Genomic DNA, 111,928 nt, shown 5'->3' with positions numbered 1-111,928 from the left:
TTGCCAAATTAAAAGTTTGGTCATGTTCCATTTTATGTCCAGTTCCAAAAAACATAAAAAAAAAACATAAGCATGTGGGGTATTTTTTTAAAAAAATCAAGACACTTACATTAATATATTTTGTGGTAACTAAACTTTTTTAGGGACAATTATCACAGGAAAATATTACAAACAAAATTTGTTTCAAACATTTTCATTATTTTAATGCATTATTCATACTAAATGTTGCACTATACATCTAAAATTGGTATCAAATCTGTCCTTGGGAAAAAAAAAATTGTATGAGTGCAGGAAAAATTGAAAATAATAATTATGGTTAAAGAAACATGACGTTAAAGTGCAAAACAATAAATATATATGTATATGTATATATAATACCCTAAGTAAAGAAGGGGTTAAGAGCTACTTGTTTATCCATGTGGTTATATTGCTATAGAGCTTGGGGTATTAGAGAGGGACTGAATCAGCACAGGGACACTTGATAAGTATGGTCTTTGTAAATGCCCGGAGTTTGTGCTTAGGTCCGGGCAGCGCACTAACAAATGAATCTGACGGGATAACTTCTGCATTCCGCCCCGATAAATAAAGAAGAAATCTCCCCTCAGGTCTGTAACTAGATCCCGAAGAATGCGCACAATCCCCAAGTTCCCGCACTGATTCTTTCCTGGTACGCACATTATCATAGGGCGAGCAGCAACACAGCATTATTGAGATAGCCAATCATAACGCGCGTAACGCAGACCCAGCTTTCTCTTGGAAGACAAAACTATTTCCAGTGAGCTTTTTTTTTTTTTTGCTTCACATCTGCAGTTATTCCAAGACTGCCACGTGTATAACAATCAAAGGGGATCTTCTATCCAGTGCAGAGACACTTCCAGCAGCTATGCCTCTCTACCCCAAGACTCTCTTGTTTCTACAGGTTTTTAGCCTCCTTGCTGTTCATATACAGGGGCAACAAGAGGTAGAAGAGAACATTAAACTAGAGGTGATTCATACCCCCAGTGACTGTACCCAAAAGAGCAGGAGAGGGGATCTGGTAAACGCGCATTATGATGGCTACCTGGCCCATGACCTTTCCAAATTCTACTGCAGGTAGGTGATGGCTCCTCACAGGTAGTACTGCCTTTTACTGATTGTGACAGCGCTACGGAATCTGCTGGCGCTATATAAAGAACTGTAACGTTATACTGTACCATTAAGAGGTGGGTTGGCTTAGTTTGTGTTACTCTTTGTGATGAGATCTCTGGGTGTTCATAGACGTGTAACACAGCAGCCCACCAGCTACTGATTATTCTCAATTATTAGACAGGCTTTATACACTCACTCTATTGAAGCAAATTTGGAATAATCGTGCTTCCCTGTTAGTGGATATATTTTTACACACACATGTATGTGTATGTGTGTATATATATATATATATATATATATATATATACATATATATATATATACATATATATATATTTATGTGTACATGTCTTTGCCTCATCCAACGCGACCCTGGAGAATTTGGGAAGGCCAAGTGCCTCCTGTTGTGAGCGCCCATACATATTCTTAGAGCATTTTTAGTTAAGTTGCTATATAACTTCTAATTGAAGAATGGGATTTTAAGGCAAGACTTTGGTCTTTTGTCTTCCCCTTTTCTCAGGGTACAGGCATTTTGTAATTTTTTTTATCCTTGTAACCTGATGATCCACATGAGACTCATTTACATTGTGACTGGATCCTTTAGTGTACTCATATAAGTGGCACTTAGTAAGTGCTAAGTGGTTGGCAAAGTGGACCGAGGATACCAAACATTTCTAGTACGAGGTGGCATGATACTTTCTAAAGCGGGCAGCCATAAATGGCTTCTTACTACCATGACAACCTGTTAAAAAAATTAAAGTGACAGCTAATGTATTGTGCTGGCATACTGGCCCTTTAACTGCCACCCTCCTAAAAAATGTAAAAATAAATACAATAAAACACATGTATGGTCATTTATTTAAATACAGGGTACAGGGTCATTTAAATTAAAATAAAAAGAACTGATGCACTTATGTGGACTGCAGCTCCCATCACCCTTAGCCAAAATGATGGTGCAGGTAATGTGTTTTGTAGCCCTCAAGTGGCCAGGAGTGCAACAATCTTGAAATAATTATAAAAGTATGTATTTCTACCTGTATTTTCTTTCCAGAGCAACAATGAAGAGAACTAAAGAATGTATTAATTTTTACCAATACATCATCTAATTGGGTGCACTGTTTATCTTAAACAAGGTATCTTGAAAAAACTATATAAACTCCCCTAAGTATAAGCTGGTTATGTTTGCCACTCAAACTCCAATATGTCAAGTCTGAACATTCACCCTTCATATAGAGTGGTTAATAATGTCATTTATTTTACCTGCTGCTTTAAAAGGACCCAACCACAAAAAAAGCTCTGAATTCATTTATTATGTTCGTCTTACTCTGTCAATCCTAGTTACTTCAGACCCTTTGAAGCGTTTACTACACGGAGCAGTGCGTAACTTGTTAGCGCTATATAAGAAAAATATAATAATAATCGATGCCACTTTCACTTGTTCACATCACATCAATCCGTTTACTGTTCTTTTTTTTATGAGAAGATAGATCATGAACTAAGTTTTCTTTTCCAGTCGCTCAGATAAAGATGGGCATCCAAAGTGGTTTGTTCTTGGAGTTGGACAAGTGATCAAAGGACTTGATATAGCTTTGCTGGACATGTGCCGAGGAGAAAAAAGAAAAGCAGTCATACCACCTTCATTGGCCTATGGTGAAAAGGGCTATGGTAATGCAGGATTTCATCCAATGCACTCAACTGCCACAATGACACATTTTATCACCTGGGTTTACATACATATCTGGGAATTCAGTTGACTTGCATGATAATATGTAAATGAAAATTATTTAAAAGAGAGAATTTACCTACTATAAGTAAGCTGATGACCTAAGATAATAATTGCAAACATGGATGCTAGAAGAGTAAAGTTATTCAGTTATTATTTTTTTATTACACATGCTAGAAATTGCAATCGCACAAGCTGTAGCCAAAAAGTCGAGCCACACTGTGGATGTGAGGTCTACTTTTTGTCTTCCGTGCTTTTAGTGTGTTAGGGTTATAGTTTTAGCATCATGCACCCACTGATAATACACCTTAACTACCTAACATGTGTGTTCTTCCTTCCAGTGTTTTCTTCTACGTCTTACATTAGTAACTAATCACAACTTTGGGTTTCAAGAGGCAAATTCATACCAGTGTCGACTAAGCTTATGATAACATGTGAAAAGCCAACTTTTACTTAGATGAGAAGCTTGAAAATAGCTTTTTCTTCATTCACAGCAAGCACATTAACACCTTGGCAAACATAGATCTGCATGTTGCGAAAGATGGCTGCAGAAATTTCTAACAGAAAATGCATGTGAATGTAAGTGTTTGTCCTGTAATGTATCTGCTTGGCTATCTGTACGTTGCAATTTAATGTACTTTGCAAAATGCTCTGTGGATCCCTGTGTGCAAGACAACTAACTTTGGAATGAGAAAGCACAGTAAGAAAAAAACACAAAGTGCCTCTGGTTTGGAAATCAGTCTCTCTTTTTTCCTGTCCTGTGTCCCCTTTTTGTTGGCTCTAGGTATGTTTGGTATGCACATGGTGTTTATTTAGAAATATATATTTTTTGAGGAACCTGACTATTTTGTACAGCCTCCTTGCTGTCCTGCTTTGTGTCATGGTGCATAAACTAACAGGGCTTTGGGCTTTGCAAACTTTTGATCACACTTTTATGTATAAATAAGGGACCTAGTGAGCAGCCGAGGGTTGGTACCTTCTGGCCTTAGGGGCAGGTTAGCCAAATGGCCCCATCAGCCCCTTGCCCCCCAGTAATTAACATACACAATGTGTGAACAGCCACACTTTTACTGCGGACTCATGACCCTGTCGAGTTCCAGCCTCCAAAATACTTGGACTGGCCCTTTTTTTTAGAGAATTTTGGAGCAGCCCCTGCTAGTAAATATAGGAACATTTAATTATCAATGCCATGTTCATCCAATTGTATCAATATATATATATATATATATATATATTCAATACATTGTTTAGCCAAAAGACCAGCAGTTTTTTTTTTTTATTTTAATTTTATTGTGCTTATGGTACTTTATGTCAAAGCCATAACCATTGCTCATGACACATCATAAATATTCTATATACATCGATATATATCGAGAGAGAGCTAAATACATATATATAGTATAATATTATACAATTTGTCTTTGTGTGTTCTTTGTAAGTCATTATTCTTTTTTTTTTTCACAAGATAAAATCCCACCCAATGCAACATTGATTTTTGAAATTGAATTGTTGGGAATAAGCAAAGGTCCACGCAGTGTCGAAGCATTTAAACAAATAGATCTGGACAATGACAAGCAACTCTCCAAAGACGAGGTAATTGTATGTATTTGGCATTGGGTAAGATGGCAACCTTTAGCTACAACTACCACGAACTTGCATTATCTCTCACCAAGATTATGTTTGGATCCTCTGTATCATGAGAATAGAAAGTAGTTATTTTTTGTAGTGATTGTTATAGTGACAATATCACTAAATCACTTAAATTATATATAATCTCTGTGGTGGGAACAGAAAGGATGAGGCATATTTAAATGAAAGAAGCAGATATGTCAAAAACCCTCCAGCTCACCCTATATCTGTGCAGACTCTCAATATTAAATGCAACCTCAGCAAATGCTCAGTCCCAGAACTAACCTGAGGGCATAACTAAATGCTGTTCTTTAATTCTTTTTTGTGCAAAGGTATTTTAATCTGTTCACATATGATTTTGGGACCCTAGAGTTGTTTTCTTCATCTTACATGATTTTATGTTGTGTTTTTTTTTAATTATTTCTTCTGGACTATTTTTTCATATAGTAGTGAATGAATTTGTATAATATTTTTCACACAAACAAACATTGCATAAAAAAGTACTTTCGTATGTGTTGTTAAAGTTGGAAGAAAGGTGCAGAGCTGCCCTTCTCTTCGGTGGTCCGATAATTCTCCTGTCAAGTAGCCAATCAGCATCAGGAATGCACTTTCGATGCGTGGTCGCAGGGGTCTGAACCTCCATGTCTGCAGTGTTCGTCCAGCTAGTGTAAGATTATACCACGTCCACTGGGATGTGTTCATCTCCTGTACGGAACGTAGCTAGGAGGTAGTGAAAGGGACACACGTATACGGAGTGATTCTGTGGCACACAGTGGAAATTTAAAAGGGACCTCTTAGCTATTATATTGTGGATATAATGGCTGGAGTGTCGCTTTAAAGTAATTTAGAGACATGAATTTGGAGTTAGTTTTATTTTCTTTATAAATATAGTGTGTGTAATTTCTGAGATTATTTAACTTTTTACTATTTTTCTCTCCATATGCAGATAAGTCATTATTTATCAGAAGAATTTAAGAGGGATGGTAAACATCGAGACCCGTCCGTTCACGGTCTCATTCTAACAGATATATTTCAGAAGAACGATCATAATGACGATGGCTTCATATCTGCAAAGGAATATAATGTCTATCAACATGATGAATTATAGTAATTTTTTATTGTGTGAAAGTGCGATTGTTTTTTGTTAATTATCACATTTTTTTCACCATATCAAGAAATTAATTTTTTTCATCTAATGAGTAAGATGTAACAGTGATCCAAAAGTATGTTTGCATTTTTTTGGCAATTTTCCCTATACCTTGCTTTTAGGTTGGTTCACTAATTTTCACAGACATTATTACCATACATCAAACATGGCCATATTTGTTTTGTGTTTTTTCATTTACTTAACCAACATATTGATCCCTTACTAGTTCTCTCATATTACCACTCCAAATGGTACATTGAAATATTACTCTGTGTAATATCTTATTTCAAAACTGGAACCCAGGATTAATTACTGTAAAAATTTATTAAGATAAATAAAAAAAACTGAAATATGTTGTTTGGTGGAAATTGTATCCTGAAATTTTGGAACAACTATAATGGTTCATTGTTGGAGGCCAAATTGTAAGGTAATTGTGAACTCCTTTGGGTAATTTATTTTATCTGTGCAAATGTTACGCTTCCAGAGCACAGGGGTTAAATATTTATGCAAGCAACATATTTTAGAAAATATTTTATACTTTATAAAATCAAATATATATATCTTTCAAAGTAATATTTTACCAAAATAAAATCAATAAAATTCCAGCATTATAAAATGTATTTTTAAAATAAAATGTTGGATGTAATGGCAATCACCTAAACTACCTATATGTTGCACTTTATGAATTAGCTCTGTAGTATGTGTATGTGATATGTAGTATACATATCACTTTATTGTTTTGAAAGTCTTACTATGTCCATGATATAACCAGGCTCCACCAGATAATATTTAACATCACGCCCTTACCTTGCCTCACACATTGGCCGATGGATTTTTGTGCACATTCAAATCTTTTTTATCCCATTTTATTAATGTGTAGTTCAGACACAATAAGCACATTAAACACTTAATTAGATGTGTACTCTAAACAGTACTACCATAGTAAATTCTATGTATGACAGCCTAAAAAATATTAATAATAAAATGAAAACAACTGCAGAACAAGTAAAGTGTTTTTAGTGACAGCTCCATTAACCTGAATTAAAATGTTGGGTTTATAATGAAATAAATTGTTTATGTACTGCCGTGAAAACTTAAACCTTATTAAAAAAAGGGATTAAAAGTCTTGATATTGTTTTTTTTCTTACAAAGTAGCAGTTTTTTTTAAATTCTTCTGACTTAATAAACAAGATTAAACCGAGCTGCACAACTGTGCTTCATATATAGCCCCAAATTCAGTACCTTTCTTTAAAAGAACATTCAAGCCCAAATAAACCACTAAGCTGTTATATAGGGTTTATCGAACACAAAATATGATTAATTTGTTATATATAACTTCATTTTCCTTACTGGACCCTTCAAAGAAATGATGTACAATGATGATCCAGAAGGCTTCATTCTTCCCATTTTTAGTTGCCATTAAAATATGATAGTAAGTGAAGTGTGTGTTTTTTGTTTTGATGATGCGTTCCTTCAGCATTTTACATAGAATATCAGTTATCAATTGCAGTGTAAGGTGTTCTCAGCAAGAACTTCAAAGAACTTCAAAACAGATGTTAATAAAACAATGATTTATGAAAAAACACAAATGTAAACACAACCAAATACAACAGAATAGTCCACACAAACTGCTGAGGACAATAAATACTATCATTTCTAGATTGCCAATACACTATCCTTTTTTAAAACATTGACATCATTTTATAATAGATGATTAAGTAATATCATCTAACACACGTAAGAATTTAGCAGAAAAACATGCTATATTGTGGTGTGTATTATTTAATAGTGCATGTATACAGTCCATGTGGAACTACCGTATTTGCTCAAATATAAGACAAGGTTTTTTCAGTTGCTCTGAAAAGTACCCCTCGTCTTATATTCAAGGTCCTTTTATAATCCGAACTCAAATAGAGGTCGGACTATAAGACTTAGATCCAGATCCCCATTGCAGAGCTGCAGCGGACCAAGATCCTCCTCTCTGGCAGCCTGTGAATGTCTGTGCGATGGGTGCAGATAATCTCCGCTGCTGCCCAGAACTTCCACTGGGGCTTCTATGAAGGAGCGCTGGGGTGCCATAACCTTCCGGTGCTCAGTCATAGAATCCCCGGTGGAAGTGCCGGGTAGCAGCGGAGGAGGTTGTCTATGCACATTGTGCAGACGCTCAACCTCTGCCTCCACTAGACACCAGGGAGTCTGAAGCACGGGGGACAAGTCTGGGGATGCATTGGGGGGGCAGATTGGCATATAGGGGGGTATAAGGCATATCTGGGGGCGGAGTGGCAAGCCGGGGGGCAGATGTGCATAACGGGGGGGGCAGGTTGGTGAATAAAAAATAAAAACAAGAATGCATTTTTCTCATAGTTTTTATTAAATATGAAAAAATAGTTTACATGTGAATGAATATTTACTAGTAAAACGTTTTTCCTATAGGGTAGTCTTATATTCAGGCTTTTTTTTTTCTTTCAAAATTTATATTCAGATTTTGGGGTGTCGTCTTATAATCAAGGTCGTCTTATAAGCAAGCAAATACGGTATACAAGAGAAAGTCTAGTCACCATTCATTTTATATTTTAATGCATATTGGAGTCCATTTTTCATACACTTCAAATTTTACTGCATGCAAAATGGTAATGCTGTAAACAGGCACATACATAATCAGTTATTGAAGGAATAAAAATCACATGTAATTGATATGCCCAACTATACATTGACATGAGTTAATGGGATACTAAAGAAAAGTCAAAATGCTATTGATCCTCTAGTGATATTAATAAAGGAGGATATATAAGTATTATAAGTAACTATTAGTTAACTATGTCAAAAAATTCACTACAGCCTGTCAACACTGCTTTGACTTGAGAAGGCAAACCAACACACAATTTTGGTATTTACCAGTTCAATATGGCCTGCTATCCAATTCACAACTTGCACACAAAGTGATATTTTCAAGACATACCCATGTTTTGTTTTGTTTTGTTTTTTTGTAACATTGTACATTGTAGCACCTAGTATAAGTTTATTTTTGCCACTTAATGTCTTCTATGGTTACACCTGAGATATAACAAATAGGCACAGATACAATGTATGACATATATGTATATATATATATATATATATATATATATATATATATATATATATATATATATATATATATCATTTTATTCTTTTATGCCATAGGTCAAAGCATGGAACAGCATGCAGCCTTACATATTTCTGCCCATTGTAAGAACACTCAAAGCATCCATACACTGTTTCTCTTTTCGAGTTCCCCATTCCACAGAGAGCACATGGCCCCTTGGAGATGTTATTATTAAGCAGATTAACACGAGTGTGAGCACCTTCTCGCATATAAGTGGTGGAGATATCTGTCATACTGGCAGCCTTATCGTAGTAATCCGAAAAAATATCATCAATATATGAGTCGGAATTTCCAATGATATCCATTGTCCTTTTGCCTGAGTACAAAAAAAGCAAACTCATTATTATCTCCTTCCCCTTCAGCCTCCTAAGTTTTCATGCTGCTTTGTTCATGCTAGTTTGCTACAGCAAGGTTAAACTTGATGGTTAAACTTGATGAACTTTTTCTACCTAGTTTCTGGCACTTTCCCACTGTCCAGTGTAGTTAACAAGGATCATGGGCCAGCTCACAAGCCTTATCTCCACTAGCTGGACCAGTGGGTAGTTAAATCAACGGAAGTCTGTGCTGTAACCATTACAGGTCCCACACGGCCACCTCTTGATGCTCTGTAGCTGAACACCGTGAGATGGCTCTTCCTGTAAGGCAGTTGGGTTCCCATATCCCTGCTCACTTTTAGCATCAGCCCCACCTATCCCAGACTCTTTCCACAACCCTCAACCCTGGCTCAACACTCAACATGCACTAAAATACAATAGAAGTGATGTATGAACATCCCAAAAACATGGGGTTTAAACACAGGTCATATATATTTATATATATATATATATACTGTATAGAAATATTTATATCCGATCTAAACATCATCACTCTCTCCACATGCATTTCATGTGTGTTCCATCACCCTGCTAAATGCGGCAATCAGATTGCGGCAATCAGAATGCAGACTAACATGGTCACTGGCCCAACATTTCCCTGGACATAACGAGGTAAATCTGGGGCATGGGATACACATATATGACCAAAAGTATGTGGACACCATCTCACCTATATGAGCTTGTTGAACATCCCTTTCCAAAAGCATGAGCATTGGAAGGCCAAATGCGTTCCTCCACACTAAACCCGTTAAACCATGTCTATATGGACCTTGCTTTCTGAATAGGTGCACAATAGTTGGAAGCATTCAATTGTCAAAAACGTCTTTGCATGCTGTAGTATTGAAATTACCCTTCAATGGAACTAAGAAGCCTAAACCTTCAGAAACAGCCCCAGACCATTATCCCTTCCCCACCAAACCATACAGTTGCCACTATGCAATCTTGTAGGTAGCGTTATTCTTCCTTGCACCAAACCCAGGTTTGTCCGTCAGACTTCCAGATGAAGCATGATTTATCACTCCAGAGAACACATTGCCAGTGGTGCTGTGCTTTACACTGCTCTTCGACTTGTGTGTAGCTGCTCAGCCATGGAAACCTATTTCATGAAGCTCCTGATGCACAGTACATGCGTTGATGTTTCTAATCAGAGACAGCATTGGAGAGATGCTGCAGAGGACATTCAGCAGCCCAACTCTGTAAGTATGTGGTCTACCGCTTCATGGTTGAGCTATTGTTGCGCCTAGAAGCTTTAAAATAATGGACCAGGGCAGATCTAGCAGAGCAGACATTTTGTGAACTGACTTTTTGCTTTTATACACCTGCCGGGTAACAATATTCAGGAAGGGTGTACACAGACTTTTGGTCATAGAGTGTACCTCTTTATTCCATGGCTGTCCAGGTAGAACTTGGACAGGTGGTAACCCTAATTATATGAGATCATTTAAAGTACCTTGAGAACAAAAGTGTCAAAAACATATTTTTATGTGCTCCACATTATCAGTACATATAAACATTTTTAATAGCATTATACTGGTTTAAGGTTTTATCATTTTATATCATAATAATTCTACAAATTACTTAACATGATGAAGATTTAAAAAATAATCAGCGACTTTATACAATTTCCAACTCACCACTAAATATGATTCCTGAACGGTATAAGTTATTTCTTAGGGCATTTAATGAAAACGATCTGGTTAGTTCTCTTTCAAATCCTCCTTTGGAAGCTGTTGACACACACAGCTCTGTAAAGTGAATGAGAGGCATACATGTCAGTGTGGTCATCAACACAGTCTGAGATGCTCAGTGGTATGGCGGTCACTGTTTAACCCCTTAATGACAAAGCCCGTACATGTACGGGCTCAAAATGCATTGTTTTCAATGGGTTTAGGGACCGCCCATCGTCCTTAAGGGGTTAATTGACACAATTGCAAATATGTTAATTGCATTGGCCAAAAATATGATATCTTAAGATGTAATTTGAACTGGTTAATTAATCTTTAAGAAGTCTTTTTGAAAGTTACATTTAGAAACTTTCTGCATGTTGTGTGTTTGGAAACAGAATTATTAGAAATGATGTATTTACACCTACAGAATGCATACGAACATTTCCCCTCATCTGAGCCTGCAGAGAGAATTAATGTAGATGAATAATTATACAAAACCAGTTTTTTGGCCAAATAACAGGTACTGTATGAGTTTCCTATGCCTATTTGTATGTGCCTCCACCCTGTCACCAGGAAAGGAGTGTCTCTCAGCCTGAGTGACAAGTCCAGCCAAGTGGCCCAATAACAACTGCATCAAAAACTGCATCAAAAGGAGCACAGAAAACATGCAATATGGATATAAATCTTGCCTAAAGCCCTTGTTAACCTAGATATCCTGGTGGTTATGTGTGAAATTACATGAAAAGCTACAGGTAGCCCCAAATCTTTAAGTCTGAGTCGCCCAGGAGGTAACTTCTCCCTTTCAGTGCCATGATTGTACTGTCAATACATTTTCACTTTGTATGTTAGTCGATACCAACTAAAGGACTGGGCACTGATATTATCCACATTGGAATTTCATATTAGAACACAGATTTATTGTTTTTAATTAATTATTAAAAAAAACAACACAGAAACTTACCAAAGTGCCCATCCAGATGAATGTACAGATCAAAAACACTAAATGCAATTGTTGTATGTGCTGGAAAAACTATTGCTTTATCCCGTCCTTTATAGTTCTGGTCTTCAATAATATGAAACTGAAATTTTAAAATGTAAATGTATAAAATCAATAGCAAGTGACCTTTTTTTTATCACCGTATAAATAAAGTAACACACCAATCTACATGAAAACATTGACATGAATTACACATTTAGGGTCATTTTTAAAGTTATTGGTAAGAAAATATATGAAATAGAGTAAAATTTAATATGGAGAAATTTGACAGAAATAAAGGGAGAAAATTAATTTGTAAGTACAAAGATATATCACTTTTGGTCTTGGGTCTGCCCTCTTGGAAAAATTCTGCAGATGCCCATGATACAAAGGATTTGATTCTAAAGGAGATTTAAAGGACTCACTCTCATTGTCTGCCCCCGCATGCCAGCGTGAACAGATAAAGAACACTGACGTGTCGTCCGAATGCTCTCCATCACCACACACAGTACCTCTTTCTTGCTTTCTCTTGACTGGCGTACCAAACAGTGGTCTAGGTCAACAGTTCTGAAAATGAGGAATATTAGTGGGTTTTATACAGTTAATCACGAGAATACATCAAATTATAGAAGATGTACCAATCAACCAAAATGGCTCCAAAATATATTCCATTGCAACCATGTATAAATATAAATAAAGGGTTATAATCACAAAATATCATTGTCTAGGTAGCCAGTATTTCAGAGAGAACTGGAGAAAGAAGGCAGTTGGTAGGCTGAGGAATTATTAATTTCTTGAGGCTTTGAGTGGAGAGTACACTAAAAACAAAGAGGCATCTACCACATCCAGTGTAGGATAGATTTGTCAAGGCTAAAGAAGGATGGCAATGTCTGAGAAAAGGTCCAAGAAAAACAGTGTGATTAAATTGGCTGAAGACAGAGCAGAGGAAAAAAATGGAGATGCCATTCTGCTTGAGAAGATGGGTCATATGTTTCTGGGTTTTCCATAAATTACATGCGTGGGAAGCTATATTGTATAAACCTAAACAAGTAGAGGCTGAAAAAGCATAATTAAGGAGGGTAGTCATATAAATTACCACCCAAGAGTCCGGCTTAGTCATATCAACAGCTGGAGTTTTTCTGAGATGGGAGTTTAAAGTTTAAAGGAAGATGTAGGAGGCCGGAGATGTGAGTAGGATATATTTTTTAAAGATTTTAGCAACAAGAGGAAGAATTGATAATGCCAGACTGCTGGACTGTTACGAATTTACATGATATTTTAGAAAAGCGAATTATAATAGTTAAAAGGAAGAAAACAATGAGGGTTTTATGAGTAACTATGTTGGTAGTGTCAGATTATAGAGTAAATGTTGCCATACACCAAAGTAATTGCATTTTGTTTTATAAATACCACCAGCATGTACTGCAATTAAATTGCAATTTAGAATACTAAAAAAAGATGGGGCATTTAATATGTGTTAGTGAATGTATCTTAATCGGTGAATCTAAGAGTGAATAGCAACCCCATTCCCTTTGATTATCATCACCAAAAGGTCAGTGAACATTTGAGTTACTGTTCAAGACCCCTTGACCGCAGAAAAATGTATTTACATAGTAAAAAAATTAAAAGGATTTGCAAACGTATAAAAGTAATTATAAAAACTAGTATGCTAGAGGGTATAGAAGAAAAATAATAATAATAAAATGATAATAGGAGATTTTTTTACTCACCAACTCTGGTGCAATGTTTTCTAAGCAGTCTTATCACCATAGCCACCAATGGAATGGAGATAAAACCATATGTAACACCTTGCTCTACAATTGCTTTTTATTAATAACTTACCCTAACATGTCTCTTGATATAATCATTTTACCACACATTTTTAAAACTCTGAAAAATAGGCAGAATTGTTCCATTCAAATGTTATTATCCATTACTGGACTGGGGGTTTAAATGAGCTCTGGCACTTTAAGGCCCGCAGCCAATCAATTATGTAGAGTATGTCCAGAGCGATGTGTGGGGCTGCCTGTGTGCTGTAGGTAGCTGTGTGCTACTCGTACGCTTACGCTGCAGGCAGTGGAGTGTATCCAGGCAGTGTATGAAGGTCATGCTCATGCTTACCTGGAAACAAGTTCCTTAAGCAATGCTGGTACTTCAACCTCATGCTTGGTAACAATACCAAAGGAAGCTTTAACCGCAACAGAATCAGATCCATAAATGTTGATTCCAACATCGTTCATTATTTGATTTCCATGTTTTCTGTTCAAAGACACATCTGATTTATCTTCATAATTCAACAACTGGTAAGAACTGACACCTGACACAGTAAAAATAAAACACAAGACACCTTTTTAGTGTGACAAATTCCTAAAATTTTGAAAACCAAAAAACAAACAGAAATATCTAGCTTTTTGGGTTTTTTTTTTATATTTTAGATTTAAATCTTTTCTCCTTTCACTTTTTAGACACAATTCTCAAGATGGGTAGAATCATAGAACACTCAATACAAATCAATATCAGTTTGGTACAAACCTATTTTCTTTTAAAAATAGGATGGGTATGTTTGAGGACTGGGTCTTGAACCCCATAAACATCCTGAAACGTAATATCCAAATTTTTAAAGGGGATTATGTTTAAAAAATTATTTTATATATAACATTTATTTTTACAGGGACACTCCAGCCATCATATGGACTTCAATGTATAGGATAGCTGAGGGGTCCCTTTAAATTTACATGTGGTCTATGTTGCAAATGCATGTATAATGCCTCATACTGTATGTATTAGCCCTACTCTCTTTAGGGACATGCTAAGGCAGGTAACATGGGGGTCACGTATCACGCCTTATGCAATCCAGTGGTGGTAAAGAGTGGCAGCTTGCACACTGAATGTGAATGTGAGCTGCAGCGGAAAGAGAGCTCCACACAAGATAAGGAGGTGGGCTGGGAGAGCTTCAGTGATGGTGGCAGAGAGTGAGAGTGTGTGTGTGTATGTATAAGTGTGAGGTGTTGCAGTAGAGTATATATGTGTGTTTGAGAGTTTATGGTGTTAGCATGTGTGTACATGTTACTGTATATTGTAATATGTCAGTGTATGGTGTTAGCATGAGTATGTGTATGTTAGTGTACGGTGTTTACATGAGTGTGTGTAACAGCATTTGGTGTTATTGTGTGGGCATGTAAGTGTATAGTATTAACATGAATGTGGGTGTTAGTATTGGCGTTAGCGTATTATTAGCATATGGTGTCAGAAAGGAAAAATTAGATCAAAGGAAGACAGAAGAGGGACAAACAGGAGAGAAAAATATATAAAAAGGAGAAGAAGAGATGTTAGCAAGTGAGGTGCAAAAATCACATTGGGCAGATTCAATTGGGTCCCTCATTGACACTGCACACCAAGAAGTGATGTCTATTCCGGGCACGCAGTGATTGCTGTACGTCGTAGGACCCGATTGGATCGCGACTTCATGGGACACGTGAATAATATTGCTCTACCATGAATCCAGCCCTGGATATTGTTTAGGTTGAGAAAACACTTCCGTCCATCAAGCGCAACCCTTTTCCTATTCCTTGTTGTGTTAATATTGAAAAAAATGTTGGGCATAAGATAACAGGGGCCATTCCGGTATAATTCTTCCAGGGTCCAAAGCTACTTATTCTAGCGATGCCTTTAAGTGATTATAGTATTGCATTTTGTAAGGGTCATAACCAGGTGACTGCATACATTGTTAATGGCAATTAATTGTACAGCTAGCTACAGTATAATTATGAATTACGTATTCTGGTCTTATTCATTTGTGAGTAAACTGAGACTCAGGAAACAGCAGCCTAGTAATTAGTACAGCTTTATATTGCTCACAGAAAAGCTTTGAAGTTTCCTGCACTTTCCAGTATGCATTGATCTATTCCACATATTACGTGAAGATGCTTCTTCATCAGGTACAAACACTATATCAACAAACTAGAAAATAAAATGACTTACCTGCAGAAATTTCTTTGTCTCCATGTAAAATATCTTTGAGCGTAAAAGGTGTTGAGATATACTTAGCCTTTCTGGAGAAAAACCAACGCTTCTTTTTTATAACGAGGCTTAAAGGTTGGTATTTGTCAGCTTCATTGAGACTAGGAACAGGAATCAATCGTCCACCATCCCCTACTTGTTTCACAAAGTTCTTTGTAGCAGCAGCAAACATGGCAATCTATTAAATTTACCCAAGGTTATTGGCCCTACCACATTCTAATCTTGATCAGTTCCAGAAAATGTCTGGGTTCGCACGGCGCAGAAAGGCAACGCATATTCTGCCCTCTGAGGCTACAACATATGCTGTGTGTGTCTTTATTTTCTCCAGTTACCCAAGCCAATGAATAATTAAAGATGTAAAGTAATATGGGCCTTTTTTTGCTGGTCCTAGAAACAAACTGATTACAGACTGTGAATATTCACACCATTAAAAATGGATGTTGATAAGGATAATGGAGTATTTTTCAGGAAATCAGGATTATCATTATATCAATTATAGTCAAGGTTAACACAAAAACTCTATCTCTTCACTTATAGACCCTTGCCACTGCCACAAGTGCATTGTTTGTGGTTAAAGAAAAGGGGCGACACATGTATATATCTGATGGACTAGTGCACGAGAAGCCAAACCGATTCGAATTAAATGTTTGTTTAGTTTTCTGACCGTTCTGTTCAGATGAAATTTGAAGCCCTTTTTTTTATTCGGAAATGACATGCAGGCGGCGGGATTCCCAAAGTGGTAGGTCCCTGCCACCTTCTGGACTCACCTTACAACAGCAGCATTTCAAGGTTTAGGAATTCATTTTGCATTGCAGGACCACCAGCAGCACTGCACCGACCGACACGCGCATCCGGCAGCATGCTGTGGACCATTTGATTGTTTTGGCACTTCAGAGGTGATAACGTAGCAGCAGTAGTTGGGCACTAGGAAGACTCTGGCAGGTAGACACAACCAGTCCCACAGTATTGGAAACTAAATCCTCCCCCTCCCAATTATTATTATTTTTTTAAGAATTGTTCCCTCAGAGTAAGGAAGGAGATTGAGCAGCAGTCTTTTTTTCAGAGGGGATTCAGTCTTGTGGATGGATTTGTCTATCTGCCAGTATCTGCCCTGTGCCAGAGGCACATCCAGCCACAAGACCAAATCTCACAGAAGAATTGATCCCCAAATGCATTTGCTGATAGTGTAAATGTGCAACATTAAACTCAAGTGAGGAACAATATTTCAAGAACTAAAACTTCAATAAATTGATAATTAAAACAATTACATAAAAAAAGTTTAAAAAAACCCCCCAAATCATTCTGCTGCATTCCTGGTAAATCAATAAAATGAACTATAGTTATGCAGCTTTTCCAATCCACCCCATCCCAGTACATTTTCTGCACCACACTATTAACACTTGCAGTATGGTAGATGAGCATCAACATCAGCTTCAACACTGTTGAAGATGGCTCGATAAAGACCGTAAGGTCAAAACGTTGCCCGTGTTGCTGAATTAAATATACCTCACTGAACTACTGGAGTGCTGAGTGACTTTATTTGTGATATTTTGGGGTGCTGGTGGAGCCCAGTTCAAGCACCAGAAATATTGGAGTGCTGTTTATACATCTGAATTAATCATAAGGGATGGTGTAAGAACATCTTCGAAGTTTTGTGCCAACTGTATTAAGTCCCCACAAAAGGGAATCTGAGGGCACTCTAAAAATAAAATGTAAGATGTGGCACTCCTATCTGTACACTAGGTGGCACTATAGCAAGAGCAGCATGGAATGTACATTAGATCAGTTTTAATTCTATACTTTTATTTCCTAATAAATATGATTAGCAATAAAATAGTCATGTGTAGACCACATGCTGCTTACATGACCCTTCTGTACCACAAGCGTTACAAGGCTGTCTTAAATATTGATTGGAACCTATGCAAGCATTTGAATGCCCCCCCCCACCGGTGCTCGCCAGCATCCAATCACACCCACTACACCAACACAACAAAAAAAACAAAAGTACACAGCATACCACAATACTGTGTCACTCGCATAGCAAATGAATGGTGCAGGTCTGGCGAGTGACCTGAAAGTCGTGACTGGGTTAGTGTGCATATGTGTTAGTGTGTGTAACCGTGTGTGAGTATTTTCATGTGTGTATATTAGTGTGAGTGTCTGAATATATTGGCGTGTGTGAGTATGTTAGTTTGTGTATGTTCTTGTGAGTGTCTGTGTGTCTGGCTATGTTAGTGTGTATCGTTATTTTTGTGAGTGCCTGTGCATGTTAGTGTTTGGGTATGTTAATGTGTAGACCAACATTCAAAACGGCCGCCATGCGTTCAAAACAGCCATTGAGCGGCTGCGAGCAGGATTAAAAGTGGCCGTCGTGCAGCAGTCAGGCTGCCTCCGCCTAATGAAATTAAGGCGGACGGCGTGCACGCACCGCGCCGCCCAATGGCCGCGCCTCAGCACTTCGTCCCACGATTTAAAAGGGGTGGGATGAAGAGCTGAGGCACGGCCATTGGCCGGCCCGGTGCATACACGCCGGCCGCTTTAACTTCATGAACGCCGGTCTCCACGCGCTGCCCCCACCGGACACCAGGGAGTCAGAAGCACTGGTAGGTCGGGGAGGAGTGTTATATGGGGGGCATAAGGCTCTTCTGGAGGCAGAATGCCCCATGATATGCCTTTTCACCCCCTTTATGCCACTCTGCCTCCAGAAATGCCTTTTAACGTCCTATATGCCACTCTGCCTCCAGAAATGCCTTTTAACCCCCTATATGCCACTCTGTTCCATGATATGCCTTTTAACCCCTATATGCCAGAGTGGCATTTCTGGAGGCAGAGTGGCATATAGGGGGTTAAAAGGCATATCATGGGGCAGAGTGGCATATAGGAGGGTATAAGGCATTTCTGGGGGCAGATGTGCATAACTGGGGGAGGGCAGGTTGGCAAATAAAAGGAAATAAAAACAAAATAATATTTTTCTCAAACATAGCTTTTATTAAATATGAAAAAATAGTTTACATTAATATTTATTAGTAAACTTTTTCCCTATAAGGTCATCTTATATTCAGGCTTTTTCTTTTTTCCTAAATTAATATTCAGATTTTGGGGGGGTCGTCTTATAATCAAGCAAATACAGTATTTGGGTGTCTGCGTGGCAGAGCCTGTCCTGGTGTGTGTGCAGGGGAGGGCTGGCAGCCTAAGGCCTGGGGGCAAGTCAAGTGAAGTGGCTCCGCCCCCTCACACTCACCTTTCACCCCTCACGCTGCTTCCATCACTATGCGGCCATCAGACTGCTGGAAAACTGATCTAAACGGCCGCTGGGTGCTGATGCCACCGGCCGGAGCTACTTTAATCCTTTTTTTATTTATTTAATATGCCGGATCGGCTTGCCATATTAAAAATAAATAAATAAAGTATTAAAGTAGTGCCGGCCGGCAGCATCAGCACCCAGCGGCCGTTTAGATTCGATTTCCAGCAGTCTGATGGCCGCATAGTGATGGGAGCAGCGTGAGGGGTGAAAGGTGAGTGCGAGGGGGCGGAGCTTTCACCCCTCACGCTGCTCCCATCACTTGGCGGCCATCGCATACGGCCGCTGGCCGGCATTTAATATGGCAGCCAATCCGGCTTGCCATATTAATTTTTTTTTTTAAAGTATTAAAGTAGCGCCGGCCGGCGGCATCAGCACCCAGCGGCCGTTTAGATTAGATTTCGGGCGGCCTGGGGGGCAATTGCCCCCTGCCCCAGCCCGCCCCTGTGTGTGTGTGTATTTGGGTGTCGGTGTGGTAGAGCCTGTCCTGCTGTGTGTGTGTGTGTGTCTGGGTGTCGGTGTGGCAGAGCCTTTCCTGGTATTTGGATGTGTCAGTGTGGCAGAGCCTGTCCTGGTGTGTGTGTGTGTTTTTGTGTCGGTGTGGTAGAGCCTGTCCTGGTGTGTGTGTGTCTGGGTGTCGGTGTGGCAGAGCCTCTCCTGGTATGTGTGTGTTTTTGTGTCGGTGTGGTAGAGCCTGTCCTGGTGTGTGTGTCTGGGTGTCGGTGTGGCAGAGCCTTTCCTGGTATTTGTTTGGATGTGTCGGTGTGGCAGAGCCTGTCCTGGTGTGTGTGTGTGTGACTTGGGTATGTATAAGGGGTGCGTGTGGGTACAAGAGCTCGACTGCAAGATAAACTATATGGGGTTGGCCTCCAAATGTTTCCAGGGCTGATTTTATTCCCAGTCCAGCCCTGTTAATGTGTGTGTCTGGATGTGTATGTGTTTGTATGAGAGTCTGTGTGTCTGGTTATTTTTGTGAGAGCCTGTGCATGTTATTGTTTGGCTATATGTTAACACAAGTGTCTGGATGTGTGGGTTAGTGTGTGTATGGTAATGCTGACAGCCTGATTGTGCTAGTGTCTGGATGAAGGTGTTAGTGTGAGTGTCTGGATGAAGGTGTTAGTATGAGTGTGTGTGTCACAATGAGTTTCTGTGTGTATGTGTGTGTTAATATGAGTGTTTAGTGTGAATACCCCTCCTGATATCTGGCTCTGGACCCCCCTATGTTGGTATGGTCCTCAGTGCCTTGTATTGTGGAGACAGATATCGGCGCTGTATATTTCTCCGAGCTTATGGTGCCCCTTATGTAAATGAAAGCAATAGAAAGGCCATAGCCCGCAGCTCGCCTCTTTCTTCGCACCCCCCATAGACTGTACATTCCCCGAGTCCGTCCGCTCCGCTGACAGCTAACGGCGCAATCTCTTTAGGTCCGCCCCTTTCCCATGTCTCCTCCCCTTCGCGAAGGGCCGTAGCAGGAAGTATTTGGCTGCTGTGTGTGAGCTGCGGCTGTCGGGTCAGGGAGACAGAGCGCCTTTTTTGCGCGGCTCTAACCCCGGGGATCGGGTCTTCTTCCTCTGCCATGTCCCAGGAGGGCATTCCAGCCGCGCCGAAAAGGAACTCTGAGGAGAAACCCATCAGGTACCCTCACCCCACAGAGGATGAGTGCCCACTCACGCCTGCTGTCACTAGGATGCATGACACTTCACTTCTCAGGGTACAGGGGGTGGCATTATCTGGAATTGGCACCGACCATCATGATAACCGTCATTATTCGGCAGCACAGTGTTCTTGTTACCGGATATATCTGTATTAAATATAACCTACTGCCGATCTGTTCATCATGTGCAATATTTGGCAGGTAGTGCAGGTTTGTTATCATAAGACTTTCTGGGATGTTACTTGTTTTGAATTGTGTTGTTTTTATGTGACGTAGATCTGCAAGGTGACGTAAGCCTGAAGCATTGTACTCTTATGTAAAACCCGTGCGATGCATAACGAGCTATAGATACACGGTCAAGCTTTAAACTGCTTTGGTTTGCATGAAACTTTGATGGTTAGCAACAATATTCTAGTGCTCTGAAAAAGTGTTCTTATCACCATAGCAACCGAAGGACCGTGCCTGCTGATTGGACCATTTTATTGAGTGCTATGGTGATAGGACCGCATTTTCGGTTTCTTTTGCCTATTAAAGGCAATGGTAAATCGGTGGGTTACTGGTACAGGGAGGGAAAGAATTATGAACCATTTCGTTTTAAGTGGATTGTAATGATGTATTTTAGTAGAGCAGCAATAGAATTTCTTCAGGTAGGAGTATTTTAAGTAGAGGTTTAAAAAGAATACAAAGTAATGGTTTCTGAAGAGTTTTTTATTTTATTTTGAAATGCACATTTTATTTAATAGTATACTTTCTGCCGTGTTTGGAGGCTGTGGGCCTGCTTTGTGCGTTACAAGCTACATCCGTAATAGAATGACAAAGAGAGATTAATAAAAATGCCATTCCGTTAACTTATATATATATTGATTTTTGTTAAGTGAGAAAAATGCTTCCCTCTTACCATGGCGGAATACCCCCATTAACATTTTGGACTCTCTAGCATGGTACCGTATTGGCTCGATAATAGGCTTTTTTAAGGAAAATTTAGATTTTTTTGAAAAAAATACACATTAGTGGAATAGTAAAACAGTATTCCAACTAACACAGTGTATTTTAACATTTTTGGTATCTATTATGCAGTTAATCAACATATGTTACATACAAACAGAAAACCAATAGCCATTTTAATGCACCTTACTTATAGATATGCCACTCTGCCCCCTCCCCAGATATGCTGCCACTCTGCCCCCTCCAGAAATGGACCCTCCCCCCACTAGACTTACCAATGCAGACTCCCAGGTGTCTAGCGGGGCCGGGGGAGAACATCTGCGCGATACGCGTTTAAGTTACTAGTAAAAGGATGCATTTCCAGACATCCCACCCAAGTTGCTCCATTTAGTGCCCCCTCGGTTTACGAAACATGCAAAATGCTTAACACCTGTTCATGCTTACTAATCTCCTATTTTGCCTATCATACCTTCTTCACCATACCCTGCATCACACAAACACTTGTGCAATATGGTGGGTATAATCTTCCCAACAGGTTTGCAACCTACTACATCTAGATCCAATATACAACAAGAGACAGGATAGAGGAACTATCAGAGATGCCATAGATATTAAACAATCCAAAGACTCAGCAATTGGCTAATTTATTGTCTAATGTGCTGTCATGTTATCTTGGAGGCACTTTGAGCCCAGGGACCCTGTCAAACTTACCAGGCTATGGAATTTACTTGTGGGGCGTTTCCATCTTGGCTGCAGCCGGATGGGTTGATTTGTTGATGCTGTAGATACCCCTATTTAATATCTAGTTCAATATATAAGTACCGTATTTGCTCGATTATAAGACAAGGTTTTTTCCAGAGAAAATGCTCTGAAAAATACCCCTCGTCTTATAATCGGGGTCATCTTATAATCAGACCTCAACTAGGTCTGACTATGAGGTATCATGTCTTCCTCCAAGTATCCTTGGCTGCTGTTTCATTCCTTTTTCATTCGTTGATGCCACTCAACCCTTCATCCCTTTCTCCCACAACCCCTCCAGAGTGACATTGTTTGTTTGTTTGTTTCTTCTTCACACTCACCCAAAAGGACGCACCAAACAGGACAATAATACTTCTTACTCGTGGGATTGATTTCTTTATGTTTTGACAAATCTCATAATGACTTCTGTAAAATAGAAACCATTGTCCTCCAACTTAATACTTAAATGTAGGGCTTGTGTTCTTCTTCTTAGAAGACGATTTAATAGATGGGGTAAATCTGAGGATTAAATTTTCTTTAAGCCCACTTTGATTTTGACTTATAATGGGTTAATTTATTTTTATAGATGGTATAATGTTTTAATGAAGTGGTTGCTACTTTCCTTTTGCATTATTTGTTTGTTATGAGGGAACCTGTAGGTTACTCGGTATAATGGTATGTGGTGATGGTCTTTAAATTATAAATAACAACGATCACACTGGTTTTCTCTACTTTCCTTCCCTGCACAGCTCAAACAAACCAATTTCAGGTAATCCATGCAAGACTCCAATCCAGCTGCTGCACGAATATGGAATGAAGTGTGGCAAACCCCCAATTTATACCTTTGAAAAAGCAGAGGGTCAAGCACATCACCCCAGTTTCACCTTCAAGGTCTCTATCGGGGATATATCTTCCACAGGTATGTAAAATAACATGGGCTACTATAGATATAGAGATATATATACATATATATACATATATATATATATTACTGTACTATAGATGTCAGTATTTGTTATTAATACTGTAATTGATGAACGCATACAATCCAATAACCTTCTAATTGGATACTCTTGAACAACTCTGGTGGTATATATTTTGTTCACCCCTCAGTGATGCAGCTCCCAGAGATTCTCAATTAACATTACCCAATTAATAAGTTGACACTATAGATGACATTGTATAGTGCTGCCCTAAAACACACATTTATGCCATGCTCATTTTCTTTTAGGGGAAGGGCAAAGCAAGAAAATCGCAAAACATAAAGCTGCAGAGTCTGCATTGAATATACTGAGAGGAGACAAAAGCGTGCTGTAAGTGATGACCTAGTACAAGCACTGTTCTCTATGGCAAAAAAACCCACTGTGAAGTGATATAATTTTAAAGTGAAAAAAAAAATCCTCCTTCATTCTAAGGAAATCAACATTACCTTATCTACTTTTACTTGTGGTAACCCTCCATGCATTTCATATCTAGAAAAACATTCAAATGCTCTCTATTCCACAGTTGATTTGCCTCTGAAAGCTCCTTTCTTTATAAAGAGATCCCCCCAAAAGATCTCTTTATTGAACTTGAACATACTTGTAAAGGTCTATCATATCGCCATAGAAGACTTTTCTCCAGAGAAAACAATTTCAATATGGACAGTTTTTCTTCATAGCTGGAATTTTCCATTCCTTTAATCATTCTCTGAACCCTTTCTATTTCCAGTATGTCCTTTTTTCATACTGGTGCCCAAAATTGCACTGACCAAGAAGCATTTTTAAAGGTATAATACACCACACTTCAAGGTCAGTTTTAGCTGGTTCTTATTTCTGATACCCACGAGGCATCCAGTGTAGTGTCTCATTTCTCTGAGCACTCAAGTGTGCCCGGGTCTAAGAATGTGTTGACTTCATTTTGTAATTATGGAAATGGTTCCAAATTATGTTCCCTGAAGGCAGTTGGTATTTTAGACAGATCCTGTATGGGTAATAAGAGAAACCTGTGTAATTTTAACCACAAAAAAAGTGTAACAGTGTGCTATAGTCCTCAAACCTAAAAAAACAGCCCATCTGGTTACAGTGCGCAGTCATTCTAAATAATACACAGTTTTTTCCTAATGTGGATATTAAGCTGGAACTGACACTCCCTTGTCTGGTATGACAAACTGTAGTGTGTATAGGTTCTGTAGATATGTTTACCAGATTGTATCTAGTTTACAGCACACACTGCATACCAAACGGTTTGTGTTTACATTGTGATTTTGTTTCCGTCTGTACAATAAAGGTTGCCTACGACTGACCACATAATTCAGGATGCCTGTAAACAACCCAATCAACTTCAAGGCAATCCGATTGGTACATTACAGGTAGGTAGGTGTGTATGTATATATATATATATATATATATATATATATATATATATATGTATACCGTATTTGCTCAATTATAAGACAAGGTTTTTTCCAGAGCAAATGCTTATAATCGGGGTCGTCTCCTAATCAGACATCAAATAGGTCTGACTAAGATCCAGATCCCCTGCAGCGCTGCAGAGGACCTGGATCCTCCTGTCTTACCCTTCTCTCTGACTGCCGGAGGGTCTATGCGCGATGGACGCAGACAACCCCCGCTGCTAACCACACCTCCTTCTGGCTGCAGCGGAAGTTGCCTACGCGGGTCGCGTAGACATCTACCTGCTGCCCCGACTACATGCCAGTAGGCAGTTGGGGGGGGAGTTAAATAGGGGGCATAAGGCATTTCTGGAGGCAAAGTGGCACATAGGGGGTCAAAAGGCATATCATGGGGCACAGTGGCATATAGGGGGTATAAGGCATTTCTGGGTAGGCCTGGGGGCAGATGTGCATAACTGGGGGGCAGGTTGGAAAATAAAAGGAAATGAAAAAAAGTATTTTTCTCAATCGTAGCTTTTATTGAAAAGAAAAAAAAAAAGTTTAAATAGTTTAGATGAATTAACATTTACCGGTAAAACTTTTTTCCTATAGGGTCATCTTATATTCAGGCTTTTTCTTTTTTTGTCATAAATTAATATTCAGATTTTGGGGGGTCGTCTTATAATCGGGCAAATACGGTGTGTGTGTGTGTATATATATATATATATATATATATATATATATATATATATATATATATATATATGTGTGTATTTATATATATATATATCATAGTTTATTTTTCTGGTATATAGATATATAAACATTCTACTATACTGAGATGCTAAACCCCTCATTTCATTGATATTGACACCTTTGCCTGACTAGTGTCTAGGTTGTAGGCTACAGCACAGACAGTGTGCATATACTTCTGAATGACTTGGCTGCAGACTCACCGCCTCCCATTATTCATTCATTTATTGTTAATTATTTCTGCCGCATCTCCGATTTTCTACAAAAACATTTGCCGATTTCTATTTTGTCTCTTTTTTCCTAGTTAGCACCAAAAACAATTTCATTTGCCACCCAACTCAAGTCAACCTCTGTTAGACTTCCCTTTGTCCTGAAAATCACAGTATAAACCTGAACTTTACTCATTTACCTTGGATCCTTACCTAAAGCAGAACTTTATTTATTTCCCCTCATATTAGGAGCTTGCAGTACAGAAGGGATGGAGACTTCCTGAGTATTGTGTTGCGCAGGAATCGGAATCTACTGCCAAAAATGAGTTTACTATAAGCTGCAAAGTGGAAAACTTGGTAGAGACTGGTAGGTATTGCTGAACTAGGATTATATTTAATTTAGTGACATAGATTTGTATACATTTGTTCCTACAATGCTTGATTAATAAGTTACTCAGTCATTGCTAGATTTTTAACCGTTTAGTTTTACTCGCTTCCTCTTTTGCCTTTTGAACACTTTTTGTTTACCTCTAGTGTCTGCAAGTGGTGGAGATAATGCTTGTACTGTACCTACAGAAGAAACTCTTATACACAGACCCCTGTGCACGATGTTATCCACATGTGATAGTGGATAGGCTTGAACCATAACTTTAGATTAATGCAACTACGTGTATTGATCTCAAATCATCCCAGTATCCGGAACCTTTTAGCGGTTAATATTGAACGCCGTCCCATTTTATGGCTTTTTAGATTGAGTTAATTTTTCTATCTCTACAGGTTCTGGTATATCCAAAAAGGTGGCAAAGAGGATTGCTGCTGAGAAAATACTTTCCAAATTGAAAGCCATTCCTCCTGAGGATATTAGTTCCTTGGTAAGTATACGCTATAAGGCCCTATTATTGTTCATGTTTATACATATTTTGTGCATTAGTATTTTTGAGTCACTATATTATTTCAGTTATAGTCTGTTACTGAAGATAACCATGGATGTATTAGTGTGTGTGGGGGTTGCAAGAGTTAAATCTTGGCTATAGTGTCCCAGGGAGACTGTGTTGCTGTTTGCTGCTGCATTAATGTAATAATGTGAAGCTGTGTATCCCACCAAAACATGGTTAAAGGGGTTAAGAAGACAAACGCTTTATTGTTGATGCACATAGGCTTTTATGTGGCACGCATCAAATGGGAATTATAAAACCGAGATTTAAAGATTCATATTGGCATACAAACAACACAACAAATGAACAAATGGGGAGCTGCTGTTTCTCCCTATGAATAATTCCTATGAAAGTTCTTACACATTACTTTTCATAAGCTTTCATTGTTTAGGTGGCTTCCTGGGACACTGGAGTGTCCCTTTAACCCCTTCGTGAAAATGGCTGATCTAACATTCCTGCGGTGCTCAGTGTTTAGCTGTAATTTTCTTCTTTCCCGTTTACTGAACCCACACAAGTCATAAGTTGTTTCTTTTCAGGACAAGAAGGGCTTTCTTGATATGTCATTATTTTGATTGATTCTAATTTACTATATAAAAAAAAAGTATAAAATATGGAACAATTGAGAAAACATAACTTTTTCTGACTTTTACTTGAAAAATCTTTTACTCATCTATAAAGGCTAATGAAAAAACCTGCTAAATGGATTCTATTGTTTGTCCTGAGTTTAGAAATACCCAATGTTTTTTTTTTGCTTTTTTCTGCACGTTATGGGGCAATAAGTACAGGTAGTGTTTTGCTATTTCAAAACCATTTTCTCCAAATCTGGTAATTCTTCCCCCGTTTGCTATTTCGGGTATATTTGAAGCTGGCCAATGCAATTTACCCCATCAAACCATATGTTTTTGAAGACTAGACACCCCAGGGTATTTCAAATGCTAGTATTTTAACTTTTTCCATGCGCTAATTCTTCCACCAGTCTTTGTCAAACTTTGTGGTAGTCATTATTTTGCGTTTTTGTTTCACACACATTTTACTTCATGTATGAATTAACAGGTCCTGGCATATGTCACGGTCACACAACACCCCTATATGTGTTCAGTAAGATTTCATGGGTACAGTGATACCACCCATGCATGAGTATGCCTGGCTGTTTTGGTGCAAAAGGGCTGCAATTGGGGTATGTGCTTTTTTCAAAGTTGAACTTTGACATTTGGTGAGCCATTGCCCATGGCCTATTTGGTACATCTTTGAGCCCGGCCAATTCAGTGTGTCTTATAAAACCATATATTTTTGAAGACTAGACACCCCAGTATATTTCAAATGCTGGTATTTTAACTCTTCCCCTACCATCAGCCTTTGTCAAAGTTTGCAGTAGTATTTTTTGTGTGTATTTTTCCCACACATGTTGTGTTTAACTATGAATTTATAGGTCCTGGTATATGTCGCTGTATGAGTTCAGCAACATCTCCTGAGTACAGTGATACTCCACATGCATGGGTTTGTCTGGGGACTAAAAAGCCATATTTGGGACGTGTGCATTTTTCAAATTGGAAATTAGACGTGGTCATCCTTCTCCGTGTGTTAATTGGGACATTGTTGAATCCGGCCAATTCAATTTACCCAGTAAAATCATTCATGGACATTTAACATACCAGTGAGATAATAAAGCGCTAATTTTAGGACTTACTCATAAAAATATCTTTATATATATTTTTTTTTGGGGGGGGGGGCTTTTATTAAAATATTTTTGGGACTGGAAGGTTCCCCTGATGGTGACATCAGTGGGAAATAAGTTTTACATGTTACCATTTTTTTATTTTATTTTTTTACATGTATTTTAATAATTACATTGTAATTAGAAAGCTGGGCTCCATTGACTTGCATGATTGTATGCAGTACCTGTATACAACCTGCCAGTGCAGTCTCTCCAGACCCTCGTGAGAACTCATTTCAACTTATTTTTGTTTACAGGACGCGCCATCCTGGGGTGAGTGTTCGGTGTCGCGGAATGCCTCGCTATCAAGGCAATTCAGCCACATCATTGAAATGAAACTCTCTTAAAACCGACTGATGCTGACGTCGAGGCATTACAGCAACACCTTTGGGTGCAGAAAGCAAACGTAGATCACTTTCTGCACCCGTTAGAAGTCATGACGGTCCTGGCACGTCAGTTGTCGTTAACAGTTTGTTTTCATGTGACGTGTCTGGACCATCAATTGTCAACAAGGGGTTAACATTTACTGTTTGTGCCTCCCTGATGCCAATTCCTGGGACACCTGTACCTAACTGGCCATGTGCACTCCCATCACACTCATGACAGGGGTAAAAAAATAAATTAAAACAACTATGAAAGTTAACTAATGTGATATTGATTTTGAGTCATTGGGCAGCATGCCTTTCTGTTTGGTTTATAATATATAATCTCAATTTTAGGAAAAGGTAATTGGAAACAATCTTGAATGCACTTGGGAAAGCCTGAAAAAATCTTCTGGAGATAAAATAAACTTGTTGAAAAGAAGCCCGTTAAGCATTCCCAACACTGATTATGTGAAGGTGCTTGGTGAGATTGCAGATGAGCAGGGATTTCATATTTCCTATTTAGATATAGGTGAGTAGTTGTTCTTGGGGTATTTTATTAAATTCAATATTTTTTACAGGAATAGCTCTACTTCCAACCCAAGCCTGGTTTTAGGTTTTACGTTACTAACGTTGAAGACTGACCTAAATAAATATCTCCCAGTTTTTTATTGTAAAGCAATGACTGGTGGACAATTGTTGACATCAACAGTATTGAGTGGAAACCCTACAGTGGTTATAGACTTTAACCAACACGATATATCTTTAGGGTTTATTACAGTACATTTGTGATTCCATAGGGCTTGCTCCCCAGTTTTATTTTCAGTACGGCCCTTTTAAAATATACTGGTCTACGGCACCATGACTGGGATAGTATTGCAAGATACATGTTTGACTGTAACACAGTTATCTGCTCTATGAATATAGGGTCAAGCCTGTATCAGTTAGCAAGCTTAAGCTGCTGTACTGTGATTTCCAAAGTGAATACAAAAAAGAAACCAATAGCATTCATTTTATTTGCCAAGAAAAAGGCACTTGAGATTAATTGGATGAAAAAGTCATTGAGCAAGAGGAGGACTGAGACAAAAACAAGTTGTATTACAGGGTGGTATTGTATTGAAAAGCTGCAGGTGGGAGAAACCCAGAGCTTCTTTTTTCCTCTGCTGACCCTTCCCCTTCCCCTTCACATCCCTATGAAGGCATCTGTTTATTTCATTTAAGAATATTGTATTAATAGAAATATTTAAAATGGTTGTACCATGCCTGATAAGACTGTGTCTTTTTTATCATTGGCATATTCTTGAAAAATACTTAAAGGAACATAATTCCTGTGTTATTGATTTATGAGTATTGGTATGTATGGTACATATTTTCTTTTCCATGTCGCTTGTAATCTTTTCAGAGGAGCTGAGCGTCAATGGCCAGTACCAGTGTCTTGCAGAACTGTCCACGAATCCTGTCACAGTGTGCCATGGAACGGGAATTTCATGCGGCAATGCCCACAACGATGCTGCCCACAACGCACTGCAGTATTTAAAAATCATGGCAGGAAGAAAGTGAAGTGACAGGAATCTATGGAAAGCAGAACATGTTCCTACAAAAACTACTACACTGCCTACAAAAATAAAACTTGTTTTAAATTCAACTAGATTGTGATTGGTTGTATGTTTGCAGCACACTAAAGTATATTTGCTTGTTATATATTACACAACCTTTTCATTTTCTGTAAAATCAATTTATCCTAAATATTATAGGGAATATGTTTGTAAAGCTATCCTTGGCATGGAAAGAATAAGGTCTCTATTTTGTAATTTTGTTTACTTTTGTGTGTAGAAAGATGACATTTTAAGAAATATATATATTTTAAAAAAGTTGCTGAATATAACTACTGATTAAGGATAGAGCTGTTGTGGTGCTCATGTTTAGCTGTAATTTTCTTCTTTCTCATTTAGTGTACCCACACAAGTTTTATTATTTTTCAGCACAAGGGCTTTTTAGATACCATTATTTTGATCATACCCTCAAATTTACTATAAAAAAAAATATATATAAAATATGGTTACAAAAATACTTTCTGACTTTCATTTGAAAAATCTTTTATTTATCTACAAAAGCTAATGGAAAACAAACTGCTAAATAGATTTTAATATCTGTCCTGGGTTTAGAAAGACAATGTTTTTTTGTGTTTTTTAATTTTTGCAAGTTAATTAACGTATGAATTTACCGCTCCTGGTATATGTCACTCTCAAACAACACCTCAATATGTGTTCGGCAACATCTGAGTACAATGATACCACCCATGCATAGGTTTGTCAAGTTGTTTGGGTAAAGTGTCACTTTTGGAAGGTGTGAATTGTTTTTTTGGGGGGGGGAGTTGACATCTGTTCATCCTGCCCCATGTGTTATTTGGGACATTTTAGAAGCCCACCAATTCAATTTACCCCATCAGATCATATTTTTTTTTAAACTAGACACCCCAGGGTAATTTAAATGCTTGTATTTTAACCAGGTGGTGGTCTTGGTGGTAAAACTAACAAACTTTGTGGCTTTTTTTTATTTATTTTTTTTTCACACATTTCACTTTAGGCATGAATTTACAGCCCATGGTGCTCATTTTTGGTAATTTTGACCAGTGTGTGCCCATGACCTATTTGGTACATCTTATAACCTGGCCAATTCAATTTACCCCATGAAACCATACATTTTTGCAAACTAGAAACATATATATTATTATACAATGTGATTAGTATGCTGAGCTCCATTGACTTTCATGGTTGTATGCGCTACCTGAGTACTCAGGTGGGTCTGGAGAGACCCTCTTGGGAACGTGTTTATTTTTTTTAATGAGCGCCGCCATCTTACGAGAGACCTCATTCTGAGCAGTCAGTGTCACTGGATGCCTCGCTATTGCGGCGCTCTTTAAGCTTAGGAGGTGAACGTTCATCACCTTCTAACGTCTTTTTAAAGCAGGTGGCGGGCGTCCTATTTAATATGGCGTGCGATGATGCTCGGGGGGAGCGACCAGACTTTGCCCCTGCTGCAGTTTTCGGTGTTGCTGAATGCCTCAACATGCATTACTATCATATGATAGATGCAGCGTCCTTTTGAGCTTTGTCTGTTTTTTTGTTGAACTACTCTCCAACATATCTTTACACTTATCAATAATTACAGATTTTACTTGTTATGACGGTAATAATAGCGTCATCATAGCATATTCATGCTGAGAATTATATAAAACCAACTATCTAAGATATGAGCTGTGGATAGAATAAGACGTTGCAAAATTGCTCCTGATATTGGTCAGCTAATGCACAAAGTAATGTATTGTCGTGCAAGTAAATGATGAGTATGTCCCTACGGCACACTCTTATAGCACCGGGATGCTCAGTAAATATTGGGATCTTCCACATGAGTGGCAATAAAAAGGTACGTGAAAGGCTGATGGTCAGTACTGTTCAGATGTCAAAGGAATACTGCATCACCATGAAGTGAGGATTTGAGAGATTTTGCGTTTGAGAGATTTCTGTTTACGTTATAGTGTGATTAATACATGTAAAATAACGGATCACTGTTTTGGGTTCATTTGGGTCTTGCTTCTTGTGGACCAGTTAGCTTAGTTCATGAGTTCTTATGAACTTTTCATGTGACCTTTACAAGAGAACAGAATGTTTGGGTGCTTATGTCGGGCAGCAGTTCAAGGAATGTTGCGGTCCGTGCTAGTATCTCTATGACTGGTATAATCCTGCTACGCAGAATTTACTAAATATAGTTATTTATTATTTGATACCGCTGCAGCTGCTCACTTATAGCACTTGGTGAATGCTTGGGAGTCAGACATTGTTAATGTGCCAAGGCATGCATAATCCTCACTTAAAGGTGAACCAGTCATGATAATGTGAATAGAAAATTAACCAGGTGGTAAAAAAGTACCTACTTGTCAAACTTTGTATTTTACACGCTTGTTTGTTGTGATATCATAGTAGAATTAGAGGGCTAAACTAGCATCCTGACGTCACTGCATAATTATAAAATAAATATGCATCCAGTAAATGCTATTGATAGAGATGTTCTACAAGTCAAAATTCAGCTGCCTGGACTGTCATAATAAAAGAAAATATCTTGTCCCTAAATATACAGGGGAAATAATTAGCAGCCTCATTATGCATTAATATATAAAAATGTAATACCATAACAAGCAACATTTCTAATGGCCAAAGAGGGACAGTTTCATTTAAGGGTATGGTTAATGACATGGCTTCACTTAAACACTTTTTTATGTGATTTTGTCACCTATTGATAACCATTTAGAATAAGAATACTTTTCAAGCCCATTGTTTGCTAGGGCAAACACACATTTAAATGTAAGAACTAACTTAGTGTGTTATGTAGAGTGTTCACTGTGTTATCCCATTGCGCACAGCACTGTGGAATATGTTAGCAAATAGGTTGCAGGGGAAAGTATGCGAACCCTTTGGCATTACCTGTATTTCTGCATATATCGGTCATTTTCATGTTTTTATTGAACACACATGTAAACATTCGCAGTGCAGACTAGAACAAGTATGTAAACCCTTTGGTTAAATGACTGGTTGACCTTCCTTTGGCAGCAATAAACCCAACAAATGTTACCTGTAGTTGTGGGTGAGATGTGCACAATGGTCAGGCATACATTACATTATTCTGCAAAATGTATTGATATCATTTTTTCATCGATTATGGCAAGCTGCCTTTGACTTATTTTATTTAGGACCGGTTGTTGTTACATGGAGCTCAAATTCAGTTATTTCATGTAACCAGTTAACAGTTGCTGAAAAGTTGATTCAATGTGTTGGTTACTCACAGTCTATACTTTAACTGTTTAATCAAATTATTAGGGTTGCTTCTGATTCACTGTATTTTCCAGGGGGTGCTCTAGTAATAAGACACAAATACCTAGGAGATGAGATGACCAATGGGATAAATACATGATGTGTGTATTTTATGACAGCCGAGGGAGACATTCGTTTTCTATTCAAGCCACTGTTTTTGGGAAATCGGTAGAAGCCTGAGGTCAACAGAACCCCTGAGATTTTTACTTTTTCTTTTCATCATCTTTGCACCTCTCTGTTGAAAGTTGGTGTTTATATAACTTATATAAATTTAGTTTTAGAGGTATCTGAGGCAGGATTTTTTTCCATTACAGATATATCTGGTATTGCAATGGTTAACCATAGCTCTTTTCTCCTTTTGTTGTATGTAACCTCTTGCATCCTGGCCCAAATTGTTTCTTGGGGAGTTTGCATTTGCTAATAGTTAATAAGCAGCACCAAAGTTTATTGGACCCACAAATGCTTAACAGGTGTTTGAATCTGAACCATTACGAAAATGCTAATCGCAGCTTGTTTAAGTTTGCGTGACCCCCAACAAAAGTAATATCTTCTAATCAACTGGCAAATATCCCAGAAAATGTGTGAGAGGGAGGGATTGACTCAGTTACACCCTAAACAAATCATTCAGAAATTTCAGAGGTTTGCCAATTATTTTGCTTTGTTGAGGGCCGTCCTTTTTATAGGAGATTCATGCGAATGCATGAAATTGCCAAAATTCATGAATCCGAAAGCAAAGGTCTAGTACATGATCTGGCTCATAAACTAAGTCAGACTGGGCCACAGATCCCTTGAACTAGCTTGTATTTTACAGATACTTGTCCATGGAAGAGTCTATAATGACACTTCCAACACCCGCTGCAGGAGAAGAAAGCTCTTAGCCCATCGTTCGCACTCATAGCCAGGGTTTAGGCTACTTGCCCTGCCACAATAATGGCAGTTAAAGATACATACTAAGACTTAAATAATGCACATATAAGTTTATTAGAACAAGCACTAATAGCAGCAGATTTAATGGAAGAAAAGACATATATGCAAAAAAACAAACAAAAAATACTTATATAAGTATATAACATTTGCTTGTTAGATATTTGTTAGAAAATCCCCTTCAGTAAATTCTAATTTTGCATTGATTGATACGTCTTTATGGAAACATAAGTTTAAAAAAAAAGCATTTTCCTGTAAGGCTTCAGCAACATTCATTGACAGGCTAATCAGGTATGTTACACATGCAGTGTTTATTTACATTTTGAGAGATAAAAGTCTCAACATTCGTTCAAAATGTAGGTCTATTTTCCCATATGCATTTTTTTTTGTCATCAGGCTCAGCCTGAATATACCATACAGTATCGGTCATACAACTTAAAGCACATAAATAACCGCATTGATATACACGCTTGTTTGGTAACAAAGAGAGAACTCTCTAGCATTTAAGGACTTTATTCAAATGTAACATGGTTTGTTTTTGCACTTGGTTTACCTGTGGCACTGGACATTTAAATTATTAATGCTAAATATTAGGTGTTGCTTTAAGACTAAGCAACATAACTCGCTTATTAAAAAGATTATATATACAGTACATATAATATATATAATCTTAAACATTCATTTCAATATCTACAGTAGTCCAAAAGCACCATCCTGACAACATCAGAGGCCATATATTAGCCACCTACAACCAAAGATGTTGCTATTGGGTGGTTAAGACCACATGCCTATTCAGGAAACACTAGAGTCTGGGAGATAAGGAATATGGAAAATGACAAGAAATAAGAAATAATGCATAATGTCTGCTTGTGTGTGTAGGCAGTACGTGTATTTTGAGGATATCAAAGTGTTATGGAATAGTTAAACTATTATGAGCTCAAGCCCCAGCTTTGAGATGAGCTTAGCAACTCCTTTGCCTGTGACAAAAAATAGCAAAGTCAACCCTTTCATCACATAACTACTCTGCTTCAAATACGTATTTTTAAATACGTTATCTATGTTCTCAGTTCTTTGGCCGTAAAAACATAATTGTACATTTCATCATCACTAATACAGCCAAGTTGATAAAATGTTGTTAAGAAATAAATTCCCAAAAAGCAACATTTACCGGTGATTACTGTAAATACTGTGCATGGTTGACCATGTACATTGCGTGTGCCGAGAAACATTTTTTCAAAGAGAAATATACTGTTATTGTGTGTTGGCTTCTTCAGTTTCTAGGTGCCAACCTATATATTTCTTTAGAAGAGGAGGTGAGGATTTAAGAAGAGAACCACGGTACGCTAGGGATATTTACTTGTAAACTTGGCATTTATGATACAAACCACATCTTACATTCATCTGATGAAGGCATGTTAAGCAGAGTTACCTTCTGCACACAAGGACAAGCTAGAAATTGCTTCCCTGGACTTTGTACATTTGGATCATCTAGAAGCTGACTCACCCTGTAACTGATATATAACTATTTCCTGAGACATAACTCCATAACTGTGGTATTGGCTATCCGGGCTTCATACACTTTTAGGCCTCAACTATAAACTCTAAAGGGAGAACGCAGCCTCCACTACACTATAGAAATGAGGAGAGAGGACTCTAAGGTACCACTACGTATGACATACTTGTCACAACTAATGTGAACGCTCACAAAACCGACCAATTTCATTTTAGTAAATGCCATTCCGACAATATATACCTACAGATGTAATTAGTGTTAGGGAATAGACCATGGACTCTCACAATTATGCTTTTATGTGATTTTGATCACTACCCCTTAATTCTTGACCCAAATTATTTGGCCGTTACGGATACATCCCGTTTAAAAGTGTAAAGTAACACAGGTACAAGGATACTTAATTTAAAACTGGTGTCTATCAGAGCAGAACCTAATTTCATAGAACTATAATCCATAAAAGCTTTTTTTTTAAAGCAACAGATATAGGCTTAGGTCTATCAATAGTAGAACATGCTCCCTTTTTGCTTAATCCACCAATTTATTACACCTAATCGTATCCCTTTTAGCCAACCTAAAAGGGGCATAAGACTCAAATACTCTGTTAAAAGGCCTAAGGAGGACACCAGAGCAGTTTTTGGCAATTTTACTTGTGCTCCAAATGTAATGGCTAGAATAAAAAAACAAATGAACCCATGGATTACCTTTTTTGGATATTTTTTCCATAATTAAGTTTTTACTTATAACAAAAATAATTTTCAAATCACGCCAATAATTAGGTTTTTGTAATTAAAGCAAGTTATGTTCTACATGCTAAATTAATTAAAATAAGCACCACCTCTTTTCATTGTATTAATGGAAACAATGGCTTTTATAAAGTGTTTTTCTTATTGTTTTTTGAAAAAGTGTACTTTTCTTAAAATTGTGTCACTGCCAAGCCTGATGAGCAGAAATGAAATCTTGTCCTTTGCCAGTAAAAAGCAGTTGTGATCGTTGGTGAGCGTATTATATGACTTGGGAAACATTCAGCAGCAAATATCAAACTTATTCCGGAGTAGAGAACTATTTTTAACAACTGTACAAATGCAGCAAACAATCAGAATAGAGCTCTAAGATATAATATTATTTTAGCAAATGTATTTTTCTTAAAAATGAATATAAAAGCAAATGGCATGGTTTCTACATCCGAAAAAAATAGTTTCGTAGCCATATGAAACTGAATTGTGCATAGTTATCTCTTGGTAGAATAGTAGGGCTACCAAATGTGTATTGGAATATCACCAAAGGTTGGGTAAATCAAGTTTGCTAAATCCAGGGTCCTTCCGAAGTTCCCAGTAGGTTTCATTGAAAACCCATGTTTCCTTATGCTGGGCGTCGATAACCTTCCTGCAAAAAAAAAAAAAAGAAAAAAAATGAATATACTTATCTGTGCAAATTCTCCCTCTATTTTTACAACTTGTTATGATGCTGTTATAGTGAATCCACTTAGATACAAGTGTACCATATTTTAACCTAGCTCCTCAGTAGGTTTTAAAAGTTTGCTTTCCTTTTTTGCATCTTTGCTTGATATCTACCACCAATTCTATTTTTTTTTATTCAATTGATGTAATAATGTCACAGCTACAACTGACTTCAGCTACTTCCGACTTTGTAAATATTCCGGAATTTTGAAGCCATGGAAAAAAAAAGGAAAAAAACCCACTTTTTCCCCCGGAAGTGGAAGTGGAGTAGTTTTACAAATTTAAAATGATTTTGTTACACTGGAAACATGAAATGCCGTGTATATAAAAGTATCATGCATTGAAATAATAAACTAAATTTCCTTTTTGAAATGTTATATTTTGTTGCAAATTAAACAACAATGGAAGAAACCATCAACACAAATGTCACATTGCATCTTTCATAAAGGTCTTCATGTAATATAGTTTGAATGTCATTTCATAAACATATTATTTATTATTGTAAAAAAAAGATATTCCACACTCCATTTTGTTTCTATTTTTCGGAAAAAAAAGAAAAAATGGCTTTAGAAAAAAAAATGTTCTGTTTTTTCCCCAGACCTTCTCATCTCTATCAAGGATAACATAATTCATAAAGTATTAAGCAGCAGACATATACAGTAGCATCCCAAGAAAAGACCAGAGACTTAAAAATACGGCAGGGGAGACACTCACTTGAAATATTTTGGTGTATATTCTATGTTGCTTTCCTCCAATATCTTCCTACGATTTCTCTGTAGTTCCTCTATTCTTTGTTTTTCTAGAGCTGCTGCTTCAGCATTTCCTTCTTCTAGCCACCTACACAATTTATAACACTGGTTGAAACAGATATTTGTAATACAGTAGTTTGTAAATGTGTTATAAATTTAACTGCACCCCACAGAATATCAAAATGAATTAAACAATAAGTCAAAAAGATGGATTTATTTAAAAGACAAAATTAACTCAACAATACTGAGAGATAGATTAATTTGTAAATGTCTTTCCATTATATTCCAATTACATTACATCCCTCAAGACTCTTTTTCCCAACACAATATTTCTTCACGAAGGTAAATAAGAAATCCCCATCTAATTCCAAATGTATTTTAATAATAGCCCAGCAGCTCACAGTGCACTAGTAGACCGTGTGGCTGTGAAATACTTGCCTCTGATCTGGCCTAAATCTTGAATCGGTCTTTGGAAGAAAATCTTTCAGTAATGGATCCAACTCATTCAATTCAATTGCAAATCTCGTGAAGCCATAATAGAGTTCATAGTCTGCCGGCATGGAACCTGAAAGATTGCACATAGTCTCAAGCAACTCGAAGGGAAATGGTAACATTTACGGCTTCCAGCATTAAGGCATGATCAAAATGATCAATTTATTATCCGTTAATGTTAAAAGTAGTCTGGGAGTACCGTATTTACTAGATTATAAGATGTTTTTTTTCAGAACAAATGCTTTGAAAAATACCCCTCTTCTTATAATTGGGGTTGTCTTATAATAAGACCTCAAATGAGGTCTGACTATGCAGCGCTGCAGGGGACCTGGATCCTCCTGTCTTATGCACCCCATTTAACCCCCCCAACTTACCGGTGCTTCTGACTCCCTGGTGTGTAGTCACGGCAGCGGGTAGACGTCTACGCAATTCGCTAATGGCACCTCCTTCCAGCTGCAGCGGATGTCTACCCGCTGCCCCGACTACACACCAGGGAGTCAGAAGCGCCTGTAAAATGGGGTGCATAAGGCATTTCTGTAGGCAGAGTGCTCTATGATATGCCTTTTAACCCCCTTAATGCCACTATGCCTCCAGAAATGCCTTTTAACTCTCTATACGCCACTCTGCCTCCTGAAATTTCTCATAGTTTTTTAATCTTTTATTAAAAAAAAAAGTTTACATAGTTTACATGAATTAACATTTACTAGTAAAAAATTTTCCCTATAAGGTCGTCTTATATATTTTTTTCCCTAATATAATATTCAGATTTTGGGGTGTCGTCTTATAATCGAGCAAATACGGTATATTTTGCATGGACTCCAATGCATTTAGAAAATTAGATTGCTTTCTTTCTTCACAGCTGCCTCTATTGGAGGTAGGGGGCATACATCAGTATGCTTCTTGCACATGCTCAGTAGATCCATTCTAGTCAACACTGTTTTGCTAGCATAACTGCTATTGGCTGTTATTTCTTCCAATGATTTTACGGATATCTCAGCTCTGATTGGCTTTAATGGGAGTAGCTCTGACCATGTGCACTACTTGGTTTCAAGAGAGGTAAAACCCATTCAAGGCCATACAAAATCAAAAGCAGTAGAATCAGCGGCTATTTACATGTATGCGTCTGATGTTTTGCTAGTATACATGTGATTTGCTGCTAAACCAGTGACTTCAATGGGATTATTACTGAGCATGTGTTAATTGTTTACATACTAATGTTTCATTCTCCTCATCCTCACACTTGCTTGAATCAACCAACAACTATCTGCAATTTAACACCAGAGGGAGAAATAAAGGAGATTGATAATCATGCTGCTGCTGAGAACATATGTATTGCTAATTTAAATCTGTATGCTCAGCTGTGTAAATTCATTTAGAATCAACAGTAAGATATAAGACTTGGGAAAAATGGCAGACCCACTTTAAACACAGTTCCAGTCCACGAGTTACTGAATAGTTTTTATAACCATTTGGTGGGCTTTCCAAGCCTTAGATGGGGGTAGGGATCTTGTTAATTCTTTACCTGGTCTCCAGATGCATTTTGCTGCTGGTGCATCACCGCAATAGAGTCCTTCTTGCCACTTCCCAAAGAGACGGTGTACGACTTTTCCTTCTTGATCCATTACCACACCATGAACCTCATTTGGATTGGAACTCCAATAATTACCCTTATAAGGAAGAGAAAATAAGAACATTATACACCATCAGTAACACAATTTAATATAAAAAATAAAACCGTTGTTGATGTTAGCGTCTCCATCCTCTATCCAAAGTAGTATACAATGTGCTGATTGCAATCAGACCACTCCGAATCTAGAAGCGTGCTTTGGTAAGAATGATACAGATCTGTTGGTTTTCAAATTAGTTGTAATTGCTAAAAATACAATGCACTGTTATTAATTCTCACTTTGATGTTTGTTTTTGCCTGTAAATTCTCAAAACCTTGGGTGACTTGGCTTTTAAAATGACTTACCTTTATAAATGTCATCTTACACGTAGAAACACTGTTTTTTGTGTTCCGTATGGTGATTTCACCATAATGTTCTATCCACCTCCTTCCACTGAGGATGTTATGTATACAAGTTGTAACTTTGTTCCAGACATAACAATCTCCATACCTAAAACAAACAAACAAAAAAACATTTGACAAAGGTTTTTGTCACTACCCATGGGGGGAAGAGTAGTAAACATTGCGTTGTATGAACCCATTGTACAGCCCTACGGAATTTGATGGCGCTATATAAAACAATAAATAATAATAATAATAACACCAATGTTTATTTGCCTGCTCAACACGTGTCCCTGTATGCTAATTAATGAGATAAAACTTTAACTTTAAATGTTCTCTAACTATATTTAAGATAGCCAGAACCAATGAATAGAATATAGCATGAAAGTCATATATTATTTCAGTTCACTTTCCTTTGATTGTTTGTTTTTAAACTCACTTATTCACCAAATGACACATTAACAAATTATTATTTTGTACTTCACAGGACTACATTAAATGATTTTCTGGGGTCCAAGTGAACCGTGTATCTCGCACCCTCCACCTGCATGTACATGATTGCGAACATAAGAGACAAGGTATAGGGGCACCCCATCTGCTCAACACCCTGTTTAATTCTATATAAGTGTTAGCTCTGTATCCAAACAGACAATGAATACATCTTACCTTGGTAATGAAACATTCACAGTTCCAAAAGGAAGTATTTCCATTGACTTCCCCCAAAACTTATTTTTCCATCTGATATCTGAAATTAAATTTGTTATAATCAGCATAAAGTTGCAGTGATAATTTGAATTTGAATAGTCTTTAGTAGGAAGACATCTCATTAATATTTTCCTTCCATTTATCTATATCACATTTATAATAAAAATATCTACGTTCTTCTTCTACACAAGAGAACCAACAACCACAGATCCGCACTGGTCTTCCACGTCTGGACTTCCCCTGCGTTGTGGCTGCGTGTGGGTGGAATTAGTCATGTATGCTCAATGAGGTTTTTTTCTCTCGGCAAAGCCTCTCCTTGTCTTCCCATTGCTGAAAAACTACATGGGTTTTCCCAGAGAGCAGCCCAAGCTGCAGACCTTCTTGATCACCTGTCCTAGCAGGTTAATCACCTTAATGATGATATTCATGAAGGCCAAACTATAAATATGGGGTTGTTGACTCCATTTTACAAATGTTTTAAGAAACTGGTAGGATTATCCTGGCGATTGGGATTAGAATGATATAATGGTACAGGTTTCTCTTTCTCTATAATAACACAAGTTTTTAATGCAATTTAGAATGCTCCTAAGAAGTCAAAGGGTAGTCTAGTGGACTACCTCACTAATGAGGACAACAAGGGCTGAACGCATGGGATTGTTGGTTTCCTTTTGCTCAGGTTTTTAGACTGCCCTTGTGGTGGAATTAGTCTTGTATGTTGGTAGAAGTATTCATCTCCTGAGCAGAGACAGGGAAACTATTTGCTATTGCCTGTTATTGGCAGAGCTAGTCTCATATTCAATTGATACGGATAATGATAATTCCAATGTACGGTGCTACGGAATACGATGGCGTTATATAAAACAATACATAATATAGATAAAATATATCTAGTCTTCCAACTATGTCTTGGCACATTATATATAGCAGCATTACATATCTTTCTTCACACATCTTAAAACTTCAGGAATGTGCATCAGTGCGGAATAGAAATACCCAATTTGGTCTAATTTGGTCTGCTGTAAGAAAAATCACAGCATTTACAGTTCATTTTCCAGTTTCTGGTGAATGCAACAAACACACCTTAAACTGCACTCTTTTCTTGGGACTGGATGACATGTACAGTTTTTAGCGATGAGCATATACCGTATTTCCCCATGTATAAGAAAAAATTGAGGTCTAAAAACTAGGTGCGTCTTATACAGTGGTTGTAGTTACTACTTCCCAGTCCCTCCCTGCAGTCACACTGACAATCGGCCCCACCCCTTTCTGACTCACTGCTGATTGGCCCCACCCCTTTTCTTATAGCGTCCACATGGTTCAGAAACTCATCTAACAGTAAGTAAAAAAGTAATATGTGGGCTGCTGAAAGTTAGGGGAGGTGGGGGTAATTTAGGGGCAGTTATGGTCAATGGGGTATTTAGGGTTAATTTAGGGGCACTTATGGTTAATGGGGTCTTTAGGGTTAATTTAAGGGCAGTTATGGTTGATGGGGTCTTAATGGTTAATTTAGGGGCAGTTATGGTTAATGGGGACTTTAGGGTTAATTTAAGGGCCGTTATGGTTGATGGGTTCTTAATTTAGGGGCAGTTAATGGATGGGAGTGATGAGGATGATGATTATAAATTTTATGATAAATAAAACAAGTTCAATAACTATGTAATACATTTTTTTTCAAGTTTCGGGGCCCAAAATTATACATGGGAGCGTCTTATACATGGGGAAATACGTGAGGTTATATTGCCATAACCCAGAATACTGTGTTCCTAATAAAATATTTTCATTAAAGTGACAGACATTATTCTTTTTCAGATTTTATCATTTGGTAGTAATTAAAATCTAAGAAAAAAAAACAAACTTACCTTGCCAGAAGGCAAAATTTTTGGACTCACAGTGACAGGCAGAAACTGGGGGGTGATGGCTAACCTGAAAAGGAATCAAATGCACAGATAATGTACGTTAATAAGCACAAGTAGAATAGATGTAGAGCAATGGATGAGTTTCTATTCTTCACATAGATTACCCAGATCAGCATTAAAGCAGGTTGCTATCCTTACTGGGTGTCTCCCCAGGACTAGGCTCGATTTGCATGAACTTATAATCAGTTTTACCTGTTCAGATAAAAATCGGAATCCTTTGTCCTCTCTTATACATTCATATGTTTCTCCAAGAACAGGGTTAAAAGGCTTGCTTCCTGCCCGGTAGTATGTAGAGGCATAACCTGAGACTGCAAAAGCTGCAATAAGGGCCTGTGTGAAAAGGAAAATATTAAATATTTAATCATTAATAAATAATGTTGGTTATTAACATTAAGCCCATGATGTCTGTTACCAAGAAGAACAACAAGAACACAACGTATCCCTCTAGTTCAAATATTGATGCTACTGTTACAGTATTACATGCACAATAACTGCATAATAACTTTATACACCAGTGCAGGATTACGCTATGTAAACCAGTTTGGATATTTGTTGTGATTTGTATGATAGCCTCATCTAAAACCCTTAAGTGTACAAATCCTCTCTTCAATATAAAAAAAAAGTGAGACCTTGTCTCAATGTATCATGCTCAAGCCATACATAAACAAGAGATTACATTTGTCTAGTTTTGTCATGGAACCCAAATGCCACACAAAATGGCGAATAAACTCATTATAACCTCCATCCTTTTCCAATCTTATGCTCAAACAAAGACTATTTTTCATGAGATTTTAAGGATATTTCATTCCAAGTACAAGCAACACAACTAGTGGCTCAGTTATTTATCCTGTACTAAAACATACAATATTTATACAGCCTGGCCAGTTCTAGTTATCACATTATCTGATTACTGTACCATTCGTTCATGGGGATCGTCTGTCTCAGCCGCCTTGTCCAATAGTTCACTATACTCTAGTTCCTCACAAAGGTGCTGCAATGTATTCAGAGGTTCATTCAGTTCCACAGGCATGGAGACTTTGGACAGGTCTTTGCCAATGTTATTTCTCAAAATATTCCACAGATTTATATTGCTGGTATCAGGAGATGGAGCAGGTAGAGATGTCCTTCGACCTGTCCTAAATGCACCACCAGATAACTCCCCGTTGAAAACTAATGGAAGAGAAGACAGAGATATTGGAAATTAATATTTATGAATGCAATAATAACAACCATATTTGATCAAGAGAAAATTGAGTCAAAGCTGATATCTTTTATGTGTCATCAGAGAAAACGTAACATAAGCTACATGAGTTACATAAGATTTTGGGAAAAGCTTTCCATCTGATGATAAGATCCAACCTCTTCCCTATTGGCCTAATACAAAAGGTATAGACTTTGAATAAAAACCCGACATGCGTCGGCTACACACAAAATAAGCTCAATAATTACATAGTCGTGATGTCTTTATTTAAACATTAAAAAATGAAATACCTGATAGCCTACTATATCTGACATTTTTATAATTTTTGGTTGACGGTTTAGAACAAAGCACAAACGCAATCTCTGCAAGCTGTTCTTTTAGATAAATATTATGTATTTATATTTTGAAATCCACAGGTTGATCTGTGGAAATGAGGTATGGGTTTATAAAAGAATGTGAAAACAGTACTTTGCCGGGACATGCTATCTGCAACGCTGGTGTTGTCTTCTGAGAAGTTATCACTGACGTCACTGATGTACGACTCATCATCTGAAGCCTAGAAAAGGGGGTGATAAAAATCAAATATAAATCACAAGGACACTATCAAAACGACAACAACTGGATATTCCGCTTACAAACATGACAACCTATTCTACAGCATTTATTGGCACACTGGGTTTTTTTTGCCCCCCCCCCATAATGGAGAGCTGCTATTTAATATACTGCCTTTGAGAACATCCTTATAACCTGGCTTGTTGGCTTGCAACTTTAGGCAACACATGAAGGCATCAAATATCCCAGCACTTTCATTAATTACTATGCAGAACAAAGCTGACAAAAGTGAAAGAGAGGCCTGTGGGCCCTTATAAGGCCTACAATTTATGTAAATAACTGGAAAGGACAAGAAAGCACATACAAAGTGACTTAGTAGTGTCCCTTAAAACATCTTCCAGGGATGACTCACTCAGCCGTAGAAATCTAGAGAGGAAATAAATCTATGCTATGTTATAAATGTTCTTTTTAGTCAATTTTAAACTTCTGAACTTGGATAGACCTTGTTGAATAATACTAGCGCTTATTATAAGCAATTACCAGATTCTGAGTTTGAACACAAATGTAATAGAAATGGAGAACCTTTATAAAAAACACACATTTTGTATAAATGTATGTTGAACCCTTATATATTTTGGAAACAGAAGTCAATAAACAAATACTACATTGTCACAGACTGGCCAAATCTATTACTACACTGCCTCGCCAAATCTCCAACAGCTGCAGGTTATTTCTGACCCTCTATGGCCTCTACGACTGGGCCAAGACATAGCTCTGTGAGCAAATGCTTCGATAGCTTTCTTTCCATGCAAGGTGTGTATTTATACAGTAAGCAATTTAATTAAAACATTCACCTATTAAATTAACGATTACTTTGGATTTAGATATGTTTTGCATATACACATTAACGCTTTGCACATTAGGAGTGAGCAGTGCATATTAGAGCGGGTCTAAGAATTAACCCATTCGCAGAGGTTAAAATGGCCCACAGGGCATGTAGGCAGGGCTTGTTTTGTTAAATGGACAATTGATTTGGAGTATTTGGGTTGTCATATCTATTTCCCTTACTTGATTTCTGTACCCTCCCTTGTGTACCCACTGTTGGCATTGCTTTCGACTGGATGACTGGTTTGCTTGCAGTGGGTAGAATGCTCCAGCTGGGAAATTGCCAATGTTTACGCAGCGAGCATTCGTCTCATGATCAATTGTAGAACTGCACTGCGACTTCAGGATTGATCTGACATTAATCTTACTTTAATAGCTAGCAAGTTTAGGACTTTCAAATTTACTATACCTCCTCTGTAAACATGCGTATACATGTATGTGTAAGGGACTCTTTAAGAGCTATATTCTCCTAACTTATTGAACTGAATTACAAAGGAAGATTAACTGTGATTGATACCATTTTTATGGTCATATAGTGTATGTAATAAATACTTCAGATCAAAATCATTGCAGAATTGGCATTATGATTCTCTTAATGTGAGTTGGATGTCAAGTTATAGGAAAATGTAATTCTGTTGTGACCTTGGAGTAAGCACTCAAATATGGCCATTATCTGCATTTAAGATTTTGAAAGCATCATTTCTTGTGGTGTAAGAGTACACAGCGAGCACAGGGAAAGGAAATAAAATGGAAATGGTCATTACACCAGGGCAAATCCATATAAAAGAAAATTAATGGGATTTACAGTGACCAAAAGTATAGTAGGATTCAACAAATATATTTTTGGACTGAGCATTTTTTGCAAACTACTAAAAAGAATGCACAGAATAAAGCACAGAGAGAGTTAAAGATCAAGATTACGTCTCCTGGTACAAATCTTACAATTAAAATTTTACCCACCTCATTATCTGAAGAGCTCGCGGAAAGCAGTACCTCTTGTGCATCAAAAAATTCTGACACAGATTCTGACATAGAGAGTTTGCCCTCATTAGATGCCTGCTGAGATAGGGGCAAGCTCACGTGGATTTGCTCAGGGGCCTATAAAGGAAACACGTTTACATTGTGAAAAAGTTGCATCCCATATTCAAGACTTTAATAAGACATACTGAAGTTTACAAACGAGATAAGAAAGAGAATCTCCAGTGAACACATCAATGTTATTGTGTTCACTTGAAGTCCTCTATAGCAACATAGAAGAAATAAAATAAAAGAAATGAATATTCCTCTTCTTCCTTTGAAAAAAAGTAAGTATTAAATAACTGGTACTGGTATTGGTATTGAGAAAAGTGTAGTCTTCAGTTAAAGGTAACCTTAGAGGCCTATTCATCAGATGAAATAGAGAATAGCTCTTTGAAGACCCCAAACCCACCTCATTTGGACTTGGGATAATTTTTACACTGACAACTTGATCCGAAATGACAGACTCTGAGTGTATCCTGTTCAACCGACTTCTCAGCTCAGAATTGTGGTTCAGTGCCTAGAATATAATTATAAGACTATGAAAATTATCAGGTCATTAACAATATACAAGTGCGCTGAACTCGGCTGAAGATGTGAGAGCCTTTATTTTCCATTCTAGGGGAATGATTCGAGTTTTACTTAACCCTCTGGTAATGTAACACAAATGGCTTAATATAAGATGTGCGTCATGATGTCTCCTCTCCTTTGTATGACTTTTTGGCTAAGTGTATGTCACTGTACAATAAAAGTTTTATAGCTAGGTCAACTTGATCTGTTAAATTATGTGTGGCCTTCCATCTAGACTCCCAAGGCCATGATGCCTTGCCACATACAGAGTGTCTGCCATAAAAAAATCATTAAGCATCATTATATATGTTCATCAAGGATGCCTAGTTTTTTTCATTTGCATTTGTTGTTTTTGTAATTGGTTCATTGTTGTATAAACAAACACTAGTAAAACATAGGCTTCGGAATATGTCCTTCACATAATTAAAAAAATAAATTGCCTTCTATTCATTCATAAACTTTGTATGTAAACCATATATACTATATGGACATAAGTATTGGGACGCATGACCATTACACCAACAGGGCCAGTCAAGTTCTTCTATGCTATGCTTCCAACTTTGTGGGAACAGTTTGGAGAAGGTCCTTTTCTATTCCAGCATGAATGTGCCCCAGTGCACAAAGCAAGGTCCATAAAGACATGGTTGGATGAGTTTGGTGTGGAAGAACTTGACTGGCCCACACAGAGCTCTGACCTCAAGCCCATCTAACAAATTGGGGATAAACTGGAAAGGAGAATGCGAGCCAGGCCTTCACATCCAACATCAGTGCCTGATCTCACAAATGCTCTACTGGATGAATGGGAAAAATTCCCAGAAAAACACTCCAAAATCTTGTGGAAGCTGTTATAGCTGCAAAGGACCACCTTCATATTAATGTCTATGTATTTATGATGCAATGTCATCAAAGTCTATGTTGGTGCAATGGTCAGGTGTCCCAATACTTTTGTCCATAAAGTGTATAACTACCCTTCCTGTGTATGAAATTTATGCATAAATGGTTCTGTTTTCAGAAATTCAAAGATGAATTAAAAACTAAAACATGTCTTCTTTTCTTATGAACATATGGTTGTTGCGTTTTAAATGAGATGTATCTGCTTAGTCATGTTTTGCAACAAATGTTTCGCCCAAGATAAAAAGAAGTACCTGAGACAGTGAGTGTCTGAGGCAGGCAATCTGCGTACTGTGGCCACTGTAATCCTGATCAGAGACCATCTGCTTCATTTTCTCTTTTTCAATGGCAATCGTGTTATAGGCAGATTTCAAAAGAGAATGTACTGAAAATAACATGAAGGCGAGTAAATAAAACCATCAGGCTCCATCTATGTAAGTGATAATGAAAATTTAAAGAGGAACTATTACACTGCAGGCTACTCCAAAACCCGATTCGTACACCTATATGCAACATATTATTTGTTTCCTTTAACTATTAAACATAATTAATTTGTTATTATCCTGCTGTGCTGAATGCAAGAGCTGCCATCTTGCTCCCACATCACATTTTTGAGGCAGCTCTGCCCACTGCTGAATAAATTTACAGATGCGCTGTGAGGTTGTAAACAATCTTGAATGCAGGGACGTAGGAAGGGTGAGGCGAGTAAGGCACTCGCCTCGGGCGCAGCTGCGAGGGGGCGCACAGCCGCCCGATCAGCAGCTGCAGCCTCCAAGACTCCTTGGTGATTCACCACGAAGCCCCTAAAAAACAGTAGCAATTCTGAAGGGGAGGGGGCGAGCGGAAAGACCGCCTCCCCTGGGCCGGTCTTCAAGCGCCCCCATGGGCAGTGCGCACCCAGGCACCATCAGCGCTGGTCTGGGGAGGTGGTGTCCGATGAGCAGGGCTGGTTGGGGATATCACAATCCCCCTCTAACCCGCCCAACATTAGGAAGCGTAAGGCCTCGCCTTCCATTCTCCCTAATCACTACACGTCGGCAAATGATGCAGAGTGCCGGGATATCACATCACCCCGGCGCCCTGCATCAATAGCCGGTGCATAGTGATGAGGGAGCACTAAAGCAGAGGCCCAGAGTGACAGACCTCGCGTTCCCACCACAGGATGGAAGATAGAAGATGATGGAAGATGAGACAAGTAAGAGATGGGGAGAAAGGGGTGTAAGGGCTGTGTATATGTGTGTTTGTAAGCTAGTGTGTGTTAAGGTAGGGGAGTATGAGGGCAGTGTATGTGTATACACGTGTGTTTGGACAGGCTTGTGTAAGGGCAGTGTATCTGCATATATGAGTGTGTATGGGCAGCGTGTGTGTAAGGGCAGTGTAGGTATTTGTATGTTTGTAAGCTGTGTATATGTGTGTAAAGGGAGTCGTGTGTAAGGGCAATCTATGTGTATATGCGTATTAATGGGCAGGTGTGTGTAAGGGCAGTCGTGTGTAAGGGCAGCATATGTGTATATGTGTGGGTAGTGTATGTGTATATGTTAATGGCCAGTTGTGTGTAAGGGCAGTGTATTCGTATATGCGTGTTAATGGGCAGGCTTGTGTAAAGGCAGTGTATGTGTATATACGTGTTAATGGGCAGGTGTGTGTAAAGGCAGTGTGTGTGCATATGAGTGTGTGTGGACAGTGTGTTTGTAAGGGCAGTGTAGGTATTTGTATGTTTGTGTATATGTATGTGTGTGTAAGGGCAGTGTATGCGTATATGCGTGTTAATGGGCAGGTGTGTGTAAAGGCAGTGTGTAAGGGCAGTGTATGTATATATGTGTGTGTTTGTAAGCTGGTGTGTGTAAGGGGAGTGTAGGTATTTGTATGTTTGTGTGTAAGGGCAGTGTATGTGTATATGTGTATTTATGGGCAGTGGTGTGTAAGGGCAGTGTATGTGTATATGTGTGTTTATGGGCAGTGTATGTGTATATGTGTGTTTATGGGCAGTGGTGTGTAAGGGCAGTGTATGTGTATATGCGTGTTAATGGGCAGGTGTGTGTGAAGGCAATGTGTATGTGTGTTTATGGACAGGTGTGTGTAAAGGCAGTCTGTAAGGGCAGGGTAAATAAAACAACCGTAAAAAATTAGCCGGGGGAGCTATTTCCCATTCTTGCCTCGGGTGGAAAAGGAGCTAGCTACGGCTCTGCTTGAATGAGTCTCCTAACTTTCCTTTAAGAAGAGCTACTTTTAATTTATGAAAATATTTGAGCACCACTATGTACATTTATTGAAAAAATACAGTACGTTTAAATATTAAATCCGAGGTTTAATAGCACCAATCATATCTGAAGCAAAACGACATGATGTCTGCATGAAAATATAAATCTGAATAATTTCAAATGTGAACATAAAACCCCCAAAATAACATTACAAGCAATAGTGGGTTTTCAGTGTTTCATTCAGTTATTCTTTATGCTCACATAGTTCACATCCTCACATATCATTAATGTTAAGAAATCTAAATATATTTTTAAAAAAAACAAACATTTGAGCCCCACTTTTTGTAAATTAGATAAAATTCTAAAAGTCTCCATCGATCTACATTACAATGCTTGTTTTTTTTTGGTATAATGTACAGTACTGCTAAATATTATGATTATTACACTAGACATTCTAAAAAATATACCTTTCTGTGCCATTAAACAGAACTCCTCTTGCAGTTTGGTATAATCAGAGGCTATTTCAAGAGCATCTGCTACTTGAATTGGAGGATTTGGGAATTCAACATCTGCATAGAGATTTGGGTTAGAGGCATGAAGGCGAACAGGAGACATTGATGCACTTAGTGGTACCTGTCAACAAAGGGGAGAAACAAGGATTGCACATTTCTGTTATTAACTATATATATATATAGAACATAGGACATCTTTATGACTCCTCTCCCTCCTTGCACTGTACTGAAAAAAGCATGTTGTTATGTGAACTTTTACGCTAATAGCCTTATATTTAGAAGGAAACACCACTCTTGATCAGTTAACTACCAGACACAAAGCTAATATGTCACAATAACAGAGACATACTAACAGTTTTTAATTTACAAATAACATAATACTGTTACACCATGTAATACATTAACTACAGTGTATGCCTCCTGGCAATCTGCCTGTCTTTTTTTTAGGGCTTTTTACCTCAAACAAGGTTTCCAGAAATGATTCTTTTTTACTTGAGGATCATTGGTATTTTCAGATTGTGTGCATGTTCATGCATTCATGCATAAGGAGAGACAAATTAAAAAAAAAAAAAAAAAAAAAGCAACCCTCTTTTTGGTTACACATAGCTGTGCACCTATATTAGTAGTTACAAATATTACATATCTATTATGTCAAAATTAGCTGAATTATAGATAATTGCCTTAACGTTTCAAGATACTACTGTACTATCACCAATGACCAATGTGGACAGATATAACATATAAGATACAGTATAAGGGTGAAGGTTGCAGTCATAGGAAAAAAAATCATATTTTGTTACATAGGATAGTGTCTGAAGGGCAGCTACTTATTTCTATTTTGGTTAACATTGAACTTCTTTGATATATTCTGTGTTTATGAACATGATTGTTTTTGTATTCATCACTGCCCAAGAAATGGCATAATAGATGAATAAGTTAACTTTTCAAGTTAGATTGTTGACTTTGTGTTTGCACATTTTGACCATATGCTGTATTTTACAGCTTAAAACATCCATTAATTTAAAGGAACCTCTACCCCAGGGGTGTCCAACCTGCGGCCCTCCAGCTGCTGCACGACTACATCTCCTATACTCCTCAGCCAGACCCTTAGCTGAAAGAGCATTATGGGAGATATAGTCCTGAAGCAGCTGGAGGGCCGCAGGTTGGACACCCCTGCTCTACCCTATTTAATTTGTGCTAGGATTAAATCAACTTCCATACTTTGCATGTACATCAAAAGATGCAAAAACATAGTACAGATACATTAGCATGACTCTATACTATTTAACTAACTAAATCTCAGGACTGTTTTTTTTTAACACACTTTAGGAACGCCTTGAGGCATAATTACATGTTTTGATTTATTTTTTTACAAAAATAGCAGAATAGCATTAGCTTTACAGTGAAACATTTCAAGTAACTTTCTGTTTTGGACACCTACCAGGGTGATTGCAATGTTAAGCAATATTTAACCATTTAGAGGTGAAAGGAACAAAAAAGACAATTATTGACTAGAACCCTAACATGTCTGCATCATGAAGGGGTGTGATGACATCTAAATATTGTACCTGAAGTTGTATTTTTGCATCTTTGCTGACACTTTTTGTTCTCCATCTCCTTGCTGCGCGCTTGTCTTTCTTTGACATATCTACACAATTAGCCTAAATCGCACAGTTAAAAGCAACATAAAGCTGTTAGACATTGCACAAAAGACAAAAGCACAATACAGGCATGCAGACAAAGTATTAGTAAGCATTTAACATATGATCCCCAGGCAGCTGAAGCATTCCTGCTCAAAGTACAGCAAAAAAAAGAAAACAGATATATGTATAGATCTACATTACATTTATTTATATAGCGCCAGCAGATTCCATAGCGCTGTTATATTATCAGAATGTTTAAGCCTCTGTGATCCTGAGATCCTGAACCAGGTTACAACCATATCAGTTGCCAAATGTTTATTCTACATTGTACAGGGTTTGAAAACTTGCAATGCAAATCTGATAAAAATGCGATAGAATTTCATCGTTGCAGCACGAGACCGGGGATATACGGCCAGTGGTCACACACCATTGAAGCGGCATATTGGGTGAATATCGGTACCCTGCACCACAATTGCTTTCATAATCTCCAATGTGTATTAATGAATAAAAACCCCAATGCTTACTGAAACAGGTCAGAAAAGTATATAGTGTAAAGCCAATGTTGATGCAAGCCATTACGCATTAGTAAAGCCAGTATTAGTGCAAGGCGACCCTACAAGCTTCTACCTCCTAGATTTGTCAACTAATAGCTCCCTGAGCTGCCCTCAGTTGAAATATATGGGAAACTATGTATTTATGTCAGTACACGTTTGGCTGTACCTGGAATATTTTTAGTTACTTTTCCAAGTAGCCAAGAACACGTAATTTGCCAAGTACACATAAAGGCAGAATCCAGCCATCATACGCACTTTTATTGCATTTAATGTGTGAGTGCCCCCTTTAGATTTCTATATGTTCTTTCCTGCCACTGGTTCCGGTCAACCAGTGATGAGAAACAGACCACGATGGAGGAAGCTGCTGTGGAGCTGCAGATGCATCTGTGGAGCTGCAGCTTCTCCTAAAGGCAAGTGATTTATTTGCAGGTTTAAAGAATGTAAATTAAAGTCCTTACAAAGTACTTTAGTATGCATTCTTTGTTTAGGAGGCTGCCAGGGACACAGTTGTATCCCTTTAAATGTCATTAGACACAGGCAATGATATGTTTCCAAAGGCTTCTCAAATGTTTAGGGGTTTGTATGTGATTAAACCTTACAGTAATTTTTAGAATAAAATGAAAAATCGACTAATATTTCTTTGCCTTCCACACTACAGAGTGCAATCAATGATATCTAACTTTAAAGTGACTTGAATATATTTTTTTATGTTTTTACATAAATATCATGTTTGGAAAATATATAATGAATACTCTGCAACACATTTAGCACTTTATTACATTATACTATATATATATATATATATATATCACGGCATACTGTTAATATCATCCATAGACAAATTAATTAAGTTGTTTACATTTCTCAAAAAACATTAAACCCATGTAACATCTAAAACTTGTTACTTGTATTCTGGAATGGAAGCAGCATTCATAATGCTTATATCCCGATTACTATGCGTTTAGTAAATAAATGGATGGCTGAGATAACGTTTAATAATAAATAATAATAATAATAATAATAATAATAATAAGTAATGTTACGCAGTATGCCCTTGTGAGTCAGTAGGTGTCAGTAAAGGACCTGTATTCTTGTGCATCCGGCCATAATGCCCGTGTGCTAAACTTTAGCCTACCATTCGTCTCTGAGCCTTTGAGAATTCAGTTTGATGCTCCTGCTTCTACTAGAGTCGAGGGAATCCACCAAATCACACATTAGTACATTGCACTTTTTGTGAGATTCCTTTAAACCTTTGAGGACCGTGTGGACTGAAACACCACCGGTAAAATATAGTTGGCTTTTGGGCCTGTCGGGGTACAGCCATGGGTACAGCGTTTTAAAAATAGATATTTTTAAACAAATAGTCCTGTAATTTTCTTTTTTTTTTTTAACCCAATAGTTTATCGGATCACTATTACCTACATCAAAGAACCAGCTGTGGGTCTTCTGGTCCCTATTGAACTAAATAATTAATTGTGACATAAAACATTATCTCGTACTAATGAAGAGCTCTGATGTAACACATGTGAATCGCTTACACGCTCAAACTGTCCATACCTGCATATCAATGAAGTTGGGAGCAGACTGCGTCCTTTGAAGAATTTCTAGATTGTGAAGTAACTTGCTAAGCTCTATCAGGTTTGACTGGCACTGTGATAGATCTAGCCCAAAAAAACACATAATTAAAACAAAGATGATCTAAAATATACTCAAGAAAACCAGTAAGGTGAATAGTTCAATGTACATATATTTACATACATTAACAAAGTATGCATTTATATAAGCAGTTAGAGATAAGCACAGAGACAATGTCGGAAATGGGGTATATTTGGAAAAGGGGATTCCAGGTGCCAGCCTTCATCTAAGGGTAAATTTTTTAAATCAACATAGCTTGAATAATAACAAAAAAATTGCTTCTTACAATATATACACTCCAGCAGCCTTACACTTTATTTTTGCGTGTCTATCACCAACGGCCTTTGTGACTACCAAGTTATCCAGGAAGATTCTTAACACCACAATGAAAATATACATTTTTAAGATACACAGATAAACAGTTTAGTTTTCAGCCATTGTAGACTGAACTCCACGGTAACCGTGGTGACTAGGGAGTGACCCAACCTCGGGGAAAAGACCATCTCTGTTTCCATATTCTCCTATGCGTTGTTATTGCTAGAAACTTGCTGCACTTGAATAGATGGGTCCCACAGAATGGATGTTTTGACAATTTAACATAAAATATACTGAGAGGCTAAAACGACTGGTAGCTGTAGAGCCGTATTTTTCATTTTTGCAGAGATTTTATACACTTTAGTTTATGAGCTTCGTAGAAACAAAACAAGAAAACACAAATAACAATAAATAATATCCCCGCAGAGAAGTGCTACGTCATTTGCCTGTAAGACATTGCGTTATAACAAAGATCACTTGCCTTCTGCACACTTGTCCATTTCTTCAGAGTCTTGCAGCCACGCAGCCACCTTACTCTGGCCCGTGGTACACGTGGCAGGGAGGCTGCTGCACGGGACGGACGGCTGCCACAAAAAGTTGTTCTGTGGTCCCTATTAAAAAGGCATAGGGGGCATGTAACGAACGTGCAGTAGCATAACCTGTCAAACTCCACGTCTCTTGCTACATGGTACTTTCCTACTAAAACGGCACCACTACAGAAGATGCCAATACCAATAAATAATACTTTGTTTCAATTAATTGCAAAAATGCCTTAAAAATGGCACACGTGGCTAGGCACATGTGACAAATCAGATATATTTTTAACATTCAGGGGTTTTTTGTATCTCCAACAATTAGCTATATACATGGGAGTGGAATCTCTAACGTAGAATTCATCCAAGACATTGTCAAATTACAAATTCAGTTAATAAGTGCAGTGAAACTTTTCTACCCCTATGCACTAAAGAGGGAGAAATATCATAAAAAATATGTATATATATTCAGATCACAAGGAAAGTAAGAATGTTTAGAATCTTCATTACAAGACAAAAACATAACATAATAAAAATTCCACGGAGTATTCAAATGGACAAGTGTGTTACCCCCTAATCCGACAGCATCAAGTTTTTGTGCCACAGTAATTTTTATCATTGTACAGCAAATGGTAATTTTCTACGCTTGGACAAACCTTCAAACCTTTTCTTTTACTTCTTGTTTTTTTAAAAATGTATTTATTTTACACTTGTTTCTTCTTCGGTTGCTTACATTGAAAAGTATATGACAGCTTTAGCATTTTATTTCAGCTAAAGGGTGTGTATGCTCTAACCAAGCATTTTTGGGTATCCCAAGCGTTAAAAGGCTAAGAAAGGGTGCGGGCGAGTTGATTCTAGACGCTTGATCACGTTTGCACTGCTAGAGCAAATCTGTAGGCAGTTACAATACAGTTTATGTTTTTTTAAGGTTTCGAGGAGTTTTTTCAGATTGGCGTTTGTGTTAGCTTTTTGAAACATTTAGGATTAGTGAGTTAGTAGGAGTATTTAACTAATGGGTTACTATATTGTCATGTCTCTTCAGTCGATTAGACTTCTGGTGAGGAATTACAAGTCAAGTAATCGGTTTTAGAGTTCAACTTTTTGCAATGGACGACGCTTATTTAAATTATTTGGGATTATCTGGTTTGTTAGAAATTTTTGAAAAAGGGTTAGTAGAAATCCTTTTGAATTTGGGTCTCATTCTTTCAGGATTAGGGTGGCTACTCTAACATCCAGATGGAACCTAAGTGATGACATTATTCAAACGATTGGTAGATAGGAGTCAGGCCCTTTTAAGAGCTATGTTAAGACACATCTTATTGTGAACAGTTGGGTAGGCAATGTTAGTGTTTGTTTGTCATTTGGTTTTGCGGGATGTCTAGTTCGTATTGTTGAGCATTCAGAGTTTTTTAGGGCTGCAAGACGACCACAGTTGCATTAGTTGGGTTTGGATTTGTCTGAAGCTCAAGTTAAAAGGGTAGGGGTTCAGGGTCTCTGTTAGGAGGGTGTTTATTTTGAATGGTGCAAGCAGCTGCTGTAGAGGCAATGATTTGTGTGCTCAGCCAGTAAGAAATACATAATATAAAATGTGATTTATTACGGCTACAATTAGTTGGTCTGAAATCACGCCTCGAGGTTTTGGCGGGGAACTGGTTTTTAACGGGTGTGAATAAAGCAAGACGTAGAGTCAGTAGAACAGGGTCAAGATTTGTGGTGTATAAAAGGTGGTCTGGTAGCAAAACATGCTGAAATTAAGGGTGATCTGTCAGGCATGCTGGTGCTGCGTCCATTTCTTAATCAAACCCAGTGTATATGTATGCATATCACTTTAAATGGGGCAACAAACCTGCATTAGAGGGCAATACAAAGGTCATGTCCTGCAAGCTAGTATAAAATGAATTTTGGCTGGATTATAATCTTCTGGATTAACAATACATTTCTTATTTCAGGGCTCGATAAATCCCAGGCTCCAGGTCGCCATGGCGACTCAGAATTTTGTCCTGGCGCCTAGGTGTTGTTCAGCCTGTGATCGCGGGGGGCGCTGCCGCTGCTACACAGCACAGCCACTCAGAGCCCGCCCCCGAGCCTGAGATCACTCCCACGGAGTGATCCTGTAAGGCTGAAAACGCGGTTGCAGGAAAACCTGCAATCACGTTTTCAGCTGCCACAGTCACACAACACCCCCCAGCTGCCTGATCGCTCCATGAGAGCGACAGGGCAGCGTTAACCCCTTCAATGCTGCGATCGCAGCATTTAGGGGTTAATTCCCGTTTTGTAAGGGGCCCTGCTGCTGGTGGTTTGCCTGGAAGCCCAGGCAGACCAGCAACAGCAAAAACGAGCCCCCACAAGCCATTTGATGATTCCTGTAGGCATGGAAGCCTACAGCAGTCATCAGAGACTCCCCCCTGCAATGGCTGGTCTATAGACCAGCAATTGCGTCCCAGCTGCCAGAGGCAGCTTCAGGGGAGCTCCCTGAGAGCAACAGTGCAGCGTTAACCCCTTCAATGCCACAGTTGTGTATAACACATTCGTGGCATTGCAGGGGTTAACATTTGTCCCCACAAGCTTGTGGGGACTAAATATCAGTCAATGCTGTGCTCCAATGGAACATCAGCATTGAAAGTGTTCAAATAAAATAAAATATATATATATATATATATATATATATATATATATATATATATATATATCAAAAATTAATAAAAAAAAAAACAAAAAAACAGCACTGACTTGAAAGTCCAGGGTGCCTCCAGGTCAAATGCTGTGAGTTTAGTAAGTGGGCGGATGATGATCAGATCACTCCTGACCACTTGTTAGTTTAAAAAAAAATCCTGGCTCCTAACTTTTTTAGCTGGCGTCTAGATTCACAACAAATTTGTCAAGCCCTGTCTTATTTTGTTCAAGAAAACGTAGATAGCTTTTCTGAAGAATGCCTGAAAACCACTTAATCGTCAGTATCATAATCTACAAATAAAAATCCTATGAGGGTCTGTCATTGTACGATATGATAAAGAGTGTTGCTGAAAATGTGCCTATTATAAAACTTCGCAAAATGCCTCAGGGACAGAAACAGCCATTCACTTGTCATTGCAGATTAAGAGGTTATTTTAACTGCTCAAGCATCACCTATTAAACTGAATTTATCGACAGCAGGTGTTAGTTTGCCATTATTTATCTCTGGAGGGAGTCAAAATATCACGTTGCACTGATTTCCTTTCTCCGTTCTCACAATAAATCCAACTACAGGTGGTAATGACACCTTTGCTAAATAACCAATTTTAATAAACACAATAAGTATTATTTATTGTTTTATATAGCGCCACCATATTCCATAGCGCTGTACGTGATCACCATTTGCCTACAGCATTCAAAATATTTTTTCCTTTTAAGATCGGAATACCCGAGAAAAATTGTAGTGCTTCAAACTATGCTTGCACAAACTGGGTAAATTATTCATCATCAGCAATATTTCCCGAAAAACATATTATATTAATATATCTTATTTGTAAAATCATAACTCCTGAATGGGGAAATACATCAAAGCCGATAATACTGAAATATACACCTTTCAAGAAAAGCCATCAATAATTTGCATCTGAATTTCAAGTATGTCTCTAGTGGGTTAGCTGTTATAAATAGCAGAGAGAGACACTCAGATATAGAATGTTTCCAATTCGGGACAATTCAAGGATGCAACAGAAAACGTGTTCACAGAAAGCTAAGATAACCTGACCTCTGTCATTCACATTAAAACCAAGGAAGGAGTTATATACGAGTTTTGTTTTTTTCCTCATTATCGTAGCCCATCTTCCAGTTCTTGACATGAGATGTAATCCTACACACATTTTCTATAAATAGTGTTATTCTATAAAATAAGTATTTTATCCCCACAGCAATGTACTGATCAACCTCAGGGCATTGACTGCCATCTGACCCTTATTTACTGTATTGATGTTTTACATTTAAAAGTTATTTTCTGGAGACCATGTATAGGACATCAGCTTACCAAGCGGGTCATCAGGAGTCATTTGTGGTGATAGTTTTAATTTCAGAAGATCTAACTAATTTGGGGAGATCCTGAAACACACTAAACACGTCTATTAATTTAGTACAAAGGCTCTATACCCCCTTCTACCACTCCTACTGCCAACAACGCAGAAGCAGCTGTACAACATGTGTGATCTTAGCACAGAGTACAGGGACGGCCATTTCCATCATTTCTTGACCGGTATCATTATACTCAAGATTTGTGCAGGAAACAACACTGTTATACATTTCAGCAAGAAAAATGGTAAGACTAGATGGGCCACACTGATCTTATCTGCAGTCAAGCTATGTTTATATGCCAGAAAATTAGCTCAATTGAACTACCAGGAAAAGAGAATTATGACTGAAATTTTAAAAAAATAGATATTTACTGAACTAAGGTATTTGTATGAATGCCATAAATATCTGCCAACTTCAGAGGGATTATAGTAATAACCACGATACCCCCATGTGGATGAGCAGAAATGGCTCCCATTACTTTCCTGCTAATGAGTGGCTGCTTCAAAACACGGACAGTAGAGAGGACAGTGCACTGCAGCTCTGTTTCTATAGCGGTGTAGCAAAGTAAGTGCTTTTATAACCTTGTTAAAGCTACAGAATGCGTATTACAAGTACTACTCTAATAGATTGTTGGTGGTGCTGTAAAGGATGTTGGACTGTCGCCTTAATGACAATGGAGGCAATGGATGTAAATGACCAGTGCTAAATCCGAGAACAGAAATCTAAAGCTAGAACCTTCTCTCTTAAAATAGGGCAGTTCATGAAATACATGCAAACTTCAAGCGTATGTGCTCAAATTTCACATTTTTATGACATCCTTGGCTTTCTAGTTTCAAGTTCCTGAAATGCTGGATGTGAACCAGTGCTGCCAAATGTCATACATCTTGATCAGAAGATGTGAAAATGATTCACAATATTTAAACTGGGGAGGGGGATCAAAAAAGCAGAAGAGAAGTAACACAGTCTGGCGTATGTTTAGGAAATGAGCCTATTTCATGAAAATAAAAACAATACAGCAGTTTGCTTTTATAGCCTGTATGAGACGCCTTGTTACTAGTAGAATAAATACAGTACCACAGATGCAGTCAGGAGCACTGCAGTTTTGATCTATTCTCCATTATAAACCCATTACTCATACAAGCGGTCAGATTAAGAGTTTTAGTTTCAGTTTCAAATCATAAAAAAAAGAATTATACCATAATCATGTATAAACGTCATTGTATGGGATACCCCTAATAAGTGGTCATTGATCACACAACTAACAAATGAAAAGCTATACACACCTTTCCCTCAGGAGCTGTAACATTTGCTGCTGGTGAGGACTCAGTAGTTGATGTTGATGGAAACATGAGGAAGTTGGCATCTCTTGGAGACCTCACAATTTCATTCTGGCGGTATAGTCTATGATGACGTAACTTTGTTACCCATGCATCAAATGTATCCTGAGATTTCACCTATGGATAGCAAAAACAGTATTCAAATAGCTATCTTATTGTAAAAACGACGTGTAGACTTTGGCATCATTGTCCCTCTAGATGTAACGCAGATATAATGACAGTAAGATTTTCCAATTAATGGTATTTGTGTGTCAGTTCTAACAATGAATTTCAGATATGTATAAAATGGAAAATTAAAGCTGTTTGTAGTCAAACTCCACAACATTGTTTTGTGTCAAGTCCAAAAATACGGTAATTTTGTAAAACAAACGTACAATGTACAGAAGATTACATTTGTGTAGATGTGTGTAATGAATTCTAGACAAAGTTTTTATGATCTAACACGTGTACCCCATTATGTACAAGTTGTCTTCTTTGGCTACAGTGCATTTTTCTTTTAAGAATATACTATAATTGCTTTCAGGAATTAATTAATGAGCTGAATATCAAATCATATATTGTGAACCACCAACACCACTTTTTGATATTTAGACAGGTCACTGAATCAAGGCCATTATTCAATGTATTTCATAAACATGTAGATAAACATATCTGAGGTATACACAAAAGAGTCTGTACATGAAAGCTAATTAACCAAACTCCAGGTTATTCCTTTGATTTGCAGGATGGGCTAGTGGACTCTTGTCTAGTCCTCCACTCCCATCCCATTCCTACACAAAAATTACCTTGTACAATATCCTGCTAATTCTGGTGTTTAAAAGGATGGGTTAGTAAGGAACATTGAACCATAAATGTTTCATCCCATACACACACATCTTACTTTTGCTCTGTGATCAATTAGACATATGACAAGACATGGTTTAAATATTAGCCTGGACAAAACATAAGACCTGAGAATAAAGAACCAACCTTAAGATGATAAATATTTTCCTCTGTGTCCAGGTCTATTCTGCGAGTTTTCTTCTTAATTGACATGACAGACAAGCCAACATCAATACTCCCGTGGACCTTTCCTTTTTGAGTCTAATATGTGTTTTTTTTAAATACAAAAAAATAATAAACATGTTACAGGAAACCTATATTAAAATTCTTAATTTTATTATGGAAAAGTGATCGACATGAAGATTTTGCTCCGGTTTCCATTATTTTGAAGGCTTAATATATCAACAATGCAGTTGTACATACACAGTTTACTTTGTTGCGTGTATTTCCCACTTCTGTTGTGTTTTGTATTGCTTTGCAAGTGTTATCATTTAAGGTAATGAGACTTCAGTCACGTCTTCTAACCGTTAAATATTTAGTGTTAATAATGATGTACATATTTAAGACACAAAGACTTTCATGAACTACTATGTAATTAATGATCATTCAGCCAGTATGTGATTTCTATGTAATGGAGATATGGGTTTATGGATTTCACAGCTTTTAAATGTTCTGCTCCAGACCAACAGTTCAAAGAATTCCCAATTAAATGTACATACACACACACACACAAGTTTAAAAAAACTTTAATCAGACTTACATCGATTGGAGATTTGGAATATTTCAGTATGCCATTTTCCAACACAAAGAACCTCTGTAAGAAAAGGAAATGTACCTTTAGCATAAGGACAAAATATAAAAAGTGTTAAAAATAAAGAAATCACCAACCAGTTTCTAATAAAGCCATTGAGCGAGCAAGACATGTATTCCATCCATAAAATGTTAAAGAAACCATCCGTCATTTGATTGGGACCCCATATGTTGTCCTTTTGTAGAAATTGGAGAAATCTTATGGAATTATAGGTGGGGAAGGGACCTTCTTAATGTATTTATTACATTAGAACTTTAGGCATTAAAAACGTTAACTTAATCGTGTCTGCCACCCTGCCCTATGTTTAAAATGTTACACAGTGCTCCAAGTAACAAAATAGGTTAACCCTATATATAGCAAAGCATACCTTGTGCCATCCTTTCAGAGGCCATTTCCTTTTCTTCACCATAAATCCTTCATGTTTCTCTGGCTTTTGGACATTTGTATGTCCGATCTTCAGCCCTTCTATGATCTCCCAATTGTCTACTTCCTGTAACAATTAATGGTTCAACAATTACAAGACGTGATCACAATCCACTTTCAGATGACGAGAAGAAAGATTTTTCCCTGGTCACTTTCCCCTTCAGAAAGATAAGAGTGCAGAGGACAATGGACAAGCAATATTTGCTATATAATCTGATACACAATTTTAATTCTCAAGTAAATAAACAGGATTGCGAAAGGACTGATGTTCTGAAAAAAGATACAAAATAGAATATTTTCACCAAAAATCCAGTTTTGAAAAATGCATACAACAGATCATGGCTTTGACCAGATAAATGAGACCAAGCAACAGGCACACAATCTTTCCCACAGGGGGTTTCAATAAACTTAATTTTAGTGATTAAATCAGAATATTTTCTCTCTTTTCATTAAATTCATTTTTAATGTGTTTTAATTTCATATTGCCCTGTTGTTAAGACAACAGACCAATTCACTGAGTAAGTACAGTGTAATAATAGAACAGATCACTTTCCTTTTCCCTGCAGACATGGAGCATTGTCTCAGCTATATGCAATTAAGTGATATATCTCTTGATGCTAACATTTTATTTTTTCCTGCCCAGATATTCCTTCCACTCTAACACACCGTCGATTTAACAGCCGACATGAACCACTGTCATTCCCCTACCAACCATAAAAGGGAATCAATATATATATATATTAATAACGACTCTACATCTGTTTTTTGGTCATTGTTGAATGTGTGAGGAGCCAATTGTGTCTCCATAATTCAATGCCATTGTGTTATGTGTTAATCCTTTCCTGTTTCCTGTCTATTACGCCTCCCCAGATAAAGTGGCTATATAAACTATGCCCAGTCCCAATAAAGACTGTTCTCTTGCATCCCGACCGGTGTGTTTGTTTGAAGCTTGTTTACCCAGAGTATTACTTTGTTCTCTGCTCATCTTGTAGCTGGACAGATTGTGAGAAAGGAAACAACGACAGCCACAGAGGTCCTGCTAGACCACCTGGTTTCTCATTACACTGATGGCAGTAGTGGCATCTGATACTCATTGTAGACGTCCAAGCCACCACCTCGGACATCAACAGAGTCAGGATGGACGTCAAGCAGCCCAAGGACTACTGTGAAACAGACAAAGGACTCATCTTTTACAGAGAGTTCCTGAACCACCCCGACAGTAATTCCACAGAGTTCTGGGTCCTCAAGATTGTGGATGTTATTATTAAAAACACAGAGAAGAAAAGATGAAGTTACAGAGATGCTGGACAAGAGAATCACAAAAGCTGTTGGAAGAGCCAGAATGCGAACAGCAGAGCCCCATTGTCACGGCTCTATGCTGATTTAAAATGAGAAGCCTTTCCTCCCTGTGTCAGGCTGGATCAGCAGTCTTGCATTCCCTGTGTCAAGACTATATCAGCTGATGTCTAACTAACTGCCCCCTAAGTACCATAGTTACCCAGTTGGCTGCTATCAGGTAATTCCTTTCAGGCTATGTAAGCAGCCAGTTCCATTTCCTCTTTGCCCTTGTGTCTGTTCCGGCTTCCAAGTGTGTTATTTTGTATTCTGTGTATGACCTGGCTTCGTCTGACTTCTATCCTGGCTCTTGTTCCCTGGGTATTGCATACTGACTTCGCTGATCTTCGTATTCCTGAACCCGGCTCGTCTGACTACCCGTCCTGGCTACCGAACCCGGCTTGACTTTTGATTACGTTTTGGGCTACGATTCTTCACTTTGCATTTGCCTTATTAAAGGTGTTATTATATTTTACTTTTTGTGTCTGTATGGTTCTTGGTCCCTTACACCCATCCACTTTGGTGGATTGAAGTACAGAGGTGCAGAACAGAAAAACACCCACAAAAGTCAGAAGTGCTGGGATACGGGATGCCAGAACCCCATCCACATTAGTAGACTGGGATGCAGGGATGGATGGCATCAGAGCCTGATCCCTGGGCTATTAGAGGTATAGGGATACAGAGCGCCAGAGCCTCATCCACTGCGGCAGTCGGAAGTGCCAGGATGTGGGGTGTCAGATTCTCGTCCCCAGTGATGGTCAGAAGTGCCGGGATGTCGGATGTCAGAACTTCATCCACAGACCAATCTGAGATGGCAGGATGCAAGGCGCTAGAGCCTCATCCCCAGTGGCAGTCAGAAATTTTCACGAAAACACACTACATGAGTGTAGCGCCCACAAGAAAAGAGGGAGTTCCTGGGCCTGGTATCACCAGCACTAAATTACAATGGCCTTTCGACGAGCATGATTACAGGGATAGAAAGTTAGGATCCACATTTACACTGAGGACAAAGACAAACTCACAGTACAATCTGTTTATGATTTGTCATAAGGCTGGACATTTTTTATTCTCTCTTTTTATTCATTTAAATAATGATTGCTTGTTGGGATACCAAAATAGGAGGATCTGGACCATACTTAAATGATGATGAAGATTGAGTAACAGGACTTTGTACTTATGAGACGAACGAGATGATGAGCAGCGGAAGTCTTGCAAGATGGGAATTTATTATGGAATTTTACACTGTTGTTATGGATACGGAGATGGACCACACTAAATTATTCAATATACATTATTGTCTATAATTATACAACAAAGTTAAGTAATTAGTGAGGTAGCACAAAAGTCAATGTAAAATTGCAGTCCCAATAATTTTCATAAAATGGGGGTCCATCGTTCGTTACAACATACTGTACATACACACACACATACATACTGTCTTGTATCCCCTGTCATAAAAATTACATACCCTTTGAATTTATGTCTCTCTGTATGAAGGCATTTAATTAACCCCTTAAGGACAATGGGCGGTCCCTAAACCCATTGAAAACAATGCATTTTGAGCCCGTACATGCATTTTGAGCCCATTAAGGGGTTAAGCTGCAGTGACAATGCTTAAACATATTTCAGAACACACTGCACTGGATATAACTCACTAGTAACAAAAGTGTTTGTAAAGAAACAATTTAGCACAGTAGTGAAACACCCCATAAACAACAAAGGATGGAGTAGATTTTAGCTGTACATGCTTAGATAGTTACGTAGTAAATCATTAATTGAATAGTCTAAAAATGTAAATCCGTCAATAAACTCTCAAATAATAAATAAATACTGATAAAATGAATTTCTCAAAAATTAAAACACAAATAGGTAAAATAGAAAAATAATTACTAAATTAATGTTTTGTTTTGGAGAAATTAACACCATTCAATTATGATATATATATATATATATATATATATATATATATATATATATATATCAAACAAAAACTTTAGTGAGGAGGTTGAAAGGTATGCAATGTCACGGGCACCAGATGAAAGATTAAATGAAAAATATAGAATGTGGAATATAAAAAAATTACATGTTGTGGATAATATTATTATACATCAAAGGAACACTTATTCTTACCTGTCTACTGTCCCTTTGTGAAGACGATGAAGAGGAGGCACTTTTGTGCGTAGGGGTGGTTTTGTGAGCTGGAGACATTCCTTTTTCTTCTGAACTCATCTTCAAAGATCAAGATGGTTTTAATGTGCCAATGGGAACATATCAGACTTCTTGCTTGATCATACAGTATTGTACATTTGGAAGTTTTTCAAAATAAATTAATTCATCTCATAGTCCATGTTCAACAGACAGAAGAATCTAAATTAAGAAAGAACAAACGATATAGTTTGAGTGTAAAATAACATTGGATGTAAAAAGAATAGTTGAGAAAAACTCCATGTGTGCTGCCTGAACTAAGGGATCAATAAGTGGCCTAGGACCTCTAGCAATATTTAATACAAATTCTGCCAACTCACTCTGTGTAGCTTCTGCTGTTTTCAATCACAAGTATCCAGACACCGAGAGTTGTTTATTTTGAGCTCTGAAGGCTCATTTGCCTTGGATGACTTTTCATTATATCCACAGCTGGGTCTGCGAGAGATCCAAAGCTGTCTAATCTTCCAGTGACCACAACATTACAATAGTGCATACAATATGCAAAACCATAAAAAAAATAAAAAAAAATAAAGCCTTCAAGCCTTTTTGTTGCCAGTTAATAAACACCTTACTGTACAATTTTACACATTATCAGATATCCAATGTATATACGAGGACATCAATTCTATTCAGACTTCCAACATCTCTACAAAAATATGTGCCCAGTGCTTTTCAAGTGGACCGTAGATGTTATTTAGTATAATATGCAAAAAAAACTCAAGGGATGGCAAATTAACTGGAAATACATTTAGCAGGGGGGAAAAAACTCTTATCTATCATACCAGGATACACTTCCATGTAGCTGTCAGATGGTCTGTTTATAGAGGTTTATAGATAAGTTAATGAGTCAGTTGCAAAAATCACCATATCAGCTACTTATTATTAAAAGCCAAAGCCAGCAAAAATCCCTAAATTGGCTGTGCTTATATTATTTTACATTAAGTGGAATAAAATTGTACTTCTCATCAACAGCATATTGCTAGTGAATAAATCCCCAGTAGTATTCAGACCGGCTACTGTTTGTAAATCACTTGAAGAACAAAAAGTAGAACAACATTTCCAACTTTCAATCATCAAAATATAAATTAAACATTTAAATAAAAATAGAACTTAAGGTCAAGTATAAAGTTCTTGTTGATAAACCTATCTTTATCTCGTCTGCACACTTCATACAGTCAAAAGGACATATAGTTTTTTTTTTTTTTAACTATTTGGAAGAACACCAAAAAACAAAAAGTCTTTTGACTTACTAGGGTTACTAGGGCTGAAAAAAAAGGAACAAGTCCAAAGTTACCCTATCCAAACCATCCCTAATTGCACAGATTCATGGACATACATACATATACATATAACAGCAGGTGGACCAGCGAAACTGTGTTGCACAAGCCATCTTAAATATATCCAGCTCCATGTTTTCCTGCCTTATAATAACTACAAAACCAAAATGCTAGTGCAAACTCCGGAATCATACTTCATACAAATAAGAACTACGCTTACCCTTGCTATTTGAATGAATGCAAATAATCCCAGTACTTTACGAGAAGGTTAGTCCCAACTGATAAAGACACAATTACTGAAGTTTACATGGCAGTTTTGATTATGGGAGTTGACTATAAGAAAGTGCTACCATAAACAAGTCCACATGCTTGTGGTCATTTCAATACAAACAGATCATTGTTTCGTCCATTATAAAGTCTCAGGTTTCTAAAATAATGTCAATATTTTGCAAAAACTAAATAGCCAAGAATAATTATATTCCCATTATTATTAATTATTATATATTATTATTTATACCCCACCATATTCTGTAGCACTGTACAAAAACAATAGGTTAAATGGTTGCATGTAAGAATCTGCCAATTTTGACTTCATATTATGATTAATAATAAAATAAAATGTTATTTAACAAATTAAATCTGATCAGTGGGTGATCATGAGTGTAGGATGACCACATGTCTTGGATTACCCAGGACAGTCAAGCAATGGGACGTCATGTCCCCCTGTCCCGGACAGTCCAGGACAGCCTCAATCCGGGACTATGCATTAAATGAGGGCTCTCAGGTGGCACTTTACGTCTGTCTGAAAACAAATTGAACCCGTCCACTCAATAATCTTCCTGGGGGGGGGGGCATGGCAGCCTGAGCTGTGAAACCAGCAAGATGAGGAGGGACCGAGCTAGGCTCAGCCAAGGTTGGCACTGGGAAGCTGTTTTTTGGGACAAGGTTGTCACTTGGAAGCTGTTGTTTTGGACAAAGTTAGTAACGGGAAGGTGTTTTTTTGGGACACAGCTGGCAATGGGACTTTAAGAAGTGTGTAATTTATTTTGCAGTTTATTATGTATGGTTAGTAATTCATACAGGTTTTAAAAGTTCCTGCTCATTGAGAAATAATAAAAAAGAGATGGGTAACATGTATAGAAGTATGACCTTTTTAGGTAGCCAGCGATTGTGTAAATACTGAAAATGCACTGACAAATACGTTTTCGTCTGTCCCAAGCATAACTTTGATCCAATGCACTCATCAAAGTAAGTGTACCTGAAAGGCAGTTAGGAATTGTGGTCACCCTACATGAGTGTGTATTATTTAGTAGTAAAGGATGAAGAAAGACATTTGATAGAAGAATTATTGAGGGAGTCATATATATTTCGACGAGACACATTTGGTTAAAAAAGTAGATTGCTCAGGAAGTGGTAAAGACAGAATTTTGTAGGAGAGAAAAGTGTGGGGGACAGAAAAGATAGGTGAAACATGAAAATCTGAAAATCTGACTAATACTACTTCCTATTAACCAAATATGCATACAACACTTTAAACTTGCCTAAGCCCTGCTTGGAAAAATATCTGCACATAACCATGTTTATAACATCACAGAAAATAATAGAATAATAGAATAATAACAGCAGCTACACATTAACTTAGTTATAACACGCATATCACAAACAAAATAAAATCTATAACACAAGAGATCGCGTGCAACTCTAAAATACATCTTGAATTACATGCTTTCGAACTAGATAACAACCCAATGACTTAGAGGTTATCTGTCCATGTGGAGATGGTGACTGGCTTCTAGTGTCCACATGCAAACTGGTTTTGACTAAGAAATCTGAAACATCTTTGCATGCAGTGAAGGCAATCTTAAATGTGGGAGCAGAGGTCTATAATAACATTATTAACCCAATGAGCACCAAACATTAAAAAAGGTAAAATGAATATTACACATATTAACTATATATCATATGATAGTAAAAAAAATATCGGAGTATATGAAAATGAAATTCAGCTTATTAACCATGCCTGAGCTTTCAACCATTTCCTTGCCTGTGTGTTTGTGGAGGAGGCGTAAGTTGGCCGCAGGGAGCAAAAGGGAGTGTGCAAGTGTAAAAGAGAAGATATGGAGGCTGATATAGAGTGGTGTGGGGCCAGTGGGCCACTTGGATGTACCTGCCTTTGGGACAAAAGATACCAGATCTCCCAAGCTGTGGATATACAGCTGGGTACACCGTCACTGGCATCAATGGAATTTAAAAAAATGTAATTAAGGAAGATGACATTGAAGGCTATCACCAATGCTTTGATGCAAGTGTATTAAGGAGCTTGAAAATTGCATCTGCTAATTCTGTGGTTAGTTTACAGGATATTTAGAAGATTGTTTATTAAATGAATTGAATGAATAAATAAATATAATATATAACAGTGCAGTAGGGTGTATGGCCCTCTTAGTAATCATTTCTGTGTAAGTATAATACCAGTATTAACTTGACAAGCTATTTATCCAACTGAACATCCTAAGTTAGCAGGTTAGATGGTCCAAGCCTACCATCTACTCCAAACAATTCTTAACAATAGGTGTAATACACTAGCAGGCTCAGCATGTTTCATGTGGTTCTCAATCAGTTGTTTGACTAAATCAAGTTTTAACCAGAGAATGTCCGCAGGTGCCCAGCTGATCACCACAACCTTTAGGACAAATCATGGTTTCCATATTCACAATGGACAGTTAGGCAGTTCCAAGTATAAACTTGCGTACACATTCAAACATTTAAACATCTGCACATGCAAACATGACTTGAAAAGCAAGTTCTCCCAACTGGTAAATTATGTAATAAATATCTATGAACAACTCTCCCCTGTTGATTTTCATCTACACAGAAGTGCCCTGTTGCGCCCTAATGCTACTTATTTCTTCTCAAAGTAATTTTTCATCTACAGTCAATAAGCTTGTAAACCATGCTAGCTTTGTTATTGTCTGTGATCCATTCAGCCTTCCTCTGCATTGTGTTATTCCATAAGACTTTTCTAGAGATCAGTATGTATTTGCAGAGAAATCACTGATATTATTATACTTACACTTTTTATGACTTGTCTGGTACATCAGCAAATGCCCTGTCAGTCACTGACCAGTAGCAGATTGGGCACCTCAGCGTGCAGCCGTCGGCTAGAATATGCTACGTGAACATAAAATGTAACAAGTGGCTGCACATGTCCAGCAAGTAGCCACATTTACATCATCAGGCACCGCTGGTCATCCTCAGTCTGGCTCCGCTAAACATCCATCTATCTCAACATCTTTCATGTTAAGACTTAAAAGGTCGCTAGCTAAAAAGTAAACAAATTTGAAACCTGATATTTTATGGAGGTCAGCATGTCCTTTTTGAATTTACTAGCTGGTTTCTTTAACAGACCAGCACTATATGCTTAAAGTATGGGGGATGTGTAGACTCATGGAAAGGACAAACTAGTCAGATATACATGCCCCATACTGCAGTGCAGCATTTTATCTATGCTGGTGGCATCAATACACAAGGGTAGCAACTGGGGCCATTACTCAAAAGGGGTAACAACACTAAAAGGAGGATAAACAACAAAGCAGTGTGGAAAATACTTTTTTTCTTATTATTGTTGTAGCTTAGCGTGTCTGGTGGGTGTCAGAGGCTGTCCTTGTGTGTGTGTTTGGGTGTCGGTGTAGCAGAGCCTGTCCTGGTGTGTGTGTGCTTGGGTGTCGGTGTGGCAAAGCCTCTCCTGGTGTGTGTGTTTGGGTGTCGGTGTGGCAGAGCCTGTCCTGGTGTGTGTTTGGGTGTCAATGTGACAGAGCCTGTCCTGGTGTGTGTGCGTGTTTGGGTGTGACGCTCTGTCCTGGTGTGTGTGTGTTTTTGGGTTTCGGTGTGACAAATCCTGTCCTGGTGTGTGTGTGTGTGTGTTTGGGTGTCGGTGTGGCAGAGCCTGTCCTGGTATGTGTGTTTGGGTGTCGGTGTGGTAGAGCCTGTCCTGGTGTGTGTGTTTGGGTGTCGGTGTGGCAGAGCCTGTCTTGGTGTGTGTGTGTCGGTGTGGCAGAGCCTGTCCTGGTGTGTGTGTTTGGGTGTCGGTGTGGCAGAGCCAGTCCTGGTGTGTGTCTCTCGCTGTTGGTGTGGCAGAGCCTGTCCTGGTGTGTGTGTGTTTGGGTGTCGGTGTGGCAGAGCCTGTCCTGGTGTGTGTGTGTTTGGGTGTCGGTGTGGCAGAGCCTGTCCTGGTGTGTGCTTGGGTGTCGGTGTGGCAAAGCCTCTCCTGGTGTGTGTGTTTGGGTGTCGGTGTGGCAGAGCCTGTCCTGGTGTGTGTGTTTGGGTGTCGGTGTGACAGAGCCTGTCCTGGTGTGTATTTTCCTGGCACTTTACTTTCTGTAGGAATAAATTGAACTATAGTCACTTTAAAGGACAAAGCTTTCTAGGTCCAGAAATCAGTGAGAGGTTGTGTTATTCAATCTATTTCAATCTGCATATTTTATTAAAAAGGATTAGTTGTGTTAAGTTGTGGCTTCAGGCGTCCCGTGTAGGATTTTTTTTAGTGTACTGACATACTCCCAATCCCATCACATTACATCATGTGTTCGAAAATCAGGAAAAGATGGGCATGGATGGTGGGCTGATTCGGTGGCGCAATGGGCCACTTTACTAGACTTGCTCCCCCAGGCCGTAGGCTGCCAGCCTTCCCCTGATTTGCAGCAAGTGCATGAGTCCATGAGCAGTAAGCTATGTCTTATAAACAGTACAGACATGCTGCTGCCATTATGCACCAAAAGGATTATTTTTTGTGTCACTTTTTTAAGGTTGTCTGTTTTCTTCACCATTATTTTTGGTTGCCTCCCCTACATGGGGAATTGAGGTAAACACTTTACAACACTGCATAAAAGCCAATATTTTTTACAGGTTGCACCTTCTTAGGTGCCGTGGTCCTGGACTGGGAACTCAACACAGTTGTCATATAATTTGTTTAAAAGCAAAAATTATATTAATGTGATATAACATTATAATTGTATTTTGTCACAACATTCATTCGATGATAGGCCATATAAATCAATAGGGCCCAAGACATATGCTTATTTTGCTTAAATGGTAGCATCAACTTTGCAGTCATCCTATATAAGGATGAAGGAAACGTAACTTCTGCAAATGCAATTGATTAGGCATGCTGGCTTTGTCACCTTTTGCCAGAGATTTCAGCCTCCGTGCCTTACTTGTTATCCATTTGTCTACAAAACTACAAGAAATCACAAACAAAAATTATAGAAAAGTGCTAATAAATAAAATGTAATTATGCTAAAAACTATGAAGATGTAAGTTTCTCTTAATTAAATATTTTGCATTATATGTTCAAATGATAACCCCATTTGCCATGTATTTTTGTCATGACAAATACATCTAATCTGTATGTGTACACTTTGCACATAGGTATATTGTTGAAGGTCAAGCTGACTATGAGTTGCAATCTTTTTCTAGATCGCAACCTCCCCAACACTGCCGTTTTAAATTGTTGATATAGTGTTTTTGTTGAGTGTAGATCCCTAGATCTTTGATGTGTTCTTAATTACTTGAGCTGAGGTACGCTAATTGTGTACACGTTGCTGCCAGGATAAAGAGTACTCCTGTGGGGCATTAAGCCTCTGTAGCTTCAAATATAAACATATGGATTAAAAACAGAGTACAAGGTTTTAGGTTTTTTTTTTTTACTCTTAAAGAGGGATTTCCACCATTTTTTCTATTGCGGGTACCAGATTAAAATGATGTTTGCGAAAGTATCCTGATCTTTTCTTTTTTCACAGTTTTTTTATTATTATCCACTTTTATGCACTCTGGCTGTTACCTTAGCCCAGTTTACTAGAAAAACACCTCGTTTTCTAATCATACCGTTTGTGATAAACAATATGTCTCAGTCTTAATCACCAAGCCGGACAGTATGACTAATGAAAGTCTATTGAGGAACAGACATCATTAATATTGCCATAAAGAAAGCGTTCAGGGCAGTTGCGTAACTACAGGGGTTGCAGCTGCGACGGGACCCATGCATCAAGGGTGCCTGGGGCGACCCCTGTAACCCCCTGTTCCTGTCTCCCATTTAAAATAGTTTAGAAAGGGTGCATCTGACCTGGACCCCACCCCACTGAAGGAGCAGGAGAGGGTGGGATGTATGTATATGTGATGTGTATAGATGTGTGTATGTAAGCATGGGTGTGCAATTGTGTGTGTGATGTACAAGTGCAAACCTTATAAGAGTTTCAGGAGCAGCATGCTCACTGCTGCAAAACCTATATATGAATACATGTTAGGCTCACTTGATCATGAAAACAATGTTTACTGCCTCAAATAACTTTAGTAAAAAATAAACTACTGTAAAAAAAATTAAAAAAATCATTTTTATTATTGGAGCTGCACAACCAAGCATGGACATGATTTTGTATGTTTAATGCTACTTTGCTCAGGTCATGTTTCTTTATATATATCAGCTAAATTGCACTTTCTTTGGTCCCACGCTACCATAATTAGTATAAACTTTCAGACATGGTATTTTGGATTGAACAAATAACTCACTACAGACGCCAAACATCCAAATGACAAATTTAAATGCACAGTAGTTATGCAACGATTATGGAGACGGTTAGTAATACAACTCACTCCCCATCCGACACTGTTGCACAAAATGTTTATAAGCTAAAATGTGGTACACGTTACCACCTTTGTGATCAATGACGTACCAGGTACTTTATGGCATAATTATTACGTAATCGGTTAAAACCGCTCCCACAATACACCACTGCTATTGACCACTCCATGACCTGAACAGTCAGTCTATAGCAGACCCCCTAGACATCTGTGCATGTGATCACATCTACAATCACATGCACGATTACTGTCAGATGACAAAGGCAATGCTACTAAGCACTCTCTTTGTCTCTGTGAGCTGGAGAGGGACAGATAATTGTAAAGAACTATAATTCCCTGGGTCCTACAATGTAAGTCTAAAATTAAAATACATTTTATTATTTTTTTTTTAAACTTGATACTAAGGGGTTATTTTTATATTTATTTTTAAGTTAATATTGTGTAGTTAGTGTGGCGGAGGTTAGTTAGATAGGGTTATGATAAGGTAGGGTTTAAAAAGTTTTTTTTTTACATTTAAAAAAATAAAAAGCAAAACTTAAAAAAATAGAAAATATTTCATAAATTTAATGAAAGTGATATAGGAATAAAGGGTGGATTCCATTTTTTTTTATCCCATTTTGTTTTTATTTAATTCATATTATATTCATGTTATATATATATAATCACTCTGGTCCTTTAGCATAAAATAGCCCTGGTCCTTAAGGGGTGAAAAAGCATGCTCTATTTTCAAGAGCGTAACAACATTCAGGAATGGTTCACACTGATGACTCGCTGTGTTTTAACACCTTTATAGAATGTCACAGTCAAAAACATCCTAATGATATTTTGTCATGAAATGAAATTATAGCCTTTTAAATTTGACACTTAAAAGGCTGATGCCATAAACAACACCTTAGTATTTTTTTTTCAGTGGGCCATTTCGCATATGTATACCAAACAGCTCAAGGATCCTAGAGATATCAGGGGAATAAAGAAGACAACCAGAGGGACCACTCCTCCTATATATATATATATATTCACATTTTATTAATAACTACCTATGTCATATGGGGATTTATACAATTGAAGGTAAACATTTCCTTGATATCAGGCAATGATGAAAAATTTTAGTTCAATGAACGGATGCAAAAAGCACAGGCTTTTAAGGATCCGGTGCTGTTAAACAGTAACCAGATAATTAGTCTATTTTTGTAGTAGGTGCCACAATAGAGCTTTTCTCAGGTGGTCATCGTATAACTACATATGTTATATATATATATTCTACCTACTACCACATACTTTTTTCTGTCCTCTTAAATGAGAAAAAATGTTCATACCATCCTACAATAAACTATGACATATATAATGAAACAACTAAAATTTAAATATAAATGACATTTATGCTTTCTCTGATACCCCCAAAAAACCCTAAAAAAGAAACCACGGACAATTGAGCAGACTCTAAAGCTTACTCCATGTATACGTATGGCTTTATTTAAACCCTGTTAACCCTTAAAAAACTGTAAAAAGATCATCAGCTTGTGTTCCGGTCTTGAAAAGCAGTGACTCATTTAAGCACAGATGTGTCCGTCTCATACATATTCCATGAGTGTTAATTTCATTTGGACAGCACAGCATCGACATCTTTGGCCTCCACACTAAAATGTGTCACCAAGAACAGAAGACCTTTCGCTACTGAATTAATTAGGAAATCAGAGCTCAACTAATTTCCATGCAGACACTGCTTTGATTTTTTTGTTTAGATTTGCGTTTGGCTTCCTTTAATGTTTTCATAGCATTCTCCTTATTAAAGTAAGCTGTGGTTATATAGTGCTGGCCACGTCCTTCTGCGTGGAATCCCCGGCATGCTACCATTTGGGCTGGACATTGCTGAGAAGTCATCCATAGAATCGCTTGTACAATGCAAAGATCTTAACCTTTATTCACTTCTTTCCAAAAAGATTAAAACAACCCTACCTCCTGTAATGCGAGTATGCCATGTACGTAAACACCTCTTTTTTGTTATTGTTTATACAACAATTCCATTCTCTGGTTTTTCATTAATTTCGGTTTCCCTGAGCTACACAGTGTAAGAAGACAATGTGTATTCAGCATGGAGAAGTAACTAATGCTTTATTTATATTCAGATAAGAGGAGGCGCATCATACACCCTTTTCTCAGAGGGAAAATGCAGACACAAGAGCTGACAGTGCTAGTCGCCGGCAAAGCAAAGGGTGCACTTGGCAACAGCAACCCCTGCGAACTAAGTGTAAACACCCTCAAAGACACACAATAATACCCATCACAAGCACGGGTAAGTTAATATGACAGTCAACCAATTCGTTTATAATAGAAAATGAAAGAAGTAAAGGTGAGGATCATTTTGAAGTGACATATAAAGGAAAAAATTCCAGAAACTGTTTGATCTCAATGGGAATGCTATTTAACACCCGTACAAATGTTTTTGTAACTTTCATATCGTGTTTTCCATGCTTGGTATGATTCATCAGATGCCTGTGCTTTATTCATTGGGTGTGGTTGCGTTACAGAGACTGGTACAGTGAGATTGGAGCATTCTTGAGCGAGGCCGCTTTGACAGCTAATTAAGTTTAAAAAGTTTCATACAGACCGTAAAATCCAAAAACCACATGGGCCAACTAGTTACTTTTTGCTACCAAACATTAGTCATATTTCCTAGGTTTCAGTAACAGCTAAGAAAATAGTTTGCCAGTAGCTGAGGATGATTTACATTATCATAGCAACCAGCAGAATGTATTAGCAAACTGGACCATTGCTATAGTAGGATATATAGTATATATAGGACTCTTTGCCACTTTGTGCCATATGTGGATGCTATGGAGTAATGCAGCCTATTTTACTTCAAAAAGCTAGACCGACTGTATATATACATTATAAACTTAGGTGTCCATTTTTCTGTGTACTGTTTTACCAAATGTTGCTATCAGCAGATTTCTAACGGTAAAAGTGACAGGTTTATTTGAATGTTACAATAGCTGTAGGAGACACAAATCTAAAGTGCTGAATCCACGAATCAATGCCAATCAATTTGGGATGGCTTATTCAGCAGGTTTCACTGAAGGCACCTACATTATCTACAATATCTGTCCAAATGTGCTATTGTGGGAAATCCTGAACAAAAGAACATAATCAGAATTTATTTGGCTTATACTAAAAATACCAAAATGTAATCTCTTGTCTGTAGTCAAATATAAAAGAACATAAAAACAGGTGCACATTGAATCAGAAACTATATTATTCAGTGCATGTGCCATCTAGTTATTATGCTCTCCTGCTAAACACATCCTTCCAAAAAGCCTCCAAATAGATCATTTCCTTCTGATAAGGCAGCTGTTTCCTTTCCTTGGTCTATTATACTGCAACGTAGGCCTCTATCGATTTTACTTTAGCCAGCATGACTCATTTCTATGAAAAAAAAAGTTTTACAGATACTTTTGATAATGTTGATAATGAAATGCTCAAACTTTTTTTTTTGCACCAAGAATCCTTTAATTTTCCAAAGATCAAGAAGACCCAACTTGTGAATGATGTACAATTAAGACCCAACCACTGATTGATGTACTCAAAGTCTTTCTGCAACATCAGCACTTTATTTTACTGACACAGTCCCCCATGTATTAGTTATTCTTTTTGTCTTGATGAACTCTCTCTGAAATTCACTCTGCTGTTTAATCAGAGTTAAGAGATTAAGGCAGATGAAAGTGGGAAACATGGAGGCGGTTACTGTATCTACTGTGAAAAAACAAAAACTCCTCTTGCATGAAAGTTCACATACAATATAATACTCGCCACCAAAAAATGCTTACTTTCATTTGTTTCGCTATAGAAGTCAGCAAATTTCCTGCTCACATAATCTAATTATGCCAGTCATACGGAACAGTATGGAAAAGTTCATGCTCATTCATGTGTACATAGGTCACAGGGGACAGTGAAATGGTGCACAAGGACTCATATATACCAAAGCACAGAGAACAGCCTGTATACCTTGATATATGTGAATACATAAACCTATTTTTAGTAACAGAAGTATGGAGTAGACAAAATTTGTCTAATCCATACAACAAACAAAAAAGTTAAAAATGAGAATAGTAAAAATGTAAGTAGAATGGATACCTGGAATTTTCTTCCAGTCCTCCAGAAACATCTAAAAATCAAAAAAGAAAACAAAATGACAAAAAATCTAACCGTGTGTTATCAGTATATTTTAATCCATACCTTATATTAAAACATTTAATTGACTAGTTAATTGAGAGATATTACTGGATATATTATTCTGAATATATATCTGTAAGGAAACATGGATTATTTGAGAGAATTGGGCTTCCCATGTTCTGATTGTAAGTATTTTTAGATTTATATATATGTTTTTCAGTGCAGTTCACATGATCAGGTCTCTGCCCTTTTTCATATAGTTAGCAGACACATGAGCAGACACAATGTGAAATATGTACCCTATGTACCTAGACGTCTCTGTTACTAAGAACATGACCGGTGACAAGTGTTAGTTTTATTTATTGATCAAGACCAGCCGCAGTTTTAAACAATACAGCAACTTGTCTGTTCCACTGGGGCAGATGCCCCGCCGGCCAGAAGCGGCTGCTCACAAAACAGTAGAATGTATGATCTACATATGATCTATGTTTTCAGGATACATTTAGCAGAGTGTGGACAGTTGCTATTTAAAGGGTAAAAATAATTTGGTTCCAAATTTGACTTCAGGGATGCTGAGTTCTGTAACTAAATGTGGCACAGGTACCATATCTAATCAACCCTATGATTACTAATGATGGCTAAACCAATCAACCACTATTAGAAACTTAAAACTTGGGAAAACGGGAAGGAATATCCATGCAGATGCTGAGCAAACAATGTTAACGCAGTCACTTCTATGTCATGCATATGTGTTTTTAATACATGTATTACTTAATCTATAAACGCCATTTCAGGGGTGTATTTAGTGTATAGACCTGTAAATCTGGCATTTGGGAAAAAAGGCATGAGACATGTGTTTTAATATATAATAAATAAGTTGAAAAATAAGTATGACTTACCTCTAATCTATTTGACATAGCTTCTCACGGAAACAAGGAAGTCTAGAACATTACCGCAGTTGGTGTGTTTAGCAAGTATTACTCGTTTGCCGAGCTGGGAAATTAATTATGGATTTGACACTCAGTGTCAATTGTAATTTCCTAACAGGAAAAAATAAACAAATATCATTGTAATAGCAGAGATTGTCAGATGAGAGCTAGCTTGTTCTAGAAATGCCATCTTTGCCTATTTGGTTATTGTGTATCTGTTTCAGTCAAAGAGGTTATTCTATACTACACGCCAACCTCACTTATGGCTTAGTATACATGGGTTAAACAATTTGTTAACAAGATTTGATACATTTGTCTAGGAATTGGAGAAATGCGAGGAAGCTGATATTTTCTTGTGTCCTTAATAATCATGATTAAAAACGTTAGTTCCCCAAGTTAACATTTTTAGTAGCCATGATTTACTTTTGCTTTAAACCTGATACAAAGACCATAAGAAAGACAATATATTCAAGAAATATATCCTGCAGAGGTTATAATGAAGACAGCATTATCTGATTCAACACTAAGTTTAAGTCCCATGAAGGCACTTTATGTGTAGCTATAGACAGAATACTGGAAGTTCAGACACTACCTGCGGTATACATAATACTAAACATTCATACACATATAAATACCTCTGTTATTATTTTCCATAATGTGCTATATAATAAATAAAACTACCAAGTTATATATATATATATATATATATATATATATATACACATACATATACACACACACACACATATATATATATATATATATATATATATATATATATATATATATATATATATATATATATTACACACACACACACACACTGATCAGCCATAACATTATGACCACCTGAATAATATTGTGTGGGTCCCCCTTATGCCGCCCAAAGAGCCCTGACCGGGCGAGACATGGACTCCACTAGACCTCTGAAGGTGTGCTGTGAGGTTTAAGTCCTGTAAAGTGCAAGTACATAAGTACATAACGTGGATGGCCGGGTGCGTCCATTGAGGCCCCCTCCATGGACGCACCCGGGCATCCACGTTATGTAAAAAGAAAATGTGATTCATCAGACCAGGCCACCTTCTTCCATTGCTCTGTTGTCAAGTTCTTATGCTCATGTTCCCATTGTAGGTGCTTTTGGCAGTGAACAGGGGTCAGCATGGGCACCCTGACTGGTCCGCAGGTTTGCAGCCCCATATGCAGCAAACTGTGATGCACTGTGTGTTCTGACACCTTTCTATCAGAACCAGCATTAACTTTTTTAGTGGTCATAATGTTACGGCTGATTGTTGTAATATATATATACACACACACACACACACACACACACACACACACACACACACACACACACACACACATATCAGTAAGTATAGATAAAACTAATATAGAAAACTACTTGAGCACTCACCAGGATGATGTTTTCCACTGCTGCTCTCTAAAAGATAGATAGAAATTACATTAGTTTGTAGAAATAATAATTTTAGTATGCATCATAAAAAATTTGTATTAGTGATTCAAGAGGGGTGGGATATTGTAGTGGTGTTTTACTGGATAATTACATTCTCTTCATGCATTTGTCACCCTCTGTCTAGCTATTTATACATATTGTGAGTCAGTCATACAACTGTTTTGAGCATTTAAAGAAATGGCAAGCCTTGGCACAATGAATTATTATATTGAAACAAAGTATTGTATACAGATCTTTAACTCACAACATTTTAAAAGAAAGTAAAAACATGGAGTATCAGCAGCATAGTTCACATATGTGAAGACACAAAATTATATGCAAAAAAATATATATATCCATGCGTAAGATATTACTATTATTAAAAATGTATACCTTTACCCATCCTGTCTAGGGGTTGATAAGAAGCTGCCACTTAAAAACTTGAAACAAGTATTACATTCAACAGAATTGGGTTGCCCTTGCCCCTGACCCTGAATGTGATCAATGTACATTGAACAAATCCAGAACATCAATGGGATGTCTCACCCTCAAAATGCTCATGTCTAGATTACTTATGTATTTGCCCAATGATGAACCCAAGAATTGGTAATCTATACAGCAGAGGTGATTTCATCATATGGCTGGAATTTGACAGCAGGGGTATGTTGTTGTATGGAGGTAAAAGCAAGGTCAATCTGGGTTCAGTACCCCAGGACAAGAAATCAATATTAGGTCAAAACACAAAGCGGGTTGGTTCAAGGAAATAACGTTAATGCACAAGCCAGAAATCAGTGGTCAAGCAACACAAGAGCACCCAGAGGATTGCAAGCTAATATTCAAACAGTGCCTAGCTCTTGGCCTTGTTACCCACGACACCACAAATAACATAAATAAGTGTGCCCTAAACAAGCAATCATTGAGTTATGTGAGGAGTGCTGGTGGCCAATAAGAAAACCAGCTAGCACGATTTGGAAGACATCTTATTACGAACGTGGAATGGCTGACTGGAAAATCAACCCTTAACAGACACACAAGTTGGGTTAAAGTCCCTCTTGCATGCTACCAAGGGTGGATGCCTTGCAAGTAAACACTAAGGAAAAATGTTCTCTGGCATCAAGTGAGTTTGGGATGAAGCCGAGTTCCTAAAACCAGTATCACATGGGCACAAATATAGCCTTCAGATACATTTTGGAGTTCAAAATCATATTTACAGTAAGGCTGATACAATTTTGATTAACTTGGCATTTCTTCACATGGATTTAAAAAAATGTTTTGTAAAGTTTGCCCAGCTTTTTATCCACTGACAAAACCATATTACCTATATTATTTATATTCTTTAAGTCTAAATTGTATTTACAACAGCACCTAGAATAATATAATTATTTTATATGGATTTCACCTATTGTTTAATTTTTGGTCTTTGTTTTTGTGTTATTTTCTCTTTAGTCTCTCTAGGCACTACATAGTTATTGTAGTATTGAGTCCTTTAATTATGAAACTGTGCACAATTACATTGTTTGCTTTAGGGAGACAGTGAGATTTAAGTTAAGTCACTCAAGATTAGCTTTTTAATACTCCTGCAATTTCCTACAGTAAAATGGAAACTCAGATTCCCGTAGCTACCCGAGAGCATTAATCACTTAAACCTCATGATATTAGGAGGTATATTCCAACCAATTACACATCTTAATTTACCCGCTCCTGTATAACATCTAATTTTCATTCATTGTCACCATAAGTTCTGGTTAAAAAAAAAAACATCTTGGCACTTTTCACCTTCACGTCTTTTAATGTTAAATAATTTATTTATTCCAACTGCCTACAGCCTGTATCTTCTATTTTTCAATATTCCCTTTGTACAAGAATTTACCCTAAAGGACAATAAGACGTCTCATTTCCCTTTACATATAATATCTATCACATACGTGAGCTAACTGTAATGATATGTCCTACAGAAAAAAATAATATTCAGTTCAAGCACAAGATATCACATATTTACATTCTCCTCGTTTGAAACCAGTGGCCAGCATGTGCCAGATTTCGAACTACGTAAAAAGTTTATTTTATCTTCTTAATTATCGTCTTGTCATACCCCTTGAATATATGTATTGTAAGAAGGGCTGCGTACATTTTTGACACTATATAAATGAGATAATAATATTTAATTTTTCATTTTCTTCTAGAATGTCCCCATATCTCTGTTACATAGAACCTCTAGGGGCCATTTTTATGCAGGCAACGGAGACCATTACCTTCTCCCCAGCAACATCATGACAGAATAACACAAGAATGTAGCTTCCAAAAGATGTCATGTTTTCATTTAAATATACATTACGGAGCAAAAAAAAAGGAAGTTTTCATAATAAACCCGAAGCAAAGCTGTTGTAAACATATGTTCATGGAAATTATAACATTCCCTAAAATTCACTCGCCTACTTTGTTACCTATTCTTCACTTCTGTTGTTTTGTATGTGATCTTTCCCCAATCATATATAACTCTTCTATGGAGTGCTTTTGAAACACAGCAAAGTATTTGATTAAGTAACTTCTGTCCCCTCATATTGAACCCGGCTTTCCTATTGTTCTGCGCTCAACTGAAACCACTTTGAAACGGCTTTTCTTTATTGCAGAAAAAAGAGAGCAATATGAAAAAATTGTATTATCAGTATGTAACTCTGTTACACTTAAGGCAAGTATCCCACTGTGTAACAATATTCTAGGGGGATAATCTTGTTTTCTGCAGAGGATACAGTTCCACTTAACTGAAACATAGCTCTTACCTACGAAATAGGAACTTGCTGTACATGAAAAAAAGAAATGTCATTGTCCAAGATTCTATAAAGAATGTATTTTCTATAAAACAACTGATGTTTTCCAGGAGCATCCACAATAAATAGAATTTAACCTTTTTTATGGTTTTATTTGTAGAGTTTCCAGATGAATTAGACATTTATTAAAAAAATAAATAAAAAACGTGCTAGGCATTAGGAATAAAAAGTGGGACGTGTGCTATGTTTTGGCTTTTTTTTTACTGTCACAGCTGCCGAGTGTTGTCCCGGCCAGTTCCTTTCAAATTATTTTTTTTGATCAAATATTTCTAGGCTTGTGAGTTGGGATCTACCAGTTACCGTAGGCACATATGTGCATTATGCCATAACCATCTGTTGGTCCCATAGGCCTTATGATAAGCTGTTTACATTAAATCTATGGTCTTCTACTATCCCAACTACTTTATCAGTGTATTGGTGTTTGGGTTGAGAACATATCTGTTACCATGACTTCCGTCATCAATAGACAAGCTTTGAATACATATTTCGAACATTCAGATAAAACTACATAATTAAAATGATCAAAAGTAGTCAAAACATTAATATATATTAAGATCAAAATCAATGTGGGTTATTTTCTCACCATACAAATCAATCAGATGGATTTTTACCTCACCAGCCTATTAGTGTATGCTATTTATAAAAGTAGTTTTTAAAAGATCAGCATGTTTACACACAAAGTATAATTATAGACAGACAAGCCACTGTACCTGATTTAGATTTCATGTATAAATTATTTTTTTGTATGTTAGAGTTTGTACCTGGACATGACTGTTTGCACTACAAAAGTCAGAAAGCAGCAGCCCCAAAGGTAAGTGCCCAGCATTCCTCCCCACGATCAATCTTTTATGAATGCAACGTTAATGTCTACAAAAATGTTTTGTGACAAACATTTAGCCCTGTTTCATCATGTGACAATCCATTCAAACAATTTAGAGGAAAGAAGTCAAAGTGATCATATGAAAAGAGGTCCTAACAATTAAAACAGCTGGGGCTCATATACAAAAAGTGGTGAAACCCATTAAAATGACAACTTAAAAGTTCTGATTCTATCCAAGCATGGTCTGGCTTGGGCCTGTTCTCTCCAAGAGGCAGGAACCTAGTGGGAACATCTAACTCATGTGCAAACAGAACTTGTGTAAGGTGAGTGAGTGTGCGAGTATGCATTAGACTTTGGTGCAAAGGTGTGTGTGTTTTAGACTGTGGTGTTAGTATATGTGTTAGTGTGTGTTTGTCTGTGTTAGTTACCGGAGGTGGGAGGCCACTTGGCTTAACTCACCTCCTGGGCCAGAAGGCGCCAGCCCCCCCCTTGATTCCAACAATAACAGAACTGGAAAGTATGTGGGTTAAACTTCTATATTTTTCTGAATACATAATGTATAATCCACCCAAATTGTAAAACCAACATGCGGGAATATATAATTAACTGAAAAAACATGTTCCAGAGCGCACTGATTCCTCACCATCAGAAAAAAAGTATTTTGCAGAGTAAATGATACACTCTTCCTCAGCATCCACACGTTTCTGATATACACGCACCAATACATAAATAATATTTTTTGTTAAAACTGGCAGTGAATTCGCATGTTTAAAGAATATTTTAGAATCATTTTAATATATGATATACATAAAATTTCACATGACATCAATAGGCATAGCACTTCCAAATACAATATTCAACACTGAAAAAAGAAAATTGGTTCGGAAAAGCCATGCGCTGACAGGTAATATATGCCAATATCGACCAGCTGTCCAAGGGCACTTCGTCCACTCTCACAACATAATGTCTGCCACAACACGATGGGCTATTTAGCCAAAGTTGATGATACAGCTACTTAAACGCATACTAAAATATCAAGTGGCCTTTTAGTAAATTACCATCAATGTTTGGTTTCTAAAAGTGAAAACTGTTTATTATGTGAAAACAGAAGGTTTTAGGCAAACCTACTGTAAAAGACTTCAGGATATGTTATTAAAAAAACATTTGCGTCATTATGCCTCTCCACCATCTTTCCTCTTTTGAAGCTTTAGACCAGCTGCAAGCCTTTGGTCAGAATGGTGTCTCATATTATTGATAATCAACAACAGCTGTAGAGCTTCCTCTTGGGCACCCCTGACTAATAGCAGAGGATTTCAACATTTACCGTACAACACAGGCGGTATCCTGACTTTACAACTGACTTTTTATGAGACAGATGTTAAATCCGTGTACCTATTAATAGAGAAATATATGATTTCTTTTTATGAGAAACATTGTATGCTGAATTTTACAAGCCTCTTGTACGAATAAAATTGCACAGGTGGTGAAAGTTGTCAGCCCACAAAGGAGGTGCCGCAGCTTCTACCCAAGTAATTAAAGAATATATATATACGGTACATATTTCATTAATGCAATAAATTAATAATAAAGTACAGAGTACAAGCTCGTTGGGACATCAAACTGTAAGAATGAATCACATACAAACTGTACAGAAACATTTAAATGTTTTAGTGTCTATGGCAACAATCAGTTTCTACTTTTTGCAGCAGATGACAATTATGACGGAAGCAACATCTTACAAGATTAAACAGGGCCGGCCCTATAATGGGGCAGACTGGGGCAATTGCCCCAGGCGGCACTTTAGAAGGGGCGGCACTTTGCCGCCCCAAGCACTTTTTTTTGTTTTTTTTTTTTGAAGCGGAGGAGAGAGAGAGGGGCGCCGAGTGGTTTTCGCTTACCCGCTCGGCGCCCCTCTCTCTCTCTCCTCTGCGGCGAGTCTCCCTGTTCGGTCCCGGTGCCGGCTTGTAATGCAGAGCGCCGGAAGTGACGTCAAGCCTTACAAGCCGGCACCGTGGCAGAGCAGGGAGACTCGCCGCAGGACTGTTTAAAGGTAAGTACCGGGGGGGGGGGGATCGTAGATCGTAGTTTTAAACTTCGCCCCAGGCGGCGTTAAGTCTTCGGCCGGCCCTGAGATTAAAGCATTATTTCTGGGAATGGTTTGGGGAAATCAACAGTCCTCAGAATTACATTTTTTTCTCCTGCCTTTAGTTAAAAGTTAAATGCAACAAAATTGGGTAAAACTTTACTTTTAAGACCAGTATTCTGTTATTTATACTCTAGGGCTGGCTCTTTTTCAGTCTCTAAACAAAATACATTATTTGGTCATCTCTAATTCAAGTGTTAGATATATTATATACAAACTAAGGAACACAATGTTTCCAAGACTATTTATAAACTAAAAACGTTGTAAGGATGGAAGATTTTTAAATATGCGCTTGATATTATCTGTTGGGGACATTAAGAAATTGCTTAAATTGTAGTATTTAATTTAAGATTACCAGAGTAACGATGACATTTAGTTCTATTCTCTAAAGGAATAGTTGCAGGAGAGGTCTTAAAGAGCAGCACATGATGCTGTGATCTAAAGAAATTCAAGAACAGATGAGAAAGAAGTCATTGACATCTATTAGTCTGGAAAGGGTCACAAAGCCATTTCTAAGGCTCTGGGACTCAAGTGAACCACATTATCTTCAAATGGAGAAAACTTGGAACATTGGGGAACCTTCCCAAGAGTGGCGACCTACCAAAATTCCTTGAAAAGTACATTAACTACTCATCAAGGAGGTCACAAAAGAACCTAGACTAAAGCACTACATGTCACACTTGCCACAGTTAATGTCAGTGTTCACAATTCTAAAATTAGAGACCCATGGGAGAGTTGCAAGGCCAAATTTGCCAAAAAAAAGTCTCAATGACATCAAGACTTTTGGGATAATATTGATGAGTATTGATGAGTCAAAAGTGAAACTTTTTGGAAGACACATTACATCTGGCATGAAGCTAATACAGCGTTCCACAATAGGAACATCAAATTGTGGCGGTAGCATGATGGTCTGGGGCTGCTTTGCTACTTCAGGACCTGTGCAACTTGCTATAATTGATGGCACCATGAATTCTGCTCTCTACCAGAAAATCATGAAGGAGAATGTTTATAACCTAAAGCACAGGCTCAATTGGGTTATGCAGCAGGACAGTAATCCAAAGCACACAAGCAAGTCCAACCCTGAATGGCTGAAAAGAAACAAAATGAACATTTTGGTGCGGCCTAGCCAAAGTTCTGACTTGGATCCGATTGAGTTGCTGTGGCATGACCTTAAAACGGCAGTTCATGTTAAAAAACCCTCCAATGTGGCTGAATGAAAACAATTCAGTCAAGAAGAGTGGGCCAAATTTTTTCCACAGCGATGTCAAAGACTCATTGGAGTTATCACAAACATTTGATTGCAGCTGTTGCCTGGGACAAACAGTTTTTATGTTTAGGGGGGCAATTCGGTTTTCTATATAGGTTTTGATTTACTCTTTACCATTAATAAATGAAATAATTATTTAAAAGCTGCATTTTGTGTTTACGTGTTGAAGCACAACTCTCGTCAACTGTAGCTTTAGTAAATAGACTCCCTTGTACAGCGAACGCATGTTTGGCCATCCACACTGGTTTTTTATTTCAATGGCTTTTCCTCATCATCAAGTGCAAATTATTTCTAGTTTACCAAACCATAAGTAGAAAGAAAGACTGGACACACAGATTTAGCACTTTATAAAATTACATAACACATGATATAATTGTAGACGACCTATAATACAAACTACTATTATATGTACTCTCCAGATTCCCCCTGCGTTTTAATAAAACAATCTAATTTAATCTCCTAACAATTGAAAGGGGCACTTTTATTGGGCAGCAATGGAGGATGGTACCCTGTGGATTGGGGTAAGTAAATTCAATTGGCTCCCCGGTCCGTTAGCAATGCCTTTACCCTAAATAATGCAAACCTTTTTTGTTGTTATTGCTGGGAATAGTTGTCATCATAACTGGGAACTTGTGGGCTCCTGCTACCTGGAGCCTATCCTTACGAGACACGGCCAAATCTGCCCACTGATGTCGGTAGCCATTCCCATTGCCATCGTGGGAAACACCCCCATTTAAAGGGGAAATGGGCGGGGAGTGGGGCATGCCACAACGCCGCTCCCGCGATCCGGAGGATTCGGGTGTTCACCCAAATAACTGGAGAGGCAGTGCTTCTCCCAGAGTTCTCCGGGCCAAACTCAGAAAGTTGCCATGTATGGTTGTCATGCGACACAATTGCAGCCATTGATAGGTTGTTGAAAACTGAAAAAGCTGCTTGAAAATCAGAGGAAAGAATGAAATGACTGCTCTGCAATGATGTATTTTGGATACAACCAATTAATGTTTTGTCTAAGAGGAACAGCACCTTTAATTTATACGCATACATCTCAGAACTTGTTCAGCTAAATTTTATTTTAAAACACTCAGGATCTCAACAGATACTGTTGCCAAGCCATGAGTATGCAAGATTTAAAAAGCGCTGATATGCTGACCAGCTTTGTCTTCGGTAAATCACTTCACTTTGCTACATCAACGTCCTGAGGTAGGCAATTCTATTATTATCTCTTAAAGTTAATTTAAAAGCCATATTTGTACTTTCAATATTTAATTAAACCTGTCCAGTGTAATCAAGCCTTCAAAGTTTAACCTCTGGCATGTCATGGAGGTGTAAACTTCATAGCAGAGCTTGTGCTCCATGTTCTATCTGTACCGGGAACCCGTCATCGCTGCCGTCTCCCTCATAATGTGAGCCGGCTACAGGTAGGAAGCAGCTCCGGGTCTCCTCTAGGGAAAAGTCCCCCAAATTATCCTCTACTACCGGTAACGACACAACACACCAGTCAGGAAACACATGGTTTTAAGGACATAGGACATGGTTTTAAGGACATAGGATAAAGGTGACTGAGTAAACACACAGGACACAAATCAGTTCATTTGCTGTCATCTATGCCCAATGGGGTGTGGAACATAATGGGCTGGTGTCCCTTAAAAGTGGACAATAGATTTGAACCTGGGAAGGTGAGCCACAGGGACCAACAAGAAAGGTGCCTACTATTTGAATGAGAAAATGTGATCACGTTAATACTGGGGAGACTCACAGGGGTACGGGGATGGCTATTGGGGCTTGGAACACAACTGTCACTGAAAAACATGGTGCTCCTCTAGGGAAATGTCCCCCAGACATATTGTCTATGCACACAAGTCTCATCACATAAACATAAAACCTGGTGGTATTGTAAAGCGGGCCTTACTAGACACTGGGTGGCAGTTCCCTGTGGTGGCTTGGAACTCTTTCCTAGTGCCTACAATCTCACTTGTCCAATTGTGGCGGAGAGTTGAGCTCTGTAGCTCTTTGACCGTCTGTAAAGTAGGGTGGGCAATATGCTTACCATTCTATCAATTCCTACTAATTGTCTTTATGGTGGCACAGTAGATATATGCATTCAGTGGACATGAACAGTAAGTCTTCAAACATTTGCTACTAAGTTAATGGAAATTGTATTTTGCGCCATATTGTTACATATACTTTGTCTGCATGTACCCCTGGAGGTTGCTGTAACAGGTACGCTTGGTGTTTTTAGATGTCACCCCTATTCTGAAGGTGTCATCCAGTCTGAAACTGGACTTGGCTGCCTTTAAGGCAGAACATTAACATTAATGAGCATCCAGTAAATGGTGACCAGATTTGACTAATGAATAATGTATGTTGTATGACTCATGAAAACCTTAGCTGGCCAGCAAGTTACGTATTTATAGATATTCTTGAGTAAATAGGGAAAATTAATGAGATGCAGAAGAGTGAAAGGTTACAAAGTGAACATGTCATATACTCTGTCTCTATTCAGCCAATGAAAGATATCTGGGTTAAAAGAGCCATGCCAACCTATGCTATTGAATAACACACTGGTACTCTTCCATTTACTTCTATGCAGTGTGATAAGTAGTTTGTATTCCTAGTAAATTGTAATGAAACAGCAGATGCTACATATCCAAAGATATATACCAGTGAATGCTGTTACTAAGCATTTTGCATGCAAAACAAATACCACAATAATGCTAATTCATTGAACTGATGATGCTAAGTTATAAAAAAACACATAATATTATTATGTTCTCATATACTAAGTGCTAGTTGTTTCTCATGAGGACAAATCTTTATGTTGTTCCACAAGTAAAGAGTTTGTATGCTACCCTACAGTAACTCTGGCTTTGCCCTTACTGATCTGGATCTGCTCCTGGACCTGTCAACCATATTTGCCATGATAAAGTTAAAAGTGGAGCTATTGGGAGCTAGTGGAGCTATTGGGAGTTAATTTAAAAGCCATATTTGTACTTTCAATATTTAATTAAACCTGTCCAGTGTAATCAAGCCTTCAAAGTTTAACCTCTGGCATGTCATGGAGGTGTAAACTTCATAGCAGAGCTTGTGCTCCATGTTCTATCTGTACCGGGAACCCGTCATCGCTGCCGTCTCCCTCATAATGTGAGCCGGCTACAGGTAGGAAGCAGCTCCGGGTCTCCTCTAGGGAAAAGTCCCCCAAATTATCCTCTACTACCGGGGTTATAAGAATGATCTTAAATGGCTACCATGGCACCAATTTCTCTCCTCTCCTAGGTTCACAGCCATTTTTCAGTCTCCACCCCCTTCCACCTGTTGATCCCCATGTTCGGCTTTCATGCACATACAGCCTCCGAGCCGGAGGGGTTCTTTGTTACCCGGACTCACCTTATTTAGTTATGGCCACTGCCATTCTTTCTACGCGTTGCCTCGTCCAACATCTCTCATGCCACTTTGTGTCTGTCCGTGTCGCCTGCCTGGTGAGGGAGACCTCATTTTTTCTTCCCTCCTTCTTTTGTTTCTTTTTTTTTCTTTTTTCATAGTTTACTGTATCCAGCATATGTTTGGTGTCCCCGCTTCGTCACTCTGTTGTCCGGCGTTGCGGGGGTACCTACAACTGTTATTTGGACTCATACAGCTCCGTAGGAGTTTTTCTCTTCCTCCGTTATTGCGTTGATACGGGGTCCTGTTTGTTTACTGTGTCGCTGTTATTTCTGATTGTACAATTCATTTTGTCACTTTTATTCGAGCAACGTCATACTTTATTTTGGGATAATGGCGTTATTCTGTTGCAGTATGTACTCTTTTTCTGTACATTTCTCCCCTCGCTCAGTTGTGCTGTGCGTTGGAATTTCACTCTCACATACCTGTTTGTATATCTTATACTGCTGTGATTACACCTCGCTGCTCTGTTTATAAATAAAGGTGACTTGACTAAAAAAAAAAAAAAAAAAAAAAGAAAGCTGAGATACACTAAATGGGCAAAAGTATTGGAACACCTGACCATTACAAACAGGGACTTTTATGACATTGCATTCTAAATACTGTGAGACTGTGAACCCCAGGGAGATGATTAGCATGGCATCTGAGTACAGCTGCTATGCAGATTATACATATGGGTCCCTGGGGTGAAGCAATTGGAGAGCAGGGTGGGCCAATGCTCCGTTCCCCCATTCTGTAGAAAATCCATGCCAGCTTTTCCAGGAGGCTAGAAGTCTGCAGGATCTGGTACGGGATTTCTATGAGGCCGCCATCAGGCACAGGTGCTGGGCGTTAAAAACCCCTGGAGCCTGATACTCAGGGAGACTGTTGGGGGAAGAGGAAGCTCCCTGTGCTCCCAGGGCAAGGAGAGGCATTGAAGAAGACCATCCCTGAGCCAAGTGAGGCAATACCTGCCTGGACATTTTGTGTGCTGTCTGGGGGAGGTTTTCCAGAGCCTGGCGTAGCTGGGTCTGGCTGGGAGGTTGAGGCAGCGGGTGATTAGGCTGGTCAGTCTAGACCAGCATAGTTCAGTTAGAGAGGGCTCCAATTGGGGTGTTCCCGAGAGTGATTGCCCTAGAGGACTGTGCTTAGGACCCCTAAAAGTGACATGTATGGCCCTCCTGCTACAGGGTTTATCACAATACATTGACATTAATATGAAGTTAGTCCCCTCTTTGCAGCTATAACAGCTTCCACTCTTCTGGAAAGACTTTCCACAAGATTTTGGAGCTTTTCTGTAGGAATTTTTGCCAATTCATCCAGTAGAGCATTTTGTGAGGCCAGGTACTGATGTTGGACAAGATGGCCTGATGGTCATGATCTACGTTCCAATTTATCCCAAAGGTGTTCGATGGTGTTGAGGTCAGGGCTCTGTGTGGGCCAGTCAAGTTCTTCCACACCAAACTCATCCAACCATGTATTTAGGGACCTTGCTTTGTGCACTGGGGCGCAGTCATTATGGAATAGAAAAGGGCCTTCCCCAAACTGTTCCCACAAAGCTAGAAGCATAGCATTGTCCAAAATGTCTTGGTATATCACCTTCAGCATACCAAAACATTATACTTGTCTTACATGTCCACATTGTGTAGATGACAAAAAGTGTATGATAGGAATCCACCATAAGCCAGTTTAGATTTTAGCATGTAACAATGTTCACATTGAACAAAAAGTCCAGTGGTGTGCTCTCTTGTTCTTGATAGAGCAGAAATTGGTACTTAAGCTATGCTAGTATGTAAGAAAGATTTATCATGCTCCAGGAGTTTCATTTCATCCCGTTATTTTATGGAAACACTTGTCCCAAGGAAGAATTTTAAATATGAAGAATATCTGCCACTGGAGAGTCAGATCTCAATAAATCTGTTTTCTACTCCCCAAGGGTCCAGGGTACTGGATGCAGAACTGCTGAACTACTTGGGATTTAGATGAAAGTTCTATGCACCTAGTCACACAACTGGTGCTGACTCATCTGCTACTGTAATACAAAAGTAGAAAACGTACTACCGGTACTTTCATTACAGGTTGTAGTTATGTATCTTCTCTATTTAAGGAGGTATACCAGTTAGAATTACATACCAAATTAAAAAAGTTAGTAAGGTTTAATAGGGTACAATGCCTGAACAAGTGCCCACCAAGCAACAAACCAAATCATAAGCACATGAAGTTATGATTCATATGCTTTAGATATTTGAGAAGGACAAAGCTCTGTGTTACTGTCCTTTAGTTTCTCCTGCTCTTGATCATTGGATTAACATTTTGCCTTCTGTTTGCCTTATTGACCTGGGTTGCCTTTGGATTAACCTTTCACTTGCTGCCTGCCTTTTTGACCTTGGACTGCTTCAGGATTACCATTTTTCCTGCTGCCTGCCATATTGACCCAGGACTGCCTTGGATTAGCCCTTTTCCTTCTGCCTGCCATAGTGGCCACTGAACTAAGTTTGGCTAACCTGCCTGCAACTCGACTCCTACACCACTACCACCCTTTTTAGTGAAGTGTCTATTAAAGATTAAGTTTGAATCATTGTTTCCTTTTTTCTTTTGCTGTTGATGAAATGTGAGCGTTATTCTTTGGAATTTACAACATTTGGTCCTAGCCATCCAATTAACACTTGGAACAAAAAAGAGAGTGATTGTGCAATCGTGGCATTGAAGGAGCTAATGCTTGTGGTAAAGGCTTGTGGGAACCAAGTCACAACCAATGATGTGCTGCTATGGCACATCAGCACTGAAAGAGTTAAAAATAACAATAATGTTGAAAAATCTTCAAAAACCTAGAAGTCAAAGGTGCTTAAAGGGCGGTTGCTGTCAGTTACACTCAGATGACTCCTCACCCTCCGTGATCAAGAGAGAGAAGGGTCATACAGGTCATAAGGTAAAAAAAAAACAAAACAAAAAAAAACACCCTACTATTAATAAAAAATTATTTTTTTACATTGTTTTTTCATAACTGATTTCTTTCTCATCACTGAATAGTGACATTTAAGGTCACTGATTATTGATCATGTTCACCTGACATCAGTGGCCTAAACTTGTCACTTTTTATTTTACAATATTTATTTTATTGTTTAATGATTCTTTAGGCTACTGATTATTGACCAGTCTCACTGATCATCAGCCAGTGACCTAATCTGGTGAGTGTGTATTATACACAATTACTTCAGAGATTTTACGATATGTCCAATCCAGGATATATCCCATAAAAATCAAATATGTTTTTCCACCCTCACTATATTCTACAGATTTGCAACATTATTGATTTCACATTATCTGCCAGGTACTACATAGTCTTTTATGAATCATGATGTTCAATATTTGTAGGAAGACAGCCAGTTTGTGTCATATACTGTGTATACACAAACTATGCTTGGATATTATTCAATTGCTGACTTAGGCCTTAGGAGGATGAACATGACTATAAATTAATTTGGGGAAGTTGTCACAAAGATGGTATTTCCAACATTGAACCAAATCAGGTACATTCACACAACTTAACATTTTAGCTTCCACATTACATAGCTCAAGTCTAATCTACTCACTCTAGAACTGAATTCTGTTACAAATTTACAAATTGCCCATCAACTAATACGGTAAAGAGTAGGTAAGTTGGCATAAACTGAAACATTGTCATATCATTGTGTGCATGATACATAAATAATGGCGTCCAAGAAATGTAAAACTAGATCTAACATTATGATACCTATCGTGTGAATAAAAGTCTTATACACATTTTAGTACATGTGAAGACATTAAGGTGGAAGAAATGTGTTTCATAATTAGCAACTCTGGCTCACCTGCTTTGGAGGCTGCATGTGTTTTTTTTATTTTTATTTTTTATTTGGGGGAATGGGCTTTGGAGGGGGTCACTTGTGACCTTGCAATCTCTACACAATATACAGAGATCGGACTTTTTAACCAATATGCCAGCCGGCTGATCGCACAATAGACCGGCTGGCAGCATACTGGCACTTTAAACCCCCATCCATAGCATCCGTTATAATAGTTGCAGGCAGCCATATTAGACTGTCTCCTCCATGAGTCAATCTCTGCCTAATGGTAGCAAACAGACTTTTTTTAGTCTGTAGGTCAGCACATTTAAAAGTGTATGCAGCTTTCCTCTGTGATGGAAGTCCCATGCATAGTTTTAAATGTGCAAGCCTTCCTCTTGGAGGGGGTGCCATAGATGCACAGCACCCAGACAACCGGTAACTGAGATGTAAGAGTGAGGGAAAGCTGTGGGAGGAATATAGAGTGTATGCTTGTATATGTAAATGTATGGTGTTTGAGTGAGTGCTAGTGTATGGCTGTGAGTGTGTGTATGTGTAAGTGTATGGTGGTAGAGTGAGTGTGCATTACTGTATAGTATTAGCATGACAGTAGAGTGTACGTGTTATCTGTTTGGATGTGTGTGTGTGTGTTACTGTATGGAGTTGGTGGGTGTGTATGTATGAAGGTAGCACACACACACTTATTTTAGGAAGTGTGGTGAGGAGACTGACAGGGGGGCAATATTTTTTGGTGATTTAGCAACCATGGATACAGTAGTTTATTTAACCAAGAGATATTTAAATAAAAGGATCACTTGAGAGGTACATTAAGGTCGTGCTTGTTTTTGATTATTTAACAGCAAAATATTTATATCATCATCCATTCCCCAAAAATCCTGGAGTTGCTCCAAGTCAGCTTGTAGAATCTGGGAGTTCCACGTTCAGAGAAACCGACATGGATCTCTAAATAGAAACTAAGCTACAGACCAAAAGCACATCGAGTTTTTAAAGAAGTTCTACATGGATGCCAGGCACTATCTTTCTGCAGGGAAACAGCTCATTTATAATATGTGGTAGGCAGATCTGGCAGAATTAGAAAATGAGATGTTTATAATTAGAAAATGTAAAATTTGATAAATCTACTGCAGAGAGCATGTCAGGAGGTCTCTGAGCCTTGTCTGGCTCCATCAGATCTCATTTTGTCTTATTTTGTCTCCTCATTAAAAATAGAACCCAATTTGCTTGCGCATAAAGCAGTCGGGCAGTTCTCATGCTAGAATCATGATGAAAGGTGATGATCCACTTACATAAAACATTAACTGAACCTAAATATCTCTGGCAGATTTGTTATTTTCTGTTTCGATCTGAACGTTTAATCAAATAAAAACAACACCAAAACACCTTTTTCGTTTCCTTGGCAATAGCCTATCGCTGATGGCTTTTCAATCACATGACAATAAAGGATTCCCTAAAATTAGGAATTTTATATTTATTTTTGCAAAGGTTTAAGGCATTCAGCAGTATTAGGAATACTGTTTCATTCAGCGGAGGAGGTGGGACGGCACATTTAATATTATCTGTATTCATGCATGAAAACCCAATGCAGAGCCAACCTTCCCATAGACTGTGCTGCCTTCACCGCTTGGAGGTGACTTCTGAAAATGATCATTACCTCCAGAAACATATTCTGGCGTAGGCGGACTAGACTAAAGGGTAGTTTAAAATATATTGTCCAATTGTCCACTGGTGGGGCCACATGGGACGCTCATGATAATTCTGCAAATATCACACATTTTCTGCTTTGTATTGGTGGTGTGTGGTTTAAACATGGAAATCTATGGTGTTTCTTGTGCAATTTTAAGCATTCACTAAAAATTAAAATGAGGCTAATCAAGCCATGTAATTTTACATCCAGTTTCTATAAAAACAGTCAAGAGCACAACCAGACAAGAGAAGACCAGTATCATTAAAAATGATATTACAAATAAAAGGGACATTATTACATTGAAGCCAGAATTATTTACAGCACAGTAACTGATTCTAAAAATGAAAATTGCATACGGCTTGTACCACTTAGGACCGCATCGTGAAATATTTCCATAACTCCGCTCAGCAAATCCTTTAGTATAATACAGTATTTTTGGATTAAAACTAATGTATCCTGAAATGTCCCAAATTATTAGCAGGGAACACAAATACAGACGAATAAGGTCATTTTACAATACCTCTCTATTTCATAATATTTGTGCTATTCAACTATTTTTTATGGTATTTAGTATATTAATGATATTTCATGGTCAAGCAACGTTTTAAGTGGAGTTCAATGATATAAAAGATGATGCTGTTAACATCAGCAGTCATTTTCTTTATTGAAATCATGCAAACCTTATGAAAACCACCACATTTATTTAATACATATTAATTAGTTTCTTGAAAATTATCATGGGTGCATCCTTCCTGACCTTGGTAATGATTCACTCTTAGCAGCAAAATCATGATGTTTCACGCTTAGCTTTCTATACATTCCTTGTAAAAAAAAAATATGGGCCTTCGCATTTGGCTTCAAATTTTGTAAAAGTTAATATGAAAGACACTAAAGATTTCATTGTGACCTGTGTGCATATTTCAAGATGTTTCCAAATGTAACATTTCTGACCGCAGTATTTGTAAACATAAAATGTAACAAATATTTATTAAAACAATTACCGGTACTTTTGCTTCTGCAAGTTCTGTCATTTACTTCTGAGATATATGAGATATACAGATATATACACACACATATTATATATACACATACACATATACATATAGTGCTCAGGAAAGCACATGTTCCCAAGCAGGGAAAAAAATAGAGGCAGAATTCTTCCATGCGGTGAACTGGATGACGTCATACTACGTCAGTGCCTCGATGTAGGGGACCACTGGACATCTTTATAAGAGAGCACTAAAATAACATAATCTGTACGGGTTCAGACCTTGATATTTCTCAGTTTTTCAACAAAAAAAATCAGTAAAGGCTCTTAATGTGCAAGATAATCCTCTTATGTCCAGGGTCCCTACTGATCTGTAGTGGAGCTTGTGTTACAGAACATGCCGGGCTGCAGTGTGCATCATAACTATTTCAATTATTGGATACACTAAATATTAAGGGTCGTTAACAATCGATATATTAAAAACTGACGTGACAACTTTATACAACTAGATGACCTCTTCTAGAATCTTCTCCTATTGCAGCAGAACCGGCACTGCATGGAGAGAAAGACTGCAGTTCAGACCGCTTGCAGCGCTTATAGAAGGCACTGATTTGCAAAAGCCACCCAACATGCAGATCACTGTGGCTGCGCCGCATCACGATGTCCTTCTCCCCATACAATTAGCAGCACTGCAACAGCAGGCTCTGCTCAGCAGCATGACACGGGCACTGCAGTTCACACACCAAGAAGGGGCAGCGGGGCACTTACCAGCAGAGAGTGATGCAGCGCAGGCACTGCTTGCACCGCACAGCTCCTTCACTGCTACCTGCAGCAGCGCCTCGAGTTATACGAGGCTGATCGTAGCCTTCTCCGGTGCACAGACCTTCCGTGCTCCCTCAGCCTTCAGCGCACTCGCGATCCTTTGGCTATTATCCAACCGGCGCTTGCCCCTATCTTCTCTGCTATTTGGAGCCCCTCTCTGCGGTTCTAGTCGGGTTACCGGTTGCCCCTCCCTGCAGCGAAAGGCATGTGCAATCCTATAGGGACAGCCGGGCTTAGCGGAAGATCTGGATCCTGGACATCACACGGATCTGGCTGACTGATTCATCACTGTGAGCATCTAAACCAGGGGCAGAGTATGTCAGCGGGGACCGGGCACCCAAAACCGGGCGATCATATACTCAGTGTGAAACCGGAAACCTGCAACTGTATGTATAAATATACTCAGGGTGGAAAGCCCTCTGTCACTTTTTCCTCCCCCCTATGTCACTCTTTTCCAGTGCCTCAGAGTTATTGGTATATATGAGTGTACTATGTATAGGAACAGCAGGGGATGGTTTTATAGATTCAATTGTATAAATAAATAGGGCATTTCTTTCTTTTTAATTTTTTTTCTCCTCACTTAAAAATGCCTCAGCTGATGGGCAAAGGGAGACATTTTTGTATAAACCACCATGGGCTGGGGCTGGTGTGGTGAAATTTAAATCACTGGCACAGTTTTAGTTGGCTTCTGTGCATCCCTGCTTTTTGTAAATGGTCACTGTTTTTTTGGTGACACAGTGGGACCGGGTCCGTGAAGGGTAATTCTTGTAGGTGTGTGGGGTGGGTGAGATCTGCTGCGTTCTGGCCTCCATGCCTCTTTAAATACTTAAATGCCATCCTTACTTAGGCTTCATCCAGTGAAGGAAGGGGCTGCATTAGACTCATGCATTCAGATTCTTACAAATAATGACATTTAATGACATTTTTCAGATTTTGTCAGTTTGTTAGTAATCTCTGAAAACAAGGCCAGACCCCACGAAAGGGACAGCACAAAGCAGAAAAGCTGATTTTCATCCAAAATTTGTGTGCTCTTTCACTCACACTCTCTGAATGTCTCCCTATCTCCTTTTCCACATCTCTCATCTTCTTGTTTTTCTCTCTTCTTTCTTCATCCACATATCTGCGGATTTGACCTACTGGCGAACTTCCACCAAAATGGTGGAGCTTCCAGTGACATCCTCTACCCAAACCCTTTAATTGGGAGAGGACATCACTGAAAGCTCCACCATTTTGCCCTAAGATAACCCTGTGTACACTTCCTCTGAAATGGCAAAGCGTTCCATGATGTCCTTCACCCCTGATTGAAGATTCTGTGAGAGGACGTCACCAGAAGCTCTGCCATTTTGCCCTAAGATAACCTTTGAATCATTGTTTCCTACCTGGGTGTAGCCCTGCCTTTATATACCTGCTCTGCCCGCCAGTCTGGGCATTTGCATTGAAGTGTTCTCAGCTTTGCTGTTTTTCTGCTTCCTGGTCCTGTGCTGTTCCTAGCAATTCTCTGTTGGATTCTGCCCTTTTGACCCAGCTTGTCCTGACCTTGCTCTCGGCTTCTGATTTGGCTCTTGTTCCTGTGATCTCCTGGTAATGACCCGGCTTGCCTGCCTGCAGTGTGTCCTGCCTGAGGGCTGCCGTGTGCCCTGCCTGAGGGCTGTCTGCCATGTTCCTTGTCTGAGGAGATCCAGCCTTGTGCTCCACTCCGTGGTTCCTTATCCGAAGTCGGCTCTGTGGTCCCCTATCCGAAGTCCGTATCCTGCCATGGTGCATCTGCCTTTGTGCCTATATCACGCTTGTATCATTTATGGCATACAAAGCCTGCAAAAATTTTATTAAAATGGCTAAATTGGAAAATGAGAAACTAATTGCCGAGGAGAGTAAAACTAATCCCAATACATTTTTCAAGCATGTAAATGAAAAAAAAGTTAAAGGTAGAGAATTTGGTCCTTTATTATCTGAAACGGGAAACTTGGTTAGTGAGGACAGAGAGAAAGCTGACATCTTAAATATTTTTTTTTCTTCTGTTTATACCAAGGAAGAACCAATGACGGAGCCCCTGCTGGCTAATTTTAAGGAACCATTACAGCAATTGGGATTGGCTGATGCAAGAAAAACTGCTCAAGCAATTCAATGCTGTTTAAGGTAGACAAGGTCCCTGGACCGGATGGTATACACCCAAGGGTACTGAAGGAGCTAAGCCTAATTCTGGCCCAACCATTATTACTAATCTTTAGGGATTCTTTAAATTCAGACATAGTTCCATGCCACAAAGCAGATGTTGTGCCCATACAACAGGGCAATTACAGACCAGTATGCTTAACATTGGTAGTGGGGAAATTATTTGAAGGGTTGCTAAAGATCCAGAATCCAATTAGTAGAAGTCAATATGGATTTGTGAAAGACAGGTCTTGTCAAACCAACTTATTAGCATTCTATGAAGAAGTTAGTAAAAATATAGATCTGGGTGTGTGGCCGTAGATGTGATTTATCTGCACTTTGCTAAAGCATTTGATATGGTTCCACGTAAAAGGTTACTTTACAAATTAACAGAAATAGACTTAGGTCAAATGTCTGTATTTGGATCGAAAATTGGCTAAAACATAGAATGCAGAAAGTTGTTGTGAATGGATGTTTCTCAGACTGTACGCAGGTATTAAGTGGGGTGTCTCAGGGATCTGTCCTGGGTCCTCTTCTTTTTAATTTGTTTATAAATGATTTCCTAAGTTGCATTGAGAGCCATGTCACAGTTTTTGCTGATGACACAAAATTAGGCAGGGTAATTCAGACTATTCTTGATGTTTCTTCTTTGCAGGGGGATTTAGACAGAGTTTGGGGACTGGGCGTGCAAGTGGCAGATGAGGTTCAACATAAATAAATGCAAATGGTAGTTATGCATAATGGGATATCCTTGGGAGAAACTACCAATGAGAAAGATTTAGGAATAATGGTAGACAACAGCATTGGCAACAGTGCGCAATGCCAGCAAGCAGCTGCAAGGGCCAATAAGGTTTTGACATGTATAAAACAAGTTATTGATTCAAGGGAGGAGGATATCATCTTGCCTCTTTGTAAGTTTATGGTAAGACTTCAGCTTGAATATATGGTACAATTCTAGGCACCGGCCCTTAGAAATGACATTATGGAACAAGAAAAAGTGCAAAGGAGGGCTACAAAATTAATAAGGGGATTGAAAGATACTAGTTATGAAGAGAAACTAAAAAAGGTAAAATTATATACACTGGAAAAATGGCATCTTAGAGTGGATATGATAACATTATATAAATATATGCAGGGCCAATATAAAGAGCCATCCATTGACCTGTTCATTAACAGAAATGTACAAAGAACAAGAGGTCACCCTCTGAGACTGGAAGAGCGGAGATTTCATAGATGACAAAGGAAGGGATTCTTTACAGTGAGGACAATAAAGGTATGGAATTCACTTCAAAGGGAGGTAGTATCAAATATATCAGATGCCTTCAAAAGGAGTCTGGATACTTTTTTAGAAAGGCATGACACACAGGGCTATAAATAGAATTAATAATTTAGAGCTTCTTGGTCCAAGGAGAAATCCGATTGTCTTTTGAAGTCAAAAAGGAATCCCCCCCCCCTGATGGCAGAATTCAAAGTAGCTTAATTAGGGGGTTTTTGCCTTCTTTTGGATCAAGAGTAGAAAGGTTAGGTAGAAGAGTTGAACTTGATGGACTTAGGTCTTTTTTTCAACCATAACTATGTTGACTAGTCATGTTTCTTCTGTTCTGCCAGCATACCGTTATTTGTATATACCTGTACATATCTACAGCATCTTGTGTCCTTATTTGCCTGTCTGTACCTATCTGCCAGTCATAATGGGCTCTTACCCCTCCTGCTTGCCTTGGTTCTGACAGAATGCAAAGGCCACTACATGGAGTCTGCGGAGATATCCTCTGTCTTAGAAATCCTGACTGAGTATGTCTTGGAGATGTGCAAATCAGTGAGAAGTATGCTAGAGACCAAAGCCCATGATAAGCCAGAGACAGTGACACTCTGTAAGAAGACACCAAAGAAAACACACAGGTCTAGCTTCAAACGTGAACCTCTTACTAAAGAAGAAAAGTAGAAGAGGCGTGAGGCTAATCAGTTGTAATTGTGGAGAAGAAGGCCACCGAATATCATTCTGTCCATGTAGACTTGTTAAACCTGCTTCTTCTGACAACCAACCTCAGGCTCAGGAACATGCATGTGACATCAGCGATTTCTCGAAACGGGAGCAAACCCTGCCTCTTCCTCAACCTAGTAATCCTGGCTATACCCATTCCACAGCACCTGGGAATTCTGCACTGTCTGTAGCCATGTCAGATGATCTCTAGACCATGTCTGATGCAAAGGAATAGTCTGATATGGACCGTGTTTTTTCAGACGCTTCTGATGCAGATATAGCGGACACACCTGTGATTAATAACCCCAAGGTCGTTTGACTTCCACTCCAGTTTAAACTCATTCCAGTTCCCGAAACACCCCTCAACCCTCCGTGTCCATGGCACCTTCATAGTACCTGGAGTAGGTTGAGTAAAACACACATACCTCTGTGCCCTTATCTGTTCATCCAGTATCCGGTTTTGATAAACCAGATTGTGTGGTGGTTTCTAATGGGACTATTGTATGTACAGTTGACCTACAGGTATTTGAAGAAGCTCTACATGCTAGAGCTAAGAGTACTTACCGCAAATCTGGCTACTGCCCCTCAATAGTCCTAGGAGCACCCGGAGGCCGTTCCTTGAGGAGGGGGTACTGTCAGGATTCCACCCTGCCAGCCTGGACTATGAGATAATTAAATACATTGTTGTGCCTACTTGCAGCCACTAGTGGCCACCCTTCCCTCTCAGGAGCACCCATTTCTAATTACTTGGATCAGCTAAGCCATGTTACCTGGGTGTAGACTTGCCTTTATATACCTGCTTTGCCCTCCAGTCTGGGCCTTTGCATTGAAGTGTATTCAGCTTTGCTGTTCCTCTGCTTCCTGGCACTGTGCTGTCCCTAGCAATTCTCTCTTGGATTCCACCCATTTTTATCCCGCTTGTCCTGACCTTGCTCTCGGCTTCTAATTTTGTTCCAGCCATGTGGTCCGCTCCTTGTTCCCCTCTCCAAAGTCTGTATCCTGCTGTGGTTCATTTTGTTTTCTAAAGGATCAAACACTAGCAATAGGTCAATGAGCTCATTAGAACTCCCCCTGCTGTTCACCAGGATGTACTGCAATAATGTATTGCCAGTGAACTTCTCTTCTGTGTAACTGTCCCAAATGCAGGGACTGCTTGTATTTTTCCTGTAGGAGTAACTCCTTGAACTTGCAGTTTGCCCTACTTTTGAGCCACTGCATAGGTACAGAAAGCTAAAATAAGTATATCTTTTGAGTGGTTTAGATACCATATATACCATATGGTATCTAAACCACTCAGTGGTTTTATAGTTAATAGTCTAATGTTTTAGCCTTACATTTCTTTATTGTACAAAACAGTTTTTTTGGTTAAATCTTGCCTTATGTTTGTTAACACAATCGTCATTCTTTTTTTGTCCAAATAAGAAATAAAATGTGTTCAATCCCATTCCCCTCATATAGTTTTGCGACCATACAACAAATAAGACTACCCCAATATATATGATAAATTATGTATATGTGCAGTTGTTGGAAATCTGATCTGATAGCCCAGTGTGTTTATAGCATTTAAAACTGTTAACCGTGCAATTTTTAAATGATTAATGTATACATTTAAAAAAAGAAGGGTACATACCATAACAATATGAATATCAATTTCCTTTAATGATTCCTTGTTCTCAATGTAGTTATTGGTATATTATTCACTGTCAGAGCAGCAGCAGCTAAAGTTAATACTATGTTATACGTTGAACAATGCTGAAAGAATGGAATTTAAAGGTAAACCTCATTATAATGCCAATGATCTGTGAATTACATGACTAGGTTTAAGTTGACCTATACATATGAATGCATCTAATATCCATAATTAATCCTAATAAATAGCTAACAATGCAAAGCTACACTCATTGACTTTTGTATATTCATCACTTAAAGAGGAAGATACTGTCATATTATTAATACTGGCATCTTACTAACTGTGCTGACAGTTTTGCTGATTTATTTTGTGCAAAATATGGGGGCAAAAGGCATTTTAAGATCACTATTCAGGAGCATCACATTGTGTCCCTATTTGATAAACCCGGGGTAGTTTCAGGGGAAAATATTTCATATTTTCTCATGGTGAATTTTTAAGTGTCTGTGGTTAGAATTAAATGTTTATTACAATCACAACCAGTCCCTAAATACAGTCCCCGTAGATCCAACAGTCAGATGATGAGTTTTACGAAACATGGATGTCTCTGCATTCTCCAACTTCCACATGCTGCTTTATTTGAACAAATTCTTTCCTCTTATTCAATTTCAGCATTTATCGCTTATTCCATTTCAGATCACCACATTTTAAAGTCTTTCTAGTTTCCAGCCCACTCTGCAGGTCCCAGTAGTTCACCCGACTGTATGTTTTTTCCTTATGAATCTCCTTTTGTTCTTTTTTTTTTACTGCTTCTGGAGACATTTAGTTATTTAGCCTTTTCTTTTACCTCTCTCTTTATTCATGCACTCTACATTTTCCCATGCCTCCCTTCATTCCCATCACTAAATAACCACATTCGCTTTTGCTCCCATTTCCCTCATCAATTCCATTCTATAAATTCTCATTCTGTAGGAGTTGGTATGGTAAATTTTCAAGTAAGGAATTGATAGCTATGCTATCAAACGGTCACTGGGAATTTCAAATGCTGGCAACTGCCTATGGTAAAAAAAATAATGATTTTTCTCCCACTTGTACACTTTGGTTAATGAAAGTCTATGGGGCAACTTCAATTGCATTGCCATAAAAAATAAGCTCAGTTTTGGGTAGGAAAAGACCAAATATCAATGTCTTCAGGTCAGCAGATAAAGAAAGGTTATTGTTACAAAGGGAGATAATACCTGGCTTTTGTCTGTGCTAACCTATTTTTTACCATGTACATCTCTGTATTGCATGCTCAAAGTGAAAAATATATATTTTTTCCCCCATAGGACCCATTTAATACATTCAGTGATGCATGGCTGGCAAATTGGATCCCAGAAGCCAACTATATACAGTACTGTGCAAACATTTTACACAGGTGTAAAAAAAAATGCTTTCAAAAATGGACATGTTAATAGTTTATTTTTTATCATTTAGCAAAATGCAAAGTAAGTAAACAGAAGAAAGATCTAAATGAAATACATTTTTGGTGTGACCACCCTTCAAAACAGCATTAATTCTTTTAGTTACACTTGCGCACAGTAGTTTGTTTCAAACTAACCACATTGCTTTTGTGGATTTAGGCAGCCTGAATTGCTTCTCTTTCTCCATGTAATCCCAGACAGGTTCGATGTTGAGGTCGGGGCTCTGCGACTTCCAGGACTTCATGTGCTTCTTTACAATGACGATAGTTCTTAATGACTTTAATAAATACATTTGGGAAAACATTCAGATACCTCCCTGATAGTATTGCATGATGGATAAGTATCTGCATTTGCCGAATTGCATTCCCAAACTTGCAAGGAACCTCCACAATGATTCACTGTTCCTTTAAACACTTATTTTTTTTACAGCTGTCCAGCCCTTCAGAGAACAAACTGCCTTCTGCTACAGACAAATATTTCAAATTTTGCAGTCCAGAGCATTTGCTGCCTTTTCTTGCACCCAAGTTCATGTGTTTTTGTGAACGATTTGGTCTTGCTTCCGCATTACAGGTATGGTCTTTTGGCTCCACGTCTTCCAGAAGGCCACTTCTGACCAGATATACGAGACTATAGATGGATGTACCAGGCTTCCACTGTTTCTGCCAACGCTGAGCTGATGACACTACTGGACATTGTCCGATTGCGAAAATGTTGCATATTCGTTGTTCTAACCAAATAATAAACGAACATGGCATGTACTGTAGGCACCGAGCGTTGCCGGCGTGCAACAGCGGCTTGCACGGTGTTGTGCGACCGCCATGGACGCGACCCACCGACGCGCATCGCTCGCAAACGTGCCATGCACATAACGCGGAGGAGACGCTGCCCATCAACGGCAGACCGGCGTGGGACTGTGGCACACACGGTAGGTGTAATAGGAAGGAAATATAGCCTGAAAGTTTTAGCCTAGTAGTAGAAGAAAGAGACTGATAGATCAATCTTGCTCTTAGGCCTGTGTAAATTTAAAATATAAAACACTGCTAGTAGTTTGTAAATTCTTTGGTTTTCCATTTTTTTCTTTATCAGATTTTTAAATGTCATTAATAAAATAGTTCCCCTGATCCCCTATTGTTAAACACAACAAAACACACAAAATAACATTTGAAATGGATCTTCCTTTTGGGACTAAAGAAAGGAGGAAGGGACAGGGACCATCTACCACCACCACCACCACCAGCAGCAGTTTTTCTATGATGCAGCCTTTGCATCAGTCTAGTCGGACAAGTAGGCCAAGCTCCTAGCACCACCTCGTCAATATTTTTGTAAAAACAGAGAGAGGGCTACACATAGTGGAACCAGAGCCAGAGGAGAGTGAGACTGAGAGGCCAAGTGCAGAGTCAGGCTCTGTTCTTCCTGCTAGTACTACTACTAGTAGTAGTCATGATATTAGTCTTAGCTCCAGCCTAGCAGGAATTCCATTTGATCTGACTAATGACCAAGACAGCCAAAGACCAAGGCAGGTCGGAACGCTGCAACATATGTAGGCAGGCCCGGACTGGCCATCGGGCACACCGGGCATTTGCCCGGTGGGCCGGGCCGGGACAGGGCCACGGCCGGGCCGGATTGACTTAGGGGCTAATGGAGCTGCAGCTCCAGGCCCCTACCTTAAAATTGGCCCAGTCAGGACCGGACTGACTGGGCCTATGTGGCCGTCCTTAATGCAGGGCAAAAGAGGCACCTGCCCCTTAAGCCCGCAGCAACCGCGACCGGGTCCGCTACTTACCTGGCAGACGCGCGCGAGCAGCGTCCCTTCCACGGCCAGGGGGACACAGGAATCCAACGGAACGGAGCCATGTGACGTACGTACGTCACGTACGCCACATGACCCTGCTGTGCGTCTGCTTCCCCTGTACAGATCCGCGGAAGTCTGCAAGCGGCGCGTACATCATGAGTCCAGGTAAGGGGGTGAGGGAGGCTGTATGGAGTATGTGAGATTGAATGAAAGAGAGAATTAATGAGTATCTGTGAAGGAGTGAGTGAATGAATGTTTGTGAATGAGTATATGTAAATGAATATCTAAATGAGGGAATTAATGAGTATCAATGTATGAATGAATATCTGAATGAGTGAATGATTATCTGTGAATTAGTGAATAAATATTTGTGAACGAGTGAATGAATATGTGTGTGTGATAGCATGGATGTGTAGGGGGGGCAAAGATGCCACAGGCAGGCTGTTTTGGTGGCAAAGATGCCACAGGCAGGCTGTTTTGGTGGCAAAGATGCCACAGGCAGGCTGTTTTGGTGACAAAGATGCCACAGGCAGGCTGTTTTGGTGGCAAAGATGCCACAGGCAGGCTGTTTTGGTGGCAAAGTTGCCACAGGCAGGCTGTTTTGGTGGCAAAGTTGCCAAGGGCAGGCTGTTTTGGTGGCAAAGTTGCCCCGGGCAGGCTGTTTTGATGGCAAAGATGCCACGGGCAGGCTGTTTTGGTGGCAAAGATACTACGGGCAGGCTGTTATGGGGGCAAAGATGCCACAGGCAGGCTGTTTTGGTGGCAAAGTTGCCACAGGCAGGCTGTTTTGGTGGCAAAGTTGCCACAGGCAGGCTGTTTCGGTGGCAAAGTTGCCACAGGCAGGCTGTTTTGGTGGCAAAGTTGCCACAGGCAGGCTGTTTTGGTGGCAAAGATGCCACAGGCAGGCTGTTTTGGTGGCAAAGTTGCCACGGGCAGGCTGTTTTGATGGCAAAGTTGCCACGGGCAGGCTGTTTTGGTGGCAAAGTTGCCACAGGCAGGCTGTTATGGGGGCAAAGATGCCACAGGCAGGCTGAGTGAAACCGTCCGTGGAAACCCTCCGGATGCGGGTGTCAGTGTGGCATAGCCTGTCCTGGTGTTTGTGATTGGGTGTCAGTGTGGCAGAGCCTGTCCTCTGCCAGTGTGGCTCTGCCTGTCCTAGTGTGTGTGTGTGTGTGTGTGTTTGGGTGTTGGTGTGGCAGAGCCTGTCCTGGTGTGTGTACGAACACAGAAAAGAACCCCAGCACTCCAATCAGCTTCCAATCCTTAGGTTACTTTATTCAAAGAAAGCAAAACAAAAAGGTAACGTTTCGGCCAAACAGGGCCTTTGTCAAGCTCAAAAGGCCCTGTTTGGCCGAAACGTTGCTATTTTTGTTATGCTTCCTGTTTTTGTTTTGCCCTTTTTCCTGCTAGCTCCCAGCTTCCTGGGAGTTGAGTGCTGAACCATTTCTTCTTTCTCTAACTGTCCTGGTGTGTGTGTTTGGATGTCGGTGTGGCAGAGCCTGTCTTGGTGTGTGTTTGTTTGGAAGTCAGTGTGGCAGAGCCTGTCCTGGTGTGTGTTTGGGTGTCGGTGTGGCAGAGCCTGTCCTGGTGTGTGTGTCTGGGTGTCGGTGTGGAAAAGCCTGTCCTGGTGTGTGTGTTTGCTTATCTGAGTCCTTAATTTACAGTAGGAACTAATTCATTTTTACTTATCCAGAGATAAAACACCCTCCTGAATTTGAAGTGACTTCAGGGAACAAAACATTCAAGGCCCTGAAATCATTTAGTGGAAAAGATAAGGTATTGTGTTATTTACTCTATAATATTTATTTCAAGGATTAGTCGCACTAAATTGTGGCTTCAGGCTTGCCATGTTGAATGACCAAGTATTATGTATGTGTATGTACATATATGTTTTTTCATAAAAAATGGGCTGCTCAGTCTGAAATGCCCGGGCCTATTTTTGTCCCAGTCCGGGCCTGTATGTAGCCCAGCCTGGAAGAATTTGGGGCATTCCACTCCAGGAGGTCAATGTTCAAACAGCAGGCCAATAAAATCTGAGATATTCTATGCAATATAACACTGCATTTTCCCAGGTAAACAGGAAACGGAATAGGGAGGTGGCTGAAGGTTAGATTCAGGATACAGGAGAACACAATGACATCTAACACAGCCAGGGTCAGCATACCAGAGGTCACAGGTGGTGGTATGATAAGCCAGGGTCAGAATACCAGAGGTCACGTGTGGTCATACGATAAGCCAGTGTCAGAAAACGCATTTAAATATACAGAAAATTCTCAGGAGAATGCTGAGAAGCAAGACCACCCACTAGGGAGCCACAGTACAACGGAGCACCAGCATTAGTGTGAGATAGCTTTAAATAGCCTGGGGGGGGGGCATAGCAATGCTGTGGAATCCAGAATGTGGTCCGCCTTATAAATATTCACAAGGCTGAGAGCGGTTTTGTCGTCTCCATTGGAGAGAAGAGAAAAATAAATTTTTTCCCCTCAGAGGACTTCCCATTTAATACATTCGGTGATACATGGCTGGAAATTGGACCCCAGAAGCCAACCAGATAGAGTACTGTGCAAATGTTTTAGGCAGGAGTAAAAAATGCTGTAAAGTAAGAATGCTTCCAAAAATAGGCGTTATTATTTTTTTTATTTTTTTGCCAAATGCAAAGTTAGTGATTTTAGAAAAATCTAAATTAAATAAATTTTTGGTGTGACCACCCATTGCCTTGGAAACCCGTGTCTACCTAAAAATTTCTGTCTTTGGGGAGACCTTGCTGATGCGGTATAGCTGCCTTGTCTTGTTGAGCTCAAACTTGCCATGGCACATGCCGTTTCACAACACAGCTGTTTCTGTTTCAGTTAATAATAGTGTTTCAGCCTACATATTAAATTGATGATCATTGGCACCTGTTTGGTATAATTGTTCAATCATATATCTAACTATATGGCTACAAAATCGCTGAATGCGTACAAATGTACCTAGAAGAATTGATATTGTTTTGAAGGCACAATTCCTACAAGCGAATATATCTACAAAACATTGCTGTGGTATAGGGGATGCTGCTGATTGACTCCTAAACCGACCAGCAACCGTCTTAACGAGGCTTAATTTAATGGATTCAAAATCAAGACTTCTGTTAAAGAGACAGTTTTGATCTCTACAGTAACAAATTAAAGTGCCAGCCAAAAAAAGCCTGATCCCTGTTACCACAGATGTCACAGGTGCACTGGGTACGAGAGCTTTTTATGAAAATTATTTTATTTATACTATTTGGTTAAGGATCATGTAAAAATTAAAATTATAAACAGAGAATACAAGAGTTTAAAAAAGGATTTCATTGTTCACTCATTTTCAGTGATAGAGAAGCTCTTGCGACCTAATTACAAGTAGAGATGGAGAAAGCAGGTAAGTGTAACAGGAGAGAACATAAATTATAATTGTACTATATGTAGGGAATAAGCATTGACAGGAACAGGAAGTATTATGAAAAACATTTCAGGTCCTAGCATACGGCCAGTAAATCCATGTATTTGACCACAACCGATAGGACAATGTGAAGTGGTAGTTTACATTGATTATTTCTTATATATAGCAGTGCTTTCATGCTAATTTGAAGTCCATAATTTGACAAGAAGGGATGAATGCCCAACTAATTTGTAAGAAATCTCTTGAAAAATAGTGTTTTACATCTTTGCAGAGAACTACTGACTCTTTCAAACCGAAATAGTTTACATCCCT

General features: G+C 38.5%; 4 protein-coding genes across 4 annotated transcripts; 2 read left to right on the top strand and 2 right to left on the bottom strand.

Moving 5' to 3' along the window:
* Positions 1-788: 788 nt before the first annotated feature.
* On the top strand, positions 789-5,995 carry FKBP7 (FKBP prolyl isomerase 7). The gene is made up of 4 exons (XM_053470901.1): positions 789-1,092; positions 2,642-2,793; positions 4,317-4,444; positions 5,427-5,995. Exons 1-4 carry the CDS (start codon positions 884-886, stop codon positions 5,586-5,588), a joined length of 651 nt encoding a protein of 216 aa, XP_053326876.1. The 5' UTR covers positions 789-883; the 3' UTR covers positions 5,589-5,995.
* A 2,791-nt stretch (positions 5,996-8,786) lies between these two features.
* Positions 8,787-15,981, bottom strand: PJVK (pejvakin). Its single transcript, XM_053471950.1, has 6 exons — positions 15,771-15,981; positions 13,911-14,106; positions 12,215-12,356; positions 11,775-11,892; positions 10,802-10,891; positions 8,787-9,088 (listed from the first exon to the last, which is right to left on the bottom strand). The coding sequence occupies exons 1-6, from the start codon at positions 15,979-15,981 to the stop codon at positions 8,787-8,789; spliced, it is 1,059 nt and encodes a 352-aa protein (XP_053327925.1).
* A 4,584-nt stretch (positions 15,982-20,565) lies between these two features.
* PRKRA (protein activator of interferon induced protein kinase EIF2AK2) lies at positions 20,566-30,436 on the top strand. Its single transcript, XM_053471458.1, has 8 exons — positions 20,566-20,745; positions 23,197-23,366; positions 23,679-23,760; positions 24,716-24,797; positions 26,030-26,147; positions 26,558-26,652; positions 29,149-29,323; positions 30,194-30,436. The coding sequence occupies exons 1-8, from the start codon at positions 20,687-20,689 to the stop codon at positions 30,349-30,351; spliced, it is 939 nt and encodes a 312-aa protein (XP_053327433.1). The 5' UTR covers positions 20,566-20,686; the 3' UTR covers positions 30,352-30,436.
* A 6,538-nt stretch (positions 30,437-36,974) lies between these two features.
* Positions 36,975-99,541, bottom strand: OSBPL6 (oxysterol binding protein like 6). Its single transcript, XM_053470991.1, has 26 exons — positions 99,132-99,541; positions 81,336-81,362; positions 79,895-80,035; positions 78,957-78,987; positions 66,838-67,074; positions 63,317-63,439; positions 62,899-62,952; positions 62,286-62,399; positions 61,263-61,433; positions 55,881-56,010; positions 55,007-55,110; positions 52,821-52,913; positions 51,208-51,373; positions 48,794-48,924; positions 47,491-47,598; positions 47,022-47,159; positions 45,093-45,180; positions 44,340-44,593; positions 43,616-43,753; positions 43,367-43,430; positions 41,469-41,547; positions 40,767-40,911; positions 40,317-40,461; positions 38,741-38,867; positions 38,268-38,390; positions 36,975-37,479 (listed from the first exon to the last, which is right to left on the bottom strand). Exons 5-26 carry the CDS (start codon positions 66,934-66,936, stop codon positions 37,371-37,373), a joined length of 2,703 nt encoding a protein of 900 aa, XP_053326966.1. The 5' UTR covers positions 66,937-67,074; positions 78,957-78,987; positions 79,895-80,035; positions 81,336-81,362; positions 99,132-99,541; the 3' UTR covers positions 36,975-37,370.
* Between the last annotated feature and the right edge of the window lie 12,387 nt (positions 99,542-111,928).

The sequence above is a fragment of the Spea bombifrons genome, chromosome 7 (genome assembly GCF_027358695.1).
Source record: "Spea bombifrons isolate aSpeBom1 chromosome 7, aSpeBom1.2.pri, whole genome shotgun sequence".
Classification (NCBI taxonomy): Eukaryota; Metazoa; Chordata; class Amphibia; order Anura; family Pelobatidae; genus Spea; species Spea bombifrons.
This window is presented reverse-complemented; position numbering and strand designations above follow the sequence as displayed.

Coding starts and splice junctions, on each gene's coding strand:
- FKBP7 (XM_053470901.1), top strand. CDS start 884: ATGCCTCTCTACCCCAAGACTCTCTTGTTTCTACAGGTTTTTAGCCTC. Junction 1,093..2,641: donor CTTTCCAAATTCTACTGCAG/GTAGGTGATGGC, acceptor TTTCTTTTCCAG/TCGCTCAGATAAAGATGGGC. Junction 2,794..4,316: donor CTATGGTGAAAAGGGCTATG/GTAATGCAGGAT, acceptor TTTTTTCACAAG/ATAAAATCCCACCCAATGCA.
- PRKRA (XM_053471458.1), top strand. CDS start 20,687: ATGTCCCAGGAGGGCATTCCAGCCGCGCCGAAAAGGAACTCTGAGGAG. Junction 26,148..26,557: donor GGAAAACTTGGTAGAGACTG/GTAGGTATTGCT, acceptor CTATCTCTACAG/GTTCTGGTATATCCAAAAAG. Junction 26,653..29,148: donor CTGAGGATATTAGTTCCTTG/GTAAGTATACGC, acceptor TCTCAATTTTAG/GAAAAGGTAATTGGAAACAA.
- OSBPL6 (XM_053470991.1), bottom strand. CDS start 66,936: ATGAGTTCAGAAGAAAAAGGAATGTCTCCAGCTCACAAAACCACCCCT. Junction 43,754..44,339: donor ACGATCCCCATGAACGAATG/GTACAGTAATCA, acceptor CTTTTCACACAG/GCCCTTATTGCAGCTTTTGC. Junction 37,480..38,267: donor TATACACCAAAATATTTCAA/GTGAGTGTCTCC, acceptor TTTTTTTTGCAG/GAAGGTTATCGACGCCCAGC.
- PJVK (XM_053471950.1), bottom strand. CDS start 15,981: ATGTTTGCTGCTGCTACAAAGAACTTTGTGAAACAAGTAGGGGATGGT. Junction 12,357..13,910: donor CTTAAGGAACTTGTTTCCAG/GTAAGCATGAGC, acceptor CCTCATTTTCAG/AACTGTTGACCTAGACCACT. Junction 11,893..12,214: donor TGCGGGGGCAGACAATGAGA/GTGAGTCCTTTA, acceptor TTAAAATTTCAG/TTTCATATTATTGAAGACCA.